The following is a 140,082-nucleotide window of genomic DNA, read 5'->3' as shown; positions in this document are numbered from 1 at the left end:
ATAAAATGAACAAATGGGACTACATCAAACTAAAAAGCTTCTGCACAGCAAAGGAAAACATCAACAAAATGAAAAGGCAACCTAACAATTGGGAGAAGATATTTGCAAACCATATATCAGATAAGGGGTTAATATCCAAAATATACAAAGAACTCATACATCTCAACAACAAAAAAAACCAACAACCCAATTAAAAAATGGGCAAAAGATCCGAACAGAGACTTCTCCAAAGAAGATATATGGATGGCCAAAAGGCATATGAAAAGATGGTCAACATCATTAGCTATCAGGGAAATGCAAATCAAAACTGCAATGAGATATCACCTCTCTCCGGTTAGAATGGCTATAATTGACAAGACAGGAAACAAGTGTTGGAGAGGATGTGGAGAGAAGAGAACACTTGTACACTGCTTGTGGGAGTGCAAACTGGTGCAGCCACTATGGAAAGCAGTATGGAGTATCCTTAGAAAATTAAGAATAGATCTACCATATGATCCAGCTATTCCACTGCTGGGTATTTATCCAAAGAACTCAAAAACACAAATGCATAAAGATACATGCACCCTAGGGGCGGGACCAAGATGGTGGAGTGAGTGGTCTTCTTTGTCTCTCCTCCATCGAATCCACAACTAATTGGACATTCACCGATTAACAAAGGATATCCAGATAGCATCTCAACACGCCTAAGATTCTCGTGCTACTGTACATCGGAAGGCGGACGGACTTCCCCCCTGGAGGAGGTGGAAATAGGTGAAAACTCTCTGACCCCCGACCCCCGACCCCCGGACAGCCTAGTTCCTGCAGGAGGCTCTCTTCCAGTGCACTCCCCCATAGCATCACCACACACCAAGGGCGGGAGTGTGCACTCACCAGCAGAGTGATGGTGGAAACAGGTGACAACAGCCCTACCTAAGCCCCCCGTGATTACACCTAAGCCCAGGGGGAATCCCCGGGGTCCCACACCCACCAGCAGGGAAGGCCTCCACTGGCCATTAGCAGGGAGGCCCTGCCCAGAATCCAGAAGAAAGGGAAGCTCCCAGTGGGCAGATTCCCCGGCACGGCACCAGACTGCAAGCTGCTGCCAGGCTCACGGTCTCCGGCACACGGGTCGGTGCAGGGGGCACCTGGACTTCCCATAGAGGTGCTTGGGGACACGGTTGGAGCTCCAGTGCCCAACTCTGTGGCCCCAGGGGAGGCTCCAGGGCCCTGCACCTCCCCAGCAGGGAAAGCCTCTGCTCGCCATTGGCAGGGAGGCTCCGCCCAGCATTCGGAACACCAGGAAGCTCCCTAGAGCAGAATTCCCCACAAGTCAGCATCTTACAAGCCACTGCCAGGCCCACGGACTCTGGCCGTGTCCCAGACAAGGCAAAGGGCTCCCAGAGATCCTGTGAGAGTGGAGTGGGGCAGAGTGGAGCTCCGGTGAAATGGCTACGTAGCCCAGGGGGAACTCCAGGTTCCTACAGCAGCCTCAGCGAAAGCCTCTGCACAGCACTAGTGGAGAGGTCCCGACTGGCAATCGCAAGGCAGGAAGGCCCTGGGGCAAAAGTAGCACAGCTAGGTGAGCTAACAACAGACTGCAGAAGATACCCATGGCTCTGCTGGGACCTATAGTGGACAAGTGTGATCTTGTGGGCTCTGTTAGGGACAAAGTGGTGATTATAGGTGATCCTGCTACTGGCTGCTGGGAAAGCCCACAACACCGCTGCAGACCACAAGGAGGGAGTGTGTCTAAGTGGGCTGCAACAGTAGGCACCAGCAGCCTGAGGCCCCCTTGCGATTGCCCCCACAACCGATGAGGGACCCCACAGGACCACTGTGACTATGAGGTCCAGGTCCAGTCAGTAACAGCTGATAGGGTTCCTGGTTGGTGCAGTCTAAACAGCTGCCCCCACACACACACACACCAGTCACAACAAGTGGAAGCAGCAACTAAACTCTATCTCTATGCGGAGGCACAAATCTACACCATCAAGCAGTATGAAAAAATATATTAAATCTCAAGAACAGAAGGAAAATGATAAGCACCCAGAAAACAATCCCAAAGACAATGAAATCTATAACCTAAATGACGATGATTTCAAAACTGCCGTTATTAAAATACTCAACAAGCTAAAAGAGAATTCAGATAGACAACTCAATGAGTTCAGGAGCTACGTCACAAAAGAGCTTGACACTATAAAGAAGAACCAACTAGAAATACTGGAGATGAAGAACACAATGGAGAAGATTAAGAAATATCTGGACTCTCTGAATAGTAGGGTCGATAATATGGAGGACAGAATTAGCAATTTGGAGGATAGGAATATAGAAATGCTGCAGACAGAGGAGGAGAGAGAACTAAGACTAAAAAGAAATGAAGAAACTCTCTGAGAAATATCTGACTCAATTAGGAGATGCAACATAAGGATTATAGGTATACCAGAGGGAGAAGAGAAGGAGAAGAGGGCAGAAGGCCTGTTCAAAGAAATAATAGCTGAGAACTTTCCAAACTTGGGAAGAGAGATGGAACTTCATGTGACACAAGCCAATAGATCTCCAAACTTTATTAACACAAGAAGACCAACCCCAAAGCATATAGTAGTGAAACTAGCAAAAGTCAACAACAAAGAGAAAATACTAAGGGCAGCCAGGCAGAAGAAAATAACTTACAAAGGAAACCCCATAAGGCTATCAGCAGATTTCTCAGGAGAGACCTCACAGGCTAGAAGAGATTGGAATGAAATATTCAAAACTCTGAAGGACAAAAACCTGCAGTCAAGAATACTCTACCCAGCAAAAATATCCTTCAAATACGATGGAGAAATAAAAACTTTCCCAGATAAACAAAAGTTAAGGGAGTTCATCACCACAAAACCTCCTCTTCAAGAAATGCTAGGGAAGAATCTCATTCCTGAAAAATCAAAAAAAGGAAAGGGGCTACAAAATCCAGAGCAAAGGAGATAAGCAGAAAGACCATAACACAAAGTAACAGCTCTCCATCAGGACAAAATACAAAAGAACCAGAAAACAAGTGATAAAATGGCAACAGTAGGCCCCTACATTTCAATAATCACTCTAAACGTGAATGGATTGAACTCTCCAATCAAAAGGCACAGAGTGGCAGGATGGATCAAAGAACAAGATCCAACAATATGCTGCCTCCAGGAAACACACCTCAGCCCCAAAGACAAACACAGACTCAAAGTGAAGGCATGGAAGACAATACTCCAAGCTAATAATGAACAAAAGAAAGCAGGTGTTGCCATACTTATATCAGACAAAGTAGACTTCAAAGCAAAACAGATAAAGAAAGACAAAGAGGGGCAGTATATAATGATAAAAGGGATGCTCCACCAAGATGACATAACACTTATAAATATATATGCACCCAACACAGGAACACCAAAATTCGTAAAGAAACTATTAACAAAACTAAAAGGAGACATCAACAGCAATGCAATAATAGTAGGGGACCTCAACATCCCATTAACACCAATGGACAGATCATGCAGACAGAAAATCAACAATGAAATTATAGAATTAAATGAAAAATTAGATCAGATGGACCTAATAGATATATATAGGACACTTCATCCAAAAACAGCAGGTTACACATTCTTCTCAAGCGCGCATGGAACATTCTCAAGGATAGACCATATCTTGGGAAACAAAGCAAGCATCAATAAGTTCAAGAGGGTTGAAATAATATCAAGCATCTTTTCTCATCATACTGCTATGAAACTAGAAATCAACTACAAGAATAAAGCTGGGAAAGGGCCAAAAATGTGGAGACTAAACAACATGCTACTGAACAAACAATGGATTATTGAAGAAATTAAAGAAGAAATCAAATATTATCTGGAGACAAATGAAAATGAAAACACACCGTACCAAATTATTTGGGACGCAGCAAAGGCAGTCCTAAGAGGGAAATTCATTGCAATACAGGCTCACCTCAATAAGCAAGAAAAATCTTACGTAAACAACCTCAAACGACACCTAATGGAATTAGAAAAGAAGAACAAACAAAGCCCAAAGTCAGTAGAAGGAGGTAAATAATAAAAATTAGAGCAGAAATAAATGATATTGAAACAAAAAAGACAGTAGAAAGGATCAATGAAACAAAGAGTTGGTTCTTCAAAAAAATTAACAAAATCGACAAACCCTTAGCCAGACTCACTAAAAAAAAAGAGAGAAGTCTCAAATAAATAAAATTAGAAACGAGAGAGGAGAAATCACAACAGATACCGAAGAAATACAAAGGATCATAAGAGAATACTATGAAAAACTATATGCCAACAAATTGAACAACCTAGAAGAAATGGATAAATTCCTAGACTCATACAACCTACCCAAACTGAACCAGGAAGAAATAAAGAATGTGAATAGACCAATCACAAGTAAAGAAATAGAAACAGTAATCAAAAACCTCCCCAAAAATAAGAGCCCAGGGCCAGACGGCTTCTCTGGAGAATTCTACCAAACATTCAAAGAAGGTTTAATATCTATCCTTCTCAAACCATTCCAGAAAATAGAGGAAGATGGAGCACTCCCTAACACATTCTATGAAGCCAACATCACCCTGATCCCCAAACCTGACAAGGACAACACAAAGAAGGAAAACTACAGGCCAATATCACTGATGAACATAGATGCAAAAATCCTCAACAAAATTTTGGCAAACTGAATACAGCAATACATCAAAAAGATTATGCACCATGATCAAGTGGGATTTATACCAGGGACACAGGGATGGTTCAACATCCGCAAGTCAATCAACGTGATACACTACATTAACAAAACGAGAAACAAAAACCACATGATCATCTCAATAGATGCAGAGAAAGCATTCGACAAGATCCAACATCCATTTATGATAAAAACCCTCAATAAAATAGGTATAGAAGGAAAGTACCTCAACATAATAAAGGCCATATATGACAAAACCACAGCCAACATAATACTCAACGGACAAAAACTGAAAGCCATCCCTCTGAGAACAGAAACAAGACAAGGGTGCCCACTTTCACCACTCTTATTCAACATTGTAGTGGAGGTTTTTCCCAGAGCAATTTGGCAGGAAAAAGAAATAAAAGGAATCCAAATAGGCAATGAAGAAGTAAAACTCTCACTGTTTGAAGATGACATGATCTTATATATAGAAAACCCCAAAGAATCCATAGAAAAACTATTAGAAAAAATCAACAACTACAGCAAAGTTGCAGGGTATAAAATCAACATACATAAATCAGTAGCATTTCTATATGCTAACAATGAACTAACAGAAAAAGATCTCAAGAACTCAATCCCATTCACAATCGCAACAAAAAGAATAAAATACCTTGGGATAAATTTAACCAAGGAAGTGAAAGATCTATACAACGAAAACTACAAGACCTTCTTGAAAGAAATCGATGATGACATAAAGAGATGGAAAGGCATTCCATGCACATGGATTGGAAGCATAAACATAGCTAAAATGTCCATACTACCTAAAGCAATCTACAGATTCAACGCTATCCCAATCAGAATTCCAATGTCATTCTTTACAGAAATTGAACAAAGAATCCTAAAATTCATATAGGACAACAAAAGACCCCGAACTGCTAAAGCAATCCTGAGAAAGAAGAACAAAGCTGGAGGCATCACAATCCCTGACTTCAAAACATACTACAAAGCTACAATAATCAAAACAGCATGGTACTGGTACAAAAACAGATGCACAGATCAATGGAACAGAATTGAAAGCCCAGAAATAAAACCACACATCTATGAACAGCTTATCTTCGACAAAGGAGCTGAGGGCCTACAATGGAGAAAAGAAAGTCTCTTCAACAAATGGTGCTGGGAAAACTGGACAGCCACATGTAAAAGAATGAAAATCAACCATTCTTTTTCACCATTTACTAAAATAAACTCAAAATGGATCAAAGACCTAAAGATTAGGCCTGAAACAATAAGTCTTCTAGAAGAGAATATCGGCAGTACACTCTTTGACATCAGCTTCAAAAGTATCTTTTCGTACACCATAACCCCTCACATGAGGGAAACAATAGAAAGAATAAACAAATGGGACTTCATCAGACTAAAGAGCTTCTTCAAGGCAAGGGAAAACAGGATTGAAACAAAAAAACAGCCCACTAATTGGGAAAAAATATTCACAAGTTATTTATCCGACAAAGAGTTAATCTCCATAATGTACAAAGAACTCACACAACTCAACAATAAAAAATCAAACAACCCAATTACAAAATGGGCAGGGGACATGAACAGACATTTCTCCAAAGAAGATATACGGATGGCCAATAGACACATGAAAAGTGCTCATCATCACTAATCATCAGGGAAATGCAAATCAAAACTACACTAAGATACCACCTTACACGTGTTAGAATGGCAAAAATATCCAAAACCAAGAGTGACAAATGTTAGAGAGGCTGTGGAGAAAAGGGAACCTTCATACACTGTTGGTGGGAATGCAAACTGATGCAGCCACTATGGAAAACAGTATGGAGATTCCTCAAAAAGTTAAGAATATAAATACCTTATGACCCAGCCATCCCACTACTGGGTATCTATCCTAAGAACCTGAAATCAGCAATTCCAAAAGTTCCATGCACCCCTATGTTCATCACAGCATTATTCACAATAGCCAAGTCATGGAACCAACCTAAGTGCCCAGCAACTGATGATTGGATAAAGAAGATGTGGTGTATATATATATACAATGGAATACTACTCAGCCATAAAAAAGGACAAAGTCGTCCCATTCGCAACAACATGGATAGACCTTGAGGGTATTATGTTGAGTGAAATAAGCCAGACAGAGAAAGACGATGAGATGGGATTGGTGGTTACTATAGGGGAAGGGGGCAGTGGGGAGGGCAAAAGGAGTGATTAGGTTCACATGTGAGGTGATGGACTATAATTAGTTTTTGGGTGGTGAACATGACGTAATCTACACAGATTTTGAAACATATTACGAGGTACATCTGAAAGATATATAATGTTATAATCCAATGTTACTGCAATAAAAAAAAATTTTTAAGTCTACTTAATCATTTCACATATTTCATAATTAACTAAGGAAAAGGAAGATGTGACTGAGTTTTCATTTGGGAGTAGTTTTGCTATGGGTCTGTGCAGCTTCAGAATTTAAATCTCTACTAATTTGTGTAAGTGTAAGATGTATACATTTAATAAATTCTATAAGCACTACTCTCAACCCAAAGTTTTCTCAACTACAGAGCTATCTTATGTTGACATAGAGAAGGTATAAAGCCACATGTACTTGGATCCCCAAAAGAAAAAGATACATAGGGAAGTTTTGCTCTGTCTGGAAGGCATAGCTGAGAAACAAATGTCCCTGTGAGGAAAAGGCCTTGTTGAAGCTTCAATGGGAGATCAGGACAGAGACCCCTGGGAGGCTGGGAGTAAACACTAAGTGGGCACCACTCAGAATCCCCAGGCCAGCTGTCAGAACACAAGAGGCCTACTGTTCTATACACACAGTGGAACCTTAAAGGCTACAAGTTCAAGGGCACCCAGCTAGCTCAGTCAGCAGAGCAAGAGACTCTTGAAAGTTACAAGTTCAGCAGCTTGATGGTTTTCAACAGTATTGTGAGAGCTATGTTCTCTGTTTTCTTGGTTCCTTTAAAAGATAAATGGAATGAGGGCTTTCTGAGATTTGGGGTAGTCCTCAAACATCTTGAGGTAGAACCTAAAAGACAAGAGAAGAATAGATATCATCAAGCAGCGGTCAACAGTTGACATTAGCTGAGTCTGAAATCCCTGTTACAAATCAACCTGCAGTTCTCCAGGGCCTGACTCTTCCAGACGGCCATCTGTCCATCTTCTGTCCCTCCTGAATCCTGTCTCTTATCAATGTTGAAGTTTTTTGTGTTGAGAAATAAAAGGTAATAGTCAGAGGACAGTGATGATGGTTACACAACATTATGAATGAACCTAATCCCACTGAACTACTTAAAATGATTAAAATAGTAAATTTTGTGTGGTGAGCATTTTACCACAATAAAAAAAGATATGCAGAAAGAAGTACTCAACGGATTCAGTTGAGAAATACAGTGAACGAGAGACCCCAAAGACCATGGGCAAGGTTAACCCAAGAGAACTGGCAATGTTCCCAGGAAAATATTCCCCATGAGCTTGGGAATGCCAAGAAAACTTCACCTTGTATTAGGGGTCTAATTGTGTCCTCCCAAAATAGATGCTGAAGTCATAACCCTCAGTACCTGAGAATGTGATCTTATTTTGGAAACAGGGTCATTGTGGATAGAATTTACTAATGTAAGAGGCACACAGATGAGACCATGTAAAGACAGAGGCAGAGATGGAGTGATGCAGCTACAAGCCATGGACACTAAGGATGGCCGGCCACCCCCAGAAGCTCGGAGGAGGCAAGGAAGGAGTCTTCCCCAGAGCCTTGAGAGAGCACGGCCCTGCCCACAGCTTGGTTTCAGACTCCTGCCCCAGAACTGTAAGGGGGTAAATTTGTGTTGTTTTAAGCCACTCAGCTTGTGGTCATCTGTTTCAGCAGCTCTGGAAGACTAATACATCTTGGGAAAAGGCTTTCTCCTTAAGTGACCAGGCTGTCCTCTTAACTCGTTGAAGCTGGTAGCTCTCCAGTTCTAATCAAGATGACACACTCTGTTAAAGCACCTTAATTTGAACTGGGGACAAATAGTAATAACATATTACAAGAGGTGGCTGGTGATTTCTGTGCTGTGATTTGAGGGGTCTGGTCAGCTGCCTCCCACAAGGCCCAGGTAGCCCTAGAGAAAGACGCCCTCAGGCCCTCCCTCTGGAGCAGCCTGACATAATAGGATAGGGCCTCAGTTTGGATTTTGTTGTTGCTCCAGCTGGAACCCTCTGGTGGAACTGCTGTCCCTCCCCTGACCAAGCCCAGTTGAGTCCTCAGTCCTCAGGGCCCCTCCAACTGCTGTCTGATGCCCTTTCCTCCATCATGCCCACTCTGTCTCTCATGGGCAGCAGACGCTGCCTGACGTGGGGAGAACTGTTACGTTGACTCTCTCCAGGCTGGGGACCCTCTGCTGCCCTTTGCCACCAAGTCCAGGAGGTAGCAGGAATAGCTCACGAGGAGAGCTGTTGCTTCATTCATTTTTGACAGGTCTCTATGTAAATTCCACTCCGAGGAAAGGAACCCATGCTTAGTTTAACCTTCAAAGCTATGAAATTAATCATTAGCTGGACTAATATAGCTATGCAGGAGCTTAAGAAACTCCTTTCAGTCTTGGTTCCAAGTCTGTTACACCTTCGGATAGTCTCTTTCTCTGTCTGTCTCCAGTAATCACTGGCTTTCTTTTCCTCCAGCCACAAAAAGTGTTTTATGGAAAGGATCTGAAATTCACATCTAATGCCTAATAAAAATTTGTGTTACCCTTTTTCTTCCAGTGAGACTTTTAGTTAACTCTTCTGTACCCCACCCCCATCCCAGGTGGGGGTGTTGGGAGAGAATTGAGAGTTAGGAAAGCTTTAGGCTAGACCTTCAGAGGAAAGGTCCTAAACCCCTGCATTTCCTGGCATTCCCCAGGTGATGGAACAGTATTGAAGTGGGACCACATGAGTAATTGCTAACCCTACAATCCCAGGAAGCCTGCAGTGACCTTGGCTATGATTTATGGAGGGTAGGGATAGGGGAAGAAGAGGAGTACCAAAAGGAACCCTGGTATTATACAGATTCCAGAAATATCATCCTCGAGTTTCCAGAGCTCTGTGCTTAGCACCAAGCTTAGAATTAAAAATAACAGCCACACTAGGCACAGGGCTAGTGATTTTCCACAGTGATTCTCTAGCTTGGCTGTACCTCAGAACTATTTGCGAAGCTTTAGAAAGTGGTGTCCATGGCACAAGCTTCGAGAAATGTGGCAGAAGTGACTTGAATTGAAACATGGAAATGGAAGCTGCTTCTTGTACCTCTTGACTCTTATGTATAGCCCACTGCCAACCAGAAGCCATGGCCAGGTGAGCCTGCTAGGAGGGCACAGAGGCTGGGTCAACTAACTCATGTGGACCAAGGCACTTCTCACTGGGAAGCCTTCTTCAGCAAGGTGGCATGGTGGCTTCCCAAGTCACCTCGGGTGCCTCTGTCTACACAGGTTTATTTTTGTTTATAGAAAAAAATTGTTACTGCTACTGTCATCCAGCTAAATTCCAACTTCAGTGAAAGACCAAGAAGTTGGAATTTACTGGTCTGGATTGTTGTAACCTTACCTTATAAAAATAAATGTCTTAGGTTTCTACACCTGACTCAGTGAGCCAAAAGACTTTTTGGAGAAGAAAGCTACATGAATGCTGCCACCTTGATTGACAAGTTTACCTATGGTGGTGAAAAGCTCACAGCCCAAGGAAACAAAGTGAGAAAAAGAGAAAAATGCAAATGCAAGTGCTAGGAGGGACCAAGAGGCCAGTGCACAGCCACTCCATTCAATGATGTCACCAAGGAAATTGGCTCCCGAAACATAGGTAAACAATCCACCTGTGTGCAGAAGAATCAACAAGTTGATCATCAGAGCTGGATCACTGTGACATTAAAACCCCTCTGCTTTATTCCAAAATACATAAAGGAAGCTAGAACAAATGTGCGACTGGAGACTCCCTTCACAGTCGTCGAAGTCTGGTGGAATATTCTTTGGTTAGAATGAAAGCAAAGCAACAGCAGCCTGTCGCCCTCAGAACATCCTGGAAGCCTGAGGAGTGGCCCCAACTGCTTGATGGGCCCCATCCAGATCTCTACGCACTGCTGGACCTCTGGTTCTGGACAGAACAAGGACGAGGTTCAGGAGGTCTGGTTTTCGCTTTGTTCTAGTAACGTTTCCAGGCCACCTCTAACCTGTTCACCCCTTGCCTGGACACCCACATGGCTGGTCAGCATCCTTCACATTGACCGTCACACGAAGTGAAACAACTCACTACATGAAAGTAATGAAAACCTGAATTGACGTGAGAAATAATTAGATCCTCCTTTGGCATTTGCCCTCCAGCTCTGCAAAGCAATCCACTCTATTCACTTTTAAAGTAGGGAGCGGGAGCTACAGGGCTCTGCCCTGCTGGAGGCTGATGAGGTCTGCTTCTACGGTTTTAAAAGGTTTACTTTGATATCCAACCACGTATTTCCGACCTCAAAACTGTGTCTAGAAATCAACACATTTCTAATGATAGTGTATATATCTACACTCAGAATTTCTGCCCCACACTAAAGCAGGAAAGTTTCACCCAAAACAAATATTTTCTCTCTGTAATTATATAAAGGATATTTTGTCTTTAAATTGTTCTCTAACACAACTCAATAATTGGAAACTAACCTTGGCAATTTAGCTTTTAAGGGCTGTCTCTGCTCTTGTTTATTTATTCCGGTTATTGAGTGAAGATTTAAAATTTGAAACCCTTTAAAGTCAGCTTCCTCAGGGATAACATCACATTGGCAGTTCCCAACCTGCAATTCCCCCAACCCCAGGAGGAACCGCTGACCTATTGCAATGTGTCTATAAATCATCTATAAATAAAGCAAATTGTTTATCTCAGCACAGAGTATTATTTTTGTCTGACGTAGATACTGTCAGCGTGTTGGCCACATTTAAATGTGTTATTGAATGCATAGTAGTTTTGACATTGTTTCCTTAATCAATGGATATTAATCTGCACTGATATCAATTTATAATTCAGTAAATTTTTTAATGTAAAGGTTGTATTTACATCAAAAAGGGTGGAAGCCATTGACCTACACAAATACCCATCCCAAATATTGAAGGATTATTTGGACTGGCTCACTCCCACCTGCTTATACTTGTCAGTCTTACAGCCTATTTTCTTGGGAATGGTTAGGGTTTCAAATATTCTGTGCCTTTAAAACTGAAAATGCACTTGTACTTACAAGACCTCCCATCCTAATTCTATTTTCCTCTGATCAAGACTTGCCCAGATCCAACATCTGTTGCCAATCTTCCACTTTTTTTTTTTTTTTTTTGCTTAAGGTAGATTAGCCCTGAGCTAACATCTGTGCCAATCTTCCTCTATTCTGTACGTATGTCACTGCCACAGCATGGCTGATGAGTGGTATAGGTCCATGTCCAGGATCCAAACCTGTGAACCAGGGGCACCAAGGAGGAGCATACCACACTTAACCACTAGGCCATGGGGCTGGTCCCCCATCCTAACTTTTGATTAGGTAAATATGGCTCTCCATCCCTTTACGAATATACAAGTGGCAGGAAATACACAAGTACTACCCATGAGTTACTCACAGGTAAGCCTAGACCAGTGGGAGAGGACAAATTTGTTGTTCATGTATGCTTTGTTTCCTAACCTGGGAAGGATTGACATTTTGTGTACACACGACAGTTAATTTTTTGTGTCAACTTGACTGGGCCCAGATAGGGTGCCCATATATTTGGTTAACCATTATTACTGGTTTGTGCGTGATGGCGTTTCTGGATGAGACAAACATCTGAATTGATAGACTGAGCAAAGAAGATTGCCCTCCCCAACGTGGGTAGGCCTTGTCCAATCCACTGAAGGCCTGCATAGAACCAAAAGGTGGAGTAAGGGAGAATTCACTCTCTCTGCCTGACTCTCTTCGAGCTGGGACATCAGTCTTCTCCCGCACTGTAAGTTCCAACTTGCAGATGGCAGATCATGGGACTTCTCAGCCTCCATATCACGTAAGCCAATTCCTTATAATAAATCTCTTTACATATCTATAGCTTTATCTATATCACCTATATCTATATCCTATTTGTTCTCTTTCTCTGGAGAACCTTAATACTGCACAAGATAATCTCACTGCAACTAAGCGGCAGCCTATTTCCACCCTACCTTGAGGCTCACATTTCCCCCCACCTTCAGGGTATTGTGATCTTGCACCTTCCTGAGGGCTCTTGGACCTCTCTTGGACTTCCAGGTGCAGATCAGAAATGCAAATGTGTTGTGGGTCGGATGGGATGTGGAGGAGAAGTCAGGGGCAAATCAGGATATATTGTGTCATTTGTGCCCTCACTGTCCCCTCTCCATTTGTTGATCATAGCACAATCCCTGGGGCAGGCTCCCAAGGAAGAGTGGAAACCGAAGGGGAGGGAATACATTACCTTATGAAATCTTATAGACGATTTCTCCAGGGTTCCTGAGCCTTCACAATATAGTCACTATGAATGTTGATTCCGGGCCGGCTCCAAGGCTGAGTGGTTAAGTTTGTGCACTCTGCTTTGGCAGCCCGGGGTTTTCAGGTTCAGATCCTTGGCACAGACCTAGGCACCACTCATCAAGACACGCTATGGCGGCATTCCTCATGGAGGAACTAGAACAACTAGCAACAATGATATACAACTATGTACCGGGGCTTTGGGGAGGGAAAAAAAGAGGAAGATTGGCAACAGATATTAGCTCTGGGCCAATCTTCCTCACAAAAGAAAAAATTATTTTAAAAAAAGGAACCAAAAAAATAAGGCTATGGAAAAACGAAAGTTGTTGAATGTTGATTCCCATTATCAAAATAAATAAGAAGACACCTTGGCAAAGAAGAGAGAGGGAAGGAGTTAAAAATGTATCCTGATTTGGTGTTTTTCTCATGTGCTAACTTTTTCTCTAAAAATGAACAAAAAGGCATTTAATTTTAATTTGATGAATAGTACTAAGATACAGGAAAAAAGGGGGGGCAATTAGCCATGGTCCCAAATTTGGGTGAAGGGGCCATGCTGTTTCATAGACCAAAAGGCTAGAACTGCACAGTGTCCTGCAATGCAGGCAGGTGAGAGAGCAGAGAAAAGAAGGCAACACCACTGTCCAGTACTTAAATTTAAAAAACAAATAAATGAGTGAATGAATGGCAAACCTTGGGCTCACTCACAAATAATCAAACTGTGGGTGGCAAACTCATCATCTAATTCTAACTCCTTCTCCTTTGCCATCCCCGCTATAGAGGCTGGAAGGCAGAAAAGTTGTCATGTGACCTACTTCTGCCAAGAGGCTGTGAGCTTCCTCTGGGGGCTTCCTTGGAAATCCTTTACTTTTCTGATAAAAGGGCAGATGGCACCAGTGCCTCTGCTGCCTCCCTCCTCCTTCATTGCCAGATGTGATGCCTTGAGCTGTAGCAACTGGCTTGCCATCATAAGTGATTATCATGAGGACCAGAGGTAAACATGCTGAGAACAGTGGAGCAGGAAGATGGAAAGTTCCTGGGATCTTTGTGGCATTGCTTTAAGCAACTAAAGGAATGTGGAAGCCACCTACCTTTGGACATTCTTGTTATGCAAGAAATATAAATTCTTTACTTTTTAAGCCACTATGAGTTGGTTTTCTGTGACTTGTTGCTGAGAACATTCTTGATTGATACAACCATTCTCATGAAAGTAATGTGAGCTACATTGGAGAGCTTGGCACCAGCAAACTGGTTTCCACCACTGCCCGTTCACACACGCACTCTCCTTCCCCGTCCACTGGTACACAAAGGGCTCTGGTCTGAGGTGAAGAGAGCCAGGATCAGGGATGCTAGGTCTTACATCCCAATGGGAATCATTACAGCCCAGAAACACTCACTGTTCCACATACAGGACCAACCTCACCTCTCAACAAAGTGTATTTGTGCTGATCAAAATACATGAGGCAAAAAGCAAGAACAGTTGAATTAAAAACCTTCAGATCTACTCTCACCTCATTTGCTATGATATGAAACAACGATTTTCGATGTTGTCAAAAGATCATTGGCCTGGAAGAAAGGGAAACTGGGGAGGGACACCAGTGGTGGGGGTCGGGGGTGGAGAGAGGGAGGGGGGATAGCATGCACAGCAGTGGACAAAGCAGGAACCTTGGAAAAGATGTCTGTGTGTCCTTGGACAAGTCACTTAACCTCTCTCAGCCTCATTTTTCTCATCTGTACAATGTAGATTCTAACAGTTCCTATTTCACAAGGAAGGTATGAGACTCAGTCATGTGTTCATTCATTCATTCATTTATTCAACTAACATATATTGAGGGCTTACCATGTACTAAACACTGTCCTAAACACCAGGCATACAGTAGTGGGAAACCAGTCAAGGTGTCTGTTCTCATGGAGCTTGCATTTTAGTGGAGGAACACAGGACTGAATTAAAATAATTTAAATTCACACAATACCACTGCAAAGCAGAAAATCAAAGTAGGATACTGAGATACAGAGTGAATTGGGGTGGGGAGGAGGTGGCTCCACTTTAGATGAGGTGGAGAGGAAACGCTTTTCTGAAGATTGGGCATTTGTCCTGTGATTTGAATAATGAGAATCCAAAGGTCTGAGGGAGACAATCTACTAGAGGAGTTGACAGGTGCAAAGGCCCTGAGGCTAGAACAGGTCTAGTGTGTCTGAGAAAAAGAAGGAAGGCTGGTGCAGTTGAAGCTTTAAGATAGAAGGAAAAGTGAGGACAGACAGGTAGAATAATAAGCAAAAAATCACATCAAGCACCATAGGCCTTGACGAGGTGTTTGGGTTTTTAAGTGTAAAGGAAGCCATTGGCAGGTGTTAAGCAGGGGAGAAATAAGATCTGATCTCCGGTTTTTTATTATTATAAAAGTATATACATTATGTGGAAGATTAAACAATTAGCAAAAATAAGAAAACTAAGACATTTTATTCCTACCACTTAGAAATTACCACCAATAAACACTACTTAGTGCATATCCTTCCAGGTTTTCATCTTATGTAATATCTAGACCATATTCCAATTTCCTCAGCTGTCCCCAAAACGCCTGTTATAGCTGGTTTAAGCAAACTAAGGTCTATATAGGAGCACACCTGGCCTCAGGTCATTATATCCTTTAAGGATCCTTTAATCTAGCCCAGACCCCTGCCTTTTTGTTTGTTTGTTTTTCAGGACATCGACTTCTTGAAAAGATCAGACAGCTGTCCCTCAGAATGCCCCCCTTTGGGAATTCTGGCTTACTTCCTCATGATGGCATTTTACTTTTCTTTATTCTCTGTATTTCCTGTAAACTGGCATAAATCATTTTCCTGTGTAGCTATGTTACCAGTTTAATATGCAATTAAGTACATTTATTTATTCTCAATTTTTTCCACTTATATTTTTTTAACTAAATTATGATGTTTCATGATTCAAAGGAGAAAACGATATTAAAAGAAAAGCTGTGCCCATCATCCCATTCTCTTTACCCCAAACCCTACAGGTAACCTTTTTTTAAATTAGTTTCTTTTCTTATCAATTCAACATTTCCTTTTCCAATTTTACACACACACACATTTTCCTTTTACCGCATAAAAAGTAGCATACTATCTACACTGTTTACATTTTCTTTTTATTTAACCACGTGTTCTGGAGATGTCTCCACATGAGCACACAAAGGTCTTCCTTGTTTTTGTTTTATTTTGTTTGTTTGTTTTTGTGGCTCCAGAATACTCCATTGTGTGCATGCATCAGCATTTGTACAACTAATCCTCTGGTCATTTGTGTTTTCAAATGTTCCGTCTGACTGAGTGTGGAGAAGGGGCTAGCGAAGGCTGGGACCAGAGGGAGGAAGTGTAGTTTGAAGGTCACTGTGGCAGTCCAGGCAAGAGGTCATCATGGCTCAGACTAGCATGAGTTAGTGCCGTTAGGGAGAAGTGAGCCCAGCTGGCACCTGTTTTGGAGCTAGAGCCTGCAGTACTAAGCTGACGGAAAGAATGTGATGTGTGATGTAAAGAGAGGAATTAAGGATAACCCCTAGATTTTTTGTTTGAGCCGAAATAGTGTACAAACAATTGAACCTTCCTGCATTTTAGTTCCTCTCGCAGAGAATAAAAAAAAAAATTCAGCCATCTGTGTTTCCTACTATTTTAGATAGGGTGGTCAGGAAAAATCTCTTTGAGGAGGTGCGAATTGATGGAGACATAAATAAAGTGAGGAACCAAACTCCATGAATATATAGGGACAAAGCATTCCAGGCAAAGGGAGTAGTCTGTACAAAAGCTCTGAGGCAGGACAAATTTGACCATTTCAGGTGCAGCAGAAAGGCCACTGGGGCTGCAGCACAGTAAATGGGGTGGATGGGGGCAGGAAACAGGGTTTGGGAAATCAGCAAGACCAAGAATGTTTGGGTTTTATAGGCAGTAGTAAGGAATTTTTATTTTATCCTAAGAGTAATGGAAATGCATTGGAGAGTTTTGAGATGAGGAATGACACGATATTTTCCAAAGATCTCTCAAGCTTCTATATAGTAGTGCCCCATTATCCACGGTTTCACTTTCTCTGGTTTCAGTTACCCGCAGTGAATTGTAGTCTGAAAATATTAAATGGAAAACTCTAGAAATTAACAATTCGTAAGTTTTAAATTGCATGCCATTCCGAGTAGCATGATGAAATCTCATGCTATCTTGCTCCTTCCCATCCAGGACGTGAATCATCTCTTTGTCCAGCATGTCCACACTGTATAAGCTACCTGCATGTTACTAACTTAGTAGCCGTCTCAGTTATCTGATCAACTGTGGTGGTATCACAGTGCTTGTGTTCAGGGCCCCAAAGCGCAAGAGCAGTGATCCTGGGAATTCAGATATGCCAAGGAGAAGCAAAAAAGTGCTTCCTTTAAGTGAAAAGGTCAAAGTTCTCAACTTAATAAAGAAAAAGAAATCATATGCTGAGGTTGCTAAGATCTACAGTAACTTTCACTACAGTGTATTACTATAATTGTTCTATTTTATTATTAGCTATTGTTGTTAACCTCTTACTGTACCTAATTTGTAAACTAAACTTTATTATAGGTATGTATGTAGAGGAAAACACATAGTACAAATAGACTTGGGTACTATCCGATGTTCCAGGCATCCACTGGGGGTCTTGGGATATATCCCCCCAAGGATAAGGGGGGACTATTGTATAGAGAAAAGATCATGGTAAGGGTGAGAGAAGGAGAATGGAATCATTATTATTGCAACAGGTTGTAAAGAGGTGATAATGATTTAGACTGTGGGAAAGGGTGTTACACGGGGTGTGGGTGAGAAGTGGTCAGATTTACTTACCCACACTAAACTGTAGGTTTGTGTACCACTCAGCAGGGTATTCAGCACAGTAAATCAGATAGTTGCTTTGGAGGAGTCCATTTGCTATGAAGAAGACAAAGCCTCTGAAAAGGAATAAAAATGGAAAAGGCCTCCCTCTAGTGAGAAATGAGTAAACAAATGTCCTGGGATATATGGAGAAGAAAGGTCAGGATCCACTAAGAAAAAAAAAATCAAGTGAAATTATACAGACAATCACATCAAATCCCCATTTTTAAAAACCATATTCCCTAAAATTTGTGCAATAAAAGAATATTATTATCCGGTTCTAAAGGAATCATTTATACTATTATTTGTCTCATTTCATTAAAATCCATAGTAGCCACCATTTATTACCTTATTCTATTCTCACAACAGCGTTGAAAGGTAAATTTCATCTGGAACATACAACCCAATGAGCTCAGGGTTAGAGATCAGCTGATAGCAAAACCAGACAAGGATAACACAAAAAAAGAAAATTACAGGCCAATATCACTGATGAACATGCATGCAAAAATCCTCAACAAAATACTAGCAAATCGAATACAATACATTAAAAAGATGATACACCATGATCAAGTGGGATTTATCCAGGGATGCAGGGATGGTTCAACATCCGCAAATCAATGTGACACACCACATCAACACAAAGAAGAATAAAAATCATATGATCATCTCAATAGATGCAGGGAAAGCACTTGACAAGATACAGCACCCATTTATGATAAAAACTCTGAATAAAATAGATAAAGAAAGAAAGTACCTCAACATAATGAAGGCCATATGAAAAACCCACAGTTAATATCATTCTCAATGGAGAAAAACTGAAAGCTATCCCTCTAAGAACAGGCATCAGACAAGGATACCCACTTTCATCACTTTATTTAACATAATACTGGAAGTCTTAGCCAGAGCAATCAGGCAAGAAAAAAGAAATAAAAAGGATCCAAATTAGAAAGGAAGCAGTGAAACTGTCACTATTTGCAGACAACACGATTTTATATATAGGAAACCCTAAGGAATCCAGCCAAAGACTTTTGGAAATAATAAATGAATACAGTAAAGTTGCAGGATACAAAACCAACATACAAAAATCAGCCACGTTTCTATACGCTAACAACAAAGTAGCAGAAAGAGAAATTAAAAATACAATGCCATTTAAAATTGCAACAAAAGAATAAAATACCTAGGAATAAACTTAGCCAAAGAGGTGAAAGATCTGTACACTGAAAACTATAAAAGACTGTTGAAAGCAATAGAAGGAGACACAAAGAAATGGAAAGATATTCCATGAACTTGGATTAGAAGAACTGACATAGTTAAAATGTCCATACTTCCTAAAGCAATCTACAGATTCAACGTAATCTCTATCAAAGTTGCAACAACATTTTTCACAGAAATATAACAAAGAAGCCCAAAATTGTTGTGGAACAAGAGAAGATCCCAAATAGCCAAAGGAATCCTGAGAAAAAAGAGCAAACCTGGAGGTATCACACTCCCTGACTTCAAATTATATTACAAAGCTATAGTAACCAAGGCAGCATGGTTCTGGCACAAAAAACAGACAAACAGATAATGGAATAGAATTGAGAGCCCAGAAATAAACCCATACATCTATGGACAACTAATTTTTGACAAGGGTGCCAAGAACATACAATGGAAAAAGGAAAGTCTCTTCAATAAATGGTGTTGGAAAACTGGACAGCTACATGCAAAAGAATAAGAATATACCAAGATCTTACACCACACACTAAAATTAACTCAAAATGGATTGAAGACTTCAATGTAAGAAATGAAACCATGAAACTTCTAGAAGAAAACTTAAGCGGTCTGCTCTTCAATATCGGTCTTAGAAGCATATTTTCAAGTACCATGCCTGACTGGCCATGGGAAACAATAGAAAAAATGAACAAATGGGACTACATCAAACTTAAACGCTTCTGCACATCATTAACTATCAGGGAAATGCAAATCAAAACTACAGTGAGGTATCACCTCACTCCTGTCAGAATGGCTATAACTAGCAAGACAGGAAACAACAAGTTTGGAGAGGATGTGAAGAGAAAGGAACTCTCATACACTTCTGGTGGGAGTGCAAACAGGTGCAGCCACTATGGAAAACAGTATGGAGATTCCTCAAAAAATTAAGAATAGAACTACCATATGATCCAGCTATCTAAAAATACTGCTGGGTATTTATCCAAAGAACATGAAAACATGGATATGTAAAGACACATGCACCCCTATGTTCATTGCAGCCTTATGCACAATAGCCAAGACTGGGAAGCAATGTTGGTGCCCATGAAGGGACGAATAGATAAAGAAGATGTGGTATATATACACAATGGAATACTATTCAGCCATAAAAAGAATGAAATCTGACCATTTGTAACAACATGGAAGGACCTTGAGGGTATTATGCTCAGTGAAATAAGTCAGAGGGAGAAAGTCAAATACCATATGATCTCACTCATAAATAGAAGATAAAAATAACAACAAGCAATCATATAGAGACTGAGATTGGATTGGTGGTTACCAGAGGGGAAGAAAGGAGGGAGGAGGGCAAAAGGGGTCACTAGTCACATGTGTGTGGTGATGGATGGTAAATAGTCTTTGGGTGGTGAACTAGATGTAATCTACACAGAAATCTAAATATAATGATGTACATCTGAAATTTATATAACATTATAGACCAATGTTGTCATAATAAAAATTTTTTTTAATTTTAAAAAAGAAAGAAATTGAATCAAGAAGGAAGGAGTAGGATATGAAAGCAATGATAAGGAAAACAAAGGTGAACATATGAGTACAACTAAATATTCAACCATACAAAAATAACAAGGACCATGACTAGTGGGAGTGTGATAATAACACCCTAAGGAGGAAAACTACTTCGTTACAGCAACATGAAGGAAGGGAGTGGAGATCACAGTTACTGCCTGCTGAGGCTCTTCTACTGTTTGGTGACTGCATGTAAACGTTAATTAAATGTAGGCTCTGCTAAATACAGTGTGCATGTTAAAAATTTTAAAATTACCTCTGAAAGAGCAGAATTTGAATGTAGAAATGCCAAACGGGTAGAGAGAATGGATAGGGAGGAGAGGGAGAAAGAAAAAGCTTGATTAAACCAATGGAAGACAATAAGAAAAAGAGAAATAAAGAACATGGTCAGCAGAGAAACACCAAATGAGATGATAGAAATAAATAAAAATACACCATTAATTGCAATTACTGTAAACACATTATTTTACCAGTTAAAAGAGAAAGATTCTCAAATTGCATTTAAACAGACACACACCCCAATCACATATACTATTTATAAGAGACCCAACTAAAACATGACATGAACAGTTGAAACTAAAGGAACAGAGAAGACATGCCCAGAGATGCCATTTTGGGTATGGGCCTTAGAGGACAATTCTCCCACGTTGCAGGAGGAGGGATGTTCGAGGATGTTTATCAGAGTGTTGTTTGTAGTAATGAAAGACTGGAAACAGTGTAAATATCCATTGGTATAGGGATGAAAAAATAAATTTTAGCATATACATATAATGAAACACTATATAACAGAAAAATTACTGAACTAGATCAAATGGGCCAAGATAGACACATATTAAAAGCATAATGTAGAAGGGAAAACGAGCTGCAGAAGGAGATCACCATATCATATCATGGATGTAGTTTTTTTAAAGGAAACTTTACTGAAGAATAACGTACACACATAAAAATGTACAAAGCATAGTGAATAGTTCAATGAAGTTTCACAAAGTGACACACCCTTGTAACCAGCAGCCAGATTAAGAAATACAACATTACCAAGCATCCCAGAAGACGCCCCTAGCTCTCGTCCAGGTGCTACACCGATCCCAAAGGAACTACTATCATAACCTCTAACCCTACAGATTGGTTTAGCCTATTTTTGAAATTTACACACATGAGATCATACACACAGAAAGTGTGTACTCGTTTGTGTCTGGCCTCTTTAATTCCATATTATGTTTGTGAGATGCATCCTTATTGAAGTGTGTAGCTCTAGTTTATTCATTCACTTTGCTGTACTGGGATTCCATCATATGAATATGCCATGATTAACTTATGCACAGGATTGGTGATCTACATATGGGGATTTTAGTTTGGGGCTATTACGAGCAGTGTTTCTATAATCAACCTTCTACTTTTCTTTTAGTGCACACGTGCCTGCATTTCTCTTGGTTATGTGCTCAGCAATTGCTGGGTCCGGGGGTATGCATACTTGCAGCTTAAGTAGAAACTCACATAGTTCCCCAAATTGGTTTTACCAATTTAATTCCCTAGCAGTGTATGAGAGTTCCAGTTACTCCGCATCTTACTCACACCTGAGTTTTTAGTCTTTTTAATTTTAGTTATTCTAGTGGTTGATGGTGTGAATTTTAACACACTCATACACAAGTACTGTACACTGTCTATGGATATATTCATACACAGTAAAAATGTAAAGACATGCACAGGGACAATATACACCAACCTGAGCATAGTGATTGCCTCAAGGCAGAGGGGAACTTCTGATGGTGGGGCTATAAAATGAAAGACTTCACCTGTATTTATAACGTTAATTGTTAAACATGGGGAACAAATATGAGCAAACAAACATTTTTAGAACTAGGTGGGAAATATATATGTGTTTTGCATTTTTATCCATATTACTTATGTTTTATACATACTATAATTAAATTATTTTTATTTAAGAAAAAAAGTTCTTAAAGGAAAACATAGACCCTCCACAAGGAAGCAAACAAATGCACAGTGTATCTTGTTATAAACACAGCACTTGAGCCATGCCTAATACCAGACATTCCACTGCTGGTATGATTCTCTCAACACACGGAAATGTTTTAAGAAACTTTAGTACAAAATAGATAAGTATGTGGGTCTGATAAAGGACTAGAAGCAAATATCAAAGTTGAGTATCATCATTTATAATTTTTTTGCAGAGAGAGTAATTCACCACAATGGGATGGATACCTCATGAGTTTGCACTTAGAAATAAGAATTTCTTGACATGTTCTTGCCTTAGAAGATTTCTATTCTATAGAGAGCTTGTTATCACACACTTGCTACATAGGACTGATGCTATGACAACATAAATAGATACAAGATCAGTAGAAAGTAAAAGTCAGGTTTTAATTCTACCACTGCCGCATCCAGAATCCTCAGTCACCTCCCTGATACCAAGGTGGTAGAATGAACCAGGGATTCTCAACCTCAGCACTGTTGGCACTTTGAGCTGAATAATTCTTCATTTCAGGGGGCTGCCCTGTGCATTGTAGGATGTTTAGTGGCATCTTCAGACTCGACCCACCAGATGCCAGAAGTCACTACCCCTTCCCCAGTGTGGCAAATGAAGAGGTCTCCACACATTGCCAAATGTCCCTTAAGGGACAAAATCACCCCCAGTTGAGGACCACTGGTCTAGGCCCCTTGGGGCTGTCCCTTCTGACTGTAAAATGTTACACTTCAGTATACCATTTGAGCAACACATGTAATATTCTCAGAGCCAAGGTAAATATTAACATATGAGAAACCAGCAATGGCCAGGCAGACAGCTCTGGTCACTTTTATGTGGGCACTCGACTGCTGTCTTAGGAAAAGAGGAGCATTCAAAGGAACAACAGAGGAAATTGATGATGCTTTGACCAGGAGACATTATTGTGAGAATGGAGCAAGTGACCATGGATCATGACCGAGACTCAGGAGAAATTCAAAGTATTGTCGAGATCAATCAAGCGCACACTTGACCTCATTAGACTGAGTCTCAACTCCCAATAAATTGGGAATTCCTAGCCATACATTATGTTACAAGAGGATAGGGATTCCCATCCATACAATATCCAGAGGGCAGGGATGCAAGAATATAATGTGTTTTTAAATTATGCAAGTGGAAAATGGCATACAATCTGCCGTAGGGTGGGTTCCCAAGAAGCAAAGATTTAGAAGGGATTGAATGTGGTGATTTACTGGGGGAGTGCTCTCAGGACAGAGAGGATGAGGGAAGCAGGCTAGGGCAGGGGAAGATGCTGAGCAAGGATGCGGGCTGAGTGAGAGTCTAGTTCCAGCCTTATCCCTCAGGCAGTCTGAGGCAAGAATTGCACAACCGCCAGAGGTGATCACACCTTAAAGCAAGGGTCCATTCTTCTGCACCTGGTGACAGTCAATCACTGTCTGTGGGCTGCCCAAACAGGTGAGGGGTGCAGGGCCGTATACCCTCGCAGGTGAATTAGCTTCTCTTTTAGTTGAGGGCAATTCTCCAGATAACAAGCAGCAGTTATGAGCTGTTAACAGCCAACACTTAGAGAAACTGGGAACTCACAATCCAGTAAAAGGATTTCGAACTGTCTCTACTACAAGTACACAGTATAAACATGTTTGGCCACTGAACTTACGAAGGTTTTGTACAGAGGCTGGGAAAATCTTGGAACAGCAAAGGATTGACATTTGTGGGGCACTCAACAGGGGCCAGATTCTGTGCTGGGTGTTTATCGTAGCGTATCTCATTTAACACTACAACACTGACAGTAGTTCTTACTATCCTCCTTTTATGAATGAGGAAACTGAGGCTCAGAGGGTGAGTAATTGGCCCAAGGGAAAAGAACTCACCTGCTGCCAGAGCAGAAGTGAGGATTCACTTCCAGCCCATGCTCTTTCCACCGCAACCATGAGCTTAGCAAGCGCCTGGCCCTGAAGAAGCACATAGCCCGTGTAGTTGAGGAAGGAGAGAACCTGATTGGGGGGCTTAAGGAAATGAGGACTGAGCTCCTCGAAAGCCAGCGTTCTCATCAGCTGAGGTCTGCAAATTACCAGCAACTCTACCACAGCCACATCTCCCAGAGAGGTGCAGTCATGGCCCCTGGGGGCCTCCCTGGAGCGGGGGATGGAGATGGGGGAGGGTCCCTGTGGCCAAATTAATAGTAGCTCACAGGACAGACTAGACCCACTCCAAAGTCACCAGCTACCATGGGACCGATGCTATCATTCCCAAAGTGCCTGTGAAGTGCATAGTGTCCTTGCAAGAAGCCCTTAACCCACCTCCAATAGGACAAAGAACACTTCCACTTGATTTTTCCTGGGACTCATGGCTCTCCAAGAGGATGGAGAAATGAGGAAAGACCCCAGACCTGCACTGTGTTATACATACATCCTGCATCAGGGGCCAACCTAATAGGGCCTTTCTCCTACCCTTCAGTGACCATAAGGGCCTCCCAGCAAATGTGGAGGAAGTCCTAGGGTGATTGTCAATGGTGCTTTCCCCTCACCCTCCTGAGACCACTTAAAAATACCTCTGGCCTGAAGTGGCTTGTCTAGGTCTGAAAAGAAATGAAGAGAGTCTTCTCTCTGTGGTAGGTACTTTCCATCTGGTGATAAGTCGGGTCTCCCTGGATTCAGAGATGGGGTAGAGAGGAATAAGAAAGTAGACAGGTGTGTGTGTGTAACAATGTGAGTGCATGTGAGTGTTCGGCATGTGCATTCTCTAGAAATGAGTGCTGGCTAAGAGATGGCAGATATTAGCATTTGGTGTGATTATCACGATTAATATGCATTTCTCAAATTCCAACCAGCTGACAGTATCATTTACTGTATGAATGACATCAAGCACCAGGCTCAGCTGCATGGTTTCCACTATCCTCCTTCCATGACCAGAACCATGGACCCCGTCTGGCAAAAGACTGTGTGTTTTATTCAGTAAAGGCACGTGGCAATGTCACATCATCCACCCAGCACCATGTAGTGATGAGATCACTGTTGGAGCAACTTGCCTTTCTCCTGTCCTCCTCACCAACCTCAGGGACTTGGGGGGACCTAAGCCGAGTTCAATTGGCCCAGATATCTCACTGTAGTAGGGGAACAACATCTTTTCTAGCTGCAGATCCCTTAGATGATGACTTTTCAGGTCATGTATTTATAGACTTTTAGAGCCGGAGAAGACTTTAGAGATTATTCCAGTCGAATCCTTTCATTTTGCAGTAAAATGAAGCACAGAAAAAGGGCAGTGAGAGTCCAAGATCACACAAACAGTTAGAGACACAGCTGGATGAGAACATGACTCCTTGACTGTTTTTCCTCTGGCTGACCTTGATTTTGGGAGCATCATGTCTAGATGGAAATTACTCTGGGTTCAAATTAAGATTTTTTAACCTGATCTTTTTTTGAAATGCACAAGGGGGAGGAGGAAGAAACCTAGCACATTGTAGGCGCTCAATAATTGGGCTGGTTGGCTTTTGGTGTTACAGAATAATCTTACTTTATTCAGCTTAACAAGACTGGATCCAATTAACCTTGAATTTATTTCATACTTTATTCTATTCCTATGTCCCAAAGGTGAGTAGGGGTTTGAATCTCACCCCACTGCCCCACTTCAAAGTAAGTATGCATCTGAGGTTGTCATATGGCGTACATTGGTTTATAGGAAAAGCTTTTGAGGAAAAGCACACAGATTTAGAGTAACTTTGGTTTAAGCTTCTGAAGATTTGTGGGAATCCTCTTTGAAGCACAGACACTGTCAGAACTTGAGGTTATACAGGCTTCCCGGTGACTTAAGATATAGCATAAATACTTCCTAAACCTACTTCAAATACATGATTAAAACAGACACGTAATGACCCTAATTGCATATTAGCCACTTGGGCTAACAGTTCTGATTTGGCTTATCACTATATTTGCAAATCATATTTTTGATCAAAATCTTCCGATGCCTTCAGTGTTCTTCCAAACACCTTCCTGATGAATCACAGCACTGCCATCCTATGACTTTTATAGATTCATCTTCTGCAGTGTTATGCTCCATGCTCCATGGAAGCCCCAGTGTAGCATAAGCAGACTCTGCTGTGGGCTTTTTCTTCAGACCCTCAGAGACCAGGCTTTACAGTTTTCTGGTACGCCAGTGACACACTAGGAAAGAACAATAGAAAACTCACTGCCAAGGTCTTTCTTTCCACAGCACAGGACACAGTGTCCCCTCCTGCCCTCTCGCCCACATGCTACCTCCCACCGATGCCAAACACCATTGCAAGACCAAAGACCACTCTGCCGTCCCAACTGTTGGGAATGTCCCCAGAGCAGGGCCCCTTAATTTGCTAGTCAACCATTTATTTTTATGGAGCACTTTCCATGTGGCAGGCACTCTGGTAGGCTCTGGAGATACAGGGTTGAACAAATACAGAAGTGGTCCTTTTCCTCGTGACACTCGCAGTTCTTCAAAAGCATGATTGGTTCATAGATTCAGCTGCTCAGGTAAATCCATTGCAGGGATTTTAAATTGCTGGTGTGTTGAAACACAGCAGAGGGGCCTGGGGTAGAATCTTTGCTTTAGGTCTGGCACCTTGGAGCAGCTCATTAGATCATTGATTTCTGTATCAGATTGTCTATAAAGAGCTAACTTTGCAACCTGTGCAAGCTTATTGAAGCCAAGCAGCACTTCTCCTCTCAGAGAATAGGGTTTGAGGAACTATCAGCATCGGGGCCATGTGGGAAAGTTCTGGGCTGTGACGAGGCTGCTGCATATGCCTGGGAGCTCCACACCTGGTCTGTGTGGTCTTTACTCCACAGCTGAAGCTCTTGGCAGACCTGCAGGGTGGCCTGACTGGAGACCCATCTGCCTCCTCCTCCTCAGTGCTGAGGTCCAGGATGGCAGACTTGCCTGCCCCGAGGGCTCTCCTGTACCCTCCCCATCACTGGAACACTTTGGGTGCATGACTACACACTTCACCTCTAAACCTGGAAGGCCTATCAAATACTTAGAAGGAAATCCAACTTGGGTATCAGGAAGAACCCGGTTCTGCTAACTCAACAAAGGCTGCTGTGCAAAGGCAATTGGAGAGTCCTATCTGTGCAGTGCCCACTTCAGCACAACTCAGACGCTGGGCTGGTTCTGAGATTCCAGCGGTGGAAGAAACTGTCCTGGTATGGTCTTCTTTTACCAGGCATTGTCCACTACAGGTATCCCACATGTTCCCAGAATGATTCCAACAACCATGGAACTCCTGTTACATTCTGCTACACACACCTCCATGCTAGTAACCAATCAATACAATACAATCATCTGGTTTCCTAAAAGGCTGCAAAGTTTTCAAGGGCACCTATGAGTCCCCAGTATCAGTACGGCACATGGTAATCACAGAACAAATGAGGGCCATCTGATGAATGAATAAATTCCTCTTTTTCTCTTCCTCTCCAGAGAACCTCACACGGTGTCTTTAAGAAAGAAGGGTCTCAAAAATGCTTGTGTTGGACACTAAAGTTTAGGCTCTTCTGGAGTTTTACCCATCACCCTCATCTTCACGGAAAATAATGGAATCTGTGGGTCATGGCTGTGCATCAAACAGCCCTCCTTCCTTTAACGAGGCCCAGCTACAAGCTTTCAGGGGTTTCTTGTTATTTTCCTGCAAGTTCAAGGGGGTGCCTTAATCGCATAGTGAAGGGCGGCATTGACCCAGGGCTGCCCAGTTGAGAGGGAGCCTGACATCTCCCCCACCTCTCTGCAGAGCACCCCCTGCAAGTCACAGACCTCTGCCCCGGCCTCCCTGGGACTGAGTGGGCACTTGAGAGGCATCATACCAGGGTGGTGAACTTGTCCACACAGGCGTTGCGGATCTTCTCCGGGGTGGCAGGACTGTCTAGACGGAAGAGCTCCTTGATATTATTATCAGAGTGCTGAGCTCGAGCTGCACGGATGGCATCCTTGATGGCAAAGAAGATGGAGGAGGCCAGGAAGAGGGGTGGCTCCCCAATAGCCTGAGTGGACAGAGCATAGGACAGAAAATCAGGCGAAGTGGCCCCAGGCTCCACACCAAGAGTGCTGGTGTTGCCTGGGAACCCCAGCCAGCACTAAGGGGCCACACCAAGCAAGGCAGGAAGAGCAGTGAAAATCAATCAGGGGCTCAGAACAACCCATCTAGTAAATGACTCAGCCTTCTTGGCATATTTCTGTTAACTCTTGCTATGTGATTTTCTCTGATGACACCATGCAAATATAATGTACCATTAAAAGTTACATTAAATAATTACATTTTATAGACAAAAAAAACCTGACATGAATTTTAACCATTTCTTTCATTATCAGGCTATGGGAACAATCTACCTGCAATTCTGACACCAACATTTACAGGTGCCATATTATACTTACAGCATCTGCTGGAATATAGGCCTTATGACAAACAGGAATTAAAACATTTTCTAGCAGAGGCTGTTTTATCCTCCAAAGCATAGATCAGAGACTACCTGGATCAGAATCACTAGGAGAGCTTGTTAGAAATGCATGTTCCAGGATGCTATCCTGGACCTGGGATCAAGATTTCCAAGGTGGGCCCTACAGAACTACATTTTTGCCATGAGCTCCCAATGGTTCTGATGCATGCTAAAGTGGGAGAGCCAATGGCAAGGACCACAAAGTGGCCCAGACCCACCCACAGAAAAGTAAACCATGAGATGAGCAAAGGGGTGTGTTTCATTGGTTACAAGTGATTATCTGTCTTTCTTCTTGGACCTAGGACTATATCAATCAGTTTAATTGATTTTCAATCATTTTCCCATACTTATTGGGGACAGGGAGGAAATAGAGGATGGTTATAAGTCTTCAGGCATGCTGATCAAGTCTTAATGTCAGGTGGCATCCACTGAAGGAGGTGAAGGGGTGTTCATGGAGGTGTTGCCCCATCTGCAGGGAACATACTGCTTCTCACTGGACCACAGGGGTGCTGTATCCGTGAGGTCATCTCTAGGACCAAGCACCAGGGATGCACACCTGAGACATGGGTGTAGGTCACGATTTGACCTAAACGATTAGATTAAAGAATCCCTCTGAGTGCACACAAAGGAGCTGGCTTTGACGACATGGAGGTGGGGTCATACTCAACCCAGTTCCCTGGTTCTCAGGTAGGACTGCCCACCCCTCCACTGCCCTCACCAAGGCTAGTATCAAGCCCTCTTCTCCCTTCCAGATAAGCCCCCTGCAGCTCCACGTGGAAAGTGGCTGGAGCCCCTCATCAGTCATCACCCATGGCCTCCCACCGTGCAGACCAGAAGGCAGCGCAAACACAGGGCAATAGTACCTTGGATGCATAGATGGCCTTCTTGTTGGGGGAGTCACGGAGCAGGGACACTCTGAACTCAATGGGGATGCTGCCAAATGCAGGGATCTTGTAGGTGCTGGGGCCGCGGGTGTACAGGCTTCCCTCGGGGGAATACTGCAGCTCCTCCAGGGTGAAGAGGCCAAGGCCCTGGACAAATGCCCCTTCCACCTGCAGGGCAGACAGAGACTGTTGCTACCTTGCCTCCCACTTTCCCAGATGTTCCTTCTGTGTTGCCACTGGAGAAATGGCAACCCTAAGCTGAGTTGCCAGCTCACAGGCTAACAGTTGCTAAGTGTCCCCCAGGGGCCCATGCTTCTCTGTGCTGAGTGGGACCATGAACTTTTGAGCAGTCCCACAAGAGACAAAGAATTCCTTGGATAATAGATTCCAGGCTTTTTGAACTCTCAGCCGTGCCTGCCCTCTGGAGAAAGTGCATCTCTGCTATGGCTTACAGATCTTTTTTAGGGCACCTGCCATGCTCTGCTGGCCCACATGTATGCTCTCTCAGCCTCACTGCTCAGAATCGTGATATGTGGTGCCACTATAGCTAAACAAACGTGTTCCGGGGGAAGACCAGGAGCTATCATCTTTGTGCCTGCAGGGCCTCGCTCCGTGCCTGCCATAGTAGGGGCTCCCCACCCATGGGTGTTCAATGAATTAGTGGACAGATTGACTAATGACTAAGTTTCTGTGTACTCAGTACTTGTCCATTTTTGAGAAATACAATTTACATTTTCTACCAGATGCTCAGTACGTCAGTTCTAGATTCCTCCCTCTGTCTCCTCCTATTCCACCTACCCTGCCCAATACTGTCAAATTTTCCAAAAGTGATTTTCTTCAGGACATTCCTCTCTTTACTCCTCTTGCTCAAACCCATGTCTTTTGCCCCCAGTGGCCCCCAGCCACATTTGGTAGCATTTACTTCCTGGAGAACAAAAAGCTGTCCTGGGTGGAAGAGGAATGAGGATGGAGAAAATTCCTCTGATCTCACTGCCCGCACATCAATCCCAAACTCAATCTCCATTCTACCTTGTGCTCCCTCTCAAACTGTGCCTGTGTGTTTGCACCCAATGTTTTCACCATTCATCATCTTGCTCTCTGAGGTGTGAGAGCCCTTTCCAAGTTAATCCACATTGATTTGTCTTCTGCCTCGAGAGTTGGGTGGGCTCTCATCTATCTCAACCCCACTCTCAGGGAGACTCACTTGGTACCATGTTCAGACCTGCTTAAAAACAACATTGCACAAGATGCTGTATTGGTGGCCATAGGAGGGATGGGGCACATCAGTGGCCAAGTCCATCACCACCCTGGTCCCCCACGAGCTTACCTGTCCAATATCGATGGCAGGGTTCAGACTGGAGCCAACATCCATGACGATGTCTGTGCGGAGGTTCTAAAGTGGAAGCAAAATAAAAGCAGTTTGAGCAGAAGGAGATGAGAAATGATAGATGGGTCTTGGAGACCCTTAGATTAGTAATGCCAACCCAAACAGTATTTTCACAAGCTGAGTGCCCTGGGCTCGCTCAGGCAGGGGTGTTCACATCCCTGCCAGTCTCTACTGCCATTGTCACTGCCAAGGTTTGAGTTCATGTAGCTGTGGAGGGGATGGGAGTGGCGATGCTCTCTCAGTAATTGGAAATAAGTGTGCACACACCCACACGTGAGTAGAAACAGCAGGTTCCCAGGATCCTGGGGCTTCGAACCTGAGTCTAGGTGGATCACGCAAGAAGGAGCCGGCAAACTTCATTCCATGGCTGAATCCAGCCCATCCCCTGTTTCTGTAGGGCCTGAGAGCTAATAACGATTTTTACCTTCTTAAATGACTGACAAAAATAAGACGAAGAATATGTTGTGACACCTGAAAACTATATGAAATTCACATTCAGTGTGCATAAATAACATTTTATTGGAACTCAGCCACTCATTTGTTTACATACATCTATGGTTGTTTTCACGCCACAATGATAGAGTTGAGTAGTTGATGCAGTCTTTGTGGCCCAGAAAGCCTAAAATATTTACTCTTTGGTGCTTTATAGGAAGTTTGCCAAGCTGTGGTGTAAGGCAGTATTTTTCCAACCAGAAAGTTTGTAGCAACTCTTGGTATTGCAATTGAGTTGTTTCTCTTTTCCCACTTAGTACTAAAGTTTTGCAAACTTCTTACCTTGTGATCCCCTGTTAAGCAGTCAATTTCCACTTCAGAGCAAGCCACCCCATACGAGAAGTAGTGGAAGGGATTCCCTGAGTTTGTCTCAAAGCTGTAGCCAAGGTTGGGTGTTCTAGGGGAGAAAAGAGAAAACACTGCACGTGTATTAAGAGGAACATGCCCCCCCCACCCATATACATTCACATAGCTTTTCCCACAAAATCTTAAGACCCCAAAGGTTTTTTTTTTTCATTCAGCTGTTCTTCAAAAAAGTCCAGGTATTTTGAATATTTTGAACTTGTTAATGAAACCCAGATATTCCAGAGAATTTTGTCTCTTGTCTCTGGTCTATTTTACTAATGTCCCTTATAGGGATCATCCTGTACAGCCAAGCAGTGTTTAGTATCAGCCTGCTGACCCCTACATGGTAGAAACAGGTGACAGATTTGCCTGAGCTCACGAAGGACATGAAAGTCACACTCCAAAGGATCTGCTGAATTAGAATTCAAGATCTTCGGAACCAAAGATTCTGCCTGTGCTGGCTCCTAGGCTGTTCACACAAGTTCACCTGCTCACAGGGCTGCTCACCTTTCTCAAGGTGAAAGCTAAGATCAGTATCTCATGCAGCCTGGGTGCATCTTTAAGCAGCCACTTGCCTGCGTTACTCCTCATCCACTGGACCCTTCTAAACGTCAACAAGTGATTTGAGGAAACTGATACTAATAAAAGCAGATGTTCTCTTACACGGATTTTTCTTTTTCAATCCTGGTTATACAATTCCAATTTTTCATGAGTCATATAAATGTCTGAATATGTGTGTGTGTGTGTGTGTGTATTCTCACACACAGAGTTTATAGTTCTGTATCTATGTTATTCTACACATTACACAGAAATGTGAGCTGATGTGATCAGAATCGGTATGAAAACAAAACCAATACAGGGCTGAGGGAAAGGCTTCTCCCAGGAGAAAGCATCGCCTTCTTCGACCTCTGACTTCACCTTCTGCATCTGGGTTCCCTTATATAACCCCAGTTTTATTAACTCCACAAATGAAATAGGAACCTTTCAGAAAATCTGCACTAGTTTGTGTTTGTGTTCAGTCAAATGTTACATAACCCAGGGAGCACTGGGAAAACATTACTTTGCCTAATATATATGTAATAGATGTATGTGTGTATAACACATATATACTATATATTACATATAGAAAATATACATATGTTCATACATTCACACAAGACCTTTTAAAGCAAACATTACACTATTTTCCAAATCCATTGATCTGTGAGAGAAAAGGTCCTAGTTAAACTTCCCAGAGAAAGCTAAAACCTTACGGCTGACAGTAAACATGATCATATCTTTTTACAGCTTCTAAATCAGATGGACAGGGTCTCTAGCTCTTCCTGCTGCTCCTGAATTTTAAAGTTGCAGAAGACGTGTGCTCTTTTCTAATGCTCACTTTAAGTTCCACCGAATTCTGCATTTTGTGACAAGTTCACATGCTCTAAATCCTCCTTCCATTCTTCTGAAGGAAAGCCTCCATAAAGAAATCCAATGCATAGTACAAAGTAACACATGTGAGTAACTTAGAGCCTTGGACTCCTTGGTTCTTGCAGGAGAACACTGAGGGAGGAATGGTTGGTAATTTTCCCATTATGTCGTAAATGAGGGAACAGGTTCAGAGAATCACTGATTCCCCAAGTGGAACAGCACACTTTAAGACCAGAGCTAGAACACAGATCTTCTGATACGGCTGCAGCTGCTTTTGCCTCCTTGACACATCATTTGGTAATCCATGTATTTTAGAGCATCTTTAAATTGAAATTCATGAAAGTCCATTGGAGACAGAAGAGTTTTGGTGGAACTGCTCTCTCCTGACCAAAGGCTGACAGAATCCAGTACTGGAAGGGACTTTGGAGGTTAGGATGACCACACACTGTGAGATGGATGAGACCAGCACCATACTTACTTATAAAACCCAGTAGCAGACAAGCTCACTGCATCCTGGTAAGCAGCTATGACCTGAGGAGAGGAAATGGCCATCTTGAAGGGGTAGGCATGGTTTCCAGAAACCCAGCACTAAGCTTTCATGAGCTCATCCTCCTCCTCTGGAAGTTGATCAACTCCTTTTACTAGAGACTCACTTCCACATCTCACCTCGCATCCTTACTGCCACCTCTGCACCAGGTCCTCATCATCTGAAGCCTGGAGGACTACGGTAGCCTCTTAACTAGTCTTCCTGCTTCAAGTCACCTGCCCACTTTGCTGTGTGGCCCCATGCAGCCAGAGTGATTATCTCAACATACCACATAGTCCATGTCACTCCCCTGCTCCACGGCTTTCCATGAGCCTATAGAGCAAATGCCTGACATTAAGGACCCCAATCTTCTCTCTGGCTTTATGTAGCACACACACCATTGCCGCTCCAGCCAAACTCAAGTCTTAACTCTCTGCCAACCCTTCCATGTCCCCACATCTCTGTGCTTCATTCATGTGGCTCCTCTGCTACATCTGTCCAAATCCTTTTCTTCCCTCAACAAACAGCTTACACTTGCATCTCCAACCCCCTCTTCTCAGTGATGAGTCCCTGCCTGGCTTTATATAGCGTGTCTCTATATTGCTCATTTGATACTTAGCCTGTTAACCTTGAGCTTTTATTTGTACCTCCCTATTAATAAAGCTATCCATCTATCTATCCATCCATCCTATCACTTTAACTATATTAATAAAATTTTTTGGTATCCCCCACATTAGCACAATACTAGGATTTAATTTGCAGTTGATATAATTTTCATCACGATCACTCAACTACCAAGCTCTTTACTGTGTACCAGATGCTAGTGAGTACTTTGCATACATTATCTTACTTAATTTTCAATACAACCCTATAAGATCAGTATTATTATTATCTTCATTTTACAGATGAGAAAACTAAGGCTTAGACTAAGAAAGAATTTCTATAGGATCCTAACCATATATATATTGTATGAAATATATACATATATAGTGGTGGTGGTGATAATGGCTTGTTTTTCAGTGCTGTGCAGACACTGAAGAGATTTGATGCCTGTCATCTTCCGATCACATCTTTTTGATAATGGCCTCTATTGGGGTTATCTGCTTACAAGGAACACTGGACTACATGGCCCATCGTTGAGGACACAGCTCAGGTCACGATTGTAAAGGCTGCTGTTGAAAACATTAACATTGCCTGTCGAATCCAGGCTAAAATCAAACTACCAAAACCAATCAACATTCATGTGGTATTCATGTGGGTGGTATCTATGAGTGTGGGAAGGGAAGTAGAGGTCATGGGAGACATAGTAAGATGGCTGGGTCTGAGAGAAATAGCTTATTTTCTTTGATTCTATGGAGGGAGACTTGTACTGTCTGAGCTGGGCTATATGCAGGCGCATTTTATGTGTTACTGTTGTACCCAGTTCTGCCATTCCAACACAAGGGAGACGGTGAAGCAGGGCTGACCTGGATATTTCTGACTGTTGGAGGAGCTGAAGCCTCCCACCTCAGAAAGACTTCCTTGCAGCATCCCTGTGAGGGTTCCTGACATGCAGGCCTCCAAATCAGAAAACAGAGAACTGGGCTCGTTGTGACTCTGTACGGAGCTTGTTCTGTCACTCCTAAAATCGCAGGCATGATATAACCTCTTGGGCAATGTCTTTTCCCTGCTCCCTCACAGATGGAATCTCAGTGGACCCAGACTCCAGAGCTCGATAGGGGGAGATGTTGCTGGGACAGCCCTGAGAGAGAAGGAAGTTTGAAGAAAAGCAGGCTCATTGAAACAGGATGAGCTGGGTGTGGGACCAGGCCAAGTGAGCCAAGACTTCACAGTGAGGCATATTCAGCAGTCACCTCCATCTTCTCAGGCTCAAGGCAACCAAACCCACAACTCCCACAGGGTTGCCAAGATCAAAAATTTCCTCAAGTGACTTCGCTCAACTATGAAAACTGTAGAGAAAGGGACCCAGCAAGATTGAGCATTTACTTGTCCTGTCATATCACACAGCCCACCTCAATTTCTCTTTGCCTGAGTGACTGGATTGTGACCTCCAGTTCCTGCTGGGGTCAGGACAGAGGCTCTGCTCTTAATTCCCAGGTCATCTGTAAAAGCAACTTGGATCAGCTCAGACTTACCCAGTCTTCCCAGGAGCCACTAGGATTCTTTCTCTTGAAGGGTTCCAGCCTTTTCAGGATGGTCTGACACGCTTCCTAAAGAACACATCCACCACACACCAGACACATCAATCCTCTGCATTCCCCGACCCAGGCAAAACCCTGAGGTCCTCAGCAAGGCCACTTCCCAGGGTGCCACTTGAACAGGCATGGCACCCTCTCAGGAATGACCAAGGCCCGGGATGGAAGCCACCACAGGATGCTGCCAAAGGGACTAGCACGGGCCCTTGCTTGAAGAGCACTTCCTGACCCAGTTCTCAGGCTGACAGAGGGTGAAAAGTTTGAGGGATCCTAAGGAGATACTTCTCCCATCAAACTCCTTTGTTTGATTACATCCCTCACGTGGGAGGAGAGGCAACTGGGTCTGACTTGGCCAAACCTAAAGTCAAATTCCAATTTCAGTGCATTGTCTTGTGGCCAGTTCTAACAGTAGGGAGTATGTCTTCACAGAACCCCCTGCACTCTTTCCAACTCTCCTCCCCATCCTATCCTCATCCCTCCTGACTTTGATGGAAGTGATTATGGTTCTTCAGCCTCTCTTTTAGGTTGGCGTTTGGAGGAACAGTATTCTCCTGGATAAGAGAGCCACAGGCATGGCCACAGCCAAAGAGTCTGCAAATGCCATTCCAGCTCCCACCCGGGGGACCCTCCAGGCAAAAGCCCTGGGCTGGCCCTCAGTTCTGCTGGCTCCCGAGACTCCTTACGTAGACGGCCTGTCCGTTGAGGTCAGTGCTGACTGAGGCGGCTGTGGGAGAGGTGTTGGGCACGGTATTAGTGCTTGTCTCGCTGATGTAAATCTTAGAGGTGGGGATTTTCAGAGCTCTGCTGGCCACCTGCCAAGAGAGACGACATCACCCTCTGGGGAAGGGGTTAGCATGGGGCTTGGCTGCTTCCTCCCTAAGATGGGATTCAGGTTCACTGTCACAAGCAAGAAAATAATTCTATAAACTATAATTGTACTGAGACTGGGATGTTCTCACATCTGTCTCAATTTGAATCAGCAATTTATGGAGTGATTTCAGTGGATAAAATATTCAAAACCTAATGGTGACTAACAGTGCCTTTTTAAGCTAACCCTGTCTTTTTACAAAATCCAGTTTGGCCAGTCCCATGAGCCAAGCAGGTGTGCCGACTCTGACCCAACTCCATCCTCCCAGCTCCACTGTAAAGAGTCTCATGTGTGTGCAGAACTAGCTACCTTTATGCACACAACACACCCACCTTACACACCGTCACAGAACCCTAGAGTGTTGGTAACATAAGTGACCTCAGAGATCACCTGGCCAACCTCTTTCCACAGATGAGAAAACTAAGCCAAGAAAGGGAGCAGACTTGCCCAAGGTCACATGTAGATGAGCAGCAGGGCCAGGGCCAGAGCCTAGGCCTGCTTCGGCTTCTGGTATGTCCCACTGCTCAGTTTCACACAGCATCTTCCCTCATACAGACACCGTGGAGTCAGAGAGGACTCCCACAGCCCCAGGCTGCTCACCTGGACCATCTTGGTGTGAAGGCCTTGGCCCATCTCAGTGCCCCCATGGGTCAGCAGCACAGAGCCATCTGTGTACACATGAATCAGGGCTCCTGCCTAAGGGAAGAGAAGGATGTTAGACACAAAATTGGGTAAATTCTAACTCAGCTTGGGTCATAGGACCAAAGGTGCTGGAGCCCAGGAAAAAAAAGAAAACCAGTAGCAACATTTTGGATATAAACCCAGAGAGAAATCAGAGCAGTATAGATCTCATGATTTAATTACATAGCCCTTAAGGAGTTTGCCAAATTTTTTCATATCTCTCTTTCTCTGTCTGTCTCCCACCCTCAGAGGGAAGTAGGTCAAATATCTTTGTCCTCACTCTATAGATGAAGAAATGAGATCAGAAAGACACAGTAACTGCCTTTAGTCCCACAGTCAGGAGGAGTAAGAACTAGAAGTTGACCCCAGATCTCTGAGTCCCATGCTGCTCTCACTGTCCCACGACATATGGGACAAACGAGGATATGCGAGTTCAACTTCCATTTTAACAGCAAAGAGCTCCTCTAGGCAGCTTTGTTACCAGTGACAATGGGCTTCTCCTGCAATACTACAAACAGAGGGGGAAATGGAGCCCCAGTCCAGTGGGGACGGACAAAATCATATAAAGCAATTACCTGATTCAGAAAACTAACTGTGAAGCTTATTCCAAACTTGGTAGGAACTATGCACAATCCTCTCTTTTTCCAACAATTCTCCCTGGAGGAAAAGGAACATTCTCACCATATTTGTGTTTAAATGGACATGTTTTCAATCAACATCTTTCTAAAATTGGAAGAAGACACCCTTGGCACTGCGCATATAGCCCTTGTTATCACTGAGTTGTGCCCCAATTATGGAGATAAAATGAGAAAGAAAGGAATTTGGGTTCTGAGTCCTTCCGTGCAGCTGGAGCAGGGCCCACCCGTGAGAGAACCGGCTTTAAAGTATCATCACTCTTCTTCCCTGAGTGGAATTCGGCTCCAGTCAGAGTGCCCTAGTGACCTTGGACAGTGATTGTCCCAGGGAGGAACTGTGGTTCGCTGATGAGAATGACAACACTTTCACTGTGCTTTGTATTTGGTTTTCTGAGTAACTCAGTGAGGAAGACAGAGCGAGCCAGCATAATCATCCCCACTGTGCAGATGGGGGCTCAGGGAGATAGAGTGACTGCCATGGTCACATTCACAGGGTAGTGTCAGAGCTGGCACATAACTGTGATGTTCTCAGACCTGGGCTGGTGTTCGCTAGAACACGGTGTGCCCGGAAGGCAGACAAATGTGTAAAGATGAGCCACACTGATGGGCTATGATGCTCAGTGCTGTGAGCCCACCTGCCCCAGGCTGAAGCTCATTTCAGGATCTTAAAGAGATGGCTGTGAACAAGGTGGCCATTTCAGCACCTTCGGAAGTTATCCATTAAACTAATAGCTTTGTCTTTGGAGTTGAGCAAAAAGGCTATAGAATAGGAAACCCCAGAGAGCACCAGAACGTCAGACTCCTCCCCGCTCAGCACGTACTTGTTGAACTTGTCAATCTCACTCTTCCGGGCGTGATACTGGGAGCTTGCCAGGCATTCATCCCAGCACCTGGTCAAGGTGAACCCCTCGAGCTTCTGGTTGAAGTGTGTCAGGTCCCCTTCCTTGTACATGTTCTTCCTCCGCACCTTCCCAAGGAGAGAGATATTGAACCCTGGTCAATGGCAAGAGGTAAGGGAGGCATAACCTAAAGTCAAGTTCCAGCCTCCTCAACAACACCTGCCCATCCTCTACCCCCATAGGAGATGCCCAAGATACAAAGCCACTGTCCCCTCAAAGTAGGCTAATCCACTCTGACTTGTGCCACCATGTTCCCAGCTTACTTCCTCTGCAGGCAGCCCACAGGTCACTGCAACTTCACTCATCCACTGTTCAGCAATGAGCATCCCCTGAGGTCCCCCAAAGCCCCGGAAGGCCGTGTTGGAGGGCAAGTTGGTCTTGCACAGCCGGCCGGTGCCCCGGATGTTGGGGATTTTATAGCAGTTGTCCATGTGGAATAGAGCTCGATCCATTATCTGAAACCAAGAAGAGAAATAGGAGAGAACTGTGCATTGACCTTACTGGCTCCTCAAAAGAGGGATTTCAAGGGCTGCACCCATCCCTGCCTTTCCCAGCCCCACTGTGAACTGCTATTACTCAGGCCCAAATTATTTCTTCCCTGAGATATTGCAAGAGCCTCCTTACTGTGCTCCTGGCCTTCAGTGCCTCCTCCCTCCATCCATGTCTCGTACTAAAATCTAAGGTCATATCAGGTCAAGCACTTGCTTAAAAACGACTTATTATCTCCAGAGTACAGTCCATATATCTTTAAGCATGGAATTCCAGACACTTTTGGACCTTTCCCTGATGTATTTTTTTGATCCTCTTTTCTGACTGCATGTTACTCTCACCTGTAACGCCCCTCCTCACCTGACCCACCTACTCAAATCCTCATTCAGCAACTCCATGGGGAAGCCCTCCCAGACCCTCTAGTGGGAACTGATCACTAGCCTCTACAAAAGAAGGTGACTTTATTAATTTTAAATTAGCTTTTATTCCCACTAAAGTTGTATTAGAAATAGTTTGGAGTCAAACACACCCATAAGTCGTGTTGTGCAAAGCAGCAGCGCCCTCTACTTCCCTTCCATCCGCTCCCCAGAGGCAACCACTCATTCTTCATCAGCTATTTACAGTAACTTCCACATCTCTAAACAATGTGTTTATATTGCTGCTTCTCGTCTTTTACAGTTTTAGACTCTTATATTGTTTCTCCCTGATGGAAAAGGAGAATTTATTTCCTAGCTAACCCCTTTTCCTGTATACACATCAGCTTCCTATCTCCCACATAGTTATGTTTTGATCTGATCAATGGTCAGTTTAATATTATAGTCCTGTAAACATTACTTACAGGTAAGCCATATAATTGTACTGTAATTACTTCTCTTTCTTGAAAACAATTTTCCCCCTTGAGTTAATTTTGTCTTTATTTTTTCATTTCCTTAGTTTTCCATGCACTTGTTACTAAGCCAGCTTAAAGTTTTCCCTGGATCAAAAAATCTGCTCTCAATACATTCAAACATGTTAGATTTTCTATCAGTTCCATCTTTTTGAAGAAATCCTTCCTGAAGCCTTCTGGCCTACTCCAATTTAAATTGGCTGGCCTTGGGATTTTCTGCTCACGTTCATCCCAGGGATTCCTTTTGCCTCTCTCCATACTGAATCTCCTATTCCTAGATCCCATGTCTTCCCCTTTCTCAGTTCTACACTCTCGTTCTGTTGGAGCACATCCTTCCATATCTTCTTTAAAAAGAGTAAGTAGACAGGAACGTTTTTGAGAACTTGCATGTCTGAAATGTCTTTATTCTACTCTAACCCTTAATTAATGATTTGGCTGCATATAGAATTCTAGGTTGGAAATAAGTTTCCCAATTTCCCAGAGTAGTTTGAACACACTTCACTAGTGTGTTGCAGTTCCCCAGTATTGAGAACTCCAATCAATGCCTTTCCAAGTCTTGGAATGAGTTCTGTTTTTTTCTCCCTGAGAATTGTAAAATATTCTTTGTCCCCAGGTTTCTAAAATGTTCACAATGATGTAAACTAGCATAGGTTCATTTTCCTTCATTGTACTACTTGAAGGGCTCTTTTAATCTCAAAATGCGTACTTGTCAGTTTTGGGAAATTTCTTGAATTACTCATTGATAGTTTCCTCCTCTCTCTTTTTTCCGTTCTTTCTTTCTGAAACTTCTATTATTTGGATCTCCTGGATGGGACCTCCAATTATGTTGTATTTTCTCTCCTATTTTTCCACGTTTTCTTTTTTGGGGAGAGCTCCCCAAGTTTCTTTCAACCCTTCTGCTTTCACAGTTTAAATTCACAGGAGTTCATTTTTATTCTCCAAGTGTTCAATTTTTATAGCATGCTGATCTTTCTCTAAGGTGTAATATCTCATCTCTCTGATGAGATAAACGATAGTTTCTATTTGTGTGTTTCATTTTGGATTTAGTTTACGGCCCCACATGTTTCTTTTTGTATCTTTGATTATTTCAGTCTTAGTCATCTTAGGTGGTTTTTGTATGTCTCGCTTTATTCCATTTCTGCTTTCCCTTAGCACTTTCTCAACTTGTCCTTCTATTTCATCTTGTTCTTTTATTATCTGTCTCCCCCACCATTTGTCTTGAGGACAGAAACAATACCATGTTCTTCTTTACATTGCCACCCTAGGCACACAATAAATACTTGCTGGATTGAATTAAAAATCTTGTAAGATCTTTGTACAGACACAAATACTGGATCTTTTTCAACCTGATTTTTCCTGCAGCACCAAGAAGGCAGTACTATAAATGGTGAGACTACTGCAAATGTTTCATTTTTGGAGCAGTTTTTATCCAAGATCTGAAGTCTGAAGTTTCCTAACTGAGCCAATCAGAGAGCCCCTCGCAGAGAGGAGCTGCACCCAAGTGGGGGGCAATGAAACCCTGCTTGTCCTGAAATGTTTTATTTTACAACAGGAATCTATGTTTATGTAACTAATATGGTTATAAAATTAAGAGTTAAAAAACTTTGAAAAGTAGTACTACCAAGGTAATTTTGTTAATTTCCAAAATTGACAAAAATATATGCCACCACAAGAGTCATACGAGAATGTTCAAAGCAGATTATCCACAAAAGCTGAAAACTGGAAACAACCCAAATGTCCACAGAGTGGCGAATGGAAAATAAAATATGATCTATCCATACAAGGGGATATTCTTCATCAGTAAAAAGGAATGAAGGACTATAAATGCTATGACATGGATGAACCTCAAAAACACTATTCTGAGAAAAAAAGCCAATGCAAAAGACTATATAACTTATGATTCTATTTACACAAACAGACCACACAAAATGAAAATCTATAAGACAGAAAGTAGATTAGTTGTTGTCTGGGTCTGGGGGTTGGGAACAGGAGTGACTGCAAATGGACACAAGACATCATTTTGGCTGATGGAAATGTTCCAAAACTGGATTGTATTAACGGTTGCGTGACTCTAAATTTACTAAAAACCATTAAATTATATACTTCAGACAAGTGAATTTATGGTATGTAAACTACACTTCAATGAAATCATTAAAAAAAGTAAATTGATCAACTCAAATTTTAAATAATGTGTAATGCAGAAAATGACAATGTGCGCCCAACTTAATCTCATCCAATTACTGTTCGGTGTATGTTCTTTCACACATTTTCCCTGCATATCATTATATATACATATTGCTAATATTACATTCATACACATACAAGATCACCATGCTGTACATAAAGTTTTGTAACTAACTTTGCGTGCTTCGCAAGAATAGGAAGGACGAGTTTCTAATCAGAGAAGTAATAGGATCATGTCTGTGCTGTGAAGATTAACCAAGGATGGAGAACCCAAGTGGGATCCATTTTGGAGACTACTGCAACAGTAACAGGCAAGAAATGAGGAGGACTGTACTCATATGTGCGAACAAGCTGTAGGGTGTGCCCTTGACCTCCCGGTCACCCCGGGATGCAGGGGCGGGTCCTACTTACAGCCTCAGAGAGATCAAGGGTGTTCCCAGCATTGCTGTAGTGATCCACCTCCAGAGCCACAATCCTCCCCGTCTTCATGAAGCCAACCTGTCAAAAAGGCGAGGGATTTCTCCACAGTCCCCTCCTCTGCCTATCTCTAATCATTTCCTCCCACCTACGCTACCTGGAGGAAACGGAAAGAGCAGGACATCGCACCAGGAAAACAAGGTGAACTTAACGGGTGGAGAAGAGAGGACCTGACATCTCCCCAGTGGCATAGCCCTGGATCCTCACCTCTGGACACCTTCTCCCCAGCCTCCTCCTTCTTTCTACCTACTCCTGGCTTCTGGTTCTACCAGAGAGAGTGAGAAGGTAGAAAAGGGGATGCTGGTCATGAAAGGGCAGGGAGCAGGGCTGGGAAGAGAAACGAGGAAAGATGCTGGAGGCTCCCCTCACAGCTTTTGGCCAGCAAACAATGAAAGTAACACTTTGCACGAGGATGAATGTGTTTTCACACCCCTCACCTTATGTAACCATCAAGACAAACCCTACAGGCCACTTCATAAGTGAGGAAATGGACCCCAAAAGAACATGGTACTTTCTTCAAATCCACTAAAATTTGGGAATGAGAGAAATACAATCCATTTTGGGGAGTTAAATTATGAAATAAAGGTAGAGGAGATCAAAGGGGAGATTTTCAAAGCCAGCTCGTCAAGAGAGAGGGCTCCCAGGTTTATAGAGCTACAGGGGACCTGTAAGGTTATACTGGTGTGAACAGAGAAGGGGTACATGGTCAGAACAGGAACTGGTCATCCACAAAAGCCCAGAAAAGGGACTGTCCCACAGGGAAATTGGGCAGTGCGCAGCCACACACGGTCTGGCAGGGCAGATGCCCACCCCAACAATGTGTGCCTGTCCGGGCCCCTGGGAAGTATTATTCCTCATTGTAAATTACCAAGCGGTCATTCTGATTTTTACATCAGACTGTCAACACACTAACATTATGTCATCCTGCAGGATGGATTTGCCCCAGGTCTGCAGAAAAATCAGGTTTCTGAGCCTGAGGGGAATAAGACCAGATGTGAACCACAGCAAACTCACAAAAGTGATGAACGCCACCCTGTGACGTTGCTTGGGAGATGGCCCGCCCACTTCCCCCAGCATCACCCCTGGAAGCTGCTGTTGGCTGGTTTGAATTTCTCTCATCGCTATTTCTTCTTTGAACTTGTACAGATAGTCATGAAAAAACTCAGAGTATATCCCAGAATCCCTGGATCTTCATCCTCACTTCCAACGAGATGGCATTGCCCACCCTGGCACAGCCCCCCACATCTAGAACCTTGTATCTGGCCAAGAAAGGATGTCTGCCGCCGGTTATCAGCATGTCCTCATCACGATCCAGCATGCAGCGCACAGGGCAGCCGGTCCTGAGGGAGGCATCAGAGGGTGAGAAACCTGGAAGTCTCTACAACAGCCCAGCCAGGTGATTTTCGGGGATGAAAACAGTAAGGAAACCTTTTGCCACCTAGCTCGCAGAACAGACCCACACTGGGCTGCTCTGCTGTCTAGACGCGGTGCTGTACAAGGTGAGGATAAGAGGATGGGAGGTGTGTCCTTGCCCTTGGAGCCCTCACAGCCAGGTTGGGAAGATAAGACATGGACATATGCATCAGAACATAAAGAACCAGGCGATGCTTCCCTCACTCTTATATCCAAGAATTCTAAAAACAGAGAGCTGTGAAAATGCAAAGCAAGGGGAATCAACTTCCCAAACGGGGAAACCCAAAAGCCTTCCTGGCAGAGTCCACTGGGAGAACTCACTTGTATGCAGCCAGGGCCACTGCCGTGGACACCACGGTGCTCCGGGTCTCCTTCCCTCCAAAGCCTCCTCCAAGTCGCTTCACTCGGACCAAAATTCGATTTGCTGGAACCCCCAACACTTTTGCAACGAAGGCCTGGGGACAAAAGAAAAAGCCCTCACACTGAATGCATCATCTCGCCCTACTGCAGGCCTGACCCAGAGGCTCCCTCATGTGCACAGGCCTGACTACCGCTGTGAAGTCTGAAATTCCCTGATTGGGGGATCCCCTCCCCTCCCAGTGCAGCCCTCGGGGAGTGGTGCTGGGGTGCGGCACTCATCAGTCACTGCAGTCTAAATTCAGATACTTGAGATAACCAGAGGGGCAAGCAGCTGGTCACAGCACACTTTCAGAGGCAAAACTCATTCCAATTGGCCAGGAGCTGGTGGGTCATGAGAGCAGGACCAGTTGCCAAGAATGCTGGCAACCACTGTCGCATCATAGGCAGTAGAGAAATGGGGAGTGTTTCCTCTGCCGAAATTTATTTAAGCTGCTGCAGATAATTTAGTGGTCCCTGTGGCTACCTCTTAGCCCAACACCTTCATTTACAGAGGAGGAGACTGAGGCCAGACAGGATTTGACCAAAGCCATGTAGCACTGGAATGATAGTCGCTAACACTAACTAGGCTATATACAAATATTAAAACTCATCTAATCATTACAACAACCCTTCCAAGCCCCAAGTTATAGATGAGAAAGTTTATGTAACAAGCTCAGTGACACCAGCTTGTTGGTGACAGGGTCTGGCTCCAGGACCACTAATCCAAATCCCATTCTGGACCAGCCCAGGTCTCCCTCTTCACATTTCCACACTGCCGCTCCTGATCTGCCAGGAGCTCCCTGGAGCCCTCCCCAGGCCCTTGAGCAGACCCATGGGTCACCTACTTGGGTCTTCATGGTGTTCTGTGTAGACACAAAGAGCTCCATCTCCCCTGCCTCGCCTTTCGGGACGGCGATGGTGCAGTGAGTCTCCAGGTAGAAGTGCTCTTGGCCGCCAATGTAAAACTCACCTGGGGAAGCAATATGACTCCCACGTGAGTCCTGGTTGCACAGGAGGTGAGTTTGCTTAAGGAGAGAGTGTACTTGCCAAGTGCCCTATGCAGGAACCAATGGCTCACAGGTAACCTCTAGGTTCCCCAACTGGGACGGCAAAGGCTCTAATGTCTTAGCTATCTGGGAGCTGAACCCCTACCCCAACAGAGAAACTAGGATGACATTGAAATGCATCAGGCATGAAGCTATCTTCTCACTGCAGCTAGTGGAAATCAAAGATTTCAAAACTATACTCATAAAATGTTGGAAAAGGTAAAAAAAAGAATTAATAGATACGACTGAAAATATCTTCCAGAACTGAAGCTATCGGGCCTGATGGAGAATTGAGTTACTAGTGACTTAGTGATGCACAACAGCCAATGTAGAAAACAATTCCACAAGGAGTCTGATCCGCAGCCTTGTCCTGGGGTGAGAGCAATGGACCCAATTTCACACTGAGGAGGGTCAGGGAGGAGGGGAGAGGGAGCACCAGCCTTCAGGCCGATGGGGAGGGCAAGGAGTCTGTGTGGTTAGAGGCCTGGCAGACCCAAGGGCGGCCAGGCATCTATGGCCGTTATCTTCCCCAGACAGTCTTCCAGATCCCACACACTCTCATCTCTCGAGAATCACTGAGATATATCCAGCCTCGAGTCAGGGGAGCGGAGATTAAGATGACTGAAATTCTTCCCCAGCCAACTGTCTCCTACTTTGTTATAAAGATCAGAGGACCTCTTCTGTTAGGAAATGATAGGAAAGCACTTCCCTGCCCCAGGACTCAAGGGACAGCTCTTGAATTTCATTCCCAAACCAGGGCCACTCCATCCCCACTGCTGCCTGGTGCAGCTGTACCTGAAACAATGTTATCTGCTTCCAAAAAGCCCTTCTTGAGGTCTCCTTTCTCAATCTTGCGCCCAGATCCATAAAAGGAGTTGTGTTTTATGGCATCCTGAAGGTGAAAAAGAAGCGTCAGTAACTTGGCTTTCAGGGGAGGAAAGTAGATTCCAATGGGGGAAGAGAAGTGTTGGAATGGCTGCCTTTCTCTTCTCCGATGGGCATCTCTACAAGTTTCTTGTACAGACTTAAAGTGAGCTCACATGCAGCCCGCAGGGTCATATTCCTCCATTTCCTCAGATATACATGGACAAGCTCGGATCTTGAGGAAAAGCAAAGAATCCCTCAAGGAACCAACTGGAGCTGAAACTGGGAAGGAGGAGCTCAGTCTGCCATTAGTAGACTGAGTCTAGGATCACGATGGGGAAGGTTTCATAGGACCGCACAATCCCAGGACTGGAAGAGATTTTAAAACCTATCTAAAAGAAGACGTGGTGTATATATACATATATACAATGGAATATCACTCAGTCTTTAAAAAAAGCAACATTGTGCTATTTGTAACAACATGGTTGGACCTAGAGGGTATTATGCTGAGCGAAATAAGTCAGACAGAAAAAGACAAATATCATATGATTTCACTCATATGTGGAAGATGAACAAACAAACACATAGATCAGGAGAACAGATTAGTGGTTACCAGGGGAGAAGGGGGTGGGGAGAGGGAAAAAGGGGTAAAGGGACACATATTTATGGTGACGGATAAAAACTGGACGGTTGGTGGTAAATATGATGAAGTCTGTACAGCAACTGATATATAGTGATGTACACTTTAAATTTACACAATGCTGTAAGCCATATGACCTCAGTAAAATGATTTTTTAAAAAACCTATCTAGTCAACCCCCCTCTGCTCGAATCTCCTCTAGAGGATCCTAATAAAGTCACCTCCGGGGAGCTTACCCCTCTCCACAGGAAGCCCGTTCTCCATTACCTCGATTGTGATAATGGCTGGAAGGTCTTCATAGGTGATTTTCACTGCTTGAGCAGCTCTCTGTGCATGTTCTGGGGTGTCGGTGACCACAGCACCAATGATGTGCCCAACACAAGTCACCTAGGAGCAGAGCCAGAGTGCTGAAGAACATAACTGAGCTCCTCATGAAGCAAATTATTTTGGGTAGTCCAAAAAGGCCAAGGAAACCCCTGCTCCCACTGTTTCCTGCTAAGGCCCATTTTAGGAATGACCTGGGGCTCTTTATTTACTTATCCTACTATTTGGAGTTATGTGCTTCTTCATAAATGTTTAGAATCAATAGAACTAAAATAGGAGTTAGAGGTCACTCGTATCAGGATGGCAAACTCGCTTCATTTCAAGGGCCAATTCTGATGATTTAGTACTGGCAGCCAGTTGAGAAGCTGCCCAGGATAGAATGTTGTGATTGATTAGTGATGTCTGTCATGAGCAGCCGAATGGGAGGTGTGGCAGCACAAAGGGCATCTGTCCACTCGGATCTACTCCAACACCCTTGTTCTTCATGTGATGAGATGGAGACCCAGAAGGCAAGATCACAATTGGCTCATGACTAGAACATGACTAAATCTTAGACCCTGACTCCCAATTTCCTTGTCTTTCTACCATCCCCACTCTATTCTATCTTCCATTCCCCAGATTTATACCAGAAGCTTCTCAAAGGCACCAATCATGTCTTACACCTCATCTAGGTGCCCAGAAGCAGTAGTTCCCAACTGCTGGTTCTTAGACTTGATGATCCATAAACGAGCTTTTTTGTTAGATTTATAGAATAGTGATTATTGTTTACTTTTCATTTAATAATTTAGTCCCTATAAAAGCTTAATGGATCTCCTTCAGAGATAATTTTCCCCCAACATCCCCCAAAAAATAAACGACAGAAAAATTGTCCAACTCGTCACTTTGGAATATGAGGTTTCTGACAATAGGAACCAATACTAAGCATGTCTCTCTCTGATATTTATTTCTTGAGGACCCAATTTTCTTGACTTAATTCGTTAGCACAGAGGTTGTTGAACCTGGCTGATTCTCATTGACCGTAACACCAGCAATGGTCGTAAAGGCTCTTGAAATCTGTGAAGCAGTTTGTTCTTCATTCAAATGCTCTCCTTTTGAAGACCTTGGGTCTCATGGTTGTAGTTTTTTTATTCTCTTCTTCACTTTTATGTCAACAATAAGGTGAATTTGCCCTCCAGCCACATCTACCCTCCTCCAATTTGCCACATTTGATCTGCGTTGGAATTATAAGATGACTTTCTGAGAACTATGCTAAAAGTATATGGATTTTAGTAGCAGCGATCTTGAATGTTTGGAAACTTTTTTTCTTTTTTAGGAAGATTAACCCTGGGCTAACGTCTGCTGCCAATCCTCCTCTTTTTTTTCCCCTGAAGAAGACTGGCCCTGAGCTAACATCTATGCCCATCTTCCTCTATTTTACATGTGGGACACCTGCCACAGCATGGCTTGATAAGTGGTGCATATGTCCATGCTCAGGATCCAAACTGGTGAACCCTGGGCCACAGAAGCAGAACGCACGAACTTAATCGCTATGCCACCAGGCTGGCCCCTGGAAACTTTTTTTTTGTCAGAACTCCCTATGTAGTTGAAATCAATAGATGAACTTTCATAAAAAGGAATTATCAATACACATAGTGGTGGCATCATGATTTCTATTCTGGCTAGTTTGTTTAATGTATTATTATTTTCTTTTAATAAAGGAGCTTAATTGTACACTTAAGAACCTGATTTTCAGTTCAAGTACAATCACCAGCCTTGTTTTATGCATTTTGGTGTGGAATCATCCTACTACGTACAAATAGCAGCCATCAATTAGATAAACAAGTAAACATTAAGTTAAAATTAAAAGTGCTGCCAGGCATGTGCTTTCCTTTTGTTGATCGTCCTGAATACTGACCAATTGGATGACGGTCACAAAATGTGCAAATGTATCATCTTTCCAAGATTATGGATTTGAAGGAATGAGCACAAATTAAAACTTAAATACTCATTCCACTAACTTCATAGAAAAAAAAAATCCAAGACGTACCTCATCCTTCGCAAAGACTGTTTCATCATTAAAAAGTCCAGTTTTGTTACTCCCCGGAATATCATCAGCAGAGAGAAAGCAAACAAACCCTGGCACCTTCTGAGCTTCCGAAGTATCGATGGACCTGCAAGAATGAGCCACATGAGGGGCCAGGCAGGAAAACCGAAGAGGAAGACCTGTCACCCGTTTGGATATCTCTGCCCTCCTTTTGATGGTTTTTCCTCCACTCTAATTCCTCCCCTCTCTATCTTCTATTCTATCCTGTTCTATTCCATTCTACCCTGTTCTGCTCTGCAAAGGTTGATTAAATGCTTACCATGTGAGGGCACTGTGCTGAGTGCTGTGGGGGATATGAGATGAACAGGACAGGCCCGCCCCCATGGACCTTATACAAGGTTCTCTTCTGGTCTCCAAGTACAAGGGAACCAAATCATAGTGAGTAGCATTTACTTGGAGAGCTCCAGATAAAACCACATCACAGCTAACACCCATCCAGAATCAGCACATTAGAGCCCTTGCTGTACAACTGATCCAGCATCCCAGGACATCGTCACACTGCCGAATTTCTCTCCCCACATTCATGGACCTATCCCAGCATGGTGGGGCACCCCGGTCATAATAAGGCAATCCAAACCCCAAAAGGAGATTGCCTGGAGACTTTGTCAATTCTAATGGTGTAAACTATGTACTGCTCAGTCTGGCCCATGCCCCCATGGGGAAATAGGGCAGAGGCCCCTAGAGAAACATATGGAAACCCCTCTGAAGTACCAGCCAACTTCCAAACAGGTAACCCTCACCAGAGCCCCTGAAAGTCACGTCATTATCCCCATTTTACATTTGGGGAAACTCAAGCTCAGGGAAGCTAAGTAGCTGTTCCAAAGTCACCCAGCCAGAGAGCAGCACAGCTGGGATTAGGACCGAGGTTAAGCTACGAAGACCGCCAAGGTCAGGTGGGCTTCTGCTCTACCACACTCCCTTCCAAGAACGTGCAGCCAGGAAGGCCCTGATGGAAACAGTCATTACAGAGTTCCCCCCCCTACCCAAACCCTATCCTCCCGCATCCCTTCAGACATCACTCAGATGGAGCAAAGTAGTCTGAGTGTAGATAATGCGGGTCATGGTACTGTCCACATGGGCTCAAGATAAGGACAAAGGCAAACGAATTTACCCTATGGCTGGACACCATAGCATCTGAAACAAACACTTTTTTTTCGGGGACCTGGAAGAGTTGATTTATCTGTTAGGTTTTATCTGGGTCCAGGCCACCATTCCTGGAGCCTGTCTCCAGGCTAGGAGCAGCAGCAGAGGGAAGGCCAATGGTAAGGAGATCCGATCCGTATCCACGCAGTGGCAGTGCCCAAGGGAAGGTTCCCCAGCTGCTCGGCTCAGCGGGGCAGGCGTCTAACGCCCACCAGGAAATCAAGCTCAGCCTCAGGCCTGAGCATCCGGGGGCAGCACAGCCAGGTGCTAATGCTGCCTGGCTTCAAACTCCAGCTCCGCCTATGAACTGTGTGGCCTGGGGCAAGTAACTGATCCTGTTCGTGCCTCTGTTTCCCCATCTGGAACATGGAGATAATAATAGGACCTGTCTATAGGGTTGCTGTGAGGAATAAATGAGCCAATATGTGTAAAATGCTTTAAACCAGGCCGCAGTAAACATAAGCGCCATGTGAGTGTTAGGTATCATCACTATTATAGAGGTGGCAATTCTTGCCATTTAGGCTCTCAAAGTGCAACAAATAGGTACAAGCGACTGTCCTCTGCTAGGTCCTTTGTGGAAACTCTGTCTGATCCTTACAAAAACATCCTATTACATATGGGGAAACTGAGAGCTGAAGCGCACAGGTCAGGTCACAGTTGCTAAGCCCTGGGACAGGGATTCAATCTCAGGTCCGTCAGACTCTGAGCCCACGTTCTTACTTTTAGCGCTGACTCAAGTTCTCCTGAAATTTTGCCTTGAAGTTTAGCCCAGTATCCAAAGCACAGATCTAACCTGGTCCTGTTGAAGGTCTTCAGCAGCTCCCATTGCTTGCCCAGGGCCAAGTGTAATCTCCCTGTTCAGCACTTTCCCAGCCGGCCCCTGCCTACCTCCCTGATGTCATCCCCTCCCCATCTCAGGCACCCCTGAGCCCCGAACCTCTCCTGCTCCTCTCCAGACTGGCTTTAAGATGATCCCCCTGTTCCTCTCTAGGCCCAGAGACCCTGGAGGGGCCACGTTATGTCGGCATCTCCAGTGCACGGCAGGGTGCTCCCAGCGCCCTCCTCCTGGGTGTATTTACTATACTCACTTGATCTTGGCGTGGGCCCGGGTGCTGGTGACCAGTCGGAGGGACAGCTCATTCCGATAGCGAGGGATGTCGTCACAATACACGGCCTCCCCGCAGGCCTGCATGGATGCGCCCAGGTGGGGCAGGGGCCGGCCCACCATGTCCTCCTCAGACTGACCCTTGGGCACCTCCTGGAACAACATGGTCACCAGTCAGGCTGAGCTGCAGAGGACACAGTTCCTCGACAGGCCCAGGGAAACCATGGAGAGCTTCAGGCCAAAGCAGACCTGAGGAGTGGGACTGGAGGAGGCAGGGGGGCACGGGGTGAAGGAAACAGAAAGGCAGATGAGAAGCCATTGAGAAGGTGGTCATAGTATCACTACATACAGTAACACCAAGAAAAAGGAGGAATTCCAATGTCCATTCATCGGGAGTTGGGTAAATAAATTATGCTATGCTCATACAATGGAATAGTATGCAACTACTGAGAAAATACTTTTGAAGAATTTTAATTAGAAGGAAAGAATGCTCATGTTAATATAAAAATAGGACACAAAATGTTGTGTGTGTGTGTCTATAAAGATTCCAAATTCTGTGGGAAAATACATATTATAAATACAGTACATACATGTCCATATATGCATAGGAAAAAATGGAAAGAAGTAAAAAGAATATAATAATGACTTTCTCTTGGAGGTGGGATTTTGGGTGATTTTTATTTTCTTCTTATACTTTTCTATGTTCTCCAACACGTTCTAAAATGTATTCATTTTATAATAAAATTCTGTTTATGTGTTCTTCAAAGTAATAATAAAAACGGCTAATATTTATTGAATGTTTGCTATATGCCAGGAACTGTCTAAGCTATTTAGTTTTACTACCACATTTAAAACCATCCTATGAAACAGGGCCCATCATCATCCACATTTGCAGGTGGGCGTAATTAACTCACCCGAGAGACACAGAGAGAAGTCACTTGTCCGAGGTTACACAGTTATGAAATGCAGTTTGGATTCAAGTCCTGGCAGTCAGGCCCAGAGTTCACTATTTGGACCATTACATTCTAGTTCAGGGGTCCACAAACTGTGGCCCATGGGCCAAATCTGGCCCACTGCCTGTTTTTATAAATAAAGTTTTATTGATACATAGCCACACACATTCATTTATGTATTGCCTCTGGTTGCTTTTGTGCTACCATGACAGCATTGAGGAGTTGCAACAGACACTGTGAGGCCCACAAAATCCAAAATGTTTACAGGAAAAGCTGATGTTTTGCCTAGTGTCTCTCAAAAAGTTGCTGTTGATAGAAAGTTGTTTTTTTGTTTTGTTTTGTTTTGTTTACATGCTCAAGAGAACTCCTGGCCTTGTACATTAGACCCATAGAGGCAACAGAAAAGACAAAATGGAAAAAAATTATTTTTCTTCAAGGAGCAGGTGAAGATAAGAGTAATCCCAAGATAGAAATTTAGGTGAGCGAGAGGGGAAATGGCTTCATTGACATTAATATGATTCCCATTTTCTTCACTGGATATTTATGCACAACAGCAAGGAGCTTTAAGCACCTACATACAATTCAACTAGGTAATTCACCACCAGTCAGCATCATCTGATGTGGCCTGCAAGGGCTCCTGATATTAGGTGAACACCCACTGTACTCACTTGGAAGAGCTGGACATTGGCTGGAGGGTCTTTCTGAAAGAGTAAGGTGGCACTGGCACAGGTGGGATCCAGTTTACCACACTGCTGTGGAGGCAAGAAAACAGAGGTGATCATGAGTATTTCTACCATTGATCCCATCCTTGGCTGTCCCAAGTGGTAAAAGTAACAACTGTTCCCCTCATCTCCTCATTTTACACTCAGTACGGCCTGGATCTCTCTCAACACCCGAGTGTGGGCTCTGAGAGCTCAGTATTTCATAACAGCCTCTTCTCTCCCACCACCCCTGCACCCTGCATAATCAATGGTTGGTGCTTCCCCCCAATGCCCAACAGTTTCCCTTCTTTCTGCATTTATGCATGCTGCTCTCTCTGTTGGGAATAACTTTCTCCCCCAGCCTTCGTGGAAATGTCTTCCTTCTCCTCCTCAATTCTGTGGGAAATATTTAATGCTACGGGAAATGTTCACAATATAATCTCAATGAAATCTAGGGACACCTAAAACTCTATATGCAGCATGATCCCAAATCTGTGTAGAAAATAATACATCCAGATCAAAACATAGGAAGATGATAGATAGATAAATAGATGGATGGAAGAACAAATAGACAGAGAGGAAGAGATGGAACAAACAGAATGACAGATGGACAGATAAATGTAAGAAAAAGATCAGAGGAATAAGCAAAAATATTAGCCATGGTTTTCTCTAGAATCTGAGGGTATTTTTAATTTTATCTTTATACACTTCTGTACTTTTCGTTTTCCAAACAAATTTTTTACTCTTATAATCTGAAAAAAATAGGTATTACCAATGTTTTTAAAGAAGGATTTCCCCCTGCTGTCCTTATATCTGTGAAGCCTTCTCTCCTTTGTGTTCCCCCACACTCCATCTCCTCAGTGTCACACTAGGCTGACCTTTATCAATCCTGTTCTCACCCACTCTAGCCTGGCCTCTAGTGCCTAGTGCAATCTTACCATGTAAAAGGTGCGAAATAAATGAACCAATCTCTGGAGCTGAGCTCCACCTCAACCAGCACCCTCTCCTGAACACACATCCTTGCAGTGTCCACATTCCCCCTGACTGTAGCATTCTCACTCCACACTCTACATTCCCATCCTCACTACAAAGCCACAGTTGTATCAGCTATACTGCTGGAAGGATCATCTGGTCTACCAGGTGGCTGAGCCTTTTACAGATTTTACAGCTGAGACTTAAAGAGAGCTGTGGCCTATTCAAATTTTCACATGAGGTAATGACACAGCCAAGACAAAAATCCATGGCTGACTCCTAGCCCAGTGCTCTGCTTCTCAGCCACCTAGCTGGCTCCCATCTCTGTGTGACTCCCTGGGTTGTGTCCCTGGTCCCTGCTCCTCTGCCCTTAGATGTCCAGAGGAGTGGAGCAAGTTTACCACCTGGTCCACAGCACTCTCTTGCCCAAACCAGCTTCCCAAATCCCCAAACGAAAGTGCTGCAGAGAGTCTGTGCCTTGCCCAGGCCCCCCACTCACATCTTCCGAGTCCACTTTGCCCAGCTTCTGAAGCACCGTCAGGTAGAACTTGAAGAAGAAGCTGAGGGTGAGGGTGCGCCGGAACTCTATCATGCCACCAGGGGCATCAGGGGCCAGTTGCAGCTCCTCCGCCAGTCCTGCACACACGTCCTGCAGCAGCTCCTCATTCCAGAACCTACCAGAGAACAGGTCATAAGACAGCACTCCTATCCAGCCCTCAGAATCACTTGTGTGGAGTGGTACGCACAGGGCCTCAGAGTCATATGAACCTCGGTTCAAAACCTGGCTCAGATACTTATAGCTATGTGACTTTAGGCAAGTTACTTGACCTCCTTGAGCCACAGCTTCCTCATCTTTACAAATAGATACAATTTAAAAACCCACAAAAATGATAATAGTTAAATATCTTGTCTCTTCAATGCACTAGGCAACATCGTAAGTGCTTTATATGAAGCATTACTTTTAATTGAAATTAAATAGTGTTGAGGGCAAAGTTTTTATATTCATTTTACTGATAAGAAAAATAAGGCATGAAAAGATTAAGTAACTTGACTTATATTCCCCATCTGGTGAGTGTTGGAGCCAGGAATTGGAACCAAGGAGCCAAATGCCAAAGTTAAGTTTTAATCTATCCACGTGGTTATTGTAAGGATCACATAGGATAGTGCCAGTGAAGTGCTTGGTACAACTGCTGCCATAGAATGGCCATAGGAATAGTAGTAGTCATAGTAATAGCGTAGCAATGGTACTAGTGCTAGTAGCAATAGTAATAGTAGTAGGAGCAGCAGCAATATTAATAGCAGTAATAGTAGCAGTGGCAGATGTAGGAAGAGTAGTAGTAGTGGAAGAAATAGCAACAGTATTAGTAGAAGCAGAAGTAATACTAGTAGTAGAAGAAGCAGTGGTAGTAAGAGTAATAGCAACAACACCCATAGTACTACTAGTAGTAGCAGAATTAGTAGCAGTAGCCCCAGTGATACTATTGGTAGTAATAGTGGCAACAGAAGTACTAGTAGCAATAGTAATGGTTGTAGTAGCAATCACAGTAGCAGTAATGGCAATGAGAATAGCAGCAGTAACGCTATTAGTAGTAATACCTAGAGTATCAGCACCAATAGTAGTAGCAGTAATAATAGCATTAGTAGTAGAAGAGACAGTGATAATAGTAGCAACAGTAATAGTAGCAGTAGCCAAAGTAAGAATACTAGTCACAGTAGCGATAGTAGCAGGAATAGCAGGAGTGATAATGACAGTAGTGATGGTAGTAAGAAAAGTAGCAATAACAGTAGAAGTAATAATACTAGTAGCACTACTGGTAGTAATTATAATAGAAGAAACATCACCAGTAGTAGCAGTAGTAATAGTAGTTGTAGCTGCAGTGGTAGTAGTAATAGTATTAATAGTAGTGTAGTAGTATCAATGGTAATAGTAGTATAGCAGCAGCAATGCTATTAGTAATAATACTGCTAGTATCAGCAGTAATCATAGCAGTAGTAGTAACCATGGCAATAGCAGTAGCAGCAATAGTAATACTACTAGCAGTCATGGTAGTGGTAGCAGCAGCAGCAGGGATAGCATTAGTAGTAACAGCAGCAATAATATGTACTCGTAGCAGCAGTGTCATTTTACTGTTGGCTCTTACTTTGACAGCTGCTTCCGAGTGGTCTTGAGGGCTGAGATGGTTCTGTCAGCCATTCCACCATAGCAAAGGGCCAGCTCCTCTATCTGGGTGGTTCCTGGCTTGAACAGGACCCTCATGCCACTGGTCACCTTGGCTATGTCATCTTCTCGCCGGGAGGCCTGCTTGAATGCTGAGAAAAACTCACCCTGAAAAATAACAGAACAGAACCTGTGTCCCACCTTAGTTTGCAAGGAATGCAGATTTTGAGCCTAAAACCCAGGGATATGCAGTGAGGGGAGGTGATAATACCACTGCAAATCAGCAAGGAGCTGGTGGTAGGAATCAAAGATTGACGCATGACTGACAATCACATTCTTGGGAGAAGTTCCAGGTCACATTCCCAGGAGCTGGGAAAGGGTCAGGATTTCTCCCTGTTAGTCAGGAAAGCTGAAGGGCAGGGACAAAGGAGAACTGGGTGCTCTCAACCAGACAAACAGCTGGGAGGAGGCAAGGCACTTTCACAAGGTCTCCTCAGAGATGCCTCAGCCCCCTTGTCTCCCCATCCTGGGGCCAGCATCAGAGCCCACCTGGCCTCTCAGGGGCTGAGCTGAAACCTCTGTTGGCCTGACTGCCTCTCAAGCAGATACAACAGGATGCCAAAGGGTGTTTGAAACACACCATCAGCTTGTGGCCTCTGCAGATGCTCTCTCTAACTTGTCTCTCCCACCAGTCTATTGGCTGCAGTTAGAAATCTTCCTGAAAGAAGGAATCGCACTATGAAACAACAGCTGCCTCTGTGATCTGAACATGATTTTCCCCCTGGGTCCAAGCCAGGCTCTGTCCTTGGGGACAGGAGAGCGTGCATGGCTTTCCAGGTAAGAACCATCTGACACACCGCCCTTTCTTTCTGTGTCACGTTCTACTTGAGGTTTGAACTCACCCTGGCACCACAAATTCTGATTAATATCAAAGGTGGGATGTTTAAGGAAAGGTTAAGTGGAGAAAAAACAATGAGGCCCAATGATGAGGCCCCAAAATGGCCCCAGGGTTTTCTCTGAAGAAACCATGGAGGCCCCTCCTGATGACAAAGCTGGTCCAGATTCCTGGATGACAAACAAGGCCCTGGGGCCATGAGCCCAGAGTTTGAACTTGGTTCTGGAACAGGTGTTCCAGTTGCTCACTTCCAGGACCATAGGAGGCCACAGTGACATGTCCACTGGGGTGCCGTGAAACGTCGGTGTCAGGTTGTCAACTGTTCCTTCTTGAGAAAGCCTTCCTAATTCTGGGCATAAAATCTTCCTTTATGAAATGATTTTTGTGTTGTTAATGTCCCTGCCTGGCAAAATCAAAACTGGGGAGGGCTGTGCCTGTTTCCTCCTCTTTTCCCCCACACAATGTCTTTAACATTTTTTCAGATCTGTGAAATGCAAAACTCTGGCCACCACTGCTCAAAATGGTCTGTAAAGACAATCTAGGAAATCATTAAGAAACCACCTCTGGGGCATCACTGCTCTAATTGAATTAGCATTCTCATTAAACACGCCTTGTACCCGCGCTGAAGCACTGGCTGTGGTGAAGCCTTAACAGCCCCCTTTACAGCTGGTTGCCAGCCTCTCACACGTCACCTTTCTAAAGGGCCCATCATGGAATGCGCCTTGAGCTGTGCGATCAAGATCTGCAGGGAGACAGACAACCTGAGCAGGAGAGCCACCACAGGCCCCAAGGAAGAAGAGCGAGTAGCCAGAGGAGCCCAGACCTGCCCAAACAGGCCAGAAAACCGGCTTGTGGAGCAGAAATCCGCCCAAGACAACCCAGAGAAAGGTCAGTGGCTGAACAACTCATCGAGCTCAAAGTCAGCACGTGTGGATTTGACTGACAGGCAGCTTCTCCACTCAGCACACAAAAACCACGCTTCACGGTGTGAAACCCAGTCTCCTCTGGCCTGGGGCAGGGATATTTGACAACCAATGTGCTCACGGAATTGTGTTGTAAAACCAGCTGGTGACCTCCACTGCCTCCCAGACATCTGCCAGGAACCTTACAAATTATTTCTTTACAGTCCTCACAACCACCTGCCCAGTAGGTAACATTGTGTCCATTTTACAGATGAGGAAATCAGGGCTCAGAAGAGTGAAATGATCCACTCGGGATCACACATCGAGCTGTCTGGTTTCGTAGTCCACACCCTGTGCACCCCTACCCTGACCCTTCTCACTGTCCAGGGAGACATATGGTTGGTTAAAGGCAAAGTTCAGAGACAAGAACACCAACTTAAAGTTGAGAGCTGCTGAGGTTGGTCCCGAGCAGACTCTGGTCTCCTTGTCTGGAGCCTGGCAGGAGGAGTGACTCGGCACAGCACCTCACCTCCCTGCTGTAGGGGATCTCGATAGCAAGCAGAATCTCCTCCGGACCCAGCAGGGTCTTTCTGTAGCCAGGGAAGAAGGTGTGGTCCATGCGAATGGTTCTCCTGGTGCCTGTACAGAGGCAAGAGGAAGAGGGGTCAGCGTGAGAGGGCACAGGACAGCCCGCCAGTGGATTCTCCATCCTGCTCTCTGATGCCTGCAGTCAGAGGGGATGGCTGGCACACTCGGGGCCAAGGTCCTCCAACTGACATCCTTGAGCAATGGTGTCTGGTGAATTTTAACAACCAATTCTTTCGGGAGAAAGAAGCTCTAATTCTCAGTATTTGCTAGTTTTTGTGGTATAAATACTCCCACCATAGTAATTTCCGGCTACAAGAGTGACATCACTATGAAGTTGGAAAGAGGGTAGCAAAGAGTTGACACAGCAGGCCTGCTATCCTCTGAAGGCCTGCTTACCAGGTCGGCCTTTGCTGTCCTCCGGGAACTTGGATCTTGCAAGAATTCCCATCATTGCCCAATAAGAATGACTCACTCAGCCTGAGCTGCTTGTACAAACATGATTGTTTACACTGAACCCCTGCTTTCCTTCTGGGAGTCTGGATTTTTGCTATGTGCCAGGCAGAGCTGTGTGACCAGCTCTCAATAAAGCCCTGGGTACTGGACTCTAACAGGCTTCCCCAGTAGACAGCATCTCACATATGTTGTCACAACTCAGCTTGTTGCTGGGGGAGATAAGTATGTCCTGTCTGACCCCAATGGGAGAAGACTCTGGAAGCTGGTGCCTGATTTCCCCATACCCCCTGCACCTTTTCCCTTTGCTGAGGTTGCTTTGTATCCTTCCCGCTGTAACAAGTTGTAGCCACGAGTACAACTCTCTGCTGAGTCCTTCAGTCCTCCTGGCAAGTCTTCAAACCTGGGGGAGGTTTTGGGGACCCCCCCCAACAAGGAAAGGGGCACCGAAGCTCGCCATTGCCTTGCATATCCACTCTACAGATACAATAGATGGAAATAACCTCGAGAGCATAGATGTAGCAAAATGAAGTAGAATAATCAAGAGTATTGTGAGTATTTATTATCTTCATTTTTAAGGTAATTTGTCTTGTTGTAAGCTTATATAATTTAATTTTTAATAATGGCCTCCTTTAACAAACACCCACAGACTCCCAAGAAATCCAGCCATCAGCTATGGTGAGCTGGTGCATTCTGGCTCCAGCACAACACTGGGTAAGGCATCTGGTGACAGAGCCTGTTGGGAATTCTTAATAAACAATGGCCCAGCTCTCCTGGCCCCCAATCTGAGTCCATCTCCCTTGCAGCCTCCAGGGACCCTCAGGACAGCTGGATCATTGAACTTAGGGCTCTGTTTCTTCAGAACATGACCTATCTTGAGAGACTTTTCTCCCCCGCGACCCTCTTTCCTGACCTCTGTATGAGGCAGCTCACCTCTAGACACCATGGTCAGCTTGGCCCCGCTGGCCATGAACACAGGGTTGAGGTCGGAGATGGGGCTGGCAGTGATGATGTTCCCTCCAACGGACTAGGACAAGCAGAGAGAGTGTGTGAGAGCCCAGCCAGGAAAGCCTGGCTCACCCAGCTGGCTCCCAAACACAGGGCAGGAGGGTGACACCTATGGAAGGAAAGCCCTGGGGACCTCCAGCCCCTGTAGACACAAAACTGGCACCGTGAGAACTCGGGAATTCAGAACAACGTGCAAAACTCGAGAGCTGAATGCTTGGGCATGGGTCCCAGCTCTGAAACTCCCCTCTCGGTAAAGCAGGGCAAACCCTTTTAAATTTGTTGGTTTGTTTGTTTGAACTCATTCACCCTTTTTCTGAGAAGGTTGAGGTGTTTTATCGCCGAGGCCATAGAGAGTTAGTAAATTAGAAATAGAAGATAAGGATCAAGGAAAAAGAGGAGGAAGACTTAAGGATGAACAATTTGCTCCAATTGGACCTGAGCTTCCTGGCAACTTGGCAAAGAATGGAGGAGAATCAGCACAGGGTTCTCGTTATCAGAAAAGAGGAAGAAGACCAGTTGCACAGTGAAAACAAACCCTTCCTGGAAGTGGGTTCCAGCCGAGCTGGGGAGCGCAGGGGAGCTTTCTGAGTCTGTCTCCTCATCTACAGCTGGAAGTGGCAGGTGCTTGGGGAGGGGTGCAGGGAAGGGCAGTAGGCTGTTTTGCTTTATTTGGTTTTTTATTTTAATTTAAAAGATGGTGAAAAATACAACTGAAGGGGTGGCTTTCCTCCCAATGCCATCAACTGTCGCGAGCCTCAAATGGCACCGGGTGTGTGAGCACCATCTGCAGACTGGGAATGTGGGGGTTAGTCTGCAGGCTGATTGTGAACAGTCACTAGGTGGACGCCTCCCTCCTTTCAGGGGGTCCATCTCTGGCTCTCCCCCAACACTGGAAGGAAGTCCCCTTCTGAAGTTTGGCTTCTCCCTAACTCATCTCTCATGCACCTGCCTAGGGCCTCAGCCAAGTGCAGGCAGAGAAGGGCAGGCGGCTTCATGTCTCCAACCTCAGGGGTAAAGACTGAGCCACAGAGCAAGCGTTTCCCAGAGAGGCCAGCAGACCGCTGTCATCAGAAGCACCGTGGGGCACCATCCTGGCCCCAGAGTCAGAATCTCTGAGAGCGGGGCCTAGGAACCTACAGTTTCAACAAGCACCCTAGGCAGTTCTAAGCATTAAAGTTTGAGGCCCACTGGGTCTGCAGCAGAGGCCAGTCTAGCCCCCGGGACTTGTGAGAAAGGCCGACCCCCTGGGCGTTACGGGCCCCTGAACAGAGACTCACAGCCACAGACTTGACCTGCTTCCCAGCAAACCAGCGCAGCTGCTCCAGGACGCCTCTGAACACCTCTGTTTTGTAAGTAGGAAGCTGGGCAACTGCATCCAGCAGGGTCTTTTCCACACAGCTCAGGGGGCAGGAGGCTCCAAAGGAGATACCTGGGAACACACGCTCAGAATAACAGCGATTCCCTTCGCAGCTCAGAAAACCCTTTCACACACAGCTCCTATCAAGCTTTACAGCAACCTGAGTGAGGCTGAACCAGGTCTCACATCCTTATATGGATAAAAACATTAAGGTCCAGAGAGGTTAATTTGTCCAATGCCACACAGCTAATAAAAGAGCCAGGACTCAACCCCAGGTCTCTTGATCCTACAACCAGAGTGCTCTTTTCCCTAAAGTAAAGGCTTTCAACTCAGTAAAATCAGATCTCTAAGAGCTAAGTCCCAGCATTTTTAAAAAAAGCACCCAAGATCTGCCCCCACCTACCCTTACCCCCATGAGCGATTGTAACGTGTAGCCAGGTTAGAGAACAACTACCAAAAACCCCACAGCCCTTGCTGCTGGCACCCTACCACGGATGCTCAGCAGAGGCAGGCCGTGAAGGGGTGAGCCGCTTCCCCTGCACAGGGCAGCTCCCGGAGCAGCAGGCAGCAGCGAGAGCCAAAGGCGAGGCTTTCTGGGGACCCGCCATCCCCTCCAGGTGAGCAACTCCCAGTGTCCCAGCCCCTCTGTGGGCTCAGGCGAACCTCCTTACCTTCCTCTCCATGCTCCACTGAGTTCAGCTCGGGGATCCAGGCTGGGCACACGATCAGAGGAAACAGCCTGTTCTTAAACTTCATCTCGATGCCTGGAGAGAAATGGAAGCCTGAGGTTGCAGGCCGGTCCTTTATCCCCGGGGCAGCCTGCGGCATTCTTTCCACCACTGCGTGGGACGACGCCATAGTCACAGTGTGACCGGCCAGTGGGCGTCTCGGGATGAGGAGGCCATGGACGAGATGGGGTAAGCGCGGTTCCACACTGTCAGCCCCGAAGCTATGTCTTTCCCTCCCTCAAAAAAACTGTCCCAATTCAGATGAGATGAACTTGAATTCACTCCTGTGTGTGTGTGTCTGTGTATCTGTGTGTGTGTGTTGGGTTTGCAGGTGTTTAGTAACAGTAATAGAAAACACCAAGTATTAAAATAGGTCAGGAACCCTTCTAAGTACTTTACACATTTTGACTCATTTAAAGCTCACAGCAGCCCTATGAGACAGTGATTTTCTCTGTTTACAGATGAGGAAACTGAGGCACAGGGAAGTTAAGATTCTTGCCCAAATTACACAGCTAAGAACGGGCACATTGCAGTACTGGACCTACTGTTAGAGTGGGGTGTGATAGTAATGATAACATGAAAGTCCGACATTCAGACAAGAGGGAAAAGTGAATGAGGGAAAACCTCAAATCTGCCACCCGGTCCCCACGTGCGTCTGGGTTCCTCAAGGTGCACAGCTTTGGGGGACCACATGTCCAGGCCTGGGTTCTGTCCTTTGCGGCCACTGAAGTTAGACAGTTCTATGAACAGACAGACGTGCCTCTGTCCCCCCAGACCACAGCGCCTCCCCCAGCCCCGCCCACAGGGCCATAGGTGGGAAAGGTTAAAAAGAAATGTCTGTGCATCCCCCACCCTCCCATGTGCTGTTGGGAATTCCTGAGGGTTCCAGGAGTCTGGCCAGTTTGAATATCAGCTCCCAGGACATAGAATGCAGATGGAGACAGAAAGTGGCCCATCTGGGTAAGGTTCTCTCTCCACCCGGCTGCCCCCAACACCCTGCCCTGGCTGTGGGGTTACACTGGTGGGGTGTGTGTACAAGGGAGGAGCGGGTGGAGCAGACGGAGTGAGATTAAGAAATTATTTCTAACTTGAAGTTTATAAAGTTTTTGTGAATTTCTTTCTGTTGGAATCTAAGTGGGTCCAGGACGGGATGTGACTTATGGCAAGGAACACGTCATGTGTCAAAGGACCCCAAAGATTCTTCCAGCCAGTCATTCTCTACCTTCACTCTTGTGACCTCAGGCCATGGCTACTCGGGCCATCATGATCACGTCACCTGAGCCCGTCTCACAGGCCACCCTGCCAACCCATGTGTCACATTGCTGCAGCTGGGGACTCTACCGCACCTGTGCTCACAGGGCAGGGCCAGCTCTGCAGATCCAACAGAGCCCAGGGGCTCCTTCCAGAACCAGAGCCAGGAGTCTCCTACAAGCTGAACTGGCTGCTTAAAAGCATGTCTAGTCCCCCCAAACCGGAGGTCCTTTAAGGCAGACCTCCGCTGTGCCACAATCCTCACCTTGGGTCCTCACTGGGCTTGGGATCCAGCACAGTGGAAACGGGCTCAGCCAGGTCTCAAGTCTCCTGGGCCTGTTCACATATCATGGGCCTCATGTCTCAACAAGACTGGTGGCCACAGTCATAGGCAATACAAACACGGTCACGCTTGGACATCTCCTCTCCTTTGCCTTACCAGATCGTCCCCAGGAAAAGTGGGGGGCAAGAGAGTGACCTTTATGGAACCCCTAGTGTCCATCAGGCAGCAGCTTAGACACTTTGCCTCCATTGCTCCCTCCTACCTCTGACTGGGAGACACTCCAGGGAAGGAATTACGTCCAACTGATCTAGGCACCCCAGTCCCTCCCAGAACACCTGGCACATAGCTGGCTCTCTGAAAACATTTATGGAGAACAGTCAGCAAAGATCTCAGTTAATACTCAGAACAACCCTTGAGGAGGTATTGTTACTCCCATATGTGAAATGGGAAAGCGAGGGCAGAGAAGAAGTAAATGTTCTGACTTCACGCGGCCAGCAAGGGGTTGAACTGGGCTGTGTGACTCCAAAGCTAGGGGTCTTCATAGGAATTCAAGTGTCCGTGTTCCTCGGTGGGTCCCCAGGCCCTCAGGCGGTCCTCAGAGCCTGCCCTGAGCCCTTACCGATCTCCGTGTTCCCCACCACCAGCTTGGCCTCTGGATGCTGTGCTTTGAGGTCCAGCAGCTCCTTCAGGGTTGATGCCTGGATCCAGGTCACACGCTCCCCTTCAAAACGCAGCTGCTTCTGAGGAGCGTCTTTCAGTCTCTGCAAGACGTAGTTTTCTTACCCCACTGTCTCCTCCTTCCCACGGCCATTCCCCTGATAAATTGCCTTAAGTCCACAGTGGGGTCAACTGTTCTACCACTTGTTTAATCCTGAATTCAGAATGAAAACACGTGTCAGGGCAGAAGTGAGGGGAACTACTACATGTTGAGGCGGGAACTGCATTGCGGCTCTCACATGCATTCTCTCTCTTGGTCTTTAGGAGACCCTGGTGAAGGAGGCATTGTCAGCCCCATCTTCTACAGGTGAAGGCACCTGAGGATCAAGGTTATGGGACCTGTGGAAGGTCACCCGCCACAAGGTGACTTGAACTGTCCTGACCAAAAGCCCAGGTTCCTTGCCCTGCCCCCACTGTCCCCAGGGGGTACAGGGGACAAGGTATAGGAGGGGATAGAGGTCGTGAAGAAAGAGATGTCAGAAGTGAAGGCAAAGAGGGGCTGGTTCTAGTGTATGTGGGGTGACACAGGACTGCAGAGAAAACCCCAAATCACATTTTTTTTTTCAGTTTTCACAACCTGGAGAAAGATATTCCAGCTGCCTGCTGCAAAGCCCTTCTCTCTGGCCCACTGAACTCATAAGGCAGTTTCATGTGCTCAATACCTCCTGAGAAATCTGCATTTGTGAAACTCGATTCTTCCTTCACCATGAACGTTGAGGTGAAGGGGCAGAATCATCAAGGTGAGAAAGTGGGTGTGTGAGGCATCCTTAAGACAGAGCTGCAAGCCATGGATTGTGTCTTTAGATACAGCATTCTTTTTCAATTTGTTCATTTTTTAAATAGATGGACTGCTTACAGAGAGCAGAGTGGGTTGTTTGGGGGCTTATACATTAGATTTACCCAGGAAGTTAGCAGATACTTCTGGAGCATCTGTTCCTGTACATGATGTGGCAGAGAGATTGACTCCTTTTTCTCGAGTGACACGTGGGAGAAGGAGAGAAGTGTGGGTCCCGTGGGAGTGTGTGGCAGAGAGACTTGACCTCTGGGTGTCAGAGCAAGGAAGGGAAATGCAGGCTGAAACCTAAAGGACAAGGAGGATACAGAGATCCCAAGAGTCTGAAATAAAATGGGTCATGGCACAGAGACTTGATTGGGCCTCTCCCTGAGGCATCACCTACCAGCAACTCTGGGGGGAAGATGGGCTCCTGAGTGGGATCCAGGGGCATGAACTCCTCTGGGTTGAATAAAGATGGCGAGAGGATGACCTGCTGGAAAAGGGAACAGATGGGTGGTAGAGTATCCCCTCCTTTAAGGTGCCCTATAGGACCAGCCCAGCCCTTTGTCCAACAGAGCTCGTTTGCAGCCTTCAGCAGGCTGGCAGAGGGGCAGGCAGCTCCTGGAAGGCAGGAACAAGGAAGTCTTGTGAAAGGACCCAGGGCTAAACATGCACATTCACTGCCCTCATAGTCTGGGCATAGCCATTTCCTCTTCCAGCCACCACCGCCAAGAGTGTGGAGAGAGCCCACGGGCTCCTTTGATCTGAGATTTGCCCCTAGGCTTCCAGGGAGAGAAGGACCCACTTACCATCTGGTCTTTCTTCTGGTTCATGCAGCAGTTTGGGTTGTCCCCCTTTCCTCCACAGCATCCACCATCCTAGAGAGATGACAACCACTCACACAAAAATATTTCCAAAGAGTTTTCACAGGAGTTAAAGAACCTAGATTGTTAATCTCCAATGAAATCTAGCTCTGATACCTATTCCAGAATCAACAGGAATAGCAGATACCCCAACTTCATCCTGCTTGCCTCTGCTTTAACTACTTTCTGTTGCTTGGTTAATGTAGACTAAATAACTTATGAATAAGCAAATAGAATCTCTCCTGGAAGCAGCAGTGAAATTTAATTTTAAGGAAATTTCTCCGTAAAAGCTGGGTCCTACTTTATCAAAACATGTCTTTGCACCCAGTTTCTCTCTTCAGTGCTGCTTCCTTAGGAAGCCTCTAGGAGAGAAATTCCCAGTGGTTTCCTCAGCACTCCAGAGCTCTACGAGGCTTGGGTGTGTGCCTCTCAAGCTGGGGTCTTTGTGGGCATCCCACCAAGGATGTCCGAGACTGGTGCTGGTCCAGAGAGGTGCCCAGCCAGTGTGCCTGATGCCTCACCACTACTTAATAGGCACTTCTTGCCAGAAAGCTGAACAGTCTTCATTCGTCACTGTGGGCCTGTTCTTGAGGAAGTGTACAGATCTGATGACCCATCACCTGTGGGGAAAGGATGTGCTCAGGACCTCTTTGGGCACATATGGCAGCACACAGTGTAGAGTCCAGATTGCTGCCTCCCAGAACTGAGGTATTGAGGGTGGGGAAGGGGTGTGTTCATCTGACTGATTTGCTCCAAGAAGGCAGGAGTCTCAGCTCAATGCCTCAGGAGACACTCCAGAATCTTGGAGCTGTGCTGAGAGGCAAAAGTAGGAAAGAGTCCCAGGCACAGCCCCGGGCACATTTCCAGGAGAGCCAATTCCTGGAATTGGGGGCTGAGGCAGCCCTTCTGACATGAATACAGGAAACACCATTCCATGCTAGATTTCCTGAAGGATGAGGCACAACCAATTAGCGTTTCCAAGAAAGCTGCCAGAGAGCCATGGAAGCCAAAGGCTTGGCCTTTGACAACCTAAAAGCACCGTCAGACTTGGCATCGGGAGATAAACCCTCCCTTGCCTCGACCCCCTGCACACATTGCCCTGTGTGTAGACCCCTCCTGCATTCACAGCTTTGACAGTGGATCTCAGAGCTGCTCTATTCTGGAACTTCCACCACCACTTTGCTCTTCTCCTCCAAATTTAGACAAAAAGTAATATAGAAAGAGGGGTTGCTATAGTGCTTCTTCTCATCTTTCTTCTTGCAGTAGGAGGGTTTCAGGGCCCCTAAGTGAAGTGAGGGGAGCCTGCACACAGGAAGGCGTCAGCCTCACTCACCCAGTCCTTGTGGGGAAGAATGTATTTCACAGAAGTACATTTGCCAGATAATTAAAATGCCAGCATATTCTTACTTAGATTTCTTTCTTCATAATTCATTGATGAGTTCAGGACATAAATTATTGTGATTTACAATAATGGATCACTGCCCTCAAGGTCTACTGAGGCTGAATAAGGCTGTTTTGTTTCCCCAGAGAGATTTCCACTTTTCTCAAAGACTGCTGAGTTTGTCTTATTTTTGTGGTTCCTCCCTTTCCTTCCTTGCTGCTAGATGGACATTGTCATTTCTTGCTGGGAATAGTGTGCCTTGCTCTAGCAGAACTTCCTCACCCTTTTCTAGAGTGTGCAATGGCCGTGAAAAGTGGAGCACCAAGTTAGTTAGAACTGTGTGTAGAATATGAGTTAAAAGACTCTGGATAAAGGCCTTGGGGGCCTCCAGTGAACAACGAGCACGAGCTTCTGAGCACACTCTGCATGCTGGTCAGTCTGGCTGCTCAGAGCACTCAGCTCTGCTCTGCACTGCTCTGCCGGCTGGATTGGGGGGCTGCTCCTTACAGTGGAATCGGGAACCATCTCAACAACGATAAAACTCCAACCCTGGGAAGGAGCAGAGTTGTCAGCTACTCTCAAAAGCCCTTCTCTTTAGAGAAATTAGGAGGTCTGGTTAGACTGTAGCTCTTTGAGAAGCCTCCTAGGAAATAAACACACGGGCAAGATGAACAATCCCTGGTTCTCAGGGAAGCCTGAGAAATTTATGAAGATCCAATATTGAATAATGAAGGAAATGCATCTTCATCCTAATTTATAGTTGCCATTTATTGAACACTTAAGATGTGCCAGGCATTGTTCTAAGAGCTTTACAAGAAGTACGTTCCACAGACACTATAAGGAGGTATTATTATAATCCCCATTTTAGAAACAGAGAAATTTGCTCAAAGTCATGCATCAATTAAGTGATGGAATGGGATTTTAACCCAGGTCTGCAGAGTCCGTATCTGAGCTTTCAATCATTTTCATTTAAATTCACGTCTCCTGGTTCCTCATCATTAACAGCACTCCGCAGGGTGTGGTGTTTTCCATCCTCACAGGCTTGTCTCCGTCTCCACCCCTTTGCAGCTCTTTGGATGAAACACTCCTTTTTGTAATGTGCCAACCCTAAAGGTCAGTGAAAAGCATGGGAGTCTGTGACTCACCCCTCAACTCTGAATCAAATTGAGAGACGACTGTTTGATTGGAGTGAGGATCAACTTGTCCTAGTTGGGGAATCAGGGGAAATCTGGGGAGATTAAGCCAAGAAAGGAGAGGCCAGCCCTCTGTCCCTGTTGCCAGATGTGTCTGTGTCTATAATCTCATGTTCACCCACCCCAGCTGTGGTTTCTAACTCAGAGTTACATGAACACTACAGGAGGTCACGAACTGTCTGGAGACCTCATTAGCAGCATCATAAGCTTGGCAGACTGCCAACTGCAGAAAGCAGCTGAGGAGGAAAGGAGGAGGGGTGCGGGTCCTGACTCAGGCTGCGTTGTTATTAAATGCCATATTCAGCACCTCTGCCACGGGCTGAGTGTGCCAGTCTCCAAGGGAAGCTGCCGAGCCCAAATGCCCTGGAGGAATTCAGCTCTTGGGCAGCATGCCTCTTCCAGGAACCAGCTGTCTAGGCCTACCCAGGAAGAGAAGTCCCCCTGCTGTTGATTACAACCCCTCCCTGAATAATTATGGCAGAGCCCACTGTCCATGCCAGGTGTCTGCTACCAGAGGGCCAGCCACTGGCCATCTTATCTTTCTTCTCTGTAATCCAGAGGCCCTTGCCATCCCTCCAATAGCAATTCCTGAGTGTCTCTGCTTTGGGAGCAGGACCACACTGTGCTGAGGCCCAGACTTACCCTGGCGAAGGTCCGGAAGCCCTGGAGGATGGGTCTGTAGCCTGTGCAGCGGCACAAGTTCCCTGTGGTACAAAGAAAACGTTGCAGTGTCAGCACAGGCCCCAGGGCAGGTGAGGGGTTTGTGGCTTTGCTCCCGGGTGTTAGATGCTGTCTTTGAACATTCTGTTTCCTCTGCCTGTAACCCTCCTCTTCCTCCTTGTATTCCTGACTTCAAAATATCTAACATGTCTTCCAGGAAGCCTTCCTAGAATGCCCAGACTGAATCAGGTGTCCCTCCTACATACTCCCATGGTGACCACTCATAGCTTTATCAGGGAGCTTATCAAACTACATCATCTTCCTCCTCAGCATGTGAACTCCTTGAGAATAGGGACTGTGCCTTTCATCCCTGTGTCCCTTGTACCCGGTATGGTGCCTGACATATGATAGGACTCAATATAATGGATTGAATAAGTGATGGATTGAATGATGAATGGAGGAGCATCCTTCTCTACTCAATTCCGAGGAACAGACACCTGGTCCAGACTCCTGGGCCCATTCACAGAAGGAAAACTGGGAAGCCAGTCTCTGCCCAAGGCTCAGAATCATGGCCACCTTCCTCATATGTGGCCTTTGTCCTACAGAGTCCCGTTGCAGTGAAAGCTGAGAGGGAAGGAAGCCATGTCACTAGCTTCTGTGGAGTTCTCCAAACAATCTCCTCTCATGCCAGCCACCCACTGCCACCCGGTCCCAGTGCAGGGGAGGGCAAGAAGACACCTCAGGAAGACAAACACTAAAGCAGGAGACTCCAGGAGGTCTCCAAACCACACAGTGTTCTAAGAGAGGGCCAACCTTCCGGTAGATGTTAGCCACCATGTCAGGGTGGCCTGAGCCTTTCCTACAAAGGTCAGCACCTTGAACTCCTAGCCCACTCCTGGCTTCCACTCTGGCCTGGCTCAACCTCTGCAGAGCCCCCTTTGCCATCCCACCTCCCTGGCTGTGCTTCAAGGCTGGTACCTTGGAAGGCATCCTCGATCTCCTCCATGGTGGGCTCGGGCTGGTTCCGGAGCAGCGTGTACATGCTCATGACGATGCCGGGGGTGCAGAACCCACACTGGGACCCGTGGCTTTTAGCAATTCTCTCCTAAAAGGGGCAGAAGATGTAGACACTTGCATTGGCAAAACCCCTCCCAGGCTCCCTACACGACTGAACTGAAGTCAGCCCATGTTGACAGACAATGTGCAGTAGCAGTCACTTCACAAAGTCAAATCCTGGCGCCACCCCTCACCAACTGTGACCTTGGCCAGGTTACCAAGCCTCTCTGAGCCATAGGTTCCTCGTCTGTATGATAAGGAACATCCTACTATTTACCTCTAGAGCCGTGGTGAGGATTCAATGAGCTAATTCACATGAAACTCCTAACATTATACCTGGCATACAGTAGGTTGTCAACCAATGTCAGTTATTAGTAGGAAAGCCCCTTCAAGGAATAGGAATCATGAGAGCCAGAAGGAGCTTCTCATCCTTCCTTGAGCTGAGGAGGAAGAAAGCCGAGAGATTTGTCCAAGTGGAAGACCTATGTCCTGTTCTCGTAACTATGCTATCCCACAATCCAACCCAACCAGCATTTATTAACAACCAACTGAATACAGTTCATTCCAAACAGAATACCGTTGTATTATTAAGTGAAGGAAACCTTGACTTCCACTAGGGACAAAAGAATTGGGAAACATGTCACGTAGAATTTGCTATATGTGTTGACTGTCACAGAATTTTCATTCAAATCTGCAAGACTTTCATTACAAGGAGATTCCTCACATTCATATTTTTTCTCTCTCTAGGGAGTCTCTCTTGGTACTTATGTAAGCAAAATTGCTAGACAATTGTATCTCCAGTGCCTAGCGTATGTAGTCAGTCATTTCATAAATATTTACTGAGATCTTGTTATTTGCCAGGCATGGCAAAGGCCCTGGGCACAGACTAGCGAAGAGAGATGAGGTCCCGGGTTTCATGAAGCTCATGTCCTAGTAGGGGAGATAGTGACAAAAACAAACAAGAAAACACCAGGTGGAGGTCAGTGCTATGTAGAGCATTAGTACTGGACAGCATGAGCTGGAGTGACGAGTGGCTGCTTTCAGTGGCCACAAATGGCCACTCTGAAAAGGTGACCTTTAAGTTAAATTTAATAACTTGATTAGGATCAGGGAAGAGTGTATTCCAGGCAGAAGGAACAGCAAAGGCAAATGCTCTGAGTACAGCAAGTACACAAGCCTGGTGCAGGAGCTGCTGAAAGGTCAGTGTGGGTGGAACCCACTGGGACAAGAGAAGTCGGCTGGGGGATTAGGCAGCAGCCAGATCATGTGGCTCTTCATAAGCCAGGGGAGGGATCCTGATTTTTATTCTGAGTGTGATGGGAAGCCACTAGGGGAGTTTCAGCAGGACATGATATGATCTAATTTATGATTTTAAAGAATTGCTCTAGCTGTTGGGTGGGACTAGGATTGTAGGGGCAAGAGTAGAAACAGGAGACCAGGACACTATTGTGGTCCAGGCAGGAGGTGTGGTGGCCCCGATCAAGCAGCAATAGAAGAAATGGAGAGAAAAGGAAGGTTTCATTGCAGGGTTTGGAGGTACAGAAGACACTACTGGATGGGTTGGGTGTGGTGTATGAAGGAAAGAATCATAAGTGACTCCTAGATTCTTGTCTTGAGCAATTGGGTGGATGCTTTTGCCACTGACTCAGATGGAGGAAGACTGGGAAAGAAAGAAGTTAGTGGAAAAAGAGGGTTTTGTTAAGTTTAAGATTAAACATCCATATAGTGAGGTCAAGTAAGCAGTTGGAAATAATGAATCTAACCTCTGAGGAGAGGTCATAGCTGAAGATATAAATGTGAGTGCCGTTCTCAAGTAGATGATACTAAACTCACCTAGGAGGAGTGTGAAGATGGAGAAGGGCAGGGGCCCAGGCCAGAGGGTGCTGCAGCAATTAGGGGCTGAGTAGAGGAGGAGCCAGCACATGCTGTGAACACAGAGATAGGAGGAAAATGAGGAAAGCGTAGTGTCATAGATACCAAGAGAAAAAAATAAATGGACAAGGAGAAGTGGAATCTGACTCTATAGTTTATTTGCAGCCAAAGTAAGTGCATCAGGAATAAGGATCTGTACCATTGGAAAGGGAGGCTTTTAGCCTGATAATATGGATATGATCCCAGTGGTTAAACTGTTCATTCTTTCTTTCATCTATTTGCCTCAATGAAAATAACAAGCCCTAATTCACCTTCTCATATCTCTTGCAGGTTGGGCAAATTTGGTAATTTCCCCTTTTCCTGACTAAGATATGAAGCCCTAGAGATGAAGTAATACCACCCCCACCCTGCGCTGACCTCCCACAACTGATCTAAAATGCTCCTCCCGAGGATGATAATCACCTTGTTCAACTGAAGGCCCTGGTTCATAGATTCACATAAGGTACCCAAGGAAGGTGTGATCTGAACATAACATCTCCTCAAATGGTCTGGGGAGGATTAAGACTTGGGCTAGCCTTGGCACCTTCTGTGACTGTAATCTCCCAAAGACCCCCTGCCTCAGTTTCCCCAGCACTGGGAACAATGGCCTTTCCTTCCCATAGTTCTCTGTTCCCACTGTGCTCTATTCCACTTTGCCTAAGGGCATCCTGATTCTCTCCACAAAACCTCCCAGATTACTGCCCCCTCTTCCCAGAAGCATCTCTAATTTCACTCCATTCCCAGGTGACCTGGGAGAACGCCTTGGTCAGACACTCATATGTCTCAATTCTCTTCTTCAGGCCTTGTTGGCCTCCATTTTAGTGAGCTTGGAGACCTGGATGTACACATTTGTATTATCTATGGGTGGGAGGCAAAAGGTGCGATGGAATTTCCATTCGAGGGAGCAGGGAGTGGGTGTGCTTTTTGTCAAGGGGCACAGAGGATCTGGAATCTTGAATCTAGAAAGGTTGAGGGGTTCCTAAACACACTAGGGTCAAGGTGAGGAAGTTCCCCTGCCTCTTCTCCCTCCAGTTCTGGCACAGCTGGACTGCCCTGGCCGCCAAATCCAGCTGACATCTTGGTTCTCTCAGGGCTATGCGATGTTACATCCACCCCCACCACAGGAGGGAGCTTCAGCCCTGGGCACCTCCTCTTTCTGCCTCACAGCCCCCTGGGGAGATGAGGAGGGGCCAGCCATGATGCCTCCTCTGCTCAGGCAGTGACGCTCAGCCCAACAACACAAAGCAAATCTGCAGCCGTGGCATGAGCCTCCTCTCTGCTGGTTACCTGCACAGGATGCAGCCTTGTCTTGGTGCTTCCTATTCCTTCTACAGTGGTCACAGCAACATGGTGCAAGGAACAGATGGGAGCCAGGCAGGCATTGGCAGAAAAGTGGCTGGAACCTCAGATTAAGGTCATTCCATTGTCCACTCAGGTCATCAGAGTGAACCTGCGGGCAGGGCCTGGGAGACTTAGTGATGCTTCGTGTCATTTCTCTTCGTTCGACATTATGTTCTTGTCTCTTGTCTAGGTGTCCTCACCTCTCCACCCAAGACTCTGGGCTAGGGACAAAGGAAGCTCTCCCCCAGATGAGGCCCAATCCCCTCCAGAGTCCTGTGGGGTCAGGCATCCATGCACCCTAGGCCTCTGAGCAGGAGCAAGGAGCTAGGGTCACTTTCAGCCGCATCTTACTCAGCCTGACCCTGGAGGCTGAGTCAAGAGGAAGTTTCTGGTAGGTTCCAGGTCCAATGCATGCTCCACTCTCTGCAGGGCCCTTCCTTAGCCTCTTCAATTTCAGAACTTCCAGTCACTTTTGCTTCTCTGCTTTCACCCACCTCTATTTCTCCAGTTCCTCCCTGGGGAGAAGGGAGGGAAAGTCCCCAGGGAGCATGAGACACAAACTGCTTAGAGAGAGCTAGCTTGCCTCCATTCCTTTATCCATCACTCATTCACATATACAGTCAACATCAGGTCTTGATTACCAACCATATGCCAGGTACCCTGTTAAGGGCTGAGGGTGAATAAGATGAAATCTCTGTCTTTAATAGCTTGCAATCAACCCAGGAAAATAGAAGCCAGGGTGAAAATGCAAGTTAAATATCTTGTGGAAAGCACATCAGGAGGGCTGTGCACAGGGCACTCTATGGGACTAGCACAGACAAAGGGCACCTAACCCATCTTGGAAGATCAAGGAAGACTTCCTGGAGGAGGTGATATTTCGCCCAGCCCTAAAGAGCTAGTAAGAGTTAACCAAGTAGACAAGTCCTGGAAGAAAGGACATTCAAGACTTGGGAAACAGCTTATACCAAGACCAAGAAATGAGTGAGCATAGAGCATTAGTAGTTCACAATTGTCTCTGTGTGACTGGAGTGCTGAGCTCATGACGAGAAAGCAAACTGGAGAGGAAAGGTGGGGCATGTTGGGAAGGCCTTCCTGTGCTAAGCAAAGAGATTGGACTTTATCCCGGGGGCAATGGACCCCTATTGAAGGAGTTCATGGAATGTGAAATGAGTCTGGAGTTTAGAAAGGTCACATGTGCACGTACGTACATGCACACACTCACTCACAAGCTGACCCCTGCATCACAGTCCTCACATGGGCAACCAGCCAGCAGGCAAAGGATACACGATCTTGTTCTGGAGACGATCATACTTGGAAAACATCACAGTGCAAGCCCCGCAGCCCCCTTCGCCACAGCCCAGCTTGGTCCCGCTCAGCCCCACTGGGTGTTCATGGGTTAAGGAAGGTGAACTCAGAGAAGAGAGTTTTTGCTGGGCTGCTGGGAAGTGCCTGGGCACAGCTGCCAGTGTAGAGCCGTTCACTGCCACACACAACCTCAGGGCCCTCACCCCAGGGAGGCAGCACACCCGTACAGCCTCCTCATTCAGACAGGCTGCGCTGCACCCCAGGAAGGCAGGGAATGGGGCCATCTCCACTGTTCAGAAGGGGAAAGTCATCAGGGTCCTATAGACAGCAACCAAGTATCCTCCCCTGAGAATTCAGTTCTAGGACTTGAACTTGACTACTTGACTAGGACTTGAGACCTGAAGACTTTTCTTGGTGTCTTTTCAGGGTCTTCTCGCAGTGGTCTTCTAGGCCCCCAACACCGTGGTCTCATCAGACTGGTAAATCAGGCACCTCAAACACTGAGCATGTGGGGCAGCCCTCATGTCACCCAACCTGGGTGTGCAATGAAGCCACTCGGGCCACACTGAGACATCGATCTGTCCTGGGATTTGCTGGGTCCTGCATTTTCACCCTACACTTTTTGGGCTGATAAAACCCAGGAACCAAAATTAGGGTTGAACAAGGAGCTTTTGAAAATCCAGCCCGTAGGATATGTGAACGGAAATTGAAATGAAGATATTTTTGAGATCAGGGACCAAAACCAAAGCCATCTCTTCTATATACTTGAGGAAATAATCTGATACTTTGCGTTTGTAAAAGTGCCTAAGTAGTAAGCTAATCTAGAGATTATGGCGGCCACTTTCCCTGAGACGTGTGAGCTCCGTTGTTACTCCTTCCTTAGGCCCGCAGGTCTCCAAACCATCCAGCTACCTACCGAGGATGGAGGGAGCTGAGGTCGTCATCATCTGGTCAATTCCATCATTTTCAAAATAAAATTAACTAACAATGACATAGCATCTTATACTTGAAAAGCACTTACAACTATAGACCCATTTGTTCTTCAAAATAATTTAGTTAGCAGGTGGGGCAGGAACTACTATTTCCCTACAGATTGAAAAAACAAACAAACAAAATCTGAGACCCAAGAGGAAACGTGAGCCCTGCAAGACAACACAGTCACTTGTGTTGGAAGATAACACAATCACTTGTGTTACCTCAGGTGTTAGGACCCAAACACAGTCATCTGACTCCTGAATGGGGGCTCCTCCTTCACCGTGCTGCTGCCTCTTTCAGAACACATCTGGGGTGGGCTTGCTGTGTCTTCAGTTATTCTCTTCACCAGTCAGGCTATATGCACTTATCAGCAGTCAGACAAGTCTAGGGGCACGTGAAGACCAAAGACTGCAGCCCAAAGTCTAGCAAAGTCTTCTTCAGCCTGAGGATCTTCCTGGAAGCCAAGGCAGAAGTCAGGGCTGCACTCTCCTCTCTTGCCCGGAACTCCCAGGAGTGACTCTCAGCACAGGCAGCAACAAGCCACAAGGACTCACATTTATGGGCCGATTTTCAGTTTGAGATTTCATTTGAGAGGTGACCTTTAAGCCAGCCAATTGCTCTGATAAGGGACATCTGAGGCTTTGGGGCCTTCAAAACATGTTGGAAAACTAAAATTGATGTCAACAATCTCTGAGAATGAGCCTTTTTTTCCCCAGACCTCCCAAGCACATGGGCTGGAATTGCAGTTCCAATGCCGTCCCCTGATCCTACAGAGTGATGTCACCTCTAGAAAAAGCCACCAGATTCCTGTGCTGCGAACCTCCAGACCTGCTCCCTCCAGGTCGAAACTCTAGGACTTAGTACAGCAGTGCCAGCCACCATCTGATCGGAGCTGAGTGACTAGGAGGTAAGGCCATGATTTCTGGCTCAGTTCCCTGAGTGTTGAAGCAATCCTTTGTTGTCCCAAAATATGTCCCTGGAATAAGCTACCAGACATACCTGCCTCTGGGAGCAAAAGAGGTTTGTTGACAGAGGTCAGGATGAGCATCGCCTGACAACAGACCCCAGGAGAGTTTCCAGTATGTGTGGGGTGTTAAGATTGTGGCTCTAGGCTTTAGTCCAGGCTCTGTCAGCATTTTCCCAGAAGACACGAGGGAGAGGGAGGTCCCTTAACTTATGCAGGCCTCACTTCCTCCTCTGTCAAAAGGTCTTGCTAAGGGGACCAGTGAAATAACCTACACAATCACCTTGAACTCTGCCTGTATATAGTAAATGCTCATTAAATGTTAGCTCGTATTATATTTTCCCTGTTGTTTTGTTCTAGACTCATTGAAAGAACAAAAGATATGGGGATCTTATAGAAGCTCTCCCCACCCTGAGAGAAGAGCAGCCATCCAGGTCACCCTCAGGAGACCATTGCCCCAGGCCTCCTAACAACACTATTTCCACAATGGACAGTGCCTCTCCACAGTTCCCCACCTCAGGCATCCCCTTCCTATCACACACCCCTTCCCCTCAGTTTCCCTCCTCCTTGGCAGAGCTAGAAACATTCCCCAGGAAGCCCATTTACTCATTAGCAAAGATGTTAGCAAAGATCGGCTGAGGAAGTTGTGGCCCCTCCTGAGAGGGAGTGACTATGAATTTCACCAGGGCTACTGAGGGCCTTTCAGAGCTGTTCATTTTAAGGCCCAGGACCAAACCTCGGCATTAGTAGAGTCTTAGCTGGGAGAGATCTTAAAGGACATCAAGAACAATCCTCTCATTCAACAGCTGAGAATTTAGACTCAGAGAGCTCAAATGACTTCCCAGGGTCACACAGCTGCTAAGTGACAGAGCTACAACTCGAACACAGGAGTCCAGAGCCCTAATCCAGTGCTCTTCCTCCACCCTCCACGGCCTCCCCACTAGTCACTAGAAAATGAGGGAAGGCCCAGAGAGTGAGTCCCACTGCCTCCCTCTCCCTCATCCCCACTCCAAAGTCAGGATACACTTTCTTCTCAGATAGGCCAAAAGGGTTGTTTCTGGATCTGCATTTTTCTCCACCACCTACAAAAACAAAAGAAAAATATATAATGGATCTACTTAGCCATTGTTTTACTCAAGAACTTATAAAGCTAATGAGGATGTGCTAAATATATTAGGAAAACTAAGATGTTTTTCTTGACAATTCCATAAGAATGAACATATTAACTACAAGCCAAATTATATATGTGCTGTCATCCTTCAGTTCTAAAATTCCACATAAGTGCTTAGCTCAGGACCCAACCAGAGCACTTAGGTGTTGCACCCACCATGCTGAGCTCACCAAGGCAAAACCCACTTCCAATCAAATATGTCCTCTCATTTCCAGCTGCTGGATCACACCTGTGAATGCCAGGGACAGCTGAGAGCGACAGCACATAGACCACTGGCTTTGTCTCTTGGAGAGTATACTCTCAGACAGAAGAGAGCCAGTCTGCAGGAGCTCAGAGCAGAGGACTGTCTGCACTGGGCTATCACAGCCAACAACATTAACAAGTCAGAAATGGAGGAGAAATCTCAAACCAAGGGTCCGCAAATGGAATGGTCAATCAGATGGAGCAGAAGGTTGTCTACAAAGGGAAGTGTGAGTTCCTGATGCAACTCACCAAAGGAAATCTATGAAAACCTGTTTCACTACTCCTCATGCATTATCAAGGGTGAAAGGGTGTAGGTGATTCAGATGATTAAGGGGAGAGAATGTGTGGTAAGGGTTTCTTCAGAGAGAACTGTACTATGAGTCTCACGTCTTCCTGAGGTCGGGAGGAGGAGGAATCTGCCTCACACCTCAGACTTTTTGGGGGGGCTTCCATAATGCTACATGTGAAGCTAACAAGTGGCCTTTGTGGTACAGGGATGTGGTGTTCTGGCATATCTAAACAGCTGGAGAGATTCTTACCAGACAAGCCAAAAAAGAAATGGCAGTGTTGGAATGGGGGTGAGCTCCCAGAGTTTGGGAGAGCAAAAGATGTGAAGTGTTGGCCGTAGACACCATAAGGCCATGCATGACGGAGAGAGCTGGCTTGGAGGTGTTTAGATCATTCTTAAAAAGACTGACTACAGGAGGTACTGGGACCTCCCACAGAGCCTGTGTGGAGTGGCTGTCCCATGGAGGCTGAGGGAGAGCAGCCAGCCTGAGAAAAGTGCATCCCTCAAGTCAAGAGATGTGCAATTGGACGTTCCCAGTGCTGGGAAGCCATCTTACAACAGCACCAATTAAATGAGACCTTTCTTGCCACCCTCACCTCTCTCTCCTGAATTGAGACTGTGTTTGGTAGCTTAGAAATAACCATAGGATTTTTTACTGACTAAGGTTTATCAAAAAGGTCATGAAACTGCCAGAATTTGCCCCTTGAATAAACTTTAAAAGAAAGTGAAAGATAAAATGAATTTTCTTTTATGATTACATCCCCTGAGTCCGGCTCGTTCAAAGTCCTGGTTACAAAATTCACACAGGGAGCCATTTCTTTTCTCTTGGAGAAGAAATCACAAATGCACAAAATGAAGATCCTGATCACCTTTCTTGTAGAGGGAGCTAGAGCTCTTAGCCACCACCTTTCCATAAGTTATCCCTGCCTTGTGTCCTGCAGCCCTGCTTTCATCACATCAGTTCCCTGCTGAGTGCCCTCAGTGACCTCCCACAAATTCAAGGTAACATCCAAGTTCCTCAGGCATCTTTCAAGGCCCTTTTCAATATGTCCCAAATCTTTATATTCAGACTTTCCCCCTCCTGCTTCGCTGCTAAGCTGGTCTTCATACACCAGTGAAAATATAACTTATACCTTCTGACTCTTATGCCTCTGAGCACTCCATCCCTCTTCCACCTGCATCTTGACTTATCAGAAGACCCCAAAGACTTCCCTACTTAAGACTTTCCATATCACCCCAGCCATGAGTGGTCCACCCTTCCTTGAATTCCTGTAGAGAATGGCTGTTCCATGCTCATGGCATGGCTGCAGTGTTTGCACCAGCAAACTCCACAGAAGCCTTTCTCAACAGGATGTCTATGGGTATTCCAAAGGAAAAGCACTTTGTACAGAAATGCTGGGTTAAGCAGATTGCTCTGCTAGAACTCAAGCGTCCAAACAAATAATGGCTGAAATGGGTTATAATCCATTAAGTAAAATCAAAACTCGTAAGTCCAAATTGATAATTAATAAATAAACAAACAAATGGGAGAGACAGGAAAGTCCTTTCTGACAGAAGAATGCCAACTAATGAATATGGTTTGCCATGTTGTAATCAGCACAATAATTATCCAGTCAAGATTCATCAATGATGAAGGTGAAAGTTTGATAATCACAATATCTACATAGTCTCAAAGTATCTTCTCACGGATTATTTATGAGTTATAAAGAGAAAAAAAGTAATCTTACGGTGAAGAAACCTGCTGGACACCAACTTAACCTAGTCATCAAAGTTCACATCACAAATACGGGGGAAACTGCCATCATGTGCCTCCTGCTGTAATACACTGAGAAAGATGTATCACTTCTCTGGTATTCCTGCCCAAAATGCAGACTCTGAATCTGATTTTAAGAAAGCATGGCACAAACTCAAAATGACAGACGTTCTGAAAAATAACCAGCCTGCACTCCTCATGAACATCAATGACACAAAAGACAAGGAAACCTAAGGAGCCATTCCAGATTAAAGAGGGAAAGAGACATGCCAACAAACTGCAAGGCATGATCCTGGATCCTGGGCTTGACGGGAGAGTGACACATGACGTTACTGGAAAACTTAGAATAGTGTTGCCTAAGGTCTATAGATCAGGTAATAGTATATACCAACCTAAACCTCCTGATTTTTATAAATAGACTGTGGTCCTGTAAAAATATCCTTATTCAGAGTTTAAGGGGTGAAGGGGCATATTATCTGAAATTTACCCTCAGATGGTTCAGAAGGAAAATTGTATACTTTATGTACTGATTTCTTAGTTTTTTCAACTTTGTGTTTTAAATTTACACAGAAATTTCTTTAGTAGAGGATTTCTTAGGGCTTTTAAGATTCATCCATTCATTCTGTCCATATTAAATGTGTACCTAAGATGTGCCAGGGCTGCACTGAATCGTTTAAAAATATCTAAGAAGATATCTCATGGGGATAGTTTTCCTTGCAATACATTTTGTGACACATTACTTTGCCCAGTCATAATCCACCTCTCCAACTAGTTCATCGACTCCCTAATGGCAACTGCCTGGTCCTAGAGATCATATTCCTCCAGTGCATACATACCCCATAGGCTTAGGCCTAGGAGGAAATTGCTAAATATGAGGAAGGGAGGGTGGGAGGGAAAGCCACTCTGAGCCTCTCTGTAGCTGACACCTGCTTCTGGTGGGGGTCACTCCTGAACACCTTCAGCTGCACTCTACTTGCAGAATCTTCCCAGACTCCTCCAGGAGCCACAGTCTCCACTAACCAGGAGGGACTGCTCAGAAAAGCAAGCACTCTGACCTTCAAAAGGGCTGTTGTTACAAAATGCCAAAATGCTGGGCAGCTCTTTCCCTTCGATTCTGACTCTAGATCAGAAGAAGATGTGGAAACATTAGTGACAAAGGCCATCACCACCACAAAAGGCCCACGAGGTATTCAATTGTCGTCATCTTACACCCTCTCCAGGACCCCAGCTGGTGAAGACAGAGTCCTGGACGGTGGTTTGAAACAGGAAGGGGGGAGGCTCACAAGAGTGAGTCACCAAGTTTCAACAGCTTCTTTGGTAACTTCTTTGCAAAACATCCGGTCACAAAAGATCTAGAATATCTTGGGAATAGAAAGGGGAACAAACACAGCTGCCCTCCTTTGACGGGGCATTCCTTTACTTGGTCTTATTTTCATAGCACTGCTTTACGTCCTCACTCCTTGCATTGCCTCTCCACTTTTCCAGCAGTTTCTCAAGAGGCCATATGTTTATCAATTATAAACATGGACATTCCTCACAGAAACTGGCAGCAGTGGAAGCCTCCAGAGATAGTAGGGTTTGATGTGATGATACCATCTAAAGATTTTAAATTGCTTCCCTAAAGTGAAAATAAAATATATGGAAAAACAATTTTCACCAAGTCAGATTTACGTTGAAATGCTCCTTTCCAGATCCAGAACATGACAGCAAACCATCTCTAGAGAAAATCAGAATCTTTTCCTGTCACACACGAATTGACAGCTTAATAAATAATCAAACCTTAGAGTAAGATGTGGGCTTAGAAGTCATTGAATCTAGCAGCTCACTGGATATAAAACTTGCTTTGAAAAATTCCAAAGAAGACGCCTTTGTGTGAGTAACCCCTCTAGAAAGCCAACTCAACAAGTGTTTCTTAAATCTCTACAATGTAATTGCTGAATGCAACAAAGCTGTCGGAAAAATTGGATGCAAAAGTCTTACAGCCAACAATATAGAAGCTTTGCCCTACCTCTTGGTTTGCTACCAGATGCCAATCCTGAAAAGAAATCAGCAGAGAGACAACTCTGAACCCAAAGGAGCATGGCTGACCCCATCCCCTGGTGCCTCCAGGTGGTGCCACTCCAACTGACTCTAACAGTCTTGGGAGCACTGATGTTGCGATGGCTCATGGCATTCCCTTGCTAGTCACTCAAACACACACCTGACAATTTCAGCACTAGACATCCTATGAAGCACATTTCAGTTCTTGAAAATTACCTCAAAAGTCGCCCAGTTTCTCAACTCAAAAGCGCCAATAGAGCAAAACAAAGAAAATTCCCCTTCTTTAGGGGCACATTGGGCACATTCATCAGTCACACTATCCACCTGGCCATTTACAGTGTACAACTATGGCTACCTTTATACTGTTCCTTTCATCGCCAACCAGGGAGCTGAAGCAGTTGGGACACCTCCACACCTCTGCAGTGGTGCAGGGAGAACAAGAGGAAGACAGAGACAATGTAAAATGCTCGCCCCCTCTCTTCGGGCACCTGCATTAAAATTTGCAAAGACTCTGACTCTTGCAGCGCTGCAAGGACTGGTACCCATGTCCTAAGTCCCCCCTGCCCCACCCCACCCCCACCTTCCCTAGGTCCCTGTGCACCAATGAAGTTCATCCAAGTGGGCAATTTTTATCAAAGAGATTTGCAATATTTATATGTAGAACTAAGTGAGAGGGTGGGGAGAAGCATGCTTTTCACTGAAAACAAAATTGTGGCTTGCCACAAGAAGTCAGTATATGTTCTCACACAAGTTAGCTATTGTATTTACACTACATGAAATGTCAAAATCTAAGGCCGTGTACATCTTCTATCCTGATATGAGCAGGAAAACACATTCTGTTCCTTCTCTCAGTAAAGAGACCAACAAAAGCCCTAGGATATATATGATTAGACACAGAAATAGAGGCATGGTGGGTGACCTCCCGTCTCACCTGGAACCCTTACACCCTTTCTCAGCTTCATGCCAGGGTCTCTGCTACTGCAGAGAGTTGGCAGGGTTGGGGGAGCTCACAGATACCTCTCTTCTGGCTTCCCTCCCCCTCATTCCTTTGCCCCTTCAGTATCCTGACTGTGTTCCAGCCCTGAGAAGTTCTTCTTTCCCCAGTGTTACCCCAAATGCAGCAACGCCTTTAAAGAGAGAAAGAGAAAGGAAAACAAGAACATGGAAGAGAGAGACCAAAAACAGCCCTCTTCCAGAGGACGCACATCCCTTTCCAGGGAGCAGGGAAGCCAGGCCAAAGGCCAGCTCTTGCTTACCTTTTTGCCATTGACAAAGAAAACCAACTCATCTGCTGTCATTGTCACCGTTTAGGGTTCTGAACTCCAGGTATCTCACTGCCAAGAGGCACAGACAGTTATTACTGCTCTGCCACTTGAAAAACTTCAGTAAAATGAAACCAAGTCGGCCGATGGGAGGGAACCAGCTTAGTTTCCGGGAATGGAATGTTCCTGGCAAAAGTCCCTGATTTACATAATCAAGGAAAAGGCAAGCAATCATACACAGCAAATCACATCCCCAAGACCTATATCAAAGAGCACAGGGGGAGGCTCACACAGATAGCAGCAAGCAGGGGTCCTGTGGTGCCACGTGACTCTGCGTCTTGTGCCCTGCCTTCCTGGAACCTGCTTCGTCCCACCATTGGCTGAAGACAGAGAAGGGGGAAGGGCCACTGTCACAGTCACAGCAATAGTGCTGATCCGCACTCTCCACGTCTACACTTGTGATTTTATCTTTCAGGTTTACAGCAACCCAGGCTCAGCACTTCCATGCAGGACTCACTCTCCCACTGCCTGGAGGAATATGGGGGTCACAAGACGCAGAGCCCAGTGATCCACATGCAAAACCTGGCATTTGACCTCAGCATGTCACTTATCACCTTCAGAACTCAGTTGCTTTCATCCTGTAGATGGGCATACAAATGACACCAAGAGCAGAAGGCTGAGGGACAAATGATATATTTTGGAAGCGCTTTGTAATTTTGCAAAGATTCCAAATAGTTATTACTGTTGTAAATGTATTCTTAACAACACAACAAAAATAATTCCGATAACAAACCATTTTTGAGGTTTTTATTTCATTTGTTTCTCTCAGGAAAATTCCCTTGAAAAGTTGTAAAGCAACTCATGAAGATATTTCAAAACCCCAGATAAATTAAATTGCACGTATCACGTAGGTATAGGCCAAGTTAACACAGAGTCGAAAACCTTCCCCCACCCAGTATCCACTACCTTCTGGTATCTACACACATGCATATTGCCCTCCCGGGCAGCACCGTGGGCTCTCTATAGTCCAGCACACAGCTGCCCCTCCCAGCTCACACACACACACACACACACACAGGCCACTTCCCCTACCCGCCTGGCAGGCTAAGCCAGGGGAAGAAAAAATTATTAGGCAGCTGTGCTTGGTACAGCAACAGCTTAGGGAAACTGAAGATTGCCAGGACAACCACATTGTCAACACAAGACCCCTCTCCCACCGCAGCTTTTATTTAAGCAGGAGATGAACTCTCACTTGCCAGGTGACCAATCACCCCAGTTTGGTCCTGATTATCCTGATTTTAGCACTGAATCTCTGGCAAATCCTTCAGTCCAGGGCAACCTGGGATGGTTGATCACTATAAAACAATAGTTCTTAGCTGGAGGCAGGGGTGAGAGGCGGGGGATTCTCCATCCCAGGAGCCATTTGGCAATGTTTTATTGTCGTGACTGAGGAGGTTTGCCACTGACATCTAGTTGATAGAGGTCCGGATGCTGGCAAACAGGCTACAACGCACAGGACAGCCCCCATGACAAAGAATTATCTGGTCTAATATGTTAATAGAGGCAAGATTGAGAAACCCTGTCGGAAAAGGAGAAGAAGGGATGATGTGGGAAGAGGGAGAGGGGTGGAGCCTGGGTGGTGTTTTGTGATGGGTCGGTTCTCGCTGACTCTGCTCACACATCTGTTTTCCTCTATTCACTTTCACTGACCCACCCAGCTTTGCAAGCCCTCCACTTCCTCTTAGCTGGTTTCTAGCGAATGGCCCAGGAAACTCTCAAGGTAAAGGGGCAGGAAAGAGCTCGGGTTTGGGGTCAGGTAGACAGACTTGAATACTAGCTCCACCCCTTCTGGGTGACCTTTGGCAAAAATCACTCTCTTGGCCTCAATAGCCTCATCTATGAAATGGGGGTGACTATACTGACTTAGTCAGAATCCAGTCAGGTGAGAATTAAATGAGACTTGAGTTAGATGTGTTGCCCATAGTAGATGCCTGATAGACACATATTGATTTACTCTCCCCACTCAGCCAATCTTCTGCCTCCTTCTCCTATCTGGGGGTGAAAGTCCTCATCAAACAATGAAAGTGAAATAAATTTCCAAAAAGAGCTTATGTTATCATTCAGATTTTATTTCTGTAAGAACTAGTTTATTTCTGTACTACTAAGATTTAACAAAAAATTTGACTTTGTATGATTACTTCTTATTCAGCAAAATATTTGTGATGTTTCTTTCTCTGTAATTTTTTCAAAATGTTATAAATTAGGGGAAAACAGTCCAAAATAAGCATTTTTCCCCAAGCTGAAGACCTTCTGTATATGTTTTCAATGTTGGAATGAATTCTCCAATTTGGGCTGAATTAATGGGATTTCATTGTCTTGGAATAGGCCAACTGTAACTTATAGGTTATTATATTAACTTACTCCATTTATCTGAGGAGGACTTTGGTTTCTACTATGCACTGCATTGGCATGTGAGGTCCCAAGATCCACAGATAAGCCCTGGGGCTTCCTGAACAAAAGTCTCTTGGAATAGCACTTTCAGGAAATCACAAGAGACAAGAAGAGTGAAAAATCTTGGCTGCCAAGAGCCAAGTTGTTTCCGGAAGAGTGAGCCCCCTCTGGGCCAAGCACTCCCTGGAGGAAGAGCATCCCAGGAAAGCTTTGAGGGTCCTTTGGAGGCCTGGTCAGGGCCGAGCTGAGAGCTGGAGAGCCTTTCCTGCTTGGGCTGGTGCTCTGACAGTTCACACCCTGGCTAGTCCCCGGCTCGCTGCAGAAGTCTCACTGCCAGCCCTCAACCTGCCTCTTCAGCAGGGCCTCTGGCCTGCTCACTCCCTCTTTTTGCATCCAGATGTGCATTTTTGTCTGTACCCTCTGGGCATCCCTGTTCATTTTCTTCACTTACAATAAATTTTACTTGAAAAGAAAAAAATTGCTTTTCTTTCAAAATACTCCATTGTTCAAAAAATTTTTTACGAAGTTTTTCTGGTTTTTTTTTTACTAACGCTGGTTTCCCTCCTCCGTGTGCCATCCTGGATGAAAGCTTTTGCTACATTCTCAAAGCATCACTGCCCAGCACCCAAATCCTCTCTTGTTCTCCCAGACATCTAGATCATTAAACAGTCCTAATAACAGTTCTTGACACCTGAAGAGCATTTCTTCCACTTAATGTGATTTCATTTGATCCTTATAAAAGCCCTGTAAGATGGTCAGGGAAGTTATTATTATCCTCCCTTTCCAGACAAAGATAACGCGGGTCAGAGAGGTTGACTTGCCAACAGTCTCATAGCACGTGAGAAACAGTTTCGACATGTCACCCACCCACTCCACAGCAGAGAAATCATCTCTTTGATGGTTCTTCCCTAACTATGAAGCATTAAACCCAGGATTGTCAGCATAGCATCCATGCTCTTTTCAGTCCAGCTGAAATCCAGCCCTTTGGTTGGTGAAGTGTCTTTCTCTCATGCCTGTATGATGAGCCCCTAAGAGGAGGAGCAGAAATCTTTACTGCTATATCACTGGCACCCAGAACAAGCCCAGGTCTATAAGAGAATCAAAAAATGCTTGTTCAATTGAGCCCACAATGAAGGGAATGAGATGAGTTTTCAGAAATATCTAAGCCTCTGCCTTTTACCAAATACACAACTTTCTCCCATGATTCCGTATATTCTTAGCACCATTCAACTTCCCTCACCAGCTCCATCCAACTAATCTTCTATTGATATTAGGTAACCAGCTAGTATTCCTCAGCACAAAGGCCACATTACTCTATTACTATGGAAGAAATCAACCCTTGATTTTCTATACACATTCTGTGAAATAGATTCTTTTTGAATCAAGAAGGTGAGATTATCCAAAAGTGGGCACTAAAGTCAAAACTAAAAGCATCTAAACTTCAGCCTTGGTCAGTACTTCAGGCACACAAAAGCTCAAGGAATAGAAAAGGCCCAGAAGCAAATTTAAACCCACTTTATCTGTCCACATCTATTATGTTTTTCACTAATGTCTCTTGCACTCAATAAACTCTGTAACCCAAGGGTCATTTGTGGTGATGACAATGTGGGCTCATCTATACGCAAAGTAAGATCTCTCTTTCCAATCTGAGCTGTTCCAGCACAATTCAGGAAGGAGAGTCCTTACTTCGCTCACTCAAAGGATCAACTCACATGAGCTCTGTAGACAACATGGACCAATGAATAACCGTTGGGCAAAATTATTTTCACAATTGTTTGCAACCCCCTATTCCCTTCACTTGACTTATTTTTCTTATTATCATCTGAAATACTATACAGTGTACTCACTTACATGTTTATTGTCTGTCTCTCTGCACCCAATAGAATGTAAGTGTGGTAGAGATGCCCACCAAATATTCATGTACTCCTTCTCTAACAAAGAGTTTCTTTTTTTTTTCCTTTTTCTCCCCAAAGCCCCCCGGTACATAGTTGTGTATTCTTCGTTGTGGGTTCTTCTAGTTGTGGCATGTGGGACGCTGCCTCAGCGTGGTCTGATGAGCAGTGCCATGTCCGCGCCCAGGATTCGAACTAACGAAACACTGGGCCGCCTGCTGCGGAGTGCGCGAACTTAACCACTCAGCCACGGGGCCAGCCCCACTAACAAAGAGTTTCTGCTGGAAAGCCACTGCCCAGCTAGGAGTGACATTTCCCAGCCCCCTTATATGTGGAGGGAGCCATATGATTGAGTTCTGATGAATGTAATATGGGTCAACGTGATGTTTCCAATGTCCAGGCTCCCATTCTCTCTCTCCCACTGGCTGGTCACTAATGTCAATGCCAAGGGTGACCTTGAGAGCCACGCACTGAAGACGGCAGAGCTTCCAGTCAGCCCAAGTCCTTAAAAAAATACAATGATATGAGCACTCCCCTCCCCTACCATTGTCGTGTATCTGACTTTATAGGAGCAAGAAATAAATCTGTATTGTGAGATATACTGAGATTTCTGGGTTTGTCAGTTACAGCATCTAGTATTACATTACAATATTCAGTAAGTTAACCAAGGACAAAGATGTCTATCTGTTTTCTTAAGTGCAAAACACTGTGTGGACATGGTAGACACAAAATTTAGTCAAGAAATATTTGTTGAGTAATGAACAAACGAATGAATGCTAGAATTTAGTTTTAGTTAAAGGCAAGGGTACTTGGCCCAGATATCTGGCTTGGCCCACATGCAAGATTTTGTGTGCAAATGATGTCACCAAGGATCCCGGGCTCCTCAGCAGAAGACAACTTTGGTCTCATCCTCAAGTCCTTGGCCTTAAGTGTTCCCATCCCCACCTTCTGTTAAAGGATGGGCTTCAGAGCAACTTCCACACTAGGCAGTATTCACACATCCATTCATTTATCAACTTAAATGAGACTCCGCCATGTCTCATTTACTGTGCTGGGCGTTGATTAACAATAGGGTCAAAGAGGTTTAAAGAACATCCACATTGTACCTTATAAATAACCCACAATCCCTGAGCCAACATCACAGAAACTGAACCCAGATCATTACCTTCCCTCCCAAATATCATGACTTCCCAGAGCAATGATGCAGATTTCAGGCTTATATATTGACCTCTTTAAAATAGCTATCATCTGAAAACTGGAGAGCTTCCTTCAGACCTCCCAGGGCTGCCTCCATAGCTTTATTACAGTAGCCTCTGGGAACTCAATTCCATTCAAGAAGGATCACCTGCTGTTCCCATTCTAAATTTGTCCTTGAACCAGAACTCTCCACAGAAACATAGTATTGCTAATACTGTTATTTGCTTTGCTTTGCTTTTAAAAAGGAAAGAACCTCTTCTCTCCTGCACAAAAGAAAAATAAAAAGTTTCATTAAACTACTGTTTACATCCATAGGCAAAATGAAAATATAGTTCCCAAAGCAATCAGGGACAGAGAGCAAGCTGGCCACCTCAGATCTGTTCTCTAGAGTGTGTTCAGTTGCCCCAGTACTCAAGGGGAGGAAAAGGAAACTGGAGGGACCTTCTGCATAGAGTCTTCCCTCCCGCACACGTCCCTCGCTGGTGGTCTTATCTGTGCCTGGCCGATGCTATCCTCTGCTTATGGGACCTCCCCTTCCATCCTTGGTCACTTTTGAAAGAAGTCTACTCCCTCTCCCCAGAGCCTTGAAGGTCAGTTGATCGTTGGCATTTCTACGTTAATATTTGAGATTTTAGCCATTCATGAATAATCTCGAAGTCTCATGACACAATATTTGCTATTTTTCTGAAGCACGAATTTTAATCTCATGAACTACAATGCTGCATCCACATCACAGCACACTGAGAAATTCTCACTGAGTGATTTAAGGAGATTGCTTATGCAGTTAGCTTTATTTTATTCCATTTTTTGATGATTGGGAAATTAAGACATGCACATTTCCTTACTGATCTAGCAAGTAAGCTCTTTTTGGAGAATATGTAGTTGTATAAATGCTACACTGGGAGGCCTCCAGTCCTGAGGATAGTCTACTGGTTAAGGCAAAATCCTCTCCATAGTGGGGGACATTTTGAGGAGGACAAAGATATACCACACTGCTAGTCTGTGCCAGGTCCTAGCCTAGGCATTCTATCTCAATCACATTTACTTTCCACAACAACCCTATGAGATAGATATAATTTTTTTTTTATATGAGGAAGCTGTGTGGGCTCAGAGAGATTGACTAATTCACATGACTGGCATGGGGGAAACAGGATTTGAACTCAAGTCCCTCTGCTTCTAGAATCTTCTGAGAGCAATAGAGAACAGAGAATAGGCGTTCTTAGCTCAATGCCACCCAGAATGGTCCTTTTGCCCATTACAGGGATCAGAGGCAGAGAACAAGCCACTTCATTGACAAACGTCTCTCTTAATGCTCAAGAGGTAGCAACAATGAGAAACTTCGGCCTTGAGAGAGTCCGAGTGAGAAGACGAGAGGATGAAACAGTGAGGCCCTTCAGGTCTGTCTTCGGAAAAATGTGCAGAGTCGATTTATATCTGTGTTTTCACACTTACAGTCTCTATAAAGTGCTTTGAGGACAGAGATCACCCAGTGAACAGAAATCAGGTATCTGACAGGAAGCTTGGAAAATTCTGTGATTCCGAAGAAAACGTAGAGTGTAAAAAACTTATAGGGAGAGAGAAGAATCAGATGATGGGAGGTCCATATAATCCTAGCTGTCACCCAACTGACAAATTGGCCCCTTAGTGACATAGAAAAAGACCCCAGGTCCCAGCCTCACTCTGCCAGGAGAAGCAGGTGAAATGGAGCCTGTGAACTACTGTCTCCTCTCCCCCAGAATCACAGGCCCAGGATGTGCAGAGAAGGGTGAAAGCAAGAGCACTCTTGTAGGATCCACCTAGCACTCGGACTTGGACTTTCTCCTCTCAGGACAACCAAGAGGCTTCTGGAAAGTGCCCCTTGGTGTCTTGGTAGCTTCCTGGAACATGGAGGGACATGAACCTGAGTGGGAAAGGTTTTAACCCCTGTAAGTGACACCTGTGGGCCTGAGCAGAACTATTGACAGACCTAGACATAAGCAGGCAAGAAGGAAGACAGAAGACAGAAAGGGAGGAATAATAGGAGTGGATCCCAAGGATGATAAACATAAAAGCCTCCCAAAGTTACCTCAGGAACCACTTCAAGACCTCTTAGTCAACTCTCCTGGCCGTGTGATTCTTGGCTGTCTTCTGCCTCCAGCTAAGTAGCCAGACCATATAGTTAATAATCCTTAGTGACCTGGCAACTATAATTTTTTAGTTTTGATCACTATCAACGTCCTCACTATACTAAATGTCCCCTATTCATCATCTCTATTTTATTATCACCATTATTCTGAGAATCTCATGAGGAAGTAGGAACCAGAGCAACAAGAATCTCGGGAGTGAATCACACAACCCCAGTGGCCACATCTAGGTTAGCAGCTCCCTGGAAATGCATGAAACACCTTGCCCAGAGGCTAAATGGGAGAGCTTCATTAGTGGGTCTATGAGCAGAGTTGGTGGCCTTATTCAAAAGACATATATTTATCTTTTTCCCAGGCAAAATCTCATCAGCCCCCCATGACTTTGTTATGAATAGAGGCCCCTTTCAACTGGTCTAGAGAACTTTGACAATGAAACATTGGGTTGAGTTGAAGTCATGGAAAGAGTTCTAGTCTAAGAGACAAGAGACTCAGGTGACAGCCAAGAATCCGCTTCTCTCTCTCACACTTTTGGCAAGACCCTTTCTCATCTGTAAAACTCCACAGGCTCTTCCAGTTCTGACATTCTAGGACATTTTGGCATGGGACAATACTTGGACTTTTTTTCTTTTTGCACCCTTCTTGCCAAAGCCAAAGCCTGCTAAAATGTGTAATGGTCTTTTTCATTAGTGTTCTATGAGCCTCATGCATCTCTGAGCAAGCTGTGCTTTAGGTCACTATCTGTAGGAGTAGTCACTATAGGACACTCCCACATCTTGTCCAGCATCAGTGTAGCTGGAGTGTTAAAGGAAAGAAAATAATAAAAGATGATGGACATGCCCTAGTTTATTTTATGCTGATCATTCTCTTGTAACTGTTTGGATCAGTATTTATTGATATAAAGTATCCTTGAATAATTGTCTGTTTAGTAAGCCTCTGAAATGTTCATAACATTTTTATGCCATTACAAAATATGTTGTCAGCTTGAGACTCTTGTCCACCAAAGTGTAGAGTGGACTCCTTTGAAAGATCCATTGGGGGATGGAGGTGACAAGAAGTCTTACTGCTGGCAAGGTCTGGCACTCCTACAACCTCAGCCCAGTAACCCTGAAAGCAGGATTCACCAAGGATAGGAGATGGCTCATCATAGCCCCACCCTGAGGCCCAGACAAGAAGTGGCCTGCCCAGGGCCTGCCCTGCCTTGGCCTCCCTGTGGTTATACTCCTCCCCACTGGGCAAGAAATCCTTTGGGCCTAGGGAAAGTAACCACTCATAGCCCATGTCACTCCCTTTTATAGTGTGCCTCACATACCAGTGTTCATGCCTAATGGCCCCCAACTTACATCCAAGGCCTAGTCTGACCATTTCCCTTGATCTGTCCCCACTAAGGAGAGCTGCACTCCTGGTATGCCCACCCATTGGCTCCTGATATGTGGGTCTCTCTAAGTCCCCTGGGGATTACTTCTAGGGACAATGGGCATAGCTTGGATATATAGGCTGCATTATCCACTCATCTCCTTGAGAAAGGACCATCATAGAGTGAGATAGAGCCGAGGATGGGAAGTCAAAGCAGGGAGAGAGACAGGCTGCAGGGCAGGGGAGGGCAGTTCTCAGGAGAGTCTGAAAATTATAAATTAAAACCTGCCCTTCGAGGTGATCATAAAGGTACGTTTGTTGAGTGAAGCGCATAGAACATTTTGATTTAACATTTTGTTAAGTCAGTTGACAACTTTTAAATACGTAAACATATAGCATATGGGCCTCCAATTGTTTCCTTGCCCTGAAAATGTTGGGAGTGGGTGTGGAAAGTGGTGCAGTTCCAATAGCTTGTATATGTATTACTAAAGAGAAGGAAAAGCAGAGGAGTAGCTACAAAGACTCATAGCTTTAAGGGGAACTCTCTTCTAAAACTCAAAACATTGCAACAGAAAGACTCCAAATGAGAAGGATCCAGAGTTCAGCACAGACCACCATGCCATGGCACATAGGGTTGTGCCATCAGGACCCATATGGACCCAGCCCATCTTCCAGCCTCATTTCTACCACCTCACCCACAAAACCTTCTTTTGGCCATAATAGACTACTCCCTGATCCCTGAATGCACCATGGTTTTCATGCCGCAATGCCTTGGCCCAGGTCATTCCCTCAGGCTAGAACTCCCTTTCCCCACTTCTTCCCCTATTGAAATCTGAAAGCTCAGCTTAAATGTAACCAACTTCTCAAAGCCCATGGCCTCAGAGTCACACACACAACCACACCCAGAAAAGCTCATTGCTCTCTTGTCTGTTTCCATTGTATGTTATACCCACCTCTATTATGGCATATAACACAGAGACCAGATCTTACTTATTTTTGTTTGCCCAGTAATACACAGTAGTGGTCAATAAATATTTGTTCAGCAACCTCTGCTCAGCTGTAGAGAGCTGAAGGAAAGGCACCGATTCTTCTCACACAGTTTACCTAAGTCTGCATCCCTCCATCCACAAGAGAAGGTCATCTTAATCTCATGCTTCTTCCCACAGTTACTTTTCTCCTTCTGTCTTCCTCTTCACCATCATTGTCATCATGCACTATGGTTTGTACAGTATTATGGTTCTTTTATATACGTCAATTCATGGTATCCTCATAAATACATAATATAATAAGCCCCATTTTCATCTTAAGAAATAGGTCCTAAGAGTGAGTGAGTGAAGAGCTTGATCTCGAATCCCAGCTTTCAATTCCAGAGTCAGTGATCCCTATTCTCCTGGATCCCAAAGACTTGAGAGCCCACATTGTACTTAAAGTTCATGTAGACCTTGGCAACTGACGAGTGCAGAGATCTAATCAGCACTGGATTTGGGCACATAAGGAAGAGTCAGGGAGGAATAAAAAAGCAACAACCAACAATGAAAATCCAGAAATCAGAAAATGAGTTCTGCTTAAGTAAACCCCAGTCACCAGAAATGCTGGCTTAAGTGAAATAGGACTTTCCAAAAAACAGGTCTCATGGGAGTTCCTCATGGTTTGGAACTCTCTGGTGAGCAATGTCACGGGGTGCTGTCTCATGAGGAACATGTCAGAATGGGTTTGGAACAAAAGTTTGCTAAAGGGATGGAAGCAGTCCAGAAATGGGCGAGAAAAGACTATAAGGAAGGGTGAGAAATGGACAGCTGAGAAAACTGGTCTGGGCAGAGGACAAGGAAGGAAGCCAGGAAGTAGCTCAAAGAAAGCCACCTCCATGCAGAGGGAGGGTGAGTCGAGCACACATCTTCCCACCTCCGTGGCCTCATGGCCTCACGGTTCCCAGTGGCATGATGCCAACCTAACTTCACCATGCCAGGGAAGTCAGCTCTGACAAGAAAGGGCCAGACCATGGGCTTGTCTGCCCACACTCCACAAAAAGCCCTGGAAAGCTGAGATAGTCTCTTCTCACCTCCTTTCTGGAAAGGAGGAGCTGCCCTGCTGCACTGGTGGAGCAGAGTTTCCCTTCCCCCTAGAAGGTCCCCCAGGTTCCTCTGTGCCCCCTCAGAAAGCAAAAGCCCCCACACTCAAGTCCCTTTCTGCTTGGATGTGAATAGGAAAGCTGTTAGTCACTTTCACATTGTGTAGGAAGCCCTATGGTGCTATACTCTCGTTTGCAGAATGAGATAAGGAATAAGTTAATGCCTGTCTCCTGTCTCTAAAGACCAGTTTTCCAGAGTGTAAGAAGAGGATATGAGAAGCAGATATCAACTCCGAGAAGGAGTAATTGGCATGACCTGAATTAAAAAGCCCAACTTTGTACCCATTTTCATACATCTAGCACCTGCCTTCTCCCTCAATAAGGGCCTAGAGATCCAGCCCTTTCCTACCAGCATGCATGGAAAGGAAGGGAAATGGGCCGGGGGTAGGGGGGAGACAGGAACTGTTTCTGTACAAAGCTTAACGTAACAAAAATATGCCACTCCAATTCCCACTGGGAACTTCCTGGAGGCTCAGGTGACTGCAGGCCCTGAAATGCCGGGCACAGCTGCCACCTAACGATTAGTCACCTTTGAGAACTGGTAGATCAGCTTGAGGACAGGCATGGCAGCAGCAGTTGGGAGCAGTGCGTAGCACTGAGATGTGGTTGCCTGTGGCTGCCCCAGTGTGTCTCCCTAATTATGCTATTCTCTCATATTTTAGAAGCCCACAATTACTACTGAGAAGTGTTCTGGGGAGAGGACGCCTGCAACTGACCATCTTCTCTGGAGCGTTTCACTGTATTCAGATGGACATTAGGTGACGCCTCAGGTGTCTGAAGCATCCCAGAGAGAACTGTCTCAGCCAGTGGCTCCAAAGTCAGAAAAGAAGGTTTTGCTGTTTTGCTTTTCAAAGCTTGACCCTCCTGGCTCTTACATCACGCTTCTAAGAACTAATTTTTGTCACAAAGGAACTATTTCCAGGAGACTGAAAAATGTCCTTTAAAAGCTGGCCTGTCAGAAGAGATTTCAAAGAAAGAGATCCTAGGGATGAGAGTTAGAGAAGAGAATATTGAGATTAATATTGGTCACCGTAGTAAGTACACAGTGCTCCTTCACCTCACTGGTGGAAAGGCAAGCAGATATGGGACTAAGTGGTCTCTGACATCCAGGACTTCAGGACTCTTGCAGATCAGTCCTGTTTAAGAAAATGCTGAGCAGCACAAAGGCAGCAGTAAGAATTTGGATGAGAGAGTCAAGGCACATTTGTATTAGGTGCAAAAGATATTCTTCAGGCAATCCCATGCTCTCTCTCTTTACAAAGCCATACATATCTAATCTTCTCTATGTTTTGTTCCTGGTTCTTTACTGCCCCACTGCATTTGGAACCAGAGGCATGACTTCTGAAGCCTGGAGAGATACAACCAAGTTAAACTCACCTGGAAGTGACATGTGACTTCTATTCACATTTTGTTGGCAAAACCAGTCACATTGGCCACATGTAACTTCAAGGAAGTGAGTCTATCAGTCAGCTTAGGTTGGCTTAAACTGTGACAATGATCAACTTCCAAATCTCAATGGTTTATAGAAACAGTGATTTATTTCTTGCTCATGTGACATGCTTTCTGCAAGTCACCTAAGGCCCTGGGATCCAGCCTGAAGGAGCAGCCCCTATCATGACGATGCCATTCTCATGATAGATGGAAAAATGAGTTTTTAGATTGATGCAATGTCTCTAATGCTCCTGGTCAGAAGTGGCATACCTTATTTCCAATCTTAGGCCAAAGTGAATCACACGGCCTATATCCAAATCAGAGAAATATAATCCTCCTATATGGAGAGGCACCACAGGTCACATGAGCAAGCCTGACGGCAAAGGGTCAGGAGGTATAATAATCTCATTACATGAAGGGTTAGCAGAGATTGGGAACAATAACTTAATCTAACACAGTAAGCGAGTATAATCCTACCTAACTCGAAGAGGAGGAAAATGAGATATTAGTGAATATTAGTAATGTCTACCATTAGTAGCCTTGTAAATGTAAATAAAGAGGGTAATAAAATAGAACTGTGTAGGAGAGAATGATACGTCCTGCCTGTATTAGGGATTAGGGGATTAGGAAAAGTTACACAGAAAAACAGACAATTGATTCTAGCCCGGGGTTGGAGAACTTATCATTATCCACATTAAACTCAAGAATAAATTCATTCAACATGTATTTATTGAGTATCTACTGTGGCCCAGGAACTGTAATCATTGGTATGTAGCGGCAAACAAAACAGGGCTGGTCTCTACCTGCATGGAGGTAAATATCTTTAGAGAAAACTGAAATCAAACCAACACACACACAAATAAATGTATATTTACAAACTGGGCTGTTATAATGGAAAACACTGGGCTGTCAAGAGACAGGCAAACAGTGAGAAGTCCATACTGAAGAACTGAGTGCTGATTCAGGGTTAGCCAGGAAAAGAGTGGTGAAAATAATGTTCTAGGCAGAGCAAAGGGGTTGTACGAACTCCCTGAGATGGAAAAGATTTTGGTATACTCGAGGTACTGATGGGAGGAGGGAAATCAGTGTAGTGAGAGAGTGGAAAAGCAGTTCAAGGGGGGTTGGTGAGGAAAGATAGATCACGCAGGACCCTGAGACCATGTGAAGAGTTGTAGATTATGTTTTAAGTGAAATAAGCCTTTGATAGCTTTCAATGATGGGGTGGGGGACAGTTTATGCATGAGTGTGAGACATTATCCTATACTCATTTATTAAATCATTCTGGCTGTTAAATGGAAAGAGGATTGAAGTAGGGCAAGAGTTGAAACAGGAAGGCTGGTTTGGAGGTTAGGCAGGAGTCTGACAAGAGATGACAGTGGCTTGGGTTACATCTGTGGAGATGGATATAGACATGTCCATAACAGTTTCAAGATACGCTTTAGAGATAGACTCAACAGCAATTTGTGTTTAATTAAAATGTGTGTTGGGGAAGGAGGGACCATGAATGAGAAGAAGGTAGCAGGGAAGCTGCAGCTGGTTCTGCCTGAGTTCAGTTTACCCAGATAAAGCAGAATGATGAAGGAGTTCAGAGTGGGGAGGAAGTGCAGGGTTGCCGGCAAAGGAGTCTGAGAAGACTTGGGAGTTAGGAGAAAATCAGAGGGGTATGGTGTCATGGGAGCCAAGAGAAGCAGCATAGTATTTCAAGAAAGAAGTTGTTAACAGCCTAGAATGCCACAGAAAGGTTCAGTAAAAGAGGACAGAGAAATCACCATTGGCTTTGGCAGCATTAAATGACCTCGAAAGATCAGCTTCTGTGGAATGGTGGGAGCCGAAGCCGAAACTGGATACACTGAAGAATGAATAAGAGATGAGGACGTGACGCAACAGCTCTTGGAAGAAGTACAGCTAAGTAGAGAAGCAAAGAATTGGGCAATAGCTGGAGATTAGGATAACAAGGGTGGTATACAAATGTTTGAATATTTATTGGATGGATTCAATAGAGAGCGAAGTGTTAAAGAGAGTGGAGGCAGAAACTCTAACAAAGGAAAGAAGAGCCTGATAAGACAGGAGGTGGAATCCAGAGCACAAATGAGAAGCCTGGCTCTTCAGAGGAGGATGTACGCCTCTCCCTAGACACAAGAGAGGAGGAAAATTGGGGGGGTAATGCCACCAGGTGTTTGGATTTGGTAGTGGGAGAAAAGGATAGAGTTTCTGTATTGTACACTGCTTGAGGCTTTAAAAAAAATTAATATGAGGCAAGCTGAGAGAACACAGAATGGAATGAGTGGAGCTAGAAAACTGGAGAATGTACAAATATTCCCTGAGGAGAGTATAAGAATGAGCTCATCTTAGCAGTGAGGTTGGAAACCATGAGTTTAGAGTAAGATTGGTCATCACAGGACTGAATAGTCATATCAATCTACCCAATTATGGGATTTTTGCCCAGAAACACTCAGCTGCATGCAGGCAGGCACAGAACAGGCAGTGACTTGGTTTATGCAGACTTGAGTTGCAACAGGCAAATGGAAGAGAAGGAAAAGAGGCTGAAGAGTTGAGAGTATTTGCAAGGGAAGGATAATAATAATGGAACATTGACTTATCTTGGATAGAGAGGAAAGAGAAGAAACAAGAGCTGGTGGATACAGAAAAAGTGGTGGGGCCATCCAAGTGGAGAGCTTCATGAGGTCAAGAAGAACGTAGTCTGAGAGAAGGATGTTTGAATTTGTGACTTAAGAATTGGTGCAATTTCTGGTGGTTATCTTGTAATAGAGTCCTTTCTTTCTTTTTAGTTCACATACCATGAGATGCACAGATGGTAAATTTATAGGTCAATGAGTTTTGAAAACTAAATACACTCATTTTACCCTCATTATTTCTATCATCTAGAAATGCCCCTTTCCAGGCAATTCCCACCCTCTACTCTCCAACAGTGGCAACTACAGTTCTGATTTCTGTCACTACAGATTACTTTTGTCTGTTTTAGAATGTCATATAAATGGAATCATACAGTATGTATTCTTTTGTATATAATTTCTTTCTTTCACTGGGCAAAATGTTTTTGAGATTCATCCACGCTGTTGTGTGCTCTAGCTGTTCATTCTTCCTTCTTGCTGAATGGTAGTGTATTATAAGAATACACTACAATTTATTCACCCATTCTTCTATTAATAATATTTGTTTTTTCCAGTTTTTAGCTACCATGAATAAAACTACTCTGAACACTCATGTACAAATCTTTATTGTGGACCTGTCTTCATTTTTCTTGAGTAAATAACCAGTGGTAGAAATTCTGGATAGAATTCTAGAATAGATGTATGTTTAACTTCATAAGAAACTACTAGATAGTTTTCAAGGTAAGTGTAGTATTTCATACTCCAACTGGCAATGTGTAAGAATTGTCACTACTCCATATCTTGTTCAATGTTTGTGTCAGTCTCTTTAATTTTAACCATTTGAGTAGGTGTAAAGTGATATCTTATTGTGGTTTTAATTTTCACATCCCTGGTGACTAATGATGTTGAGCATCTTTTCATATGCATGTTGTCCATTTGTATATCTTGTTTTGCAGGGTGTCTTTTAAATTGAGGGTTTTGTCTTTGTGTTATTAAGCTATTGAAATTCTGTATTCTGAGTTTAAGTATCTACTTGAGGTATACACACATCTGAAATACATTTTCGCAGTCTGTGGCTTGCCTATTCATTTTCTTAATGGTATCTTTTGATAAGAAGTTTTAAATTTTGTTTCTGTCCAATTTATCAATTATTTCATGGTTAATGAATTTTGTTCTATTAAAAAAGTTTTGCCTACTGCAAGGTAACAAAAATATTCTATGTTTTCTTATAGAAGCTTTACAGTTTTAGCTTTTATGTTTCTGTATATGATCTATATAAAATTAATTTTTGTGTATGGTATGATGTAAGGCTGAGGTTCACTTTTTCCATATAGTAATCTGTCTGTTTCAGCAAAATTTGTAAAATAACTTTCAAATCCCATTGAATTCCTTGGGCAACTTGTTAAAAATCAATTGACCCTACATATGTGAGTTGATTTCTGGACTCTATTCTATTCCATTTGTCTATTTGTCTATTCCTATGCCCATGCCACACTATCTTAATTATTGTAGCTTATAAATCTTAAAGTTAGGAAGGAAAAACTGTTCTTTTTCAAGATTGTTTGGCTATTCTACATCTTTTCTATTTTTATGTAAGTGTTAAATCAGCTTCTGAATTTCTTGAAAAATTGTCTACTGGGATTTTGTTTCAGTTTATATTTCTGTAGAACAATTTGGGGAGAATTACCATCTTAACAATATTGAGGCTTCTAATCCATGAACATAGTATATCTCCCAATTTATTTAGATCTTTAATTTCTCTCCACAATGCTACATAATTTTCAGTGAAGAGGACTTGAACATCTTTAGCTAGATTTATTCCTAAGCATTTTATATTTTTGATATTCTTATAAGTGGTACTGTTTTTCAAATTTCATTTTCCAATGCTTCATTGTTAATATATACAAATACAACTGATTTTTATATAATGACCTTGTATCCTTTGACATTGGTAAATTCACATGTTCTAGTATTTTTTATTTGTCTGAGAATGAAGTGTTTTAATTATTCATCTCCAATATTTTTACCTTTTATGTCTCTTTTTTAATTTTTACCTTATTACATTGGTTATTATCTCAGAACAATGTTGAGTAGAAATGGGGAGAGTAGACGTCCTTGCCTTGTTCCTGTTCTTAGGAAGACTAGAGTTATTTTTTATATCTGTATTATTTCCACCACTATACACTAAGATCCTTCACAGGATGAATCATGACTTATTCATAGCTGTATTCTTCACCATGCCTGACATAAAAAAGTTTCTGACCTTTGAGAAGAATTTAGTAAATTGATGTATTAAATGAATGACAGATGAAAGAAATGCCCTGGGACTTCTATTTTGAATCCTGGACACATTTGGTGTGGCCTCATCTCTTAAAATGAATTGGCAGCTCACAAACAGGCAGCCACTGATAAAGTAATTTTTTAAAAAAAGAGTTAATAGTTTCAGATCCTGAGTTTTATGCAAACATCCTGTTAGAATGTCTAGACATGTCCAGGGAAAAGTGACCATATTGACCAGGATGCTAAGTAAGACATTACCCTGACTCTGAAATTCTAAGCACACAAAGAACTGTTAAGAGTAGCCATAGCATTTGGGTTTACCAATCGTGAGACCCAAATATGCAAAACTATAAACTTGGCTAAAAAGAATAGAAAACTATGATTTGTGGGAAAATGGGTTCATTCATCTCATACTCATCCACAAAGTACCATTATTAATAACATTATTAAAACTTTATCAGGTTCAGCAGCAACTGTTGGTTCAAAACTTTTTGCAAAATAACAAGTAATAATAAGTGCTACCAATTATTGAAGACTTACGCTATGCATTATGCTAAGAGCTTAAATACCTTGTGCCATGTCATCCAACTACACCTGGAAATGGGCATTGTATCCCGTTTTATACATGAGTAGATTGAGATTAAATTACCATCCCTAATCATGCACTTCTTAAGTGTGAGAGACAAGACCCAAATGAGATCTAAATCCAAAGTATGAGAACTATACCTCCCAATTCCATGCCATGATGAGGGAGTGTCCTGGTCATGCTTCTCCGTGCTGCCCTAGGACCTAGACTCTCATCCATGAGACCAGGGGCCACATCTGTGTGTCATCACTCTAACCCAAAGTCTAGAAGAGTAACCAACAATAAATAGGTACTCAGCCAAATTTTATAAGTGAAACGACATAACTTACCAGTTAATCCCAACCACACTCTTAATATTTGTCTGTTTTGACTCTCAATAATTAAAATTTTTAATCAAAATATTCCACTTTAATGCTAAATTCACCCGTTTCTCCTCGTAATTCTAGATATCTTATCAATTTTCCCTTTATGTTTTTGAAACTGTGTTGAAATGTATTTCTAGTGATTTAAGCTTTCTAAACATTATGTAGAGACCACTTTACTCCTAAAGATGCTTTTGCCCTTTAAGTCTATTTTACTTCAAATTAACGTCTTGTTGCTAGCTTCCTTGTGTTTATGATTTGTGTGTTTTATCTTTTTCTATCCTTTTTACTTTTATCCTTCCCATGTCTGTAAGTTTTCAGTATATCTTTTATAAAAGCACATGGCTGAATTTTGTTTTACTGTTTTCAAAACGTTCTGTCTATTTAATTAACATGTTTAAGTCATTCACACTTTATTGATTAAATATTTGGGCTTGTTCTTAACATTTTAATTTGTGCTTTATTTTCTATGATTCTTTTTTTCTCCTTTCTTGTTTGTTTTTTTTTAGTATTGAGTTTCTGACATGTTTGTTTTCTTATTCCATTTCTTTCACTTCTGGTTTGGAAGTTTTACATTCCATTTCAATTTTTTTAATGGTTGTCCTTGAAAGTTACCATTTATGGTTGTTTTTAAAACTTTGCTTTGTTTCATTTTTAAATGTTCTGTTCTCTTCTGAAATAAGTGAAATTTTTAAACTTCCACATTTTCTAAGAACAATCTGTCAACAAACTGGCAATAAAAGTGGCAGAACAGCAGAACTGTTAAGAAAAATGTTTTGTAGGTATGAAACATACACACTGTATGCAAATTGCAAATACTTATGAAACAGGAAATATCTAGACCTCAAAATCTTCATAAGGGAAAGGCAGAAATGTCAGCTTACCATGACAAATGAAAATTACTCCTTTTATCTGAAAAAAAGTATTTTTTAAGCTGGAAGGAACTATTGCAATGTAATCCAAGCTGTTTATTTTAGAAATGGAAAATATGAAATTTAGAAGGTAGAAATAATTTGCCCAAAATGTTGCTTTTGAGTCATAAGGTACACTATGAGATGATTTCTTTTTCTGCAACTATTCCCGGATGGAGATGCAGGGGACAAATCCAAGCATGAAATAACTATGAAAGCAAGACCATTTCTTACATTAACTTCTCCATCTAAGGCGAACTAAGAGACCAGTTACATCAGTCAGGATAAAGGGAAGTCCCTGGCAGATAAAGTCAGTTATGGGACAGTTACTGTCCCATGACTGATTTGTATTTTCAAGTCACATGCCTGAAATCTAGGTCACTGCCACCAGGGTAACAGTGGTTGCCTCCACTGTCGGCAAAATCCAAACAACTAATTTTCAAGCAAGTAGGACAGAGGATTACCTACATGCTGAGAGCTTTTCGTTTATGGTCTCTTTATTGAATTAACAAAGCATAGCAAGTTAATTAATCTCTAATTGCTAATCACAAAGTCCACAAGGTATATTTATAAAGAATTGAGCTTCCAAAGTCCATGAAGAAAAACACCCATTACTTGGCAGACACATGTCCTGTGCAGATTGGAGAAAGACTTAAATAGTGCTTTCTAAATTCATATTTTGTGGAATATCAGTTCTAATTGGTGTTTGAGGGATCTCTGGAAAAGGTGTTCTAGGGTCAAATACATGTGTGAAATACTGGATTAAACAAAGTGTAATAATTTTCAATGCAGGCCTTGTCAGGGACTTTCCTGTGTTTAACAGGCTCTGTGTATGGAGGGCTCCCTAGCTGATTTGAACAACAGAATTTTTTTCTCATGAGAGCTTTCATGGAACACAGGTTAAAAAAAAACATGAATTAAAGAAATGCAAACTTTTGCAAACAGCACAATATCTTCCTCACTAAGCTTTTTTTGTGCATGGTAAAATATACTTAACATACAATTTACCATTTTAACCACTTTTAAATGTACAACTCAAAGACATTAAGTATGTTCACATAGCTGTGTCACCATTGCCAACATCTGTCTCCAAAACTTTCTTCATCTTTCCATATCAAAACTCTGCACCCATTAAGCAATAATTCTTCATTCTCCCTCTCTCCAGCCCCTGGCAACCACTATTCTACTTTCTGTCTCTATGAATTTGACTATTCTAGGTACCCCAAATAAGTGGAATCATGCAGCAAGTTTGTGACTGGTTTATTTCACTTAGCATAATGTCTTCAAAGTTCATCCGTGTTGCGTCATGTATCAGAATTTCTTTCCTCTTTAAGGCCAAACAATATTTCATTGTATACGTATACCACATCTTGTTTATCCATTTTTCTGTTGATGGACGCTTGGGTTGCTTCCACCTTTCGGCTGTTGTTAGAAATGCTGCTACAACTCACTAAGCTTTATTTACTGTAAACTTCACTCTGGTTCTATTCATGAAGTTGAAAAAACTTAGTCCAAAACTTTCCTTTCAACCAAAAGCTTCTTTCTGATGAATAAGGCTGTCTGGCTCTGACTAAGGTTTTTAAAAGCTTTAGAATGCCTGGTGTCAAAATTTCTCACAGGCACTCTCTTCCACTCCTTCACGGGAAGCATTTGGCAGCCACATTGACCCATCCAAAGAGCACATGTAGCTGTCTGACTATTTCTACTCCCCTGCTCAGCTTTGTCCTCTTCCATAACAAGAAGTCACTTATATCCCAGAACTTCAAACCTAGATGAGGAGTCCTTAGAAACCTAATGTGGCCATCAGGCAATGAACTGCATGACTTTATCTTGAGGATCTGTTTTTTCTAATTGGAAGACTATATTCTCCTCTCAAGGGAAAGGGCCTTTCATCAAGTATTTAAAACCCCGCAATTAGCTTCTTTAATGGGACAGAATTTTATTGCTCTCCATCAAAGGTCTTTTAAGGCTTAAGAAACAAAGAGAAAGTATCATGTGTTTTTTAAAGTTGGAGAAGCATGAACTGGCACAACCTCCTGTTGTGTGCAATAGGAAGAAAGTACAGGGAAGATTTTAGGAATTAGCAGGAAGCCATGTTGGTCATCAGACAACACAGCGTGGGAAGGAAAGAGTCTAGGAAACACTAAAAGAAAAGCTTCTCTCTCCAGTTTTTCGAAAGTTAGATTATTAGCACCTTCTAAGAGATCAAGGGGAATGCTAAGAAGTCAAAAATATCTACTCCAAGTGCAGGACACACGGATCTAATTACACTTGCTTGTACTTGACACCCTCTTCTTCTTTAAGCCAAACCTTGCAGCTCCTGATAGCACTGATCCTAGGTACCCCATGCTCTCCAACCCACCCAGATTGCCTGTCCTTTGAGATTTAAATAGAAGTGGATTGAACTTGATCCTGTATATGATGAGCATTCAGAGCCCTCCTTCCACTACTATTTCTGGGAATTATTAGAATTATATTCCACCTGGTTGTGGCTTGATTCAACTCCTCCTTTCACAGAACTCTGCAACATCTTCTCTCCTGCAGCCGTGTTTCTTCTCTACCTTGCCGCAACCCAAACCTGGAGCTCAGTCCCTTCTCCTCGTTTTCCCAAAGCACCACCATACAGGCAGCTGTGAAGAGAAGAGTTTTATTGAAGATCTGGGGACACTGGCAGGGAGGTCACAAACCCCACAAACTCCCCAAGAATACAGAACTTCTCACCTGCCTCCTCTTCTCGGCTGTTTGCATCTTTCTAGGTCCTTTCTCTAAAACACCCTCTCTCTTTCCTTAGATTATTCATCGCACCTTTGGTGGATGGAGGAAGATGGAGGGGATGGGGGCTGTCCTCACCTTGTCCCTTCTTAGGTTGCCCTTGGATACTCAAAATTCTGCTCTCATTATTTGTACAGAATAGTTTCATCTTCTTTGATTGACGCCAGCAAATCCAGGAAATTCTCCCAGTGCTACTCTTTCATGTCAAAAAATAGCATATTACAATGTTTTGTTAAACACAGTCCTTTCAGTAATAGCCAGAGTTTACTCTTCATTGTCAATATTAAGTCTAGTCTTCCTGATGAGAGCTGACCCTTGCTCAGAAGTAGCACAGCTTTCTAAAGATAGTGAGAGTTAGACAGAAATTGGGCAGAGCCCTGGTTGATTCTCTTGCTGGCAGGTTGCCTATGGAGGTGCAATCTATGGTCACATTTCAATTTCCTCATTACCTACCTGCACCTCCATGTCTTGTCTCTTTGTCAAGACTTCCCAACCCTCTCTTAGAAGCCAAGTCACATTTTCCCATCAAGCGTGAACTTCAAAGGGCTGCTGATTAAGGGCTCTCACCTCTGTACCCAAGACAACATTAAGAGGCCAAGAGAAAAAGTACTAAGATTCACATCTTGATAACACACAGGATAGTATTGAAAAAGGTGCACACAGGTGCACTGAGAAAAACCAAGTCTGAGAATTACAAGGAGAGATTCAACTCTTTTGGTGTCGGCTGTACAATTAAAATCCCACATGGTAGTTTCCAAAAGAATTTTCTGATTGATTCATCTGAGCTCCTCTCCCTGCTCCCTGCAGTTCTTCACATTCTTATGGAAAATTCCACCTGATTGGCAGGCAGTAGGTACCAGAGCAGAGAGAAAACAGCTTCTGCTCCAGAAGGACTTCGGCTCTACTTATTAGCACTGACCTCTTGGTTTTAGGATGCTTTTGAACTGACTTTGACACCTGCCTGTCCTTGTTGGTTGGCCTCCCTGTCTTCACCCTGTCTGGGTCTCTCAAACTTGCTTCTTCTTCTCCACATTCAGCTACTCTCCCTGGAATTTCTCTTATCCACCTGGAGCCCATAGACAACGCTGTTAAACACTCACTCAGAGCTTCAGCGTTTCTTATTTTATACGCAATTCTGACAAGGCTTGTTACCTGATTGGGGAACCTATGGCAGATTAGTGTTATTGGATTAAAATAGGTAGTGGTTTGATAAAGACAGGCAGATTGACAATACCCAGGAGTAACAAAAGACAAATTGACTTTAAAGGAGGAAACTATAAATCTTAAGTAGGAGACATGGAATCAGAAAAACAAAGGAATAGAGGGTCATCTGGCTTAGAAACAAGCTAATCTATATCCAAATGAACCCCAGAGAGTATCGCTATATTAAAATATAGTACAATAATGGCTGTTTCTATTGCTGTTTAAAACTCAATAAGGAAAACAATTAAGTTTGGTATTCTCTCTTTAAGAAGGCAGGTAAGTAAACAATGTACTTTAGACAGACTTCTATTAAAACATTTAATATTATTAAAGTTATGTTCAAATCTGGGAGGAGAAAGAAAAAGAAAATGAATGTTTATTGAGTATGCAGCCATGTGCCAGATGTTATGGTAGGTGTGAATATATATATTGATTTCATTTAATTTAATCTCACAACAACCCTGACAAGTGTGTGCTTTGGGCAGTTTTTCTCTAAGACCTTGGAAATTGGAGATGTAAGTTTGCCCTTTGAGATGCAAAGGCAAGAACCCACTATTTATAGAATGAAATGGAGATCTATAGCATCAGCTAAGAAGCAGAATCCCTCCCAGGTCTTCAGAATTTGACTAAAATCTGGTGGGAGATGTTAAGGATCAGAAGGGAGGTTGGTCTGCCTTGAAAGCACAGAAAGGTTATTGCTCAGGGATACCATTTTGAAGAGTCCACACAAGCACTCCTCGGGGAGAGGGTGCCCAGGACCCTGGTCAGTCTGGCCCAGGGGGCAAGTCCATCCCTGTGTTACTCTTCCTTTGCTAATGTCAGCTGCTCACTAAGCAACATGTGATAATTTGAATTCCCATGTGGCTTGACCACATTTGACAAAAGTGCTAGTCATGCTAATACTTGCATCTAGGCTTCTTGGCAGTGACTTCCTCATTGTAAATTGTTACATCAGCATTGTGATTTCTTAAATTCTCATCTTGAGATCTTTATTAGCATGAGTCAGCCCAGCCCCATCAATCCTAGCATATCGAATCCTAAGATGGTAAGCTAAGGTCCAACCAGGACCACAATGTATTCACCTGGGTAAATGGTATATTATGTTGTGACGCTTCTTCATGATGAGTCATTTGGGCTTTTCCAGGCAACACCCCTCACGCCTTTCAATGGATCTCATTCTTCAGTTCAGGAAATAGAACTTCTTTGAGAATTTTAAGCAAGAAGGGATTTTATTCAGAGAATTAGGTCTTTTCAAAGTCATTAGACAGGCTTAAGGATCAGGTTCCAGACTAGTCCTCCTGGAATAATCCCCAGAAATATAGACCTGATCTACCATGGGGACTACTCTTCTGAGACTGTCACCATAACCACAGAAGCAAAAAGCCACTACTCTGCCAACTGCCTCTCAAGCAATGGACCCCCGAAGCTGTAATCAGGATTAGAAGTCAGATTAAGAAGCCGTGGACACTGCTACTCTTTTTCTATCCCCAGGAAGCTGAAGACTGGACCATGGAACCCTCTGCAGGAATGCCATATATTTCTACAACTTTCTTTCCAGGAAAAAGGTCTCTATTTCACCTCTAACTTTCTAAAAATCATACAAGTGTATCTAAATGGTAGAATCAAATTCACATCCTGAACTCTAACTAAAGAGAAGTCTGAGGAATGTAGTTTTTATTCTTCCAGTCTCTCCTAGTAAGAAGATGTTGAAATGGAGACTGAGAGACCCAATCCAGAGAATCTAGACAGATGCTTTTATCTCCATTTCACAGATGAATTTTCCAAGAGCCAAAGAGAATGAGTAACTTAAATAAGCCTATACCTAGTAAGTCGAAAAACTGGAACATAAACACAGGTATTTAACTCATATTCTTTTTACTCCACTGCTCTGATATTCACATATCTGGACAATTCACTTTTGCAAAGGACCCATGTCCTAAACATGAGGTAGCTGCCGTGTTCAGGTACAATCCTCTGTGGAGTCTTGCCTCTTCCTGGTACCACCACACATGTGCAGGACCCAGGAAGGCAGAGAGGAATAAATGCACTGACATCAATGGCTATAACAATGCTGTGCCTCTTCCATGGACTCACTCATCTATGCTAAACCCCACAAGTGTGTCTCTAACTTTGCACTCTGATGTCAGCTCTGTCCCCTCCTTCTGAGCCTCAGTCTCTGCAAGTGTTCTCAGCCATCCCACTCTCTGCCTCTTCCTTCCAGCCTCCATGACACTTCTGGATTCCAGCTTAAGCCTCTGGGTGTGTATTACTCACATACTCCTCCTTAGAATGACTGGCCTCCCATCCTCATCAGAACTGGCTTGGCTCCTATTCTTCCCTGCCTGAGGGCCACTTACTAGCCTGGATAATATCAGTAATATCTGATAAATGAGGTTGGAGATAGGCAAAGTCCAGATTTACCTACCCTGGAGTCCATGGTAAGAAGTTTGCATTTTATTTTAAAATACATTCTGTGTGTGTGTGTGTGTGTGTGTGTGTGTGTGTGTGTGTTTAGAAGAATCAAAAATAGAAACCAGTTAAAAGGCTATTGCACCAACCCTGGTAAGAAATAATGATGGTGTATGTAGTGCGTGAATGATGACTCCTAAAAAGATATGTCTACATCCTAAGCCCTAGAACATGCGACTGTGACCTTATTTGGAAAAAGGGACTTTGCAGATGTAATTAAGTTATGGATCTCAAGATGAGATCATCCTGGATTATCTAGGTGGGTCCTAAATCAAATGAGAAATGTGCTTATAAGCGACAGAAGAGGAGAAGACACAGAGACAGAGGAGAAAGCCAAGTGAAGATCGAGGCAGAGATTAGAATGATGCAGCTACAAACCAAGGAATGCCTGGAACCACCATAAGCTGGAAGAGGCAAGAAAAGATTCCTCCTCCCTAGAGCCTTCAAAGGGAGCCTGGTCCTGCCAACACCTTGATTTCAGACTTCTGATCCCCAGAACTGTGAGAAAACAAATTACTGTTGCTTTAAGCCACCTTGTTTGTGGGAATATGTTATGGCAACCCTAGAAAACTAATAAAGTATGTTATTTATATATTGTTGAATAACAAATTATCCCAAAACTTAGCGGCTTAAAATAATAAAATTTACCTTACACATTTATTTTCCAAGAGTGATTTAACTGGGTAATTCTGGCCCGGGGTTTCTTATGATGTTACAATCAAGATGTCAGCTGGGGCTAACATTATCTGAAGACTTGAATGAGGCTGATGGATCCACTTCCAAGATGTGTCACTCACATGGCTGTTGACTGAAGGCCTCCATCTCCCACCATGTGGACCACCAAAGGGATGCTTGAGTGTCCTCATGACGTGGTAGCTGGCTTTCCCCAGAACTAGTGATTTCACATCATCATTTCCACCACATTGTATTCATTAGAAGTGAGTCACTAAGTATAACCCACATTCAAGAGGAGGGGAATTAAGCTCCAACCTCTGAAAGGAGATAATCAAACAATTTGTAAAAATATTGAAAAACAATCACAATAGCACAGACCAATGTGGTAAGAATGGAGTTGAATGGAAAGATTTGGGATACATTTTGAAGATATAGCTAATGGATTGTATGTAAGGTATGAAAGAAGGGAAAGAATTAAAATGACTCCAAAGTTTTGACCTGAACAGCTAGATGGATGGCAATACCACTTAAAGAGAGATGTATGGGTTTGGAGGATGGAGAGATCCAGAGTTCTGCCCTAGGTCTGTTATACTTATGATGCTTATTAAGTATTCAATTTTACTTATTAAGTAAACAGATTTACAAGATCAGAGATGAGAGGAGACATCAAAAATTGGGATATAAATTTAGAAGTCATCAGTGTAATGTTAGAAGGGCATGAATTTTGGAGGGTCAGGAGTGGAATGCCATAAACTCCTGTGTTTGTGTCCCCCCAAATATTCTTATGTTGAAATCATAAACCCCAATGTGATGATATTATGAGATGGGCCTTTGGTAGGTGATTATGTCATCAGGGCAGAGCCCTCATGAATGGGATTAGTGCCCTTAAAGGTCCCAGAGAGCTTCCTCGCCCTTTCCATCATGTAAGGGCACAATGATAAGATGGCCATCTGTGCACTAAGAAGTGGACTCTCACCAGAAACCAAATCTGCCACCACTTTGATCTTGGGTTTCTCAGCATCCAGAACTGTGAGAAATAAATGTTTGTTGTTTAAGCCACCCAGTCTATGGTATTTTTGTTATAGCAGCCCAAATGCACTAAGACAGAATGTAAATGATATTTAAAATCATGCCACGGGGTCAGCCCCGTGGCTGAGTGGTTAAGTTCGCGCACTCTGCTTCCATGGCCCAGGGTTTCAAGTGTTCACATCCTGGGCGCAGACATGGCACCACTCATCAAGCCATGCTGAGGTGGCATCCCACATGCCACAACTAGAAGGACCCACAATTAAAAATGCACAACTTTGTACTGGGGGGCTTTGGAAGAAAAAGGAAAAATAAAATCTTTAAATAAAATCATGCCACTATTTGAGATAACCTGGGAAATAAGAAGAAAAGAGATGTCAAGATTACACTCTAGGGAATTCCAGGATTTAGAGGTTAGGATGAGCAGGAGTCAGAACGGAGACCAAGAAGCAGTGGCTAGAGAGATTGGGAAAAAACAGTGGAATGTGGTATTCTGGAACCAATGTGAAGACCTATTTCAAATACTGTTGAGAATTTGAGTCAGATGAGGGAAGAGAATTGACTCTTGAGGATAACAAGATGGAAGTCTTTGTTGACCTTCACAAGAGTGGTTTCAGTGGAGGGATGGACTGGAGGAAGATGAGGAGAGAATGGGAAGTGAGGATGTGGAGAAGAAAATATAGACAAGCATTTCTAGGAGTGTTGTTATAAAGGGCTACAGGGACAGGCAGTAACTGGAGTTGGTGTGGGACCACAGAGGGTTTCTTAAAAGAGAGAGCCTTAGACAGAAGCAGAAGCTGTTCACACACTGTGACAGAAGGGAGACTATTGCTGGTTGGTTGGTAGATTTGGTGGTGGGAAGATGAGACAGTTCTGTTTGGTCTATTTTCTCAGTGAAATGAGAAGTAATGTCATCAATGGAGAGGGAGCAGGGGCTTGGAAGATGACAGTTTCCAGAGGGTAAGAAATATGGATGAGTTGACTCAGAGTAAAAGAGTAATTGATGAGGAAAATGCAGTTAGGATGACTGAAGGCCCATATGAAATATGTGGTCATGAATTTAGAGTGAGTCTGCAGGGTGGTGTGGATCCCCAGAGAAGGCAGAGAGTCAGAGTTAGCTGGGGCTGGGGTTTGCCAGCTGTGCAACAGGGTGGGGAGAGAGCATAACAAGAGAATCACCAGTGTGAGCAAGGAACTAATTGTGTAGTGTTAATGACAGTCCATGATGGGGGGATGACAGGAAGTGAAAAAGCAATGGATTCAATGGATCTTGACATGGTTAGAGATTTGTTCTAGTGGGGTTTTTGAGGGAGGTCAGAGGTAAGATTTTAGAAGAAAATCAATTCTTGTGGTGGCAGAATTTGACTTAAGATACTCTAGGACAGGGGTCGGCAAACCATGGCCTGCAGACCAAATCTGGTCCACCACCTATTTTTGCAAATATAGTTTTATTGGAAGAAAGCCATGCCCATTCATTTATGTATTGCCAATGATGCTTTAGTGCTACAACAGAGTTGAGCATTTGCCACAAAGACTGCATGGCTGGCAGAGCCTTAAATATTTGCTATCCAGCCCTTTACAGAAAATGTTTGCAGACTCATGTTTCAAGGAGTAGAATCCCACCCTTTGAATCCATGCTCCCATGGATGGAACCAGCCCTCAGTGATCCATATTACCCATCACACCAGGGATCTGAACAGACATCTGCCCAGAGGCCAACCCTCCCCTCTGTGGAACAGCGACAACTGATGGGAAGGGAAAAGCTTCCAACATTCAGTGACAAGTTGGGACCGGGACTTTTCAAGACTGAGAGGGAGCTGATGAGAACTGAGACTGGATGGCTTCTCTAGGTAGACATGGCATATCCTGGGGCAAAGGCACGTGTGTGCGAAGAGTGCATGTGTGATATGAACAAGAGTGTGGTATAAAGCGGGTAAAGGGAAAGGGCAGTAGAAATGGGGAGAGGAGAGCTAAGAATCCCTCTCCCATGGAACCACCAGCCACCATTCCTCAAGGCCTGGCAAGGAACCTCACCTCCTGTGCAGGATGGAGCAGCGAAGTGAGGAGAGCGGGACCAGGGATACAGTGCCTGGATTCCTGCGGCCACCACCAGCAGCCCCACCTAGTAAAAGTTTACAGGACAGGCCTAAGCTTTTCTACAAAGTCTGCTCACAGGGTCCCATATCAGGACCCATTGAAGAGAAAGAAGTGAGAGTGAGACGGATCCCCTGAGATTTCTGACCCTGCACAGCTCGCAGAAGTTCATTCTCTATCAGAAAAATTAAGCAGCTCACCCCATGGGTTACTCCATCATTACTTAATTATCTCTCTTCCCTTCTGGACTGTGAGCTCCAGGAGAGCAGGCTCGCAAGGATTTACTCAGCACTGACTCTCCAGCGCTTTGTGAATGAATTGCGGAATGGCAGTTGCTTCCGTCAGCTACAGGGGTTTAACCGCTTGGACCAAATAATAATAATAAAAACAAACACTGGTAAAGAAGTAACCCTGTGCCAGGCTCTGTTTTACCTTTTACATACATGTCTCAGTAATCCTCAGAACAACCCTATGAGGCAGGTGCTACTGTTATCCCCCATTTTACAGATGAGGAAAGATGAGGCACAGAGAGGTTAAGTAACATACCTCAAGTCACAAAGTTAGTGAAGAAAACAGGACTCTAATCCATGCAGCCTGGCTCCAGAGACCACCTTTTAGTCCCTACTCCAGACTGCCTCCTACAATGTGCCATTCACTTCATTTACAAGATTTATTCATGCATTTATAAAGTGCCTGACAAGGGCCTAGCCCCAAGAGGCAGAAATAATTGGCTGAATTCTTTATCCCTCTCCTTTATCATCCAAGAGGGAGATAGGGAGCTGCAAATCACTGATAGCTCACCTGCTCCCATACACAGGAGTATTCCTAGAAGACCTCAGGGTAGGCAAACACCCTCACCAACATTTTTCTAAGATCCATGACTAAAGTCCATATTGGGCAGAGGGAGGGCGCAGACACAAGCAGGTGAGTGGTCAGCTCTGGGATATGTGGGGAGTAGGGGCAGGGCCTGGAAAAGTCCATAGAAGGGTCAGGGGTTGGACTGAAGCTGGAAAGGTGAGTAGGTGTTTGCAGGTAGATGAGAAGAGAAAGGGTCACCAGGCAGAGGCCACAGTCCCCAGATGCAAGGGGCCTGGAAGCAGAAGGGCAGAGTTCCCAGGGCTGCAGGAGCGGATGCTGAATGGCTGGCACTGAGCTGTGTGTTCTTGGTAGACTGGGCCCTCTGGCCAGGCCCCGAGGTGATGCTGTTTCTCTAAGCCCTGTTCGTGGTCCCATCACGATTGCTCTGGAAACACAGCCAGGGTCCCTTCCCTCCTGTTTACAGCCCATTCAAAGATTCTCCTCAGATTCCCCAACACAGCAGAGAGCCTGGCACTGAGCAGTTAGGATTCCTCGGCAGCCAGGAAAACAAGGACAAATAATGGGAATGGAACAGCCACTGAGATGCTCAGGGTGTCAGATGACCCAGCATCCCACTGAGGTCCACACCGTTGACTGAGCTGTTTTACTTTGCAAGACACTGTGCTTAATGCTGACAAACGCGGTTCAAAATCATTGCATTCCATCTGCCAACCAATTTTTAGCAGGTGCTTTCCAAATTCCAGGTGCTGTGATGGGTACAGTGTGACCAAGAAAGACACATTCCTGGCCTTCCTGGAGTCTGTAATCTTGTGCGAAAGATGTACATTAAATAACTACTCTCACAAATAAATATTTAAATTAAATTGGTGAAAAGTGTTTCAAAGGAGAAGCAGCATAGCACCTAACTTGGTTAGGTCCTGGCCCGAGTAAGCGGCATTTAAGCTGATACTTGAAATATGAGAAGGTGTTGACTAAGCCAGAAGGGAAGGGAAGAGCATTCTAGAGAAAGGAACAGCATGTGCAAAGACTCAGCAGTGGGAGGAAATTTGGCATGTTTGAGGAACTGGGAAAAGACCAGCCTCACTGGAGTGCAGAGAGGGAGGCAGTGGATGGGCAAAATGAGGTTCAGAGAGGAGGCTGGGCCCTTTATCTTAGGGCATATGATTGGATATTAAAAGAATTGTTGTAGTTGCTGGGTGGCAGATGGTTTCAAGGGGACAAAGATGGAGTCCACTCTCTCCTCAAGGAACTCAGCACCTGCCAGAGAAGACAGATGTGTTCCACAGCCACCTCAGCACAGATCCACCTTCTTAGGAAATTCACACGGGAGTATTTAAGAGTAAAAGCACATGATATGAACAATTTACTGTCAAACAGTTCAGAAAAATAATAACGTGTGTGGGAAGAGGAGAAAGTAAATGGAACAAAAATGAAGAAGGAACATTCTTCTGTATTCTGGTCACAATCTTTTGTTTTGGTTTCGATTTTGCTCTTGATTTCAGTTTTAGGGTGCCTACTTTGCAGCTGCCTGGGCACATGTTGAATCTGCCTGTTGGAGTAATCCATCCAGGTGTCAACAGTGGCAGAGAAGCCTTCTGCCACCTCAGACCTAGAACACATGTAGCTTTGTCAGTGGCAGGATTAGGGTGGGGTGAAGGAGGCACTTGCCTTGGGCACAACCTTTAAGAGGGTGCCAAAAAACTCAGCAATCAACATAAAAAACTATATTCATGCAATATTTTTAAAAATCAAAAGCAATGCAAAAAAATCCTTGATCAACAAAATATCGAAATTTTAAATAAGACAGGTTCCAACAGTGCCATGCAAGACAGAGGTTTTTAATGGTTAGATTTTTTCCAGAAATAGATTTTGGAGATGCTATAGATGACTTTGCTTCCATCAAAGCCAGGAAAACAAAAGTATAATGAATTCTTTGGGGGGGGGGGTATAAATAAAATATTTAAACTTAAAATAATGTTACGAGTTTTAATGTACCTGATTCAATTTTTCAAAATTTGTTCAACTTCTTTCAGGTTTTAGAAAAAAGAAAACATCGAAAGATAAGTAAAACCACGTTTATAAGGCTGCACAGTTTTCCTTTGGCCCCAGGCACCTGTATGGCTCAGTGTAGTGCTAGCTTTAGTTAATGAGGAAGAATGTAACTCAGCATTGGCCACCCGCCCCAGGAGCCCGGGGGTAGCAGAGATAGAAGGAGACAGCTCAGAAGACCCCAGAAGCCACGATTAGGCCTCTTCATACAGCACAGAGTGGAACCAGAGAAGGAGGAGAAGAAGAAAGAGGTGAGAATTACAGAGTAACTGAATAGACAGGCAAGATGCCTGCAGAGGTGGAGCGGCTACCTTTCAGGATGCTGATGGTCCAGTGCTGGAAAGTGAGAACCAGAGGCAGAGAAACTGGGTTTCACACTGATGGAATAATGAACTCGCCATGGTAGGACAGCAAGTACAAGCCCACAATCGCTCAGCCTGGGTCTGGTTTCCTGCCAGATGTAGGTGGTGTGTGAGCTTCCAAACAAATCGTTTTCCTCTTGACTGCCCTCCTCACAGGTAGAAAAGGAGCAGGATGGTTTAGTCTCAGCAGCTTTTTCTCCCCACCCTTTCTCTCTCACTTTTCCCTCCTACAAATTCCTATCACTCCCAGCTTCCTTCTCTTCTTTCACTCTAACCCTTCTCCAGCCTCCATATCCACATCCTTTATTCCATCTGTGGGGAAAATGGCAACAGAGTGGGGGCCAATGTACGCTCCCACTCTGTGACTTAATAAAAATGCCAATAAATTGGACCCTTAAATTTAACTCCTTAACCAAGACTTTCCATGCTCTGGACTTGGAAAAGCATCTGTATGGAAATAGCAGGTGGAGACTCTTATGGAAACATAAGACCCAAGATTTGGAATTTTAAAAATAAGACTCTTATTTGCAAAAGCTGCTTTGCAGGAAGAAAGATGGTGGGCTTTTACCAGCTTAGGGCATTGATTACCAAACCCTGAACATATCAGTGTTTCTTTCTTACATAAATAAAATCCAAGAATCCTCTGAGAATGTCCTTGAGGTCATCAGGGCAGAGGTCGTAGAAGGGGAGATAAGACCTCATGATACTCAGCAGGATGGTGGGATTAGATTTTGCCATCGTAAATTAGACACTTTCCAAATAGGCTACTTGACATGGGTGCTGATAACATACATTCAAAAGAGGACATATATTTGCCCAGTAAATACTAAAGATCTATAAAGGTTCACAGTATTCGTCTAAGGGAGAACACATTGAAGCTCCATAAAAGAGTCAAAATATTTTTCCAGGAGAGTAAAGGGTAAACATCTGTGTAAGAGTGAAAGCGTTTGTCCAGGGGAATAAAACATTAAAGACTCCATGTTGGTTGAGATTTTATCTTTTAGAATCAACTGGGACTGGCCTGGGCAAACTGGAATGTAAGCTCATGCTACACTTAGACCACATTTAATTGCATTAGTTACTCTCATTTACCAAGAAACCCATTAGGTTGCCAGATTTGAATTAGGCTGAGAGCAAGAGAAGCCTCTGCAATTCGTCCAATTAGTGAAAGCTGCTCGGCCACTTGGGCCTTATAACCCAGAAGATCCAGTGATGCTCACGGTGTCTGTGACAGATAAGGATTCTGTTTGGAATCTCTGACAAACCCCAGTATCAGTACAGAGCTCTAAGGTTTTGGAGCAAAGCCATGTCCTCCTCTTCAAATGACTATTCTCCTTTGAGAAACAGCTCCTGACTTACTACTGAGCCCTAGTTGAGACTGAACGCCTGACCATGGAGCCCAAGGCACAGTTCAATCACAGATGCTCATATGAGCTGGGTGTTATCTGAATCCCAGTTTACAACATTGGGCCTGCACAGCAGCATGCCGTAACTGAGTGGAAAAGGCCCTGAAACATAAGCAAGTAGCATCAACAGGTGGCTCAGTCTCCCTTGGCACTTACTCCACCTCTATTGCTGCTGCAATTGGAATCACATCTGATTAAGTTTCCCAAAATGCACATTCTCCAAACCTGTCTGCTGTCTTGCCAGGCCGACAGGCAAGTTAGGGAGGGATATGGAAGGAATCACCATCCCTGCATCTTTCAAGTCTTTGATGGTGGCACAACTATTGCAATTCACGCAGCTATTGGTAGGGAGAGGAAGTCCCAGAGCTTCTGCTTGGATCTTCTTACCTTAATAGCCCTCAGCCCATAAGTCAGGGAACCAACATGGTGATTCTGCCAGTTACCAGCAGCTCAACTCCATTCATGCATCCAGGAACTTAGGAAATAACCCTGAGGTAAATGCAAAGACTCTCTAGGCCCACTGTGAGATGAATTTAGACTAAAACTCCATTTATCACCCAACCTCCATAAGCCCCCACTCTGGCAGACTATGGATGCAGTTCAGGTACCAAGGAATTAACACGAATTCCAACTTCTTGTCTAAAGTTCGTAAAGATATAGTTATTTCTCTTTCCTCAATTCAGTCATCTTGATATATGGATGCAGGTCATTTGGGGAAATCCTGGAGGAATATTTACACTATATAACCGTTGTAGTGTCACAGGCTCCTTCCTCAAGGAGAGTCAATCTCTATTTTCATTCAAGAGGCTCCTTGTCTCTAACCGGCTTGAGTCTGGGATCAGGGTGAGAGGACACAATTCTACTGTAGTGACACAAGTTCAATGCCTACTGTCCAGATCTCAAATGGTTCTGATTAGTACTTTAGTTGGCTGCGTGTCTATCAGTCCTAAGGATACTGATCAAATAGCCACAATGGGTCACAACATTCAGATTGCTGCTCCACCCCTACCGACCATTTCAGTAACTGGGCCCACATTGTCTCAGGCAGTTAACTGCTGCCACTTGGTCTCAGCCACTCTAGGGGTGTCATTGTAATGGTGACATCTATCACTTTCATGCCCAGGAGACAGACAGTACTGAGCTTTGTGGAATTATCATGATTTCCTCATCAGTGCATTTCTCAAAGCTTTGTGTCTTCCTGGGGACATAGTGGAATGTGGGAGGGTCACACCTGAAAAATTTATTTCAACGTTCCTCTCCCTAAGCCTTTGGATTCCTTCCTTTCCATTACACCAAAGAAGTTATGGCACCAGTTTCATGGAATTAGGCCACCACTGAGTCTGGTTTTCAGTCAACTAAAACAAACTGATTGTAACCAGTCCAGCTGCTCAAGATAACACACATTTCAAAATTGCTGGTAATTGCACCAATATCTACATGCAGTTTGATCCACAATAATGGGCCATCATTCTCGGTAGCAAATACTGTATCAGTCAGGATTTAGTCAGAAAAGTGGAAATCTTCTTAGGTGTTTTCAGCACAAAGTCATTTCATACAGGAGATATTGTTTAAAAGTGTTAAAAGGACTAGAGGACCAAAGTGGGGAGAAAGGAGAGAGATCCTGTTACCCAGAGATCAGGCACTGCAAGAAGTCACTACCATCTTTATTGGTCAGAATGGGCTGCCATGACAAGGTTAGAAAAGCTACAGCAATCATCAAGGGGAGGGATAATGGCAGCTGAAATTGGGGTGATATCTGTGGAGGTGGTTAGCAGAGGGATTTGTTGATGAATTGGATGTGGGGTGTAAGAGAGGGAAGTTGTGGATGGCTCCAAGATGGCTCAGTGGCGATTCCCAACACAAAAGCCAGAGTGGCCCTTGATCCATGGACCTCTTCTCTTCCTCTCTACATTCACCCCCAGAGTGATCTCGCTCAATCTCATGGATTTAAATACCATGCATTGCTGCATATTCCTCCAGCCCTGATATCTAACTCAAACGTAGTCTCTTCAGACTTGTATATTCAACTGTCTTCCCTCAAATTTCACTTACATCAGTAACAGATATATCAAAGATATTACATCCCGGGGCTGGCCCCGTGGCCGAGTGGTTAAGTTCGCGCGCTCTGCTGCAGGCTGGCCCAGTGTTTCATTGGTTTGAATCCTGGGCGCGAACATGGCACTGCTCATCAGACCACGCTGAGGCAGCGTCCCACATGCCACAACTAGAAGGACCCACAACGAAGAATATACAACTATGTACGGGGGGCTTTGGGGAGAAAAAGGAAAAAATAAAATCTTAAAAAAAAAAAAAAAGATATTACATCCCAAACCAGTCTTAGTTCTTCTTCTACCTTTTGAAAAATGTTTCTCCTCTGATATTTCCCCATCATAGTTTCAATCTATTGCTCAGGCCAAAAAAATCTTGGCATTATCCTTGATTTCTCTCTTTGTCTCACACCTTATACCCAATCCAACAGCCACGACATTAGCTCTACCCTCAAAATATAGTGTAAATCCAGCCACTTCTCACCATGACCACTCTGGTTCTTGCCACCATCCTATCCCACCTAGACTACTGCCCTTACCTCCGTGGCTGATTTGCTTAGTTTTATATTTGAGCCCTGATTGTCAGTTCTCCACAGAGTAAGCAGAATCCTTCTTTTAACACTTAAGTCAGACCATGTCTGGCAGCTGCCCACTTCCCGCTCCTTAATGGATGGAAAATATTGCCTTCTCCCTTACTCACCACTGACATCAGGCTAAATCAAGGAACCACAAAAGCCTTGCAACACTCAAAACCATCAAAACATAAGCGTAAGCCTTCAGGAGGTTTACCAGATTTTCTTGGGTCCTGTATCTTATTCTCAGCCTTTTCAAATGATGCTTCTTAGCCTGTCATCCTCACCTTAGCCCCCTCAAGCCCCGCTCTTCCCTTGTACCAATTTCTCAACAAATCCCTGAAGTGAATGGGTCTTAATCCTTCAAACTTGTTTCTTCTCACTTTTTCTTATTCTCCAAGTAGTACAGAGTAATAGAAAGGACTTGGTTCTGGGAGTTAGCCAGTCAGTCTCTCAAAGCCTCATATCTTTCATCAATAGAATGGACACAATACCTACTTGTCAGAGTTTTATGACATTAAATGGGATAAAATATACAAAATGCCTGGCCACAGTCAGTTCTCAATAAATGTTTCCATGCCCACTCCCTTCTCCCAATATCTACTTACTCTCCATTTCTTCTTTTTTTATCCCCTTCTTCTTGAATAAAGAGTGAACTTTGCATACACTCTGCCAAAGGAGATTACGCCAAAATAAAATGGAAATGGAGGCAGACGGCCAAGTTGTCCTGACACTCTCACACCCTACTCTTAATGATGCAAAGTAAGACTCTCAGGTTAAAGCAGCAAATCGGACCATTGGAGACTAACTCAGCTCTGGCTTGGCATGAGTTGAGGAGACCAGGTTTCACCCCCATACCTGTCCAGCTGGAATTACTGTAAGAGTGACCAGTTTCTTCTATTGCCAAAAGTAATAAAATCTCAGAAACCTGGTGGTTCAGCAATGGAATTCAACATGCAGCTGGTCTCAGTTGATAGGATACTTAAATCTCAGGGCCCGCAGAGAAACTCCATTTTGTTGAAATATGAGTGTATTTGGCTTGCACCACATTTTTATTTATGTAACATAGCTTAGCAGAAGAGAAAAAATATTATATGCAGACCTTGTAAAGACACCTACGCTTAACACATGCCTATTTCATGAGAGGAAAGGGAGGAGTAGTATGTAAACTTTTGTAAGGGAATGAAGATCCCTGAAAATATTAGGTCCCTGGGGATCTTTATATGTGGAAAATATGGTCATAAATACAACCAGCAAACTGCTGGCAGACAAAGTGACTTGTAGCCCAGCTTTAGCAAAGCAGAACCCTGGTTACACCTACAAAATGTGATCAGGGAACTGAAATGGATTAAACAGACCATCTATCACTTAGTAGCAGTTTTCTTCATTTATAATTTATTCCTACATATTACTTATCCCTGACTTAATGATATAATAAATTTGTGTTTAGGATTTTCAAAAACATTTTCTGTGTTGTTTATGAAGAAGCAGTTGTTCAGGCTCAGGTGTGTGCCCTTGGTATCTCTGTTATGTGGAGCTGAGGCTACCAAACCATAACCTGATGTTTCCAAAGCCTGGCGCCATCTCTCATCTGGACGAACAGCTTAGGAAGGAGCTGAATCTCCAAGAAAGGTGGATGACTGACCAGCTTCCTGGGGCCTGACTCCACCCCCACGGGAATAAGTCTGTGGTGTAGAGAAGTGACACATGGCTCCTATCCACACTGATGATCTGAAGAGCCTTGCACTCAGCAACAACCCAACCAGCTAAAATAAATGGGTCCAACCAAGAGAGCAAACATCACTGAGCAAACTAGGGTGACTTGATCAATGAGCTCAGGTGGAGTCTTATCATAATTCTTGGACCAAATAGTCTCTAAATGCTAGATAAACTATAACTATAAGCTATAATACTTATATGGCTATGTAAGCTATAAACTAATAGGCAGCTTATTTGTCTGTTTTTAATTAACCACAGCAGGGGCAGAGAGCAGCTCCCACAGATACTAAAATGAGCCAGTCTTCACTCATAGGGAATTGACTTCATTTTCCTTTATTTAGAGGTTGAGCTGGAGCAATGTAAAGCCCACATTTCCTGTACAATTGCAATAGTATTTGTATTTTTTGCACATGCAATGAATAATTCTGCAGCATCTTTTAAAAAGCACCAGCATGTTTCCAGACAAATCTATGATATATCATACTACAAGGTTGTGCAGGTAATGAAAAAAAAGCAAAGCGTGCCAGGTATGTTATTGGAGATCAATATGCAGTAGTAGAGACCATGGCAAACTGCACAGTAGATTGGCTGGAACATGCCTAGAATAAAGAGGGTAGCTGCCACTTGGCTCCCACTTACTGTTGTCATGTGGAAATTCAGGTTTTAGGAGTAGATGAACAGGGGCCGGCCCTGTGGCTGAGTGGTTAAGTTCGCACGCTTTGCTGCCGTGGCCCAGGGTTTCGTCAGTTCGGATCCTGGGCACGGACTTGGCACCACTCATCAAGCCACGTTGAGGCGGCGTCCCACATGCCACAGCTAGAAGCACCCACAACTAAAAAAAAATATGCAACTATGTATGGGGGGCTTTGGGGAGAAAAAGGAAAAATAAAATCTTTAAAAAAAAAAAAGAGTAGATGAACATCTGGATTGTTCTTATTTTTCATTTATTGTAAAAACTCTTTAGTTTAAACAAGCAAAATATTTCTGAGGCTCCATAGTTTGCAAACTCTGATTCAGCCAATCTCTCTGACATTGCTGAGACCCCTGGTGTTGGGAAGCAGTTGAGGTCCCAGATTAGTCCCTGCCACAGAGACCACAGGAGGACACGATATGAAAGGAGGATTATGAGTTCAGTTTAGGGCCACCAAGTTTGGGAGAGGAAATCAGGGACCTGAGGACATTCTCCTTGGGAGTACGCCAATACTTAGGAGGCAAAATGTGGAAGTGTGGACACTGAGAATTAACAACCTGAGAAATAGGAGGAAAACTGAGAGGGGAAAATCGCAAACACCAGGAGAGAAAAGGGAGTTAAAGAGTGAGTGGTCAGCTGAGTGAAATCCTACAGAAGGGTAAAATCCCTTACTTGGTGTCTTAGTCAATTTGGGCTGCTGTGACAAGAATACCATAGTCTGGGTGGCTTAAACAACGTAAATTTATTTCTCACAGTTCTGGAGATTGGGAAATCCAAGGATAAGGTGCCAGCTTATTCAGTTCCTGATGAGGACCCTCTTTCTGGTTATGTCCTCACATGGTGGAGAGAGAGAGAGATGAAGCAAGGTCTCTGGTACCTCTTTTTATAAGGACACTAATCCCATAATGAGGGCTCTACCCTCATGATCTAACCACCTCACAAAGGCCTTACCTCTGAATATCATCACACTGGGATTAGGGCTTCAACATGTGAACTTTGGGGAGGAACAAATACGCAGTCCATAACACTTGGTAAGGATAGGAAGGTATCTGCTGGATTTGGCCATTAAGAGGTCCCCAGTGGTGATCTTAGTGATCATGGTAGATGGACTGAAAGATGGACCCCACTGACCCCACCTGCTGGTATTCAAACCCTGTGTGGTCCCTCTCACATCATGCTAGGGTTGGTCTGTGTGACCAATAGCATGTGAGGGAGGTGATAGTGTGTGTCTTCTAAGTTTGGGTAATAAAGGACTTTGGCAGGTTCTATCTTTGTCTCTCTATCTCTTTTTCTCTCTCTGGTCTCTCGCTCTAGGAGAAGCAAGCTTCCATGTTGTAAGAAGCCCTATGGAGAAGCCTTACATGAAAGGAACTGAAACCTCTGAACAACAGCCAGCAAGAACTGAGGCCTCCTGACAACCATGGGAGGGAACGTGGAAGTCTTCAACAGCCTCAGATGAACTTTGAGACGACCGTAGTTTGACCAGAAGCTTTATGCAAGCTTGTGAGAAACCCTGGACTAGAACCATTCCGCTAAGCCACTTCCAAATTGCTGATCCTCAGAAAATGTGTGAGATTGCAAATGTTTATTGTTATAAACTGCTATATATTGGTGTACTTTATTATGCAGCAATAGATAACTAAGACTGTGAGAGCCATGTGGAGTGATGAGTGGAATCCAAGACACAAGACTAAATAGTGATTTAGACAAGAGGGAATAGAAAAAGGAAATGTAGATGAATGCTTTCAAGAACTTGACTATAAGGAATTGATGAATGATTGACCAAAATAGCAAGGATTTGGCTGCAGGAAAGGATTTGATTGTTTTCTTCTTTGATTGGAGAGGCTTGACCATGTTTTTATTTTGAGAGAGAAAGCCAACAGAGAACAAGAGTGTGATCATAAAGATCACATGGGGATGCCAACATCAAGGTCCTTGCTGAGGCAGAAGAAAGGGGGACACACTCTCATAGCGACAAGAGGACAGTGAGGACGTAGTGCAGATAACTGAAGCAGTGGGAGGGAAGAAGCCACATCCTACAGCTCCGGCATGTTTGACTCTACCTCTTGCTGGTTCTAGGCCACTGCTCTAAGTGTTCTGTCTCTAAGCTGCCCGGTCTGTCAGGTTCCAAGAAATTGTATGGGCTCCCAACATTCCACCCAAGAAGAAAATTAGGGGCCCTGAATAGCGAACTGTAAGAAAGGAATACATTCACATACGAAGAGTTTCGGTTTTGCTCTAGGCATATTATTTGGTACGATCAGAGCTAGCAGTGTCTAAGAGTGTAGGAGACACACTGGTTGGAGTGGTTTGATACTAAAGATTGAAGGATCCTTTCTGGACTACGATGAAGTCATTCAGTAAAAGCAATGGGCCCATGATTCCAATCCCACCAGTTTAGATTTTATGATGATTCTCTCCCAGCCTGAACTTCCCTTCTTTCATGCTTTGTTCACTGTTTTCCTCCACCTGGTACACTCTTTACCCCACCAAATGCCCGGGCTCTGCCTGATCACCTGTAACCAGTTCAAGGCTTCACACTCTTGCCTACTGCTGGCCCCTGGTTTTGACATCTCTTCCTCTGATCCCTGCAGCATGATTTTGTGCCTTGTATTTTTCATACGGTGCCTTATGTTAGTTGTTTGTATTCTGATAATTTTGCCTCAGTTACTCCCTCAACACCTCTGATTCAGAGACTATGGCACATTCACCTCAATGTTCTTAAGTATGACAACTAGCACATAATAATCTGGTTACACAGGAGACTGTATATAAAATGCGACTAATGGTTCTTGACACGTAGTATGTGCTCCCTTATGGTTTGCCTTCTCTTTGGACTGGATGAAAGGATGACTGTCTGGGTGGATAAAGGCATGTGTGGACTGATCAACAAAGGAAGGAACTCTGGCAACTTTGCCTGTCCTTGGACCACCCCAATAAGCAGAATGCTGTGTACCTTAGGAATATCTTACTTCCTTTTTTGCATCTCTGTAGAGAACGCTGAGACAATCACATTGGAGATCATTTCAATTCTAACAACTAGGTGTCATTCATTGGGAACTGGTTAAGGTCATCCTGGTAATAAACATCCAATGCCTCTGCAGTTCCTGTTCTTGGTTTCAAAGACCCCTGTAGCTGTGTGTTTTCCACTTCAAAGCTGCCAAAACATGGAAAAGTCCTACAAACCGACTGCTGTAGAAGAGGCAAGAATCAGAGTTCCGAGAAGGCTTAGTTACTGATCACAGCATTAGTTTTCATAGCTACTCTGTGAGAGATGGGCAAGTGTTAATCCCGTTATATGATAAAGGTCTGATTAAATTCCATTCTGCCCGTGGCGCAGAGGTTAAGTTGGCACGTTCCGCTTCAGCAGCCCGGGATTTGCCGGTTCAGATCCCGGGTGCGAACGTGGCACAGCTTGGCAAGCCGTGCTGTGTTAGGCGTCCCACATATAAAGTAGAGGAAGATGGGCACGGATGTTAGCTCAGGGCCAGTCTTCCTCAGCAAAAAGAGGAGGATTGGTGGCAGATGTTAGCTCAGGGCTAATCTTCCTCAAAAAAAAAAATTCCATTCTGCCAAATTACGTATGTTCCTTATGTGAGTAGCCTTTCTCTTTTCTCAGGGATACAGGCTCACGTCTTTGCGGTTTATTCTTATTTGAGCGGAGCTCCTCTTCTCTTGGCTTTGAAGTGAGGAAAAAGCTAGGGTACGTGGAATGGCTGAGGTATAAAGAAAGGGAATGAAAATACACACTAACATACATAAGCCCACAGTTTATGGAAGGCCAACCATGCCAGACACTTGATGCCTATGTCACTTTGACCCTCATGACAACCCTGTAAGGCAAATATTGCTATCCTTACTTCATAGACGTGAAAACAGAAACTTAATGACATTGTTCAAGGTTCTAGAGCTAAAAAGCAGCCCAGTCAGGATTTGAACCCAGGTCATCTTTTTCCAAAGCTTTAGCTGTGTTTCCAGCTCGTGAGTGTGAATAGAACCGCCTTCCCTGTACTTTCACTAGATCGCAATCTCCTCACCAAGGCTTTGGAATTTAGTCTTCTAAAAAACTGTCTCACACAATGTAGTTTTCTCATTTACTTTTTATGTTGAATGATTTTGAATATAGAGGAAATTATAGAGAATAATAACCTAAGATATATCTATGTACTGACTGATAGCTTTAACAAGTTGTGACAATTTGCCATTTTTGTTCCCAATCTTTTGTTTTAAAAAAATAAACCATTATTAATACAGTTGAAACCTTGAATATAACTCTTGCTAATCTCATTGTCCTCCTTCCATTCCTGAAGCAATAATTATTCTGAAACTGGTTTCTATCTTTCCTGTGTTTTTATACTTTTACTGCATGTATATATATATATGTATATGTTTATTCATAAGCAACATTTGTTATTTTCAGTGGAGTTTTTTAATTAAGTGAATGGTATCACACTTTACACAATATTCTACAACCTATACTTTTTATTAATGTATTTGCACAATATTCCATAATCTCTGTAATTGAGATTTCTCCTTGCTTGCATATGTAGCTGTAATTTATTTATTTTAACTCTCTATGTAATTCCATTGCACAAAAGCAAGTTATTAGTTACCCTGTTGATTAACATAGATGTTGTTTCTAGATTTGTGACTGCAAACAATGCTAGCACAAACACTCTTGTACATGTCTTCCTCTTTCTCTCTCTTTTTTTTTTAAAAAAAATAAAGGAAGAAAAAATTTCTCCTTGTGATGAGAACTCTTAGGATCTACTCTCTTAACAACTTTCCTATATATCCTACTGCAGTGTTAATGATAGTCATCCTGTTGGACATTACATCCCCAGTACTCATTTATCTTATACCTGGAAGTTTGTGCCTTTTGACCACCTCCCTCCAATTCCCTCTCTCCTCCAACCCCCTGCCTCTGGTAACCACAAGGATGATCTTTTTTCTATGAATTTGGGGGTTTTGTTGTTGTTGTTTTAGATATTTTTTAAATTCCACATATAAGTGAGATCATACAGTATTTGTCTTTTTCTGTCTGACTTATTGCACTTGGCATAATGCCTTCAAGTTCCAACTATGCTGTCGCAAATGGTAGGATTTCCTTATTTTTATGGGTGAATAATATTCCATTGTGTATATATATATACCACAACTGCTTTATCTATGCATCCATCAGTGAACACTTAGGCTGTTTCCATGTCTTGCCTATTGTAGACAACGCTGTGGTTAACGTGGGGGTGCATATACCTTTTTGAATTGGTGGGGTTTTTTCCTTTGGATATAGTCTCAGAAGTAGAATTGCTGATCATATGGTAGTTCTATTTTTAATTTTTCGAGGACACTCCAACCTGTTTTCGATAGTAGCTGTGCAATCCCACCAACAATGCGCAAGAGATTCCTTTCCTCTACATGCGTTCTGGCATTTGTTATCACTGGTCTTTTGATGATGGCCATTCTAACAGGCATAAGGTGATATCTCATTGCGGTTTTAATTTGCATTTCTCTGATGGCTAGTGATGCTAGGCATCTTTTCATGCACCTGCTGCCCTTTTGTATATCTTCTTTGGAGAAATATCTATTTGGGTCCTTTGGTCACTTTTTATTGGGTTGTTATTTTGCTATTGAGTTGTAAGAGTTCTTTATATGCCTTGGATATTAACCCCTTATCAGATATATGGTTTGCAAATACTTTTTCACATTCCTTAGGTTGTCTTTTCACTTTGTTGCTGGTTTCTTTTGATGTAGTCCCATTTCTATATTTTTTATTTAGTTGCTTGTGCTTTAGGTGTCATATCCAAAATATCATTACTAAGACCCATGTCAAGGAGCTTTGTTCCTATGTTTTCTTCTAGGAGTTTCATGGTTCCAGATTTTGAATCTTTAATACATTTCAAGTTAATTTCCATGAGTGGTGTAAGATAGGGGTCCAATTTCATTCTTCTACATGTGAATATCCAATTTTCCCAGCACCATTTCTTGAAGAGACTGTCTTTTCTTCATTGAGTGTTCTTGGCTCCCTTGTCAAATATCAGTTGACTGCATATACTTGGGTTTATCTCTATGCTCTCAATTCTGTTCCACTTGTCTTTGTCTGCTTTTATGCCAGTACCATACTGTTTTGATGACTGTAGTTTTATGATATAGCTTGAAATCAGGAAATGTGAAACTTCCTGCTTTGTTCTTCTTTCTCAGGATTTCTTTGGCTACTCGTGGCCTTTTGTGGTTCCTCATTTAAATTTTAGGAGTGTTTTTTCTACTTCTGTAAAAAATGCCATTGGAATCTTGATAACAATTGCATTGAAACTACAGATGTTTTGGGCAGTATTGATATTTTAACAACATTAATTCTTCCAATCCATGAACATGGGATACCTTTCCATTTATTTGCTGCTTCTTTGATTTCTTTCATCAATGTCTTGTAGTTTTCAGCACAGAGATCTTTCACTTCCCTGGTTAAATTTACCCCTAAATATTTTATTGGCTTTGATGCTATTGTAAATGATATAAATATCTTCGTTTCCTTTGCAGAAATTTTGTTGTTAGTATATAGAAGCACTACTGATTTTTGTATGTTAATTTTGTATCCTGAAACTTCACTGAATTCATTGATTAGATCTAACAGCTTTTTGGTTGAGTCTTTAGGATTTTCTGTATATAAAATCATGTCATCTGATGGGCCGGCCCTGTAGCGCAGCAGTTAAGTTTACACATTCCGCTTCAGTGGCCTGGGGTTTGCTGGTTTGGATCCTGGGTGCGGACATGGCACCGCTTGGCAAGCCATGCTGTGGTAGGCATCCTACATGCGAAGTGCAGGAAGATGGGCACAGATGTTAGCTCAGGGCCAGTCTTCCTCAGCAAAAAGAGGAGGATTGGCAGGAGTTAGCTCAGGGCTAATCTTTCTCAAAAAATAAATCATGTCATCTGCAAATAGAGACAGTTTTATGTCTTCCTTTCCAATTCTGATACCTTTTATTTCTCTTTCGTGTATGATTGCTCTATGTACATGTCTTCTTGAGCAGATGTGTGAGTTTCTCTAGACCAGCACACTGTTCAATAGAAATATAATACAAGCCACACACGTAATTTAAAATTTTCTAGTACCATATTAAAAAGTGAAAAGAAATAGGTAAAAATTTATAATATTATATTTTATTTAACCCAACATATCCGAAATGTTACCATTCCAATAAGTAATCAATACAACTTATAAATCAGACATTGTACACTTTTTTTCTTGTACTAAGTCTTTTAAATCTGATGTTTATTTTACACTTACATCACATCTCATTTTTTCAAGTGCTCAAATAGTTAAGTGTAACTAGAGGTTGCTGTAACAGAGTGCGGCTGTAGGCTGCATACCCACAGTAGAATTAATGAATTGTATTGTAAGCAAAGTGACTTTACCAAGTATTGAAAAATTGTTCCTTAAGGTGATTGTCCCAGTTTCACCCCAATAGGAGTGTATGAAAGTTTCCATTTATCTACATCTTTGCCAACAATTCAATATTGTAAGATATTTTAATTTTTGGAAATTTTGGGGGTGTGAAATATCTCATTTTTCTTTTATTTTTCCCTGATTAGTAGTAAGGTTGAGCCTCTCATCATATGTCAATTGTCCATTCAGGTTTCTCCTTTCATGAATTGCCTATTCAAGTTCTTTGCTATCTGAAGATTATTGATTTGTAGAAGTTTTGTATATATTCTTGATTACTGTTCCTGATTGCATATGTTTATTGCAAATTTGTTCTTTCAGTCTATGGCTTATCTTTTCACCTTCTCTATGGTATCTTTTTTCTACAGAAGCTTTTTTTTTTAAAGTTAAGATAGTGTTATCAATTGTTTTCTTTCTTGTGCTTTTCTCTTTTGGTGATTTTTTTAGAGAAATACTTTCCTATCTCAAAGTCATAAATATATTCTTCCATAGTTTCTTCTAAAAATTACCTTTCACACATTTATACCTTTAATCTATCTGTAATTTGTTTTTTTGTCTGAAGTGAGTTAGGAAGCTAATTTTTTCCCCAAATAGACATTCAGTCAATTGTCCCAAAACAGTATTTTTTTTTTATAAAGTCCAGTTTACCAATTTTTTCTTTGGTTTGGGCTTTTTTTTTGTTTGTTTTTAAGATTTTATTTTTTTCCTTTTTCTCCCCAAAGCCCCCCAGTACATAGTTGTATATTCTTCGTTGTGGGTCCTTCTAGTTGTGGCATGTGGGACGCTGCCTCAGCGTGGCTTGATGAGCAGTGCCACGTCCGCGCCCAGGATTCGAACCAACGAAACACTGGGCTGCCTGCAGCAGAGCACGTGAACTTAACCACTCGGTCACGGGGCCAGCCCCCCAAAACAGTATTTTAAAGAACACATCATCATCATTATCATCATTATCATGAATTTGTTATTTGTTTCTGGTCTACATTCTATTCTAGTAGCCTAATTTTTTTCTCCTCAAGCCAATAGCATGCTTGCCTTAATATCTGTACCTTCAAAATAAGTTTTATTTCTGCTTAGGAAAGACTCCTAAACTTGTTCATCTTCAAGGTTGTCTTTGCTCATATTAGCCTCTTTATTTTTGTTTCCTAGGAATTTTAGAATCATCTTGTATAGCTCCACAAAACACACTGTTAGGATTTTTATCAGAAGTGCACTGAAGTTATGAAGTGATATGTGGACACTCGGCATATTTGTTCTTTTTAGTCTTCTCATCTAGGAAAACAGTATATCTCTTCATTTATTCAAGTATAGCTTGGCCTTAAATATGTTTTGTAATGTTCTCTATAAAGGGCTTATACATCTTTCATTGTTAATGAGATTTATCCCTAAATACCTTTTAGGTTTTGTTGCTACTTTGAATGGCATATTTTTCTATTACATATTGAGTATTGCTAGTAAAAGGAGACTAATAATTATTTTATGTACATCTTTCAACCAACAAACTTGCTTAATTCTCTTTTTGTTTCTACTCATTTGCTTTTAAACGCTTTTGAATTTTCTGTGTAAATAATGATAATATATCTGTAAATAAGATGGTTTTGTATTTCCATTTCAATTCCTATAACTTAGATTTTTTATCTTATTTTATTGACTGTGACCTCTAATACTATATGGAAATGTAAAGGTAAACACACTGTTATTATTCCTGAGTTTTAGCTATTAAGTATGACGCTTGCTGTAGTATTTGAAGGACATTATTTGTCAAGTTGAGAGAATTATTCCTTTTCATATTTATTGATATATAACTTTTTGTTATTATATGTTATATTGATTTTTATACTTGTAATTATGTCTCTCATTCTCATTTTAATAAGCATAGGCCTTTTTTCCCCATGACCTGTCTTGCTTAAGTTTGTTTAGTTTTTTTCTTCAAAGAACTGATTTTTAGTATGCTGAGCCTGTCTAAATTTCCTTTGTTTTCATAATTTTTTACTTTCTGTCTTTATTATTTCCTTGCTTCTGTGTCCACACAAGGACTTATATACAAATATTAATAGCAGCCTTATTTGTAGCAGCCAAAATCTGGAAATAATCCAAATTTCCATTAACCAGTGAATGAGTAACAATATCCACATATCATGGTATGTTCATTCCATGAAATACTACTCAGTGGAAAAAAAAAACTGTTAGTATACACAGCAGCATGGCTATAACTCAAAAACATCATGTTGAGTGAAAAAAGAGTACTTTATGGCTCTATTCTTATAAAATTTTCAGAATAATAATCAATAGTGAGAAAAACAGTGGTTGTCTGACTTTGAGATGAGGGTGGCATTATTATTGACAAGAGTGATGGAAATATACCATACACCATGCTGTATATACTATATCTGGGTTGTGATGGTAGTTACATAAATTTTTAAAACTCAGCAAACTGTACAGTTAAAAATGGGTATATTTTGCTGAGTGCAAATTATACCCTCATAAGTTTTTTTTTAAAAAAAATACTGTGAGATATCACTTCTAACCCACTGGAATGGTTAATATTAAAAAGACTGACAATACAAGTGTTGTGAGGATGTGGAGCAATTAGAACTCTCACACACTGTTGTGAGTGTAAAATGGTACATTCACGTTGGAAAACTCTTTGACAGTTTATAACAAAGATAAACATACACCTACCTTATTACCTAAACGTTCTATTTCCATGTATATTTCTAAGAGAAATGCTAACATATGTCCACAAAAAGTCTTTTACAGAAATGTCTACATTTTACAGAAACTGTCTTCAGCAGTCTGAAGGTGAGTGGTCAGCCAGATCAACAAATATTTGAGAAAAAAACTGCAAAAATCAGTACAGAGTTTCTGCCTGGAGTTTGTCCTCTGCGTAGCTCCCTGGAGAGCCTGTGGTATCCATAGTGACTAACCTTGGGGGATCCTGGGAGCCAGCAAAAGCTCAGCTCAGTTGAACAAACAGCTGACATGGGAATTGATGCTCATTCCCCAGACTCATGTTCATTTTTATAGCAATACGGGCACCATGAGGACAAAAACAGCATGACAAGCATCTGACAGCTGTCCTACCTTCTTCCCCAAGTGCTGGTTTTCTCTTGCCCATCCCAGGAGACATCAGCCTAATCAGCCTCCTGCCCATTCAAAAGGCCCTAAACTGAATCTTCTGAAGAGGATCAACTGGCAAACCAGCATTAGACTATTCTCCTTTCATTCCAGGCTGCAGCAGGGTGAGGCACTCATTAATAAAGTGGAGACAGTCAAACTTAAGCATCCTTTAATAAAGTGGATGCATCAAAGGAAAGACTTGGAGAATCTATTAGCTGTCCCATTGCTTATGATTTTCTTTGCACAAGATATGATCTCTGTTTCTGGTGTTGAAGACCAACTTAATAGCAAGAAGTCTGAGAGGGATTATGCTGGATTTCCCTTTGTTAGATCCCTTGGTTCCAGACCCCTTTGCTTTCCATCTAAACTTCAGATGTTTGTTTGCTGAAGGAGAAAGCTTTCAGTAAGCCATGAAGAGCCCTTAAACATACATTGCCTCCTGGTGGCAACATTCTAAGCAGATGAGGCAGGCAAGTTACTTGGTAAAGAGATAAGCTTGAGAGGCAGGAGGCCAGACATCGATTCAGGTTCTCAGTGAAGGAGGAGATGAAACAACTGATAGCTTATAGAATAGAGACAACATGTTGAGAGAACACACACCACCCTACCCAGTACTCCATCAGGCATATCCTTGGTTAGATACCCACATTTCCAGGAAAGAGAAGTTCTGCAGTTTACACCTGTGGGAGGCAGACTGGAACCCCATCTACCATAGGCATTAGATCTACACATGGTGACCTGAGGCGTGTTTGCAGGAAAGTGTTCATAAATTTGCACCTTCTTGAAGGGAACTCTCTCAACAGTGTGCCTTATGTTGGCACCTAGAATTTAAAATTGAGTTGTTGATAAGTATAGGTTTAGCCTAAAGCCAACTGAACTTGAGATTATGGATCTTCACAGATTTGCAAGTAAGAAAAAGAGAATAGTAAAAAGTGAAGGGAATAAGAGGGAGTTGAGGGAATTCTGGAGGGACTTATGAAATCAACAGCAGCTACTGAGCCCTGTAGCCTTAACACAATGCTTTGTGCTAAAAGGATACAGAAGTATGAGACGTGGGCCCAGACCTCAGAGGAGACAAGATATGCACCCATAACATGATCAAGAAACGTCCTGGGCAGCACATAATTCAGGACCAAGTTGTGTGGGACCACTGGGAAATGCATGAACAACAAATCATCAAAAGGAGTGAGTCTGTGGCCTTTCTCCAGGGGTCAGGGAATTCCTCAGGGGCCCTTGTAGGAAGGGAGTGAGACCTGAGCAGGATCCTGAAGAATTTGGATCAGCTGAGGAGAATAAATGGAGAGGGGGAGACATTCCTGGTTTGAGTGGAAGAGGAACAAACGCTTGGAGCAGAGATTGAGTGCAGCATTTTCATGGGACAAGAAGGAAGTAGAGAAAGAGTAGAGTTGGAGTTCATAACCAAGCCAGAGAGGTCTTGCAAGTTGATGAGTTGTTTGATTTCATGTTTTAGGAAATCCAAAGCTTTATTAGAAAGTCTATCAATTCGACTGTTGTCACTGACACTGACACTCCAGGACTAGAGGGAGGCAAGTGAGGCTAAAGAGGCACTTGCCTCCAGTGCAAAATTTAAGGGGGCACCTGTCTATTTACTCAAGAGAAATGAAGCTTATGTTCACACAAAAATTGTACACAAATGTTTATAGAAGCTCTATTTATAATTCTCAAAAACTAGAAACAGCCCAATATCCAACAACATGTGAAAAGGCAAATAAAATGTGATATACTCTGGCAAATTTAATGCAAAATTACTTGACAATAATAGGGACTGGACTACTGATACACAAAATCACCCAGATGGCTCTCAGGACTGTTATGATGAGTGAAGGAATCCATATACAAGAGAGCGCGTACTGTATGATTCCACTCACGCAAAATGCAAACTAACCAGCAGTGAAGAAAAGCAAATCAGTGGTTGCTGTGACCAGGGGTGGAGGGAAAAATGGACAGCAAAGAGGCCCAAGGAATCTTTTGAGGATGAGGAAATATTCAGCATCATGATTGGAGTGGTAGTTTCACAAGTGTATATAACTGTCAAACTCATGAAATGGATGCAGTTTATTGTAAATAAGTTATTTCTTAAATTATGAAGGAAAAGACATCTCTAATATCATTTTACTTTATGTTATTTCTCCTAAAAATGAATGAAACAAAAAAATTTGCATAATAAAGTGATTTTCATAATCAAGTCACTAATATATCATCTTTCTAGACTATCTTCTCATCTCTCACAGTTTTTCCATCTTTTTTCCTTCACCAGTTCCCTTGAAAGAGAGTAGTATAAGTGTTTTGGAGCACTAGCCCCACTTCTGCAGACAGAGTTTCTGTAGCTATTGCTCAGAATTTGGAACTCCAGGAGACACAGTTTACCCTTAAATTGAGCTAAACTTCTTGAATCCTGCATTTTCCCATTCACTTATATCCAGGCTTAGTCTCAGAGTTCGGTGCAACTGGATTATTGACGCCTCGGGGGATCCTAGGTAGGGCTGATTCCCATAAACCACCTGGAACTATAGGCCAGTATGGCCCAGGAGAATTTGTCAACCAGGGACTTTGTCTTCAATGCCTGACACTTAGAGTCACAAACTGACAAGGAGGCTTAGAGAACACTGACTGGTCCAAACCCTGGCTTCCATTCAACCTGACCTTCCCCAACAAGTCAGCTTCCAGTTTCTTCTTGAACTTCCCAGTGATGGAGAACTCGCAACCAGGTTCACTGTCATCCTTATGGTTGATCAAACCTCTCTCCCCTGGAGTTTACTCCTTTCTGGTCTCTCTCCTTAGTCCATGGGGTGCCCAGAGTTCTCATCCCAACCCCCAATTGCTCACAGCCCCTTCTACACATCTAGGCAGTCCCCACCAGAAGGCACTCCAAGCACTCATCAGTTCTCCCCTCCTCAGGCACCTCCTCTGCTTCCATTTCTTTGCCCTGCTATCTGCCCTGTGACGAGCAGGTCAACCACACAATCTAATCCCTGCTAAGAGATATTTAATTGTCATTTCAAAGCACTTAGTGCTTTAACTCAACTAAAAGCAGGTAGATATCTAGGAGTAGAATTGCTGGGTTATATTGTCATCCTATATTTAACATTTTCAGGAAGTGCCAAATTGTTTCCCAAAGATGCTCCCCATTTTATATTCCCACCAGCAATGTATGAGGGTTCTGATTTCTTCACATCCTCATAAACCCTTGTTATTGTCTGTCTTTTTGATTATAGTCATTCTGATGGGTGTGGAGTGGTACCTCACTATGGTTTTGATTTGTATTTTCCCTAATGATTAAGGATGTTGAGTATCTTCTTAGGTCCTTATTGGACATTCGTATATCTTCTTTGAAAAAATGTCTATTCAAATTCTCTGTCCATTTTTAATTGGGTTGTTTGTCTTTTTATTATTGAGTTGTAAGAGTTCTTTATATTTTTTGGTTGTAAGTCCCTTATCAGATATATGATTGGCAAATATTTTCTCCCAGTCAGTGGGATGCCATTTTACCTTCTTGGTGGTGTCTTCTGAAGTACAAAAGTTTTAAATTTTGAAAAAGTCCAACTTACCAATCTTCTCTTTTATTGCTCGTGCTTTTGGTGTCATATCTAAGAAATCATTGCCTAACCCAACATCACAAAGATTTGGTCTTATGTTTGCTTCTACAAGTTTTATAGTTTAAGCTCTTACATTTAGCTTTATGATTCACTTTGAGTTAATTTTTGTTTGTTGTGTCAGATAGGGATTCAAATCCGTTTTCCTGCACGTGGCTATCCAGTTGTCTCAATATAGATTTGCCTAATGAGTGAAAAGTTTCATATGACTTGTCTTCAGAGATCACCAGGTTTTTAGGTTTTTCCTACAATTCCTATGGACTAAAGGAAAAGAATGAATCTATTAAACTTGTACAGGACAGAGCAAATTTGCTTTTACTCACTGCATTTCTAAGGCTTTTAGAAAGGAAAAGAGAGAGTGCACTAGAACTGTTGACAAAGTGTGATGGCATTTCAGCCGCATTAGGCTCTGCTAATAATTATGCCAGTAGCCGACTGGGGAACAGGGAGGGTTAGAGTATTCCTATCCCCTGTAAATTTGGGGAGAGGAACACCTCATTTTGGGGGGAGAGTAAACTTCAGCCGAATTGAGAAGACCAATAAGGATTCAACAGAGGCCCCAGAGTCCAAATGACTACTGTATAGAAGACTACAGGGCTTGTTGTCATCACTTAAATTTTTCTATCCCAAATTTTCAACTGCAGACGGTGCCCAACTTACAAGGATTTGATCTACAATTTTCGACTATTCAATGGTGCCAAACTGATACACATTCAACAGAAACCCTACTTTGAAATTTGATCTTTTCCTGGTCTAGTGATATGCGAAACGATACTGTCTCATGATGCTGGACAAGGTCAATGAGCTTAAACTCCTAGCCAGCCACCAATCATGAGGTGATACACTTATAGCCATTCTGTACCCACACGACCGTTGTTACTCACTTTCAGTACAGTACTCAATAAATTACATGAGATATTCAACACTTTGTTATAATAGACTTTGTGTTAGATGATTTTGCCCAATTGTAAGCTAAGGTAAGTGTTCTGACCACGTTTAAGCTAGGCTAGGCTAAGCCATGATGTTCAGTAGGTTAGATGTATTAAATGCATTTTAAACTTAGGATATTTTCAACTTAAGATGAGTTTATCAGGATGTAACCCCAATGAACTCAAGGAAGATCTGTAAATATATTGAGAGTTTTGCCCATCTTTAAAATTCATCTCTAGTTTCATAACGGACAGAGCGAGGACCCAGTTTATGTGACTGCCTCTGTGGACCCTTTACAGACTCCTCCAAATGCCTGTGCCCTGAGAAGGCTGGCTACCCTGGCTTTCTCAAATCCTCAGCTCTGGCTTATCAGCTCAGAGAAACCATCAGCCTCTTTGGGTGAGCCTTCCCTGTGCTGCGCTTGGAAACTTTCTCTAGTCAATTAGCTGAGGAAGTCGTGGGCTCACCTTGGTCGTTTTCCTTTCCTCAGGAACCACTGTCATGCACTGTCTATTGTCCAACATCTCGACATTGTTTCATATGTTTTTCTGGTATTTTAGTTGTAAATGCAGTCCTTATTACTACGTTATGATCAGTACTGGACGTCCTATGTGACAAATTTTGATATGTCATGTTTTTAATTTTTATTTGATTCCAAATATTTTCTCATTTATCTTGTGATTTCTTCTTTGACACATAGGTTATTTGAAAGTGTATAGATAAGGGGCACAGAAAGGAGTGCTGAAATCTGATGACAATTATGGACTTGTCTATTTCTCCTTTCAGTTACATAAGTTTTTGCCTTATATATAAGTTTATATCTCCTGCTTCACTTGCTGCTCTAAAGTTTATGCAATATACATCTGTAACTTACTATCTAATTTTAAATTTATATCTCTCTATATAGTATAAGAATCTTATGTTAATGAATTAATTAATAAAATTAATTAACACATTAAGGAATGAATTAACAAAATTTAATTGATCTTATGATATTTGCTTTCTAGTC

General features: G+C 43.5%; 1 protein-coding gene across 8 annotated transcripts; it reads right to left on the bottom strand.

Moving 5' to 3' along the window:
• Positions 1–26,257: 26,257 nt before the first annotated feature.
• XDH (xanthine dehydrogenase) lies at positions 26,258–85,110 on the bottom strand. 8 transcript variants are annotated; one of them, XM_070512316.1, is made up of 37 exons: positions 84,738–85,060; positions 79,010–79,067; positions 76,026–76,122; positions 74,688–74,796; positions 73,323–73,414; positions 71,412–71,538; positions 70,416–70,477; positions 67,146–67,214; positions 66,740–66,829; positions 65,464–65,605; positions 63,254–63,346; positions 62,503–62,654; positions 61,151–61,244; positions 59,709–59,818; positions 57,366–57,550; positions 55,724–55,898; positions 54,220–54,300; positions 52,582–52,751; positions 50,294–50,417; positions 48,211–48,330; positions 47,236–47,332; positions 46,240–46,364; positions 45,317–45,450; positions 44,835–44,922; positions 43,517–43,603; positions 39,810–40,001; positions 39,469–39,614; positions 38,588–38,669; positions 37,932–38,027; positions 37,147–37,275; positions 36,404–36,478; positions 34,221–34,273; positions 32,270–32,384; positions 31,436–31,501; positions 30,088–30,276; positions 28,595–28,771; positions 26,258–26,929 (listed from the first exon to the last, which is right to left on the bottom strand). In XM_070512316.1, the coding sequence occupies exons 6-37, from the start codon at positions 71,479–71,481 to the stop codon at positions 26,879–26,881; spliced, it is 3,639 nt and encodes a 1,212-aa protein (XP_070368417.1). In that variant the 5' UTR covers positions 71,482–71,538; positions 73,323–73,414; positions 74,688–74,796; positions 76,026–76,122; positions 79,010–79,067; positions 84,738–85,060; the 3' UTR covers positions 26,258–26,878. The 8 variants fall into 8 exon arrangements, with proteins under 8 accessions (XP_070368417.1, XP_070368416.1, XP_070368418.1 ...); XM_070512315.1 differs by having other exon boundaries at positions 54,220–54,303; positions 84,738–84,865; XM_070512317.1 differs by having other exon boundaries at positions 54,220–54,303; positions 66,740–66,826; positions 84,738–84,814.
• Positions 85,111–140,082: the final 54,972 nt, after the last annotated feature.

Source organism: Equus asinus, chromosome 6 (genome assembly GCF_041296235.1).
Source record: "Equus asinus isolate D_3611 breed Donkey chromosome 6, EquAss-T2T_v2, whole genome shotgun sequence".
NCBI lineage: Eukaryota > Metazoa > Chordata > Mammalia > Perissodactyla > Equidae > Equus > Equus asinus.
This window is presented reverse-complemented; position numbering and strand designations above follow the sequence as displayed.

Bases quoted from the DNA above. Each gene is read 5' to 3' on its own strand.
- XDH (XM_014866457.3), bottom strand. From the start codon at position 84,779: ATGACAGCAGATGAGTTGGTTTTCTTTGTCAATGGCAAAAAG. The intron at 61,245-62,502 runs GTGAGTCTCTGT...TGCTTGTCCTAG, and splicing joins AGCAGGTCAAGTCTGTGGCT to TCCGTTGGAGGGAACATCAT. The intron at 40,002-43,516 runs GTAAGTAGGACC...TCTTGGTTTCAG, and splicing joins CCCTTGATCTCTCTGAGGCT to ATAATGGATCGAGCTCTATT.